Here is a 144,179-nt window from a genome sequence, read left to right as displayed (position 1 = left end):
GGATCTGTGCTAATTCTAAACAGTTATACTAAACCTCTGTCTGCTTTGGCTGCTCTTAAGCAATTATTCTCTATCTGATGTTTTATCCTTTGAATTAGTCTGCCTCAGCTGTAGAGGTATGAGCAAATGCTTGACAACTACCTTGCTGAGAGGGCTGAGAACACAGAGATGGTGATATTTGACAGATATTTCACATATAGCTTCCTGGGAGTGTACCATATTCATTTGCAGCTGAACCTTAGGGAGACCGTGGAGCTCACAAGTCTTTGTGAGGGTGGGATCACAATACCCTGTCTGTAACCTGCCAACCCCTCCTGGCCAGTGCTCAAGGGGCTCCCAGCTTCCTTGGGGAGCAATGTATGGCATCTGCCAGGGATGAGTGGGGTCAGAGAGCCAAAGGCAATGCTTCCCATGTCCTTGTTTCCCATCCTGCACCCCAGGTGAAGCAGGTACATGCTGCCCCTAATTATCCCCAATTAATAATTAAGTGTTTTGTTAGTTTATTTTTTTTTCTTTCTTTAAAGGTTTCTCTTTCCCTTCCATTTTCTTTCCTTACTGTAACGTTTTCTTGTAGTACTGGAAAGCATTTCTTCATTGTTTGGACTAATTTCCAAACAGATTAAAAACTGTTGTAGCAGTCAAGCTTCAGTTCCTTTGTTTATTAGATTCAGAAGACAGCAAATTCCTTAAAACACAGATATAAACAATTATGGTAATGCATTCTGATTTTATAATTAGTTTTCATCACAGGAAACATATAAGTTTGGGCTTCAAATTTTTTAGTACACTCGTCTCCTCCCATCTTTGACTTTGAAGTTCATGCATTTTCTGTTCCCAGCCTTGTTTCCAGTCCTTGGTGAGCCATGTAGAAAGAGACAGAAACTTAACTCTCAGAGGCACCAAAATATGAGAGAAGGTCACAGAAGGACATGGACCTGCTGGAGTGAGTCCAGAGGAGGCCACAAAGATCATCAGATGGGGGGAGCACCTCTCCTATGGAGACAGGCTGATTTGGGATTGTTCAGTCTGGAGAAGAGAAAGCTCCAGGGAAATTTTAGAGCACTTTCCAGTGCCTAAAGTGGCTACAAGAGAGCTGGAGAGGGACTTTGGGCAAGGGCCTGGAGTGGCAGGACAAGTGGAAATGGCTTTAAATTGAAAATGGTAGACTTACATTAGATGTTGGGAAGAAATTCTTCCCTGTGAGGGTGGCGAGGCCCTGGCACAGGTTGTCCAGAGAAGCTGTGAATGTCCCATCCCTGGAAATATTCACTGCCAGCTTGGATGGGGCTTTCAGCAACCTGGTCTAGTGGCAGATGTCCCTATCTGTGGCAGAGGGGCTGGAACCAACTTATCTTTAAGGTCCCTTCCAGCCCAGACCATTCTGTGATTCTATGAGATTTTTCAATGACATTTTTGGGCACAGAATCAAGCTGTCGGAGCTTTGCTGAAAACTGAATTCGGACCCTTGTTGTTATTACATACAAGAGCTTCTTAATTTTTGTTTTAATTACTTTTGTCTTGCATATCCAGAAGGATAGGAAATGAGTTTTATTAATACATTGAGAGTGTAATGATCATTAAAGAATAAAGAAAGGATTATAGTATTCTGGTGCAGTCCTCCCACACAGAACCCTGAAACCTAATTGTAGCCCTTGAGGGTTTGAGCATTGCCCTGCTTAATGATAATTTGTGTCACTGCTCCAAAAAAAGAAGTGGCTGTTAGGGCAGGAAAAAAGCTCTGATGAACAATGGGAGAAATTAGATTAACATGAATGGGCAGAAGCCCCATATGTGGTCGCAGGATCCATTAAGAGAGGTATTTCCAGGAGAAAGAGGGAAGTATTAGGACCATTGTACAAAGCACTGATGAGTTCAGAACAATCCCATCTGTATAATTCTCATCATTTTCCTTCAAGGAAAACAAAGTCAAGCTGAAACAGGTGCTGGAAAGGACCGTGGGGTGACAAGGGGGAACTGGAGAGCCTGCCTGACAAGTGAGAATGTGTCCATTCTGTGTATTGAAGTACAGCAAAGAAAGCCTCGAGCTAGCACCTGCCCAAGCTCCTACATCTAGATGGTGCACTCAAATCTGGAAATAGCAACCTCAGTGTAGCCCTGAACCTTCACTGAAGCACCCTGCAATTCAGCAATACTTCTTTGCTCAGGTGTTGTGCTGAAGCACATTTATGGCTTTCTAGAACGAGTTGGCTTGCACAGCTCTTCCCCTTCAGCCATAACCCATCCTAAAAATTTGCTGATCCTACTGAAGTCCAGACCAGATGAGTTTAATTTCTCTCTTCATAAGGATATACACTGAATTGTGTCCATGTGTACTGTGGGAAGGGTGAGCGAAGGAGGAAAAGAACTAGTTAAACCTGAGGCAAGAAAAGATCATGAAAACAATAGGAGATCCAACTGGCAGAGGAGCATTTTGCAGTGGCTTTGCATTAGGAATATTGAATCTCATTCGTAGGAGATGTTTGTTGCCTTCACTAGCAAGTTAAAAGACACCACAGTATTACCAGCTAAAGTTGTTCAGCCCCTTCTGGATGAGAACTTGGTTGGCAACTGATTTACAGCACATGGTAACCTCTGCAAAGTCTGGACATGAGAAGTGAAAATTTGACTAAAACTACAGAGTGTTTCAGAGACCAAGTTCTAGTCACCAGGTTGGGGTTCTGTGGTACAGAGGCTGCTTCACAGCCAGTATATATGGCAAAAAGTACAGCGTGAAATTCTTTGTTGAACTTACCCAGTGCATGATGTTGCCCCTGGTTGATGTCGGCTGATGTCGAGATCTGTGCTAGAGCACAGGTTTGGTATGAGCTAAGTAACTCTTGTATGAACGTGAACTGAACTCCCACCTCCCAGGCTCTCACTGGTCCTACAGGTGATCTTGATTTGTTTGTGATGGGTCTAAACAAAACTCCTACAAGCGCAGAACACGATGGCTCCTTGCCTGTGGCAGGAGACAGTTCTGCACAGAAGGCTGTCAGTGTAGCATTGCACAGAAGAGAAGCTCAGCTGGTAGGAAGGATTCTCTTGTGCTGGTGTGTGTGGGGCAGTGAGGGGCTGTGGGGCAGGACCCACCCCAGCACAGGTGCAGGTGTGTTGAATCTCTGCTCTGTGTACTTAAGCATTGCGCCAAAGGCAGCAGAGATGCGTTTATTTATTTCCCTCTTCAAGGCAATTTATACAGACCAGAGGAGACAGAGACCCTGGAGGTTAAATATTCAGGGTGGGGATTTAGCTGTGGATCCTATTAAGGTTAATGGAAGTTGCACCACTGAGTCCCTTCGTGTCACTCAGTGAATAGTCAGTAACCCTTGTACCACGAGCCTTAACAAGAGTTAGTCATAAGCAGTAGCAGCACTAGGAATAAAACTCATTTGATGAACTAAATGAAATGATTAATTTAAGAACAAGAAGTTTTGTTGTTGTTGCTGTTGTGTTCAGAAGATGAGGAAAATGAAGAGTTAAGGAGGAGACTGAGATTTTGTAAGAGGTGATTTCTGTTTTCCTATCTGAGGTCCTTTTCTGAGGCTTATGATGCAACAGTTTTCAGTATTATGTCCATGAAGATGTCATCAAGTTCTCACCTTATCTACCCTGAGAGCTAATCATGTTGAGTTGTTGGCACAAACTGAGCTGCAGTCAAAATGAGTCAAGATATGACTTTAACCTTGGCTGTAGCATTCCCAGGTCTTTTACCTGAGATGCTGTTTCTGTAATATCCAGGTGCATGATCCCAACTCATTGGAACATTGCACACTGGATTGTTGGATTTCTTTGTGGTGTACCACAATAGAAACAGGACAACAGGGGGAAACTCTTTTATGCAAAAAATCATACCTCGCTGGGATGTAATGAAGTTGCAGACACCTCAGTTGGGCAAACTTGGATCCCTCAAATCTGGAGGATCCTCCAGGAGTTCCTGTAATTGTCCTGAAATTGTTTCACATGATAAAACCTTTTCCTCTTCAAGAGTGGCTTTTGAAGTCACATTTCCCAACAACTCTGTTTCCCTGTGGCAAGATAAGGGTTAAAAAGCCATTCTACCTCTAGGAGAAAACAGTAGATTATCAGCCTTATCCTCCTCAGAAACATCCAGATAGAGGTCAGCTGAACCTTTATGTGAGTCAGGACTCATTTTCTCTAATATAATCATATGTTTGGTGATGGATTCAAAGAAAATTGCCCAGTACTTGCAGGGTTAAATCACTAATAATGATGTTAGTAGTGATCTGGCTGGCAAAGTATAATTCCCCTGAGATCACTTTCTCCAAGAAAGGCAGCAGTGTGCTGTGGTGCTTTTTGAGCAGAAGGCATTATACCCCAGGTTCCATGTGGATTAGGTGACCACTTTCTCATCTAACCCTTCTTTGACACTTAAAGTTCATGTGGCTTATCGGTGAGGTGACAAGAGGGTGACATTCACTGTAGTCTGACCATCTTTTGTCTTTATTTGTCTTCATTACCAGTTTTTGGCAACCTTGGAGAAAGAAGTTACAGGAACTATCAGCCCAGATGACAAATTTGCCAGCAGGCCAGGGTGAGAGCTGAAGAATCTGATCAGAGGTGAGTCCCTGTTCCTCTTGAGTAATGCACCTTTGCAAGCTTCACTCTTCAGGATGATTTGGTGTAGCAAAAAGGTGCGTAACAGGGAAATCCAGACGCAGGTAATTCAGCTCACGTTTAAAAGAAGGTTTTGCTTGTTGATTAGGTAATCCTTCTCTAGGAAATGCACGGCACCAACTGCTTTTCATGCTAGATTAGTGCTCCTGTGGTCAATTTGCTTTTACTAATGTCAGGGCCCCATGGAGCAGGTTCATCTGTCGCATAGCAACTGCTTCAGCAGCAGTGGAGGTAGCCATGCATAAAAGATTACACATGATGGCAGGGCACAAGTGTGAAGATTTTCAAAATTAGATACAATCTCAGCATGAATATGAACTGCAGAATTGACATGGAAGGATTTTTTCAACTCATCAAGTTTCCATATTTATCAGAAAAAGTGATTTAACAGCAGTGCATGTAAAATGAAGGAAATGCAGAGGGCAGTAATTTACAAAAAGCAGCAAACAAGGCAGTGTCTGTACACAAATAAATGTAAACAGAAAGCCCCACACACTTTCTGCCAACTGTGAGGCCACCTTCCGTTTCATGCTACAGATGCCCTCAGGAGACGAGACGATCTACAGTATTTTCTGTACATTTCAAAAGGTCACACTCCGAAATGTCCCACAGTCACTGGTAGGAGCAGGTGAGATACCTTATGTGGCTTCATTTGCAGTGGACCTCGACAACCCGTGGAGCTCCCACACCCTGCTCCAGCACTCTGCCTCTCTCTTCCTACATTTTTTGGAGGAGCAGGGACATTTTCAGCTTTTACTGTTTGCTTTAGGTCAGGCTTTTGCTTTGTCACACAGATGAGCTTTCTTGGACATTTCTTTTCGAACTACATTCAATCTTCTCTCTTAAAAGACAGACAGAGGGAGGGAGAGATTGATCGATTAGTTATTTTAAAAGCCTTGTGTCAAGGACTGTGTTTTGTTGCTAAATGAGGTTTTTCTCCTCTGTCTCTGAAATAGAGCAGAAGTGAGGATTTGAAGATCTTTGTATTTGAAATGCCCTGCTAATTTGACAGGCTACTTTTGCAGGGAAGGTTTGTTTTTGTTTTGTACTTTTTTCTCTCTTACTGGGAGCACAAAAGGCTCGGCTCACGCTGCAGAGTTCTGTGGCTGATCCTTTTGTATGCAAGACTAGCAGACCTGCCTGAAACAGGAACCTTGGAGGTAAATCAGGCTAATGAAGCAGCTCAGAGAGGCAATGTACATTACTTTGTATCCCACAATGATTTTAAAGTCAACACACATACAGTACCAAGTATTTTGTAGCCTGAGATACCTGAAGGAGATCCAAGGAAAAGCTGTTCATCCTGTTTCCTCTGTGCTTTCATTTAACTGATAGCAATTAACTCTCTTTTTTCTTCATAGCAAGGAATGTAGGAACCATTTTATTCTCTGGATAAATTTTATCTAGGCAAGAAATTGTATTATGACAGTTGCTATCCGTGACACTAAAATGCTTTTATTAGGACAATTACAGCTCTTTTTTCTCTAGGCTGAAGGAGAAAGTGAAGAGCTAGCTTTGCTAGAGAGAAAGCAGTTTGTTAGGAATGGCCTTTTGCTGCAAAGAGATCAGGGTCTTCTGGATTAATCTTTGGATTATATAGATTTTCCAAGGATAAGACAGCTAAGTCATCCTCCGTCTCTAAGGAAGACAGCATTGTAGCTGCTTTGGCTAATCTAAGACAACAGCTTTTCCCTTAGAGGGTGTCAGTAATCCAAAAGATTGGTAGATAAAATAATTGAAGTTCTCAGGGGTTAAGTTTAGAGACTGCAGCCATTTTTGCAAGAGCAGCAGCTTATTAAACTGACAAAGCCACACTTCAGTACCCACTGGCCCTTCCTTAGCTGCCATCACAGTGTTATTTCCTCAGCATGTGTTTGGGGCATTCTGAGCGGAAGGCAAAGTGGGAGAAAAAGGTTAAGGCCTTTTAACAGCCTAAATTCTTCTTTGCCATTTTAAGATTGATAATGCTGTGCAGTTCATCTGTGTTTACCTACTGGAGATACCAGAACACACTCTAGGCTGTAATGATGAGGGTTATCCTACCCTACACAAAGAAGTGCTTTGCTGTCCTCATTTGTAAGTGGGAAATGGAGGCACAGTGTTTAGCTGCCATCCTTCCCATCATGTTGTTGGTTAATGGCATAGGAGGGTGGAGACTCTCCAAGACTCTGCCCATGGACCCAAGGTCCTCCATCCCTCCCTGCATCACTGTCTGTGGGAATGAGCTGCACAGCCTTGCAGGTCACAGCAACATTTCATGTGATGGCTTCAGTACCAACCTCCCCCCCCTACCAACCTCCAGAAGGCACGGAGCAAATGGGCTGAGGAACTGAAAACTATTGCTACATCAACATCTTGCTCACATTCGGTCCTGTGAAAGATGAGAGGCTGTCCCAGGGGCCACCCAACCTTGAGTCTGTGTTTTTGAAGCACTCCCTTATTAGCCCCCACTCTTTGCAGACACCTACCATATTCAGAGTTCAGTTTTGATAAAATAGATGAAATAATTTTCAGCCTCTCCTTACATGATATTGCCAAGGCTTCATTTCCTATCTCCCACGTGGACTGCCAGTTTTATCAGACCAACCCTAGTTTTACTCAGAGCACAGCTGGCAACCACTATTTTTTCAAGCAGTCAAGCCCTTCCCTGTCAGACTGTGAGCAGAAACATGCTGCCATTTTTCTGCAGCTATTAAAAGGAGCCAGTTCATCATCCTTCTTCTCTGATAGGAAGGTGAAAATAAGGGTAGGAGTCATATCTTTCTGTCTAGATGTTTTAAAGTTCATCATGATTATGTTTGCACCACAAAACCCATGTGCTTCTTAAATGTACATACATTGTACAAACACACATGTGCAATTTCAGCATTTGCAATATGGATGGATTCTTTCATTCTTCTCTAAGCTGTCCTACATTCTCTTCTAAAAACACACACACAAAGGAGAAAATTTGACTGCCCACTTTGACTCACAAGGATTTGCATTGTCCAATCCTTTAACAACAGTCTATGCGAGTTCCTGCAGGCAAAGGTGCAGTTATGGGATAACTGTGGCCAGTCATCCTTTCCTACCAGTCCTGACAGGTGCAGGTTGATGCAGACTCTGAAGCAAAGTGCTTCAAAGCCATTTAAAAGAAGGAAAAGAAGAATTTCCTTGTGTATACTGCCTATTTACTGCAGTGTATCTTCAGTCTTGGTGAGGTAGCAGTACCAGAGTTATCAAGTTAATGTTTTTGAATTTGCAACTGTTCATTCTCATTCTGTTTTCCTTGTGCTTCTGGAAAGACAAACACAATCACGAAGAACTGGGCAGGGCTGTTAAACTGCTTTTTTGACTTTTATCATAACCTCTCAATCTTTTTTCAGTGTAAATAGTCCCAATATCTGCAATTTCTCTTCACATTCAGTTTATGTCTCCACCCAGTAAAATCAGACCATTTTATGCTACCTTAAAAAAAAATCAATAGATTTGGTATGGCACACACAGTAATGTTAATGTTTTTTCCCAGTATTTGTGACTACTCCTGTTTATCTGTGATTTTATGCTTCATCAAAACTGTATGCAGCTTCCAAACTCTTCAGCTGCAATCTGGTGGGCTCTGATGGAATTAATTTTGATTTTATCATCTTTATCTGCTCTTAAATATTTACCAGTACACCACAATCTCTTTTCTGTCAAACACTTTGTTCAAGACTTTTTAAAAATTTGTTCTATGTTCTTTTAGAGTCTGACTGTAATAACAGCATTACATGATGTCACTGCCTTTTCCTTACAAATATTCCAGATCTAATGGTATGATTACTGAATTCTAATTGTGTGTTTTATTGCTCAGCTTTGTTCATTTTTTGGTAAAAAGTCCAGGACAATTATGATCCTCTTGCATCTCACACAGGTGGGGTATAAACCCAACAGACTCTGAAATAGACAGAGTCCATCAGAAATTATGGTTTCCACCCCCAATTATTGGTAACATAGTTTTCAATTTGTGAAAATTGGTAATCCTGTTTGATATTTTTTTTTTGTTACCTTTAAATCTGTGTCCATATTTATATTCTGTTCTGAAGATTTACTTATACATATAACTCTTTTCCTACTTCTTCCTTCCCACGTTTCCCTTCTCCTGCTTATATCACTGCTGTGAAATATACAGGAGTTTTTTTTCTGTATTACTGGATTTCCATGATTTACTCAAGTCTATGTTATTTTGGAAATTAATATTATCCATTTTTAGGTTCTCAATGCAAAAAATATAATTCAAGCATTATACATACTGTATGAAATTTGTTCCAATACAGAAAAAATAGGCTTCACTTAATTTTTTTATTGATAATAACATTTTCTTGCTGGAAGGAACAATCAGCCTTTCAATTTTTCTCTTACTTTGTTTTTCTCATTATACCTTTTCAGATTAATAGTATTTTGCTATCACCTACTTTCACCTGAGATTCAATGCTTCCATTCCACTGTATATTCAGTCCTAAAATTAGCATTTGCTAATTAAAACCATCATATTTCACTGTTAATAGCCACTGTGTCCTCTTCGTTTCTTTGTTCATGAACAGTTTATTTTTCTTAGTCTGCATTGTTTAAGTACCATGTCAGGACTGCCTCAATGCAGATTCAGAGCCTTCATCCATCAGTGACAAACTGAACTGTTTGTTCATCAAAAATTTTTGCTTAACTCCCAGATTCCTGAATGACTATAAGTGAGCTTGAACTCTTTACCTCTTCCCATCATCTCCCTCACTTCCCTGTGGGGACTTAAATCTTGTTTTCAACGCCATCTACCTGGTCTAAATTCTGCCCCCCCCCTTCTCAGTAGTCTCTGTTTTTCCTGTGTGCTCATGGACTCTACTCTTCATGTCAGCTCAGAGACATCATGGAAATGGTTGCCAAAAAGATGCCTAGCACTGGCATTCCAGCCTGGTTCCACGTGAGGCTGCCAGTAGAGACAATGGAAAGGGAAATACACCTCCAGAGAGCAATTAATGCTACCTATCTTAAGCACATGAGGTAGGACAGGCATGAAGCTCTGCACTGGCAGTTTCTCTTCCTCTCTCCAGTGCCTGCAGTGGGAGCTCAGGTGACCAGCTCAAAGTTAATGCCTTGCTTACCTTGGCTGGCCAAAGGTAGGTGTGATGAATCCCACCCTCAGGTTCAGAGCATGACACCCAATGATGCAGAATATGTTACCACACAAATCAGTCCTGTTGACAAGGAACTGACTGGTCCATCTGGGATCCAGGCATTTAGGTATGGGAAGAAGCAGGCAGCCCCACTCCACATGGATATGATCTGGACCAAGCAATCTGACTGCCCAGAAGGGAGTTTGCTGCTGATGCTGTCACTGATTGAGCCTTCACCTCCTACCAGTTATGCCAGGCTGTTCAAAGTCCCTGTGTACCCACACGTTGTAGCACAAAGCCTGTGCTGCCATTTCCAGATGTTGGCATCTCATGCAGCCAACTCGGGCACCCCAGTGACCTGTGAGGTCATTTATTTAATGTGTGTTTAATCCTGCCTCCCTTATTTCTGGTCTGTCAAAAAATTTCAAATTCATCTTCAAGCTTAATTTTCTAATAACCCATAGGTAGTTTAAATATTTCAGTCAGTTCACCTCCTAATCACCTTTCCTTGAGGCTAAATAATTCCCATTTCATCATTCTCTCAGCTACTGTGCCAGCATTCTCTAGTACATTAATCATGTTGGTTGCCCTCTGCTGTACTTTCTCCATTTTATTTACATCTGTCTTCCACTCTCATGACCAAAATCGGACATTATATTCCAGATTTGGTCTACCACCACAGGGTCTTACATAGCAAAAATGTAGTTTTATTGGCTTTGTTACAGATATACCTCTTTCTTAATGTGTACTAGCATCTTACCAACCTTCTTCACTGCTGCTGCTTGTTGATGAGAGCACGAGCTGGATCAGTCAAATACATGCAGGGCTTTTTCCTCTTCATGTTAACTACTTCATTACCAACTCATCCTTTCTTAGTTTAGTGCATCTCTGTACATTATTTACTGTGTAGGCAATAGTTTTTTTGTGAAAAGAAGAGGAACTAAGGAATATTGCAATAGGAAGTGAGGATATTGAAACTAATCAGTGATTTTTTTTTCTTGAAAGCCTGGATGATTTCATTGGAATTTGTCTTCTCTTCTGCTTTATATTTCATGCTTCCTTTATGCCTTTCACATTTACATTAGTGCTATCAAAGCTATTCTATAAACATAAATCTCTCAGAGTTTCAATGATCAGCCCTGTTTTAGCATCATTTGTATTATTTAATAAATGTAGAGAAAATTCTTAAAAGGGACAGTCTGAGAACAGCAGAGCGGGGATACAGGGAATGTTAAAAATCCCGACTAAATTCCTGGCCTGATTTTCTCATATTTTCTCTGATTTTCTAAAATACCCCAAAGAAAATACTCCTGTAACCAACCAACCAACCAACCAACCAACCAACCAAACCAACCAACCAACCCCACAATTCATGTGTGATGTGGACAAAGTTTCTGTCCAGGTAAATATGGATGATGCTATTTTCTGGACAAAGCCAAGCCTAATTTTCTTCCCTCAAACATTTTGTCACGTAATCTTCCTAGGATTTCATGGAACCTTGTATTTAGACAGACTCAGAATTATGAACCTTATCATAAATCAAGACACTTTGTTCTTAAAAATGTATAAGTCTGATCCAGAGTAAAGCAACAGAATCGAACACCATACTAGATAAGTAGAGAGGAGGATGGGTAGAGCATTCCATTTTCTTCTAAATTCCTTATTATTTTAGTGACAGATGATTCCAGTAGTTGTCAGGTTGGGACTTAGGAAATTTGAGTTCAGTTTGAGTTCAATTGAGTTCAGTTTCAGGGCAAGTCATGTAATTTATCTTTGCCTCAGTTTCTCGCTGATGACAGGTGCCCTGTAAACGCTGAGTGCACTGGATACCACGGTCATAGAGACCATATAACAAAATAAAGGGCTCAAATGACAAGCTCATTTTAATCCCATTTTACTGGAAGCAAGGGCAATGCTTTTATGCAGCAATTAGACTTAAGTTGCTGATGACCAGACCCTGAGACATGGCCAGGAGGCCTGCCTGGGTTTCAATAAGCTGGAGGGAAGGACAGGGGTGGTTTCTGGAGCAGCCACACATCATTAAACCAGTTTGCCTCCTGCACTTACCGGTCAAAGAATGTGACTTTGAAATTTCTCATGAATCCTTATGAACAAGTGCAGCCAGAAAGGTATGAAGAGGTTTTACAAGGGCTAAAAACATGGGCTAGAATTCCCAGGAGGTTTGTATTGTAACTAGACATTGTATTCGGAGAAAATATTCTGTGTCCTCTGAGAACAAAGCTACTATAAAGATTTTCAGGAAGAAGTATGCCTTTTGACTGGAAATATTCCAGGTTGTTTGGATAACTTGGTCACTTAAAAAAAATAGAGGAGATATACATGCAAAGTTTTTCATTAACCATCTAGATTCTTCCCCCTTTCGGCTGTCCAGACTTCACATTCTGCCTTTATTTCAACGTGGGTACCAACAGGGTGTCATTGAGAGCTATTTTTAATGTATATTTAATTATAGATTTTGAATAATTATAGATATTTAATAGTTATGGACAAATTGTTGGAATGTGATGCTTAAATACATTCAGGTGGTAAAGAAAATAAGTGAGGAGTCCTGAATTTCTCTCTGCCTACAGTATCAGCCAGTATTTCAGTAACTGTAAACAAATAAAATGGATGCAACTTGCTATACATCTGACAAAGCTCTGCTAATTTAGCTCACATGAGGACTTGACTCCAGTGTTTAGACTGAATACATATGATGGTATTTATTTCTGCCCAGAAGGCAATCCGAGGTAGGATTTCGAAACACAAATTGTACTGGCATAATCCATTTAGCTGGGATTTAAGGATTAAAAAAGAGAGTAAGAGAATGACTTGGATGCCCATGATGTAAATAAGATTAGATAATGAATCATTTCCTCATGCGTTGAGAAAATAAGATTAGATTGTTGGTGGTCATGTGAACAGTTTTTCACTGATGACCAAATCCAAACTTCTGAAAATAATCCTTTGCTTGTCCTCATCCTCACATTGTAGCAGGAACATGTCCTTATTGCTGATAATTTTAGACATCAAGAGTAAATACTGCAGTTCTGTGTGACTCTAGGATATGAGATAACAGAGTCCAAACTTTACCACCATTTCTGTTGCTCAATTTTTGCCATTATAGTTAGCTCATGAAGATTGGAAGCAAGCTGAGAACATGGGAAATAATGGAGCTCTGCCACCACTTTCATTGCAGCCAGAGTTTATTTGGGGGTTTTTATGTAGTTTTTCTGTCTACCATATGAGAAGCTGAACTTGACCAATTTGTTATGGCATAATAACTAATAGTCCTGGAAAACAGCACTTGTTTAGCCATCAGCTAAACCTGGAAAGCAGAAAGAGCAAATGCCTTATTCATTGAACCTCCATATTTTATACTTTCAGGTTTCAGCTGTCATTAAACTTTTTTTTACCAAAGTAGTTTTAAATTACCACATTAATTTCAAAATCAAGCCAAGCTCCTTAGTAAGCGAACCATTTTCATCAGTATCTGAAAGAATTCATTATAAAGTTGATTCACTAAGAGCTCTCAACTTACTACATCAAAGAACATCACAATTTTCACTATTCATTATATTCTCACAGTAGAGATTCAAAACATTTATTGAGCTGCTTACATTAGGGATTAATGTAGAACATTATAAAAGCATTGCTGATTTTTTTTTTCCTTTTTTTTTTGGTACCAGTTTTGCTTCCCATACATACATATGGGGCTAGTGTGCCATGGCAGATGCATATTCAGCTGCTGTAAATCAGTACAGCTTTATTGACCTCCTCCAAGCTATTCCAGTTCATAGAGATCTGACCTATTAAAAATCTTTATTTCTGCTTTTGCCCATTTATATCCTAGTCAATTTTCGGTGATGGGAAAGGTTGAGATGAAGGAGTAGATCAATGTGAGACCAATTGTTAAAATTTTAACTGTGTTCATTTGTAGAAATAATGTTGTGTTACTGTGAGGTTTATATAACATAAAACAGTGGGGTCCGTTTATGAGATGAGCTCTTATGTGCCACCACAACACAAATAAAACCCTTGCTTTTCTCCTCCAGCAGTGGCAGGTAATAAAAGTGAAAGAATAACTGTACAGGGGAGAAGGCAAGCAAAGGGTTTGGACAATTGTTTACCCAAATCCTCTGTACTGTGGTGATGTGTTTGCATCAGCTCTTTTTTGTTGATTACTTTGTATTTGTAAGGGAATTTTGATGTAGTTTGAAGGAACTTTATTTGCCAAAATCAAAAGTATATTCTACTGAGTAAACAGCAGGAAAATCTTAGTTTAGTCTTGTTTTGTAAATGAAATGAAGCAATTCCCTTCAAAATGGTGTTTCCTATTGCATTGAGTCTCCTGTTAAACTGAAAGTTAGAAAATTGTGCTCAGATTTCATGAGCAGTTTTCAGGGAAACCTTATTTTATGTTTGACATGGCAAAATGACTTCACCAAAATAACACAATCGCTGTATTGCCTGTCACACCTCTACTCTAATAGAGCTTTCCTGTCAGAGAGCAGATGGGAGATACTGGTCCCAGAGATAGCCTAGAGGCTCCAGGCTGTGAAGATACTGGTTTAGAACTCTGAATATCCCTTTTCATAGCATGTTACAGTGAGCAACTATGGCTTGTTCCAGTCTTTATTGGTAGCCTGTTCCATATGAATCACTTCTCTGATTCTGAAAACCGTGGCTTAGAGGGAGTTTGTCAGAGAAGAGTTTTGGAGTTTATCCTTCCTGAAGAAATTCTTCTCTCGGACATTTTCATGGAAAGAGATGTTTGGTTCCAACATTTCCAAAAGCAGATCAATATCTACAAAAGCAATAAAACACCTCAGCAGAAGGACAGCAGGAGGATTTCAAGAGCAATTTGCCCCTGCCAGGAGAGCCTTGGGCAACAGGAAGCTTGGTGAGGAGCTGTGGAAAGCAGCAGCACAATGTCCCACATCCAGCAGTGACAGAGCAGGAACAGGGCACAGCGAGGGGTAAGAGGCCTGATTGCAAAGAGGAGACAGGTTTAGAGCAATAAATACCTTGCCAAAAGAGGTGTTAAACCAGGAGTCAATGAATGACATTAACTGTATGTTTTCTGTAGGGTACTCATCGCTCGTGTTCTCCAGGGCAGCGCCTTATGCTGGCAAAGGGAAGGCTTGGGAGTCAAGGGCTCATGGACAGAGTGGACAGTCCTTCCCCCAGCTGGCCCTTGGATCACCAGCATAACTAAAAGTATATTTCACCTTCTAGAAGAACTTTCCTAATTCTCCTCAGTGCTGCTATACAACAACTACTCCTAGGTGGTAACCGGTTCTTCCTAAAATCAGGGATGTACAGGAGTCTGAATGTTGGGATCTTTTTCCAGTAATGTAATACTGCACTTTCAGACAGGATATCTATATGCAGGCAGTGTATCAATGTGTTAATGTTCTCTGGAAGAGAAGGCTCTGGGGGATTTGTTTAACTACTTGATGCCTCTGGGTGCATCACGTACCATTTGGGTGCTTTGTGTGTTCTGGCAGTGGGATATAAACTCAGAAAAACTTTCAGCTGTGACAGCAGCATTTGCTACTTTGCCTCCAAGAATAACTGCCATGAAATGTGGCAAGGGTGTCAGAACCTGCTTTTAGAGAAATTATCAAAGAACTTTTGGGGCGTTCAGGCTATGGAGATGAGTTGTTCTGTCAGAGCTCTTTCTGTGGGGAAGTCACATTGTGCAGCAGGTATGTTGCTATTGTTACATTATACATTTCTGATTATCCAGAGTTAGATTAGCAGGGCTGATTTAGAAATTCATCGAAATGAGCTTGTACCTTCCAGGTTAACTTTGACTTGTAAAAATGCATTAAAGATGAACAGTCTTCAATACTATGCTCCCCAGAATTTTATAGTGAATGAGCTATATGTCATTGATTATTTACAGAGCACTCCACACCATAGTAATTCCAAAGTAATATCAAGATATATGTATCCTGAAGCTTGTTGGAATGGAAAAAACGTTACCAGTGATATTTTGTAAAATAAGTACAGTATAAAGGTCATTGTGGGGAGGTGTAAAATTACGGGATATCTTGGCCATGAAATTCAGTTGAAATAAGTTCAGAAATTATTAATCTGTCCTTAGAGTGAAATGATGCATTGGCAAATCTGCAGTGAACTGAATTTCACTTAGGTTTTTGTTTTAAGTGGAAAACTGAAGGGAAGAGAAACCCCAGCTGCACAAAGATTTTCGATTTCACCATGTTCCCACAGAAGAACTGCAGTTTTGACAGGGCTTCAGCTTCAACTGGCAGCACGTCCCATAAGAGATTTTTTTCCTTTCCTTTCTTATACAAAGACAGTGTTTAGCATTGTATCTCTGTGTGTTTGCCTGGAGCAATCTAAGGTACTATGGCTTTTCTAATAGCAATTCACATTTGATTTTCATACTGTGGCTGTTCAAGGTTTCCAGTAGTGTTTTAGTTTTAATTTGACAGAAATTAATAAGTTAAAGGAGAAAGATATCATACATCAGCGCTGTACAGCGGTATTGTCACACTTCCTAATTCGTTAGACAATAAGAATAATCTACCACTTCCAATTTAGACTCAGTAAAATAAACACATGTATATTAATGATTTTAAAATATTTCTGTTCAGTCAAGCATGTCTTTTTTATGCAGAATAGCATCAGATCAATAATTAGTTGCCATGCATTTTAATAACAAGAGTTTTTGGTTAGGATTGTTTTTCATAATTTTGCATTTATGTTTGACAAGTTCAGGAACTTGTCTTATTTGAAAGAAAAATATTAATGCAGAAATTACTTCTCATTGTATTATTGCTTGCCAAATCTAATATGTAAATACCCAGTAGAACTCATGCTTATGTTAATGGAGAGAGGATCATAGAAATCTTGTAGACAGAGTCTATTTGTCCCACTTTGTTCCACACATCAGTATTCTCTATGGTACTTAATTATTCAGCATTTTAATTTTAAATTAAAAATAAATACTGTACACGAATGATAATTTGAGTGAAATGATAGGAAAACATTGTCACAGTGAAATGCAAGATAAGTTTCCTTATGGTGTCTTCTGATCAAAAAAAATGTCATGAGGAACTACTCCTTATATTTCCTAAATTTGACTCCTTGCCATCATTATGGATCTAAAGAACACGTATCAGTGACTGATCATAATGTGGAAAACAAAGGCAGTTGAAACCATTGTATAGCCAAAGGCCTAGTGAAATTATTATTTAATACTGGATTTATTAGCTCTGCACACATTTTGTGGAGTATGAGGATTGTCACTTTTTGCTACAAAATTCACGCCTGGCATAAGAAGAAGATTTTATATATGGATTCTAATTTTTCCTAATAAACTTTTTCAAAATAATTAATTACCAATGAGCTTATAGCTGGAAATTCTGCCAAGATTCGACTGACCTAGAAGGTTGCTCTGACTGTAGTTGTTGGGTGATCTGCAATACCTGTCTGAAACAAGAGGAAACTTTTAATTCCTGCATGAGCATGTCTGCAGAAGTGACCTTCCTCTAAAAAATGGTTTTTCCTTTACACTAAATGCAGAGAGTCACATCAGGTATCGTTTTCTAGGGAAAACAAAATGCTATGAATATGTGATAGACCTAAAAACTGACTCCTCTTATTTGATACCAGGGTGGATATGAAGCTTGATCACGGGAATAAGGAGCCAGAAGCATCTCCTTTCCAATTCACTTTTGAATTTTTGGTGTGATCAACAGTGGCAGCTGATGGTGATCACTACCATGAGGCTGTCACACCAATACATCCCTCCTAATTATCCTGCTACCAAATTGCAGTGGCTGAAACACAACATGATCTCAGTGACAAACTTCCTCCTTTTCCATACCTATACAATGGGAGAACCAGTGTCTTTTCCATCTCTGCTTTGAACATGGATTTTGGTAGCTGTAGCCTTCCGTGTCACACTGAAAAAAATATTGATTTGTATCACCTTTCACTTAGAAATTATATTTTTAAAAGTCTTGAAAAATTATTATTTGAAAGAATAAGTATACTATAGGTGGGAATGTAGATTAATGCAACCAGGTGTTAAATTGTATGGAAATATATTTAGTCACTTGCCTCTAGGTTTCAAAACATGTCAAAAGAATCTTATTATAGAAATAAGGCTAGAACTATAAAGATCTTAATGGGTCACTTTCAGGATTTCAAAATATTCAGCTGTAAATGTGACAGGTGCTGATTCCTTTTCAGAGTTATCATGTGCTTATTCTTCAAAGCCCCACTTGTGTTTAGGTGACTGTGCTGTTACCCAAGATACAGAGCCCCCAGCAATGATCTAGATGTTAAAACTCTTGCTTCCATTCTCCCTCAGACTGCAAACCTGTAGACTGTAAACCTGTAGACTGTGCTAATTTGTAGAAGCAAACCTAATTTCACAGTTCCTTTACCTCACTCTCTCCCTCTCAGGTACCTGACGTCACCTGTGGGCTTCACCTACGGATGAATTTGTTGTGACCAGGGACCTCCCTCCTTCTCAGCCCAGTTCTGGGATAGCTCCTCTGGAAGGCTCTCTGTCTTCCTTCTTGGTTATGTGTGAGGATAGTTTTCTTTGCTCTCCATACATTAGGAGCCATCTCAGGATTTTGCTTTGCTGTGGTTTGACACCTTTGCTTTCCCAGACAAGTTTGGACCTGGACCTGGACTAAGCTGTGATCCAGTCACTTTCCACCTCATTCCTTTTTAACACATTCCACTTTGACCACATTTTCAAACTCACCAGCTCGTTAGCTGCTTTTGTACTCATTGCATTTCCTTTGGGGAGTTCGGAAGATGACCTGAGCTCTAGCAATACACAAACCATAAAATTACACATTGTTATTGATAATACAGTTCAAGTAAAAGTCTGATCGTTGCATTGTTAATTCACAACAGAAAAAAGCAGGAAGTCAAATCCCCAGTTGTTACTGGTGCTCAAAGCACATAATCCTGTACATTTTTATTGAGTTCCATCTTGCAGGTAGTTGGGCTTTCTCTTTTTGCACCACTCTGATGGAAGCCTCTTCCAGAACAACTTTGCTCTTGTGATTAGAAACCTTCTACTTAAGTTATCCCATTTATACTTTTTGCTTTAGTGCCAACAACAATCTGTAGCAGAGATCTTTTTTCTCGCTAAGGTTTTTTCCATGTTAAGCTGTTCATCTCTCTTTCTCTTGCTTTCACCCCTCATCCCTCCTGTCTCAGTTGTCCTTCTTTGCACCTGTTTGAGTTTTTTGCTCTTGATTCTGAGGAGGGGGAATATTCAGACAGTTTCAAAGGTGGTGATGGTACGAGTTCCTTGTGCAGTGGTGTCAGTTCTTTGCATTTGGAAATCCCTTCCTGGATACATCCTAAAGTTGCATTTGTCTTTTTGACAAGTGCATTACACTGACACCTCACGGTGCCCGCAGTCATGGGGGAGCCTGGGCTGGTAAATCCAGCAGCTATTGGGAGCAAAGCTGGGCAGATGCTGCTTGTGCATGAAGGATGTGAATATTTTTTGCAATAAATCAACACTTAAATCTTCACTTTGAAAAAAGTATCTGTCAGTTCTAATTGGTAAATTTTAATAGTTTGTAGGCTATAATTTAATAATGAAGGGCTGGGAATTCTAAATGAAACAGAAGACAAGTATCAAAGCAAAATTCATGATAGAAAAAAGTTACTGCTAAAAGTCACATTATCCATTTATTATATATGGCCTTGTGGTTATCTGAATAAATATCCTTCTTTGTGTGCCAATGAACAAAATGGAAAGGTTTACTTGAAACATTGAAGCATGAAATAGTATATTTTTTTTGCCATCTTGTTAATGGAAGCAAGATAATTTTCAGTATAGGGGAGCCAGCTTTCTTCACTTAGAGGACAATTCAATAAAGAGAGGGATGGAAATAAGTCACTTATCTTAGGAACATATTCCTCTTAAGTGGGGCAGCAAATCAATACCACAGGACCAGAGGTATAGGACATTAATAATCTCTTCTAGATGTTAAGACGAGAATGGCCTTTTCAGTGGTACCAAGTCCAGGATATAGCTGTGTACTAATAGAGAGATACTTAAAATTAAGATTGGAGCCATGTTTAATAATTAATTCCTACTTCACAGGGAAACTATAATCTGATTTATGAAGCAGGGTAGGATTTCAGTTAGTTTTTAAATGAGTTACAGACATATCTCACATTAAAGTGAGCTGACCATGTGCATGAGGCTGAAATGGTGAATTCAGTTTTGACTTGGCAACTCTATCTCAGTCCTGTCATTAGATAAATCCTTGAACCTGTATGTTTCAATTCCTATATATGAAACCTTCCATAAGGTACTAGCAGTTACAATCAAGCATCCCAAAGCATATCTAATATACCAAATATTAGGAATGGACTGAATTGATATTACAGATAGATTTGAAATACATCTGCTACTCTATGAAACGAGATCACTGCTGCAGCAAGACAACTCTGCCAACACAAGCCCCATTAGACTCCACAATACAGTTTTAAGCTCAAAGCCCCTCAAAGTCAAAATTACTGTGGAGAAGTGGATGGATTGCCATATCCATTCTGCAGTTTCAATTTAAGGGCCTGATCATCAAACGAGCTCACGCTTTGGGCTTTGCAGTGGGTCCTGAACTGTCATTCACTTGCTAATCATGCAGCCTGGTGCTGGTGATTAGGGAGGAGGAAATAAAGGCAGGGTTTGACTGTGGACCTGAAAGTGAGCTTTCAAAGGTGACATTACAGAAACCCTCTTTTGACTTGCAAACTTGACACAGAGTCAGAGAATGATTCAATCCAGGAGCTTTGTTTTGACAGGGGGACATTTCCAGCTGCACTGACACTTTGAATGGGTGGGTTTTAGCTGAATCAAGATGCATGGTGGATGGGCCATACAGAACCCTGGTACAACTGCTCACAGCACCAAAAGTTCGCTTCCCAATCAGACCTGCACGTTCAGCTTCAGTGAATCTGCTGTTCTGAATCTGTGGAGCAATGCTTTTCAAATATAAGACATTCTTGAAGTCAATAAATAAAAAGAAATTGTTTCATACTGTAAAAAGGATAATAACAAATTTTGGCAATACCTTAGAATATAATGTTCTTCTGATATTGTTCCATTGCAGGTATTTTTACTGAGAGGAAATTATGGAATTTCAAAATGGTAAAGTCTCCCAGGAATGGAAACAGTGATCAGCAGGAAGTGCAAGATCCAGAATCACAGAGGTAAAAAAAGAATTGAAGTCAACTCAGAAGCAGCAAAAGAAATTAAAACAAACAGTAGGAGTTTTCAGCCATCAAAATTAGATGACAGCAAGGAAAGTAAGAGTGAGGTTGGCTTGAGGGAGGATGGGTTTAAGATTGGCATAGTTGCTTTCCAAAACTGAGATGATTTTGTGGCTCCATGTTCCATTTGGACAATGGCTCTGAACTTGGATGGGAGAAAACAAGAAAACTGGCTTTATGGGAGTGAGCTTGGAAGGGTGAAAATGATGCCTTTGAGGTAGAAGTAAAATTCAAGGAGTGGTTTCCAAGCATCTGTGTCCCAGCTGTCTGAAGGAATTGGCATTCGAAACTGCACTTCTGCTTGAAGGGTGTTTAGGACTATGTTAAAGTAGGAGTGGCAAGAGAAATTTCAAATGTGATTCCTGTATTTAAAATAGGAAAAAACTGTGTTCTAGTTAAATGTAGGCGTATTAACATGGCATCAGTAGTACACAAAGCATTAGAGTGCTTTTGGAAAGCAGAGGAATAGAGAGCATAGCAAATGGAAGAAGCAGGATAACACACAGAATAGGTTTACTGAAAGCAGATTTACGAGATTAACTTGATAATCTTTAGATTATCCTGATCTTTTTAGACAAAGAAAACGGCAATAGATGTGATGTGTATACACTGTGAGAGAAACATCTGACACAGAGCTACATGGAGAATTGTTTGATTGGGAATGATGAAGATTAGGCCCAGGATTGTAAAATAAATAGAAACCGGGTAAAGGAGATAATAACAGATGATGCTGAAAGAGGAAATACCAGGCTGGAGAGAGCTAAAAGTGGAGTTTCTGAAGGCACAGTCTGGGGACCAAATATCACCTAATATTTTCATTAATCAACTAGGCACAAAAAGAACCTGCTAGAGAATTGTGCTGATGGCTGGAGGTGGGAGGGTTTGTCAATAGCAAGGAGGCTGACAGCATACAGAAAAACAGAATATCCTCAGGGACTGGGAAGATATAAATGGGATTACACTGAACAGTTCAAGTAGCAAGGTCAGGTAGCTGGGAACTAATGACTATTTCTAATATGAGGTAAGGCTTGTTGGTCGGACAGATACAGAAGAATGGGGCACGTATTTGGCACTATATCAAAAGAAGCATTTCCAGTCAAGCTGGGAAAAAATTAATGCCCTTTAGAAGGCCATAGTAAGACTTTTTCAGGAATGTAGTGACCAGTTGTAGCCACCTGTGTTTGAAAGAAAGAAATTAAACCTGGAGCAGGAGCAGAGAATGGTGAATAGTTCAATGGGAGAAGAGGCATTGTGTCCCAGCATACTGAAGCCTGCAGAGAATCATCCATAAACATGGTAGGAATGAAAGGGATTGTTCTAAGATTAGACAATATTGTTACATAAATTACTGTAAGCTAGTCACCAGTAAGTTACCCTGTATTTTAGAAGGTTTCTAATGAAAGATGGGAGTTTCTGGAAAAGCCTTCCACAGCAGCAGTGGGGACAACCCCTGTCAGTATTTCTGTGATGGAGATGGGTACACGTCTGAGGGATGCAGCAGATATCTGTCTACTGCAGCAGCACACGGGGCTCTGTGACCACTGGACTCTGTCCCATGCTCCTGTTCTCCTTCATTCTGGTCTCATATTCACATAAATCCAACTCAGCTTCTACCCCTGAAGTCCCCTCAGGTAAGCCCCCAGCACTCCTGATACAGAGCAGGGTTACAACAGTTCTGCAGCTTTGGCAGACAGGGGTAGCAAGGAGATTCTCCAGCCTTAGGAAATTGGGGAAAGGCAAATGCTTTGCCTGTATCCACCTCTTTGGCAGCGAGAAATAGGGAAGGGGGGGGAAAGGGGGAGGATGGGAAGCAGTCAACTTTACTGCATAAATATCTGAAATAGAGCTCCTCATAAATAAGAGGTGCGTTTGTCCAGTTATTATTTTGCCTAGTCCAGCCATCAGTGTTTTAATCCAAAATGTTCCACTGAAAACTATCAGCTTCTCATTGACAAAATAAATACTGTCCCCTTCCCCTGCCATTAGGGTTTCTGGGTTTCTGCTAATATCTTTTCCATTTTCCATATTTAATTTGTCTAGCAGAATGAAATAAAAACATGCTGACATTTTCAAGGAAATCAAATACTTCCCCTGAAAGTTTTGATGGAAAATTTTCCAAGAGCCCTGAGGCTCAGGAGCTGGTTGCATCGGGGTGTGGCCAGCTAAATCTGCTGCCTGAATGAGTGGGGACGATGCCTGAGAATCTCTCAGCCGCTCCGGACCTCCAGGTGATTAGTTCTCGGAGGAAAAGCTCTTTTCTGGCACACCACGTGCTCTGGGTGGCTCCGGCTCTGCTCTCGCAGCAGTTCTGGCTGACCTTGATGCGAGTGGTGCAGAACGCGGAGCCGCGGCTGCCTCCCCCTCCCCTTCCTCCCCCTCGCACTGCGGAGGCGCAGGAAAACTGACCACAGCCTAGCCCTAAATGTTTTATTTTTAACTTTTGCCAGACAACACGTGAATCTAAGGCCAAACAAAAAGAGCCAGAGAATGGGGTGTAAGTGCTTGTCAATGTCAGCCCCAATCATTGTCAAAGAGGGGCTGGATTCTGCAGCTCGCTTCACGCAGAGCTCGGGATCCTTCGGTGCTGCTCTGAAGCCACAGCCATGGATGCCTAGAGAGATGGATAAAGGCAGACAGACATAGATACAGACTGACAGAATCAACCCCCAGATGGATGTTGCTTGAATTTATCAGAAATTAAGATGCTGAACTGCTTAAGAAAGAGTTCCATGATCTAATTAAGTCTCTTTTATGTCTCCTTTTCTATTTTATCCTCCACCCTCTTACAAAAAAAGTACTTTGTGCTATTTGCAGATTGAATTAGAGGAAAATTGTCTATGGACTAAATAAAATGGTTGCATTCTTTTGTACTAGCATCGAAGGCTTGTGTTTTTTAAAGGAGAAGAAAATGCAGTAGGACATAATAATGTCATACATTCTAACTTGCTCTTGCAAATCGGGACTTCCTGATATTTTCCTTGTCAATAAAAATGCTATTTATCATTATCAAATGAAGCGTTAATGGAATCAAACACAAACTCATGCATATATATATCCATACAAATAAATATAATATATACATTAAAAAATTCCTCACTGCTCAGAATGATCAAGCACCTTGTCAGCAATCCATATTATATTCGTTAATTTGATTCCTGCCAAAAAATCACTTAAGTGAGACCTTCTGATTTCTTTCTTTAACGCTTGAGGCTCCTTTCATCTAAGCAATGTTTATTAACCTATTTCTGAAAATCAGCATAAGCAGAAGCTATATTTGATTTGTTCTTTTCTTGTGCTTTCGTTTTGGTTGTTTTTTGGTTGGTTGGTTTTTTTTCCCCCCAATGTGTTTTTTTTTAAAATTCCAGTGTAAGAATTAGAAATTGAGCATTGGTCAGTATTAAAATAACCCACTGGTTCAGAGTGTAACAGCTGAGAGGACAAAAAGTAAGGCTTGTGTTCTTTTATACTCTTTAGGGGAGACTGATTTTAGTTTAATTCCAGGACTAACAGTAGTGACAGCAAGAAAAGTCACCTGAAGAATAACACTGTGACCTGATGACTGCAGTGTGGGGCGCAGCTTCACACCCTCTGCTCTCTCCCTAGTCTTGCCAGTGTCCCCTTCTGCTATCCTGAACAGCAACTCTCACTGGGTCCCATCAGAAATGTGGGTGCAAATTTACTGAACTCCTCAGTTAATTTGAAATTTGCAGATTAAAAGTGATATAAGACTAGATAATCTTGTTCATACTTTTACACCAAAAAATGACTTAAACACCCAGTAATCAATAAACTCTGCAGTGAAACCAGAACAAGTTTGGAGACAAGCAGTCATAATTTTTACAGACCTGGCAAATACACCTATCCATGCATGGAAGAAATCCTGGTCCCACTCCTGTGAAAGGGGTTTTGCCACTGAGATGAACGTGTCCAGGGTTTCACTCACACTTTCCAACATCCAGGCTTGAATAAGGCAGACTAGAACAAGGCAAACTTGCCCCTGTGTTCAGCAGGGTTTTTCCTTCTCCCAGCTCTGCAGCCAAGGGAAAAACACTTGCCAAAACGAAGCTATCTCTTGTAGAATTTACCTGAGGTGAGGCTGTGGCTACAAACTGATATAGGAAGGAGCTGTCCTGTCTGGGTACCCATAATATTCCTACCAGGATGGATGAACTTATTTTCCAGGTTGCTGTAAGAAGATGATTGTGCTAGTGAGATAGTCCTTATAAAAATTACCATAATATATAATTTATAATCTGAGAGCTGGAGCAGAGAGATACCAAAAAGGAGCAGGTAAAAAAAGTTATTTTATTTTTTGACCCTGTTTATTTAGAGAAGTGGATGGCCCTCAGGTGTTGACATTGCGTCCCTTAGAGGAAGCCCTTCACCTTCCTCGTCAGGCAGGCAGAGAAATCAATGGGATAACTTGAAGAAATTTAGAGACTGAATCAACCTCAAATTTCCTGAGAAACCAAAATAAATAAGCTTTTCTCGAGCCACTCAGTTCAAACACATGCCCGAAAGATGTTATACCTCACAAGTATCACCTGCATTTGTATACATTGGGAAATAGAGTGGGTAATAAATCTTCTTACTATTTATTGCTCTGCCAATATGTATCTTGGCAATATTAAAATATATGCATGCATGCTTATGAATTTTATTTCTCTTCAAAGGAACCAGCTCCTTGTACTAACAACCACAGCTCTGACTTGATAGACTCCTCTTTACCTGGCATGCCTATAGAAATCTCTAGAGAATTAGAATTCTCATTAAGTGCACTGGAAAGCAGAATTTAATCAAATGTATGCCAAAGCTCGCTGTTAAAAATATGCAACTATAAATTGCATTTCTCTAGAAGTTGTTGCAGTCCTACAGTGACCACTGAAGTATTTTTATTTATTGTACCATGAATACAGAATAGATAAAATTAAATTCCCCATAATCAATGGCTCCAATTCACATGTGTTACTTGTCAAAGTGACTTTCTCCAGTCCCCACAAAATGCTATATAATGTGACATCTCACAAGTCTTCAGGAACATCCTAAGATGGATCTGAAAGATAAATGTTGCAGTTGTGAGTCTTTCTGTCATGACTCAAATAATTTTAAAATTGCAGAGATATATTCCTCTAACAATGTTAAAATTGTTCTAATGCAGGATAAAATTGTAGTTTTAGTCTCTGTAATTTTTACAGCAGCTTGTAATTTCCATGCACTTCTTACAATTCTCAGATCAGGAAAAATTATAGGAGAAAATGTTTTCAATGGAAAATCTGCTCTGCTGCTCATCTTCCCTGTGAAGAATGTAGCCAATATTTAGAATCCAGGAAGGCTTTTATGAGTTGTTTGATGCTATGTCAAAGACAGACCATTTGACTTGGATTAGCATCATTCCTGGAGTCTGTTAAAGGGATAAGTGTGAGCCCACCTCCTCGTTTCTCCCCAAAACATACCTGCCCAAGTACTGATGAACTCATTCAATCTCTTCTGTTTGGGCCACTCCCCAGCAGGCTGGGAGAGATTTGAGAACCATAAAAAGTCAGAGAGAAAAATTTCTGTCCTTTGGTTCTGCTCTGAATGGGTTTTAAGTCCCCAAATTAGATGATTATGCTATGATTACCCCAGAAGAGGTTTTAGAAGATGCTCTTGAACAGTAAAACCCCTCAAAATGCAGGTACCTGAGGTCTGCTGGAGAGCTGTTGACATGTGTGACTGTCATTAAATAGCCTGCACTGGGACATTGGGCTGGTGTGGGGATTTGTACCCCAGTGATCCTTCCAGGTGCCTATGAACATAATGCTGTGCCAGGCTGCACAGACAGACACGGATCCATGTTTTTCTTTGGATTGAACTACTGGGGATATACTCTGGAGATGTACAAGGCAGCCCAGGGGAACCCCTGCATGGATGTTGTGGTATATAAGGAGGGTGCTGTTACTCCGGGTAGAATTTAGGGGAGGGTTTGTGCAGCTGAGGAAGGAAGAGTCCCTCAGGAGATGTGACAGCATACAAGGGGACATTTTGAGTTTATATCCAAGGGGACAAGCAGGAAAATTGTCTGCTTGTTGTGTGTCTAGGCCAGATCCCTGTGCCTTTCTCTGTAGCTTTGGGAATTGTCTGAATTTCCTGGCTGGGGAAGGGTCAGTTATGCTTCATGTCTGTGGTTGGTAGAGGACTGCCTGCATCCCTGCTCCATCCCCACAACACTTGAGAAAATAACCCTGCTCTTAGGACAAGGAAGTTGTCCACAAAGCAAAGAGAGCAGACTCCCCAGGGCAGGATAAGGGACCAAAATTGCACATCCTCTCCTAAATCCACCAGGCTGGAATTAAGGGGAGGTGCAATATCAGTGGCAGTACCTGGCTGGAGGGAATTGGAACTGGGGCGTGAGATGTTTTAAGGGGATGAATAAATAACACTAATTGCTTGTGTTTGATACTGAGAAACATTTTGTAACTCTGAAGCAGATTTTGAGAGACCTTTTTTTGAGACCTGTTTTTTTCCTCTTACAGTTAGTGCGCAGCCCGTGTGCTAAATCCTGTTGTGGTGCCCTGAGGCTGGTGGGAGTTGGGGTCAAGACCAGACTCCCTGTGCAGGCTTTGACCCTTTCTCATTCTATGGCTGCCAGGACTGTCTCTGAGATACGGCCCTAAATCACAAACCTAGAGAGGAACAAACCTGGCCTAATGCTGCCTGTGCTTTTACACCCTCAACCTTCTTTGAATCAGAACACAAATAAACACCTTCATTTTTCAAAGGAAAACTGCTGGAGCACCAGCGTTGCAGCACCTCAGGAGCCAGTTGCCTGAGTGCTCAGTGCTAAACCCAGCTTTTCTGTATCAGATCACATCTTTTTAGCTCATTCTCCCCATTCGTAATGTCTGAAATTCTATAATTACAAATTAAGACAAGTGGGCAACACAGACTTTCAGCCAGAAACTGATAAGCCTCCCTCCTCTCCTAAAATTGATGTATTTTGTTCCCATAAAGAGCTGTTGGATACAACATTACCTCAATTATAATGAAACAGCAACGAAATTCCACGTTGGGAAAGGTTTTCTGAGGGTATATTCTCAGTTACTGCTGAAGATTAAAAATAACCTTCTCAAGCAGTAAATTGGTTGAGACAGTAACAGGACCAAAATCATAGCGAAATCTAGTAATGAAATATTAATGCTAGCATGTTAAGCTGGGAAAAGAATAAAAATTCATTTTGCAGAGCTGTGTGGATCATATTAGTGGTGTCCTGAGCAAGCTCGATTTTTATGTGCAGGGCTTTCTACCTGTGTGCTCTTCCTATGTACAATTCCTCAATTCCTATTAGCAGAAAAGATGACCAAACTCTTAAGTCATGTAACTGCTTCAGGAAAGCAAAGAAACCCTGTTGGAGTACATGGCAGTAGCTCTCTAGAATTAGAAGGCATGTTGCGAGTGACACAAAAAGAGCTGTCAAGTACCTGGTGCTTTGCTTTACTGCTCCACTAAATGGCCATTGTAGAGCTGTGCCAGACATATGGGAAAATTTCATTTCTAGGGCAACATTATTTTGCGTGAAACTGAAATAAGATAAAAACTAAGTGTAAAGGTATGTTTGAATTTCAGATTGTGCTTGATCTTTGTATGCCAAGAGGACCTCCCTTGGATACTCAGCCTAGCTGCAGGCTTTCTTTCAGGTCCTGGAACCCGCAGCTTTCAGAAGTCAGGCCAATTTAAATTGTGTAGACTGTGCTGCTTTACATAACCCATTTGAATTTAAAAACCTGCAAGGTAAATAGGTACATTCTGCATACGCCTGTCCTACTGGCTTAGGGGTAGCTTTAATGTCACACAATTAAACAAAGTGTGGAGAGGAAGCCCAGCAAGATGCAGCCATGTGGCTCTTAGCTGTGCACAATGCTCTCTGGAGCAGGAGTGGTGGCTGATTCACTGCCCAGCTGAGGTAACTCCATTTCATCAGTGTCCCTCATCGTCCAGCTCCAGGGCTTTTTGACCCCACAGGGCACCTCATGTGTTGTTAGCAGTGGCTATATCCCAGCTGGAGGTGGCTGAATTAAGCTCATGGGTGTAACAGGACTGTATGTGTTACTCTGTACAGCAGGACCTCCAAAGAGCCAATGTTGGAAGCAAGGTGCTGAGCCTGAGTTGGGTCTTCACAGGAGCAATGAAACCCACAGGGACAGACACAAAGGCCTTGTAACCAATCCCCTCTGAGGGGAAGGGATGTAAATATAGATAGAGGCTTTTACAAGGGCAAGTGGGAACAGGACAAGGGGGAATGGCTTTAAACTGAGAGAGAGCAGGTTTAGATTAGATATCAGGAGGGAATTCTTCCTTGTGAGGGTGGTGAGCCCCTGGCACAGGTTGCCCAGAGAAGTTGTGGCTGTCCCATCCCTGGAAGCATTCAAGGCTGGATGGATGCAGCTCTGAGCAACCTGGAAGGTGTCCCTGCCCATGGCACGGGGTTGGAATAAGGTGATTTTTAAGGTGCCTTCCAACCCAAACCATTCTGTGAGTTTATGATTTTGTGAAATGTCACAGGCTTGTTCCAAAGGCCTTCAGAAACCCTGCTCCTCACTGTAGGCTGGAGTCTTTCCTGATGCCAAGCAGCCACTGAGTTTCAAGGCTGAATTAACTCCAGGACATCACTACTGTGCATTTTTTTTGCCTCCCTAAGGCCTGAATACCATAGGGGTTTGCTCCCCTTGAAGCCTCAGTCAAACCAAATACAGAGCTGCTTTGCTGCCTGCGTGTCAAGGATAAGAAAGCTAAAAAACCATCACAGCAGCATCCTGGACAGCTTCCTGCCCGTAAGCATTCCTGGACAGCCTGCCTGTTAACATCACCTCGTAGCCAGGTCCCTCAGGGACAGACCCCCTGGCCTGGATTTTGCCTGTCCCCTTGAGATGAGCCTCGGAGCCCTTTATGGGGACACTCCAGGGTGACTTTGCAGAGCGTGGGTGCGTGTGCCCTGGGGCAGAGCCTAGGCAGGGTGATCCCGGAGGATGAGGACAGAAACGGAGCACAGAGAATAATCTGTTTTAATGGATTCTTCTGCTGCTGCTGAATAACTCCCCAGTTTGGATTACATTTACTGCAGGCACGATTAGTTAGCAATTGACAGGGCAGGGGGTATCAGTGGGGAGTCCGCAGCTAGCTAAGAATATGAGCCAAACAAACATTATTTTCCAGCTTATTGGGAGAAAAACCTGCAGAGAGCAGAAAGTTTGTCCCTCACTGTTTTCCTGGGTAGGGGTGCAGTCTTGAAAGTGATGAGACAAACACTTGAGGATGGCTGATAGCACTGGAGTGCAGAAAAAACAAGGAAATGATACTGGATCCCAAGGTGTAGGAAAAAAACCTGCTAGAGGCAGTTCAATATTAGAAGAAAAGCTTCCTGAAACCATGTGAAGTCACTAAAACAAGTCTCTGAAATGCTACACAAATGGTTCTCACCTCCTTCCACCTCAAAGAACCAGGCATGTTCACAACATGTTTCTTCAGTGTTTGCCTTTGAATAATGAAACAAAATATAATGGTCAGTGAAGTTAAGCCACTAAGAGTAAATCAGTTCTGTTTCCATCAGAAAGCAGCCTGGAATACCCTGTACCACTGAAGCCATCTGCAGTTCCCACATTGATTTTCCTCTCCGCGGCACCGAGCATACAAAATCAGCAGGTGCCTTTGAGTGCTCTCTCAGCCACATGGAGAAAATAGATAAAAGCCCTCTGGGCCTCCTGTATGTCTATGTGCAACCTCACCTGTGTGACACCTGGCTGTGCCCAGCACAGAAATAAGCACAGGCAGGCTTGGCAGCCTGCTGAATCCGCATATTTGTGCTGGAGGAGAAAGTGCTGCCAGGAAGCAGTGACCTGCCTCTCTGCAATGATGATGTGCAGCATCCCAACAGGAGCAGCTTTGTTGTGTGCCAAGCACCTCTGAGACAGAGGAGGCTGTGCCCAATTTGGTAGAAATAAAGCTCAGCCTCCTCCTTCTGCTACTTGCTGTTCTTGTGGAAGTTCTGCTTCCTCTGATCCACTGCAAAATGCTGTTTCCACTTTTCAAATTTCCCAACCACAGTTGTGGCCTTTTCAAGAGAAAATGCCTTTTTAAATGTGTCTGAGGGCATGGCAGCTTCTTCATTGCCCCTAATGTTCCATTCACCTGCCCTTGCCTTGCCCAGATGCCGGTTCCATCTGAGTCAGTTCCTGGCATGTTTGGTGCCTGGAAAACCCACTGGCTCCATTTTCTCAATGGTTGAGCACTGACAGCTCCTGTGTCCCTCCTTTAATTAGACACTCTAAAAAGTGAGAACACCATCAAACAAGGTGAGGTCCCACTATTACCAACTAGCAAGTGACTGTATATTTAGATACTTAGAAAAATCCGAGTTAAAACCTGTGAGCTTAAGATCAGAGCCAAAAAAAAAAAACCCACCTTTTATCTTTCTGAGCTCATTTGAGCTCTCAAGTCAGGGAATGAGCCCACTTTCCAAAACCTCAGAGCCAGAGCTGTCTCTAACCTCTGCATTCAGCATTGCTGCTGCTGGTCACAGCACAAGCAGCAGAGACCTCGGCAGGCATGATCTGCCCACCCTGCAGTGCAAGGGTGTCCCCTAGAAAAGCCACTGCTTTTGCCAGGCACCCAGGACACGGCACCAAACCCATGGGAAGCCCCTGTGCCTGCAAAGCAGAGGCAGAGGAGCAGGTGCTCCCTCTTTCCCAGGGTGTTTGCTGTGCTGGCTGGTGTGGGGAGCAGGGCAGCACTGAGCCCTGTGTCCTGCAGAAAGCCACAAATGCCAGAGGAAGATGATGAAGTATGAATTCAAAGGTTAGGCTATTTTTTCCCCCTAAGCTCTAAAGGAGGGAATCACTACCTTCTGAGATGGATAGTATCATTAATCAGCAACTGAGAGTTCAGTCCCTTGTACAATGCCAAATCATCTGGACTTTTATCTTCCTAGCCCTGCTCAGAAGGCAAATCCAGGCCTGCTAGTGCTTGGGAAGGGGGGTAGGGAAGAAGATATTAGGAGAAAATTTTTGAAGCATAAACAAAATTTCAGCAAAAGGTTGTTCCCACCATGACATGATTATAAATGAGATGATCAGCCACAGAGAACATTTTTTTTGTGGCTTTAGCAAAATTCTGTTTCTGTTCTAATGGTAGAAGTAAAATATTTAAAGGGAGAAGGAGAGGGCTCCTTTAAAAATTCCAGATATTTTAATTAATGCCAATAGCATTAAAATATTATGGCTTGAGATGCTTATGAAAAGTCTCTTTTATTCATTAAATTTTCCAGACCCAACATAATTAGAATTCTTAACATTCGTGATCTCTCAGCATTGGCTTCCAAAATTAATGGTCTGAGTAATTTCTTACAGCAGATGAACTGAGTTTCAAAATAAATGTATCACAGTAGTAAACATCAGCTTTCTGTAAAGGAAGGATGTGCCAGTCAAAGACAACTGTCAAGAAGGAAAGCACCCTCCATTTTCTCTCTCCTGGATTTCCATATTCAAAGGGCATAATGAAGGATTGTATTCCTGTAGTCAAAATTTAGGGAATCCACGAATAGCATCCACCTGCACCGGCTGCGTGTGTGATCCACGCTGTGCTTTCGGTGTCACACGTTCCCTCTGCCACCCCAGGTACAGGAGAGGCTGGTGCTCGGGATGGGTTTGGGAGCACAGGTGAGTCAGGGATGCTTTCCCCACAGGTCCCTGCTTTGTTTGCAGTGGGGGTTGGGAGGGCTGTGGGAATGCAGCTGGGCACGGGAGGCTGTCCCAGTTCAGCCGCCTGGATGGTTCTGCCAAAAGCTCTGTGGGCCTGGGAAGGGCGTTTGACCCAGAGTTCTGCATGGGGTTGCTAAACGTTTGCTGCTCATTTTGGCACTTGATTTCCAAAGTGTGGAGCACTTCCAGCTGCAATTCCTGCTGGTGGGCTGTGAACCCAGGAAAAGCCACGCCGAGCTCCGAGCTGTAAAACCGGCCGCTTCTGACCAGGCTCAGTGGGATCTCGCAGCACTTCCTGGCAGCCTCCTGATGGTGAGACTAATGATCCTGGATCCCATTCCCAGCCCTGGAAAGCCAGCAGCTTTGGTGGGTGCAAATCACTCTGTCTGTTCCCCTCCATCTCCTCCTTGTTCCAGTTCTGCCTTTTCTCTCCCCATCTCTTTGCCTTTGGGGCAAGGCATCTCTTTGCCTTCTCCCTTCTGCACAAGCTGGAGGGCAAGATGAGCCCAACAGGACAGGATCCTTAGAGTTTTTAGGATTCTCAGTGAAAGAAAAGTCTTTGCTGAAGAAGCCAGGTTGGAATTTTTCCAAACACTTTCACTTGGCCACACTTGCATAGATTTTCACAGCAGCAAAAAAAAGGCACATCCTTAATACAGAGGTCACAGATCGACTAAATTTCTACTCCCCTATCCAAACTGTGAGGAGTCGTGGTGCATCTTAAAGAAGAGGATGTCAGTTCTTTTTCTCTTTTACCATTACAAAACAGTGCATTGTTCCCTGGCCTTGCCCTTGGGAATAGCTATATTGTTTTGGCTGAAGCTTTCCAAAAAATTCAGCCTGCGGCAGATGCCCAGGATGGAAAAATGACAAGTTACTGGTCAAAATATGACAGTTATAAGCAGCTGAAAATAGAGTCTTGTAATTGGAAATGTCAGACAGTCTTGACAGTAGGCAGTGCTACCAGCCCACCAACCTCGGGAAGTTTGCTCAGGATTTCATGTGTAGGTAGAGGCAGCGTGTGCACCTCCTAGTAGTCTTGGTAATATTATAAGTGGCACAAAAAGGAGCAGCAAAGTTTTCTGGGTGTCAAAGCATGGCATGAACGGCATTCCTGCTGCTGGCAGCTTTGCCATCTATTTGGACAAAAGCTGGAGAACAGCTGTGCCAGTTTAGCACAGCCCCATTGCTACCTCCTGCCTCTAGGGGAGGGGAAAGCTCTGGAAACAGAGCAAGGACTGAACACCCATCCATGCCTCAGCTTCCCTGTAGCTGTTGCTTTGTGAGTGGAGTTGGATTTCCTGGCATTTGAACTGCTAAACTGGGGCAATTTTGCAGGGAGCGAGGGCAGGTCTGTGTCCCCCAGCCCCCGTGAGCAGAGATCCTGCCCCCAGCACTGTTGTGTGGAGGTGTGGTGGGAGTGTTGGACCTGCTCTGTGTTTCTAGTCAGTTCTTGGTCTGGTGTGTGTGCAGAGGCTGGGTTTGATTCTCACAGCTTTCCAACTTTAGCCACCCATTAGACTTTAGAAAGCCATTTGACTTCTGAGAAGTTTAGAAGGCTCCAGCCAGAGCTTGCACTTGAACCAGCCGGTCACTGCCTGCCTTTCAGACACCTTCCCAGGAGGGAAATTCACCTTTCCCTGGTGCAGGGGCAACCAGCCAGCCCTGTAGTCAGTCACTGCAGTTTCATTAAGTTTTATATTTAACTTCCCCTCAGCACCTGGGACCAGAAGGAGTGCGTTAGTGTCTTGGAGCTGGAACACTACATTGAATTACCTTGTTGGTTTATCTGGTCATAATAGCAAGAGAGATCCCAGTGCTCCAGTTAAGAGGCTGTCAGCATTTCCATTACAAACCCCTTATCCTCAAGAGGTTTTAACTTAGCTTTAAAAATCTGTTCCATTGCACAAACTTAGTTTATAACATGGCAAAGAACAGTATTTTATCTCTTAATATTGAAAATACACACAGAGTCAGTTCATACTGAAATATCTACGTGTGTAGCCAAAGATACACTGGGTTTAGGCAGTGATCAACCTGATTGGTGTCTTCTCTGCTTTTTAATTTAGCTGACATGATGTTATTGCTCTGGCTATTTTAATAGATAAGCTACTGTGGTTTCACAATCTCTTCCATTACTGGCACACAACGCCTCTAATATATGTTAATATGATTATTCACAAGTGCAGCAGAGTCACACTGGAGGAAGCGTAAGCGGTTTGGCACAAAGGGTGCTTGCCCTCCTTTTCCTTTTATTCCAGACACTCGTTCAAGGACACTTAACTCACCCTCTGAAAAAGCAAAGCAAAAGCCTTGACCAGCTGCCTGGCAGTAAAGATCTGGCAAATGTGTTTCTTTAAACAAAAAGTTTCTTGATTTCCTAGCAGAAAGCAGCTGGGCCAAGGTCCTTCAGAGGAGCAGTGGCTGTTTGTCTTACCTGAAGATACAACCAAAGGATAACATGTTTGGATGGGAGGGCTTGAACTCTGTGACAAAAAGCACCATTCCCATCTGGGGCACACAGCCAGACAGCAGGGCTGCTGCACATGGTCCCTGTAGTGCTCAGTGATTTGTTTCCAAGGTTTGTTTTTTTTTCCCAGACACAGGCTGGCACAGAAAGGAAGCTCCTTCTCCCACAGCCTCCAGCCCTCCTGAGAGCAGGTGAAGCTTGCCAGACACTGGGCAGGGTAAGCCTTGCAAGGAGCCTCCACAGGGACTGTCAAATAAAACATATCCCTTAGACATTTATCTTTTTTCCTTCTGAAAAAAATGTTCTTTATATGTTAAAGAAAAATATTTCCCACTCTCTCTGACTTCTGAAAACCCAAGCAAGGTAGCTCATGCCCAGGAGATGCAGAAGAGGTTGCATGGTGCTCCAGCCTGGCTACTTTTGCTTTCCATCCCCATCCATATCACACATCCTTCACTTCTTCCTGCTCTTCCCTTGGTGGGGCTGCTGAATTTCAGACAGAGTTTGCTCAAGCTGGGATACTCCTGCAGCTGCTGCCTCTGGCTGTGCTTGTTGGAGGTGGCTTCCAAGTAGAGTCAGGATTTTCTTGCCCACAGCTTTCCCCTCTCTTCTTCTGAACTCCACTTCCCTTTCCACACTCGTGGTTGGAGTCTCTTCTCACACACATGCTCCCACCCCTTTGACACGGCTATTTTTCAGGTCTGAAATTTTTAAGATTCTGTTCCTCATAAAAATGCTGGCAAAGGGCCACACAGGTCTGTGGACCAGCTGATAGGGATTAATCTCAATCCCAGGCTGCCGGTTTCCCATCGATAGCCAGGGCTATGCAGGCACAGCTGCAAGCCCATGATTCAGCAACTTCCACTGATTAATCAAGTCACTTGATTTTTTATGCATGCGAGTGTGCCCAAGGCAGCTGCGATAAGTCGGCTTCCAGGCAGAGTGTTAGCAGTGCTGGGGATGTCAAAGGGTTGGTGATATTGATATAAATATATAGAGAGGCGTAGTTTTCTGATTAGGTTGTGGTTTTAAATAGTCTTCAGCAGCATTCGTTCCGTTGATAGAATCCTTTCCACAAATTTCCATGCATGTTGTACCTCTGATGCTGCATTTCTTAATTACGGATACACTTTATCTGAGTTAAACATGTAGCAGGCCCCTCAGCATAAATTATACTCGGGGTGTGTGTACTGAGAACACTTCCCAGGTGTGTGAGAGGATAAGTGCGTGTTAAAGCAGCGCATGCATCTCAGAAAAGGTTTAGGAAATCTTCTCATTGTCAAAAAACCCCACCCTGCTAAAATCCCTGAGAACACCAAACCAGAGCAATTTTTTTCTGTGTCAGGGGAATGCTGTATCTTGTATTTCCTACCCCATGGTTTGGGGATGTGCAGGTAGAACTCCAGATGCTGATGGGCTTGGTGGCCTAAGTGTGTGCTTTGAGACAGCGTGTTTATAGCTCTTTGATTGATACAATCAAGCAGTAACCAGGGAAAATGCCAGTGTGTTTTCCTGGCATCCTATTAATAAAGAAAAGAGAAGGGCACCTGCATTTCAGAGATCACTGGCATAGCATTGGTCATCCTAACGCTGCAAAAGACAATTTTTTGAGGGTCCACAGCTGTTGAGTGTGAGAAGCAGGTCCCAGGCTCATTTACAGCCCACGGCTGGCAGCAAGTGCCCAGCAGACCTCGGGGTCAAAGCCAAGCATGGAAAAGGCAGGGAGCAAAGAGTTCAGGCTTCAAGGCTGTTCCAGTCTCCTCCTCACACCTAACCCTGTGTTTTACTGGTGTGTTCAGGTCCAGAGGCTTCACTGCCTTCCTTGGCTACCAAGGTTTCATAACCATTTCCTCAGTGCAGGAGATCAGGAAATGTGACAGGTGGTACTGCCAGGTGTAAAAAATATTAAGAGCAGTGTGTTAGAAGAACATGGGAGCAAAATCAGGGAATGAAGGCTTGGCTCCAGGGGAGTCAAAGGGATGCAGATATTTGTGCTTGTCAGAGTTTTTTTCGTGGCAGCAGTAATTGTTGATATTTATTTTTCCTCACTTCAGAGGAACAGTGTTTGTTAATAAATCTAATAATAAAACATCCACAACAATTGCCAGATTTGCCAATTATTTTTTCTTCAATAAACTGTGTATGAAAAAAAAAAAAGGAATTTGTGTTTTCTGATTTGTTGTGTTTTGTTTTTCCTCCCTGTAAGAATAGAAGACCTGGGATAAAGTTATGGAGCCTGTAGGGAGCACTTCCAAGAGTGACTTTTCCTGGCCAGGGGAGCTCAAATACAGTTTACACAGCTTGCATTGTGAGCTGCAACAGTTATTGCAAATGCACCAATATAAAAAAACCAAACCAAACCAAACCCCAACCCTGCTAGAACTGACTCACAGATGGACAAATTTGTTATTGTTTTCATGATCTTTTGCAATGTGTTTGCAGGTTTCCACAGCCTTGTTTAAATTCAAGCAAGGACCTTTTTGCACCAACTTTGCAGGATTTAATTTGTGAGTTGTACATTTAATTCTCCACAGCAGATGGTGATGTGTGGGTGTACTGCTGTATATTTGCAACAGATTCCTTATCCTACAAAATTAATTGTCTCATGTGCTGATTTAAAATCAGAATTGTATTGTTCGTAAAAAGCTAATTCTTGCATATCATTTTGTTGGGACCTGTGCAATTCCAACGAAATGCAAGGGAAAAAAAGCCTAAGTGCTGCTTTAAAACAAATGGGTTGTGGCAACTCTAGTCAGTCCTGATGTTCAGACTGAGAAGGTAACGACTGTGTGTGTTTAAAAGTCACTAAATAAAATTTACTATTTTGGGACTGTCATGTTGCCTCAATGTTGCCATGAGAAGTTTTCTGGGGCAGTTCAGCCACACTCAGTGACATCCACAGTGACACCCCAGCACAGCCAAGGCCTCCAAACCGAACCCCTTTTCCTTTGGCAGGGTTTTTTTTTAATTTAGCAGGGGTTTATTTGTAAATGGTTTCTCTCTCAATGGCATTGCTTATGTTAATTTTCAGAGTTAAGGGGATTTTTATTTTTGCTTCCTCTAATTTGATAAACTCTTGTGTCATTATGAAACACCCGTGCTCTGGCCATGCAGCATCTCAGGCTCCTGCCTGGGTCTTGGAAGAGAAAGAGAACTTGGGAGCATTTCAGTGGAGGTCAGGCACTGCCAGACTCACCAGCCCCATGGCACTGCCTGCTCTGGCACCCTTGGGCGGCACCAAAAATGTGGCTTTGTCTAGGACAGGGTGACACTGGTGGTCTTGGAAAGGGGGGAACCCAGGGCCTGAATGGTTGTGTTGTTAAGCAGGTGCTCAGGATGAACAAAATAAGGCCAGAGGTGGTTGTTCACCTGCTCCTCCTCCTGAGTGATGGCTATTAGCTGTCTAATCAGAAATGGAATTGAGGAAATTTGGTTAAGTGAGGGACGGACACAGGGGTGCTGTAGGCCAGGCAAGACAATGGCCTGCAGGGAGAGTCCCCAGTGTGGGGGACCTGTGCCATGGGGTGTATTGACAGAGGAGTAAAGCCCATCCCACCTGTCCTTCAGACACGGGAGCAAGGCTGGGCTCCCCCCAAGGATGACCCAGTGGCAGGACAAGGATGTCACACCTGACAAGTGCCTGGGGGCCTCAGCAGCACAAGGCTGGTCGCTTGGCTGGAGGGCTTGGGGACTAGACACTTGTTTCTGGTGACCAAAAGAAGCTTCTGGACTTGTTGGCAGAGGAATGCTCCACTTAGCACATGGGTTTGCTTGCTCTCTGGGAGAGGGAATATAAACCTGCTTTGGATTGTGTTTGCCTGTAAGCAGCCATAGCTGGGTCTTGCTTGCTGGCAGCTCCAAACCCCACTGATGTGAGACGGGAGGTTTATTGTGCAGTGAATAGAACAGAGGTTTTAGGATTTTGTTTTTTGCTACTGCACAAGAAATAATTTGCAGCCCTGTAACATTTAAAACCTGAATGAAATTTAAGATGAAATATTTTAAAATATGCTGGATTGATGTTTAAAAGTATCAGTGATACCTTAGGAGTGTGGCAAGCAAAACTTCCAACTGTGTCTGAAAAGCAGCTGTTGTGTGTGTATCCATCTTCCCAGTTATTTCTACTGTCAGTAGAAAGAGCATTTCAGAAAATTGCTAAACTGGAAGAACCAGTCTGATTTCTTAACTGTGGGCGAGTTAAATCAGGGTGCCTTTGTATGACCCCTCCGTTTGGGCACTCTTCTTCCTACAGCCCATTCGAATGCTCAGCTCTAGAAGATTTACAGGAACAGGCTTTTTAAAACACAGGTTTTGTGTTTATGGGAGGTAGAAACAATTCAAGCTTGGTGACTCTTTGCAGAGTTCCGCGTCTCCTGCTCACCCTGGTGCCAATGCACGTGATCCCACTGGAATTTCCCGAGCACACCAGTGGCACACAGTGTTTGTGGGAGACCTCTGAAGGGCCTCTTGCACCAGCACCACCACTCCCCTAGCTGCTGAAGATACCCCCAATGCACCTGGGATGAAAGCCCTGTCCTGTGCATGGGGACAGGGGTTGCACTGCACCAATGCCCAGGTGCAGCATCCCACAGGATTTGTGTCCGTGTCTGGTTGGTGCCTTGTGTTTCCTTCCGGCAGCAGGCCCTGTTTGTATCCAGGTGATTTGTCCCCTTATGAGTTACTGAGGCTCAGCTGGATTGCCTCCATCCCATCTCCTGGGTTTAAGAAGTCAGTTATTTTTAGAAGAGAGATACTGTATTAGTCTGAGATGTCAGAGCTTTCGTGAAGTTATGCTGGATTTGATCTCCTTTCATTTTGCTCTGTATGCACAATGAATTACTTCTGTGCATGGAGCTCAGTCTGCAAGATCTTCAGGGCAGGGAGCAAATCTTTGCTGTTACCACACTCTGACGTGGCTTTACCTCACCTTTCTGTAGCCATGTAAGTGAGATGTGCAAGGTAACAGCCTTGCCTGGCTTCTGGTGATGGAGAAAGACCTCCCTGGGACAGCTCTGGGTGTGCCCCTCTCCTCAGTTGTCCTGAGGCTGATTCAAGTACCCAGGCAGCAGCCACTACCTGCTGCAGTGCATCCAGACCCCCCTACCCACCCTTCCCACTGGAAACGAGGAGCACTAGAGTACGTGTGCATTTGGCTGCTACAAGTTCAGGGTCACCAGGAAAGCTGAATGGCCCCAGTATGAATTTAAGGGTAGCTCATTACTCCCTTGGATCTGCCAGCCATCATTTCCCAACACACTCCCCTCGCCCTGCATTCCAAGCCCAGCTCTGTGTCCAAGGTAAGCTGAAGTGGAACACAAAGTGAATGCACTTGAAACACCCTCCCCCAGGTGACTTTCCATTTATGCAGCAGGCTCACTAATTGCAGAAAGAGTGATTACCCTTTCAAGAAGGAAATATAAACCTTGATTACTTTGAATGTGTGCAAGTGAAATGTGGTTCTGATCCCAGCTGGGCAGAAACTGTGTTTCAGTAAAACTTTCTGAAAACATTCCCATAGGATCAGCATAGGATCACCTGTCTGTGACTGCTTTTATCCTGTTCCCATTTGTGATACTCAAAAAGGGGGACTGAACTCTGCATCCCAGGTCCCAAAAGCTTGCAGAGCCCTTTCTCTCATGTTACTGGTGTGATTCAGCTCACAGGAGCTCACCAAGCTACTGAATGAAGAAACAGATACAACAAGCCAGCCTCTAAGTGGGAGATAATCTGAATCACAACTGGCCCCAGCGCCAGTGGCATTCTGTTTTAAGAACATCCAGACCATACAGGGATTTGGTCTCACTAGTTTCTGAAGAAAGGACTGCAGAAAAATTAGGTGACAACCCTACCAACTGCTATAAAGCAGACAGAACCACAGTAAAGAGGGCTGGTTATAAAATACCACTTTCTTAAATGGACAGTGCATTTTTTTTAATGGGCTGGTGAATGTTGTAAAGTGTATGTATATATGTATATAATCAATATATGTGCATATACATATACAGGTAGATGGAAGGATGGTGTTTTTCAGAGCCAAGTCTTTAACCAGACCAAATTAACCACTTCTGCTTTTTACTATGGCATGGCAAGGTGGATTTAAAGATGAATTAAGCAAGCTGTAAATTTAAGAACAAACTCATTCTGTGGCTTGAAATTAATTATTATAACCAACATGGTAACTTAATCTCACAAAAACACGAGTTTATTAATAGGTGAAGGAGCTGAAGAACCACACAGTCCATCCAGCCCTCTGATAGAGTTTCCTAATCTCAGTTACGAAATTCAATGCTGCAGTTTTACAAGGTACATATTCTCAATTAGTGAATGTTACAGAACATAAACATGAAGTGAATATTTGTATTAATGAGATTTAAACAAGTCAACTGAAAGAAGTATCAACTCTAGTTATAACACATGGTGAAAAGAATCAAATTTGGAATGTGATCATATATACTGTTGTACATCAGACAATATGTACACTGTTTCATATTGCATGACATTCATAGCATATTCATAGAAAAGTCAAACTAAATGATGGCTTAAAAACTGTTATTATCACTGAAATTTGCTCACTATGTTTTAAAGTGTTGATATTGACTGAGTTAATATTTTCATTGTGTAAAAATACTGTATATAGTAGAAACCCTTCAGCATCTTCCACATTCAAATAAATGAAAGTTACAGTTTGGTATTTGGTGTTCAACATCTTAAATTAAATGGCCGATTCTTTCTGGCCTTCGGAAGGAAAAACAAATCATGAATATGCTCAATCTGGTTTGACTAGAACGTTTCTCTCTTGAAGACCTTGCTTCTGGAATCAGAGACTAAACCTCTACCTCGGCTGAGGTGCAGCTGGGAATACTAAAACATCTGAACACACTTAAAAAGGTGGAAAGTCCATAGCCATTCTACACACTTTCATTTATTGTCTGGACAATTAAAGTACAAATAATTCAAACACAACAAGGTTATGAAAAAAACATTTACAATACTTTCCCTCAGAAATGATCTAAACTAGCAAGGTTAACATGAAGTCATTCATTATAACTAAAGTATACAACTGCCTGGTCCTAAGAAAGATTTTTTAAATTATTATTATTATTCAGATAGTAAAACACATCGTAGAGAAAAGATTCTGACATGCCTTCCCCACTAATGCTTAGCAAATGCATCAAAACTTTCCCAGCAAACTGCGCTCATTCATAGCAGATGATGTATAAAGGTTTCCCTGAACATTGAATGAGTGTTCCTTTAAACTAAAATCTAACATTGTTAAAGTAAAAAACTGATAAAATTATGATGCAGCCTTTGCTTTTAGTTATTTGTCTACTACAAAAGTTTGCCTCTTCAGTGTGAAAAAACAATACTTAGTCTACATGCAGTTAGTGGGTATAGCATGGAAAAAATGCACAAAATAAGCACAAGTTATAAATAACCATAACGTTTTATTACCATTAAGACTAAACTTGTATTGAAAAGATTTTATATAACAAGACAAGAAAAGCAATAGCAAATTTAACTATCAACTAGATTATGCATAGCGAGTAACTGTTTCTAGTACTCAGGGAAGAGCATGACCCTTTTTTGTTTTAAATATATAACCGTACAAAGCACAAACATACTAAAATGATCAGTGCACTGGACATGGGAGAGCACCCCCTCAGTCATTTTGTTCCCTTAGCTCTGTTTTCCCCAATCTGAATTACATTAAAATAAAGACCCAGTTGTTTTCTTTTCTACTGTGCAGTAAGAAAAAATATTCACAACAAACATGACAATATATCAAACAATATTTCTACACAAGTTACCTTGATACCTCTGTCACTTAAGTATCATAAGAAAACATTTTAAGACATATACAAACAAAACTAGCAAAGTGTTACAACTTATAATAAATTAACCAAAAGAAAAAATAACTTTATATATATATATATTTATATTATATATACACATACACACACAACAAAATGACACAATAATATGCTTCTTCCCATAGTTTAAGTAAACAAATAAGTAGACTAGCCAAACTAGCTATATTTGATTTTGGCCATATGCATCACATCGGCAATTAAATAAATAAGTGTTTCAAGCAACATAAACAGTGTTCCAAATGTGCCAACACAGCCCAATTATATTAGCTTGGGCTATAAAGTGAATTTGAAAATTCTTAACAAATTTAAAGCAAATGTATTTTTTTCTAAACACATTACATTTAACTATGATACTAAGATATGTAAATAATTTTGTAGCACCTACTGCTCAAACCAAGGAAGTTTTTGATCAAAAAATTAATTTTTTTAACTTTTGTTCTGCTGATATCCCATACTGATGACTTAAAGAAAAACCGTCTTGCAACTCATCTCCTTGCTTTTGGGTTTTGACTGTGGGTAACTGCGTGCCTGGGAAGAACACTCTCCCGTACTGTATTTAATATTTTTATTACATGCTATGAAAAGATACGAAGATCATCTGTTTGTAGCCCATCCTTCAAAAAACAATCTACTAATCCAGTTTAAAACACACATCTTGATCTCTAAAAAGTTACCAGTGCAGTATGAACATGACAAAGTTGTCAATTTCCCCTAAATTAGCCAGTCAAAATATTTTTTCTCAAATCCAGATTCTCTTGTAAAAATTCTTTATATTTTATAAAAATAGATTTTTCTTGAAACCCATTTTCAGCAAAGAGACCACCTCTTTGGCAACATTGTTAATGTTATTTAAATTGTTATGTCATCAGGTATCCCCCGTTACCCCATTCCCTAACAGAAGACTGTTTAGTTCACATGATACAAAAGAAAAAAGGAAAAATAAAAAAAGTTGCAAAATTATGTTCTTCTTTTTGCAATTTTTATTGTTCCTCTTTAATTTGTGTGGGGGGTTTACCAATCTGATTCAATCAATGTTTTGAAAAAACAGAAAAGAAAACAAAAATTTTTTTTTCTCGCTTTTAATCCCATTAGTTCGTAAAAATTGTTTTTTGTTTTATTATTTTTTCAAATGAGTGAATGGTCATCTTAAAAAGACCCACCTTCAAGGAAGGTAGTAAAACTAGCTGGCCGGGTAAAAATCCCTGCACATTGTTATCTATGTATATTATATTCAACAACGACAGCTATGAAAGAACATTCAATGCATCAAAGGTTTTTTTTTTTTCTAAGCATTATAAAATCCTTTCCTGTTCCTCACAGGATATCCAATGTTTTAATACTTAGGCAACACTGGCTTATAAAGTCCATGGTTGAATATAAGCCTTGAAGAGTTTTTTTTTTTTTGTTTTGTTTTGTTCGTATATATATTTATATATATATATTTTAGTAAGTAAGGATATGAAATTCAGGATTTGTGGGTTTTATTGGTTTTAAAGGAAACTTGCAATACTCTGTCTCCTAAACGGTATCCGTTAAGGCTGGCAATCGCCATGGCAGCTTCGTCGTAGTTGGTCATGGTGACAAAGCCAAATCCCTTGCACTTGTTGGTGTTGAAATCACGGATCACCTTGACATTATTGACCGCTCCAAAGGGACCAAACAACTGCCACAGCACGCTCTCATCCGAGTCGGGAGACAAGTTGTAGACGAAGATGCACCATCCAGTCCCGGTGTGACCAGGGATATTCATTCCCACAAGGCTCGTCATACCATCAATTGTGATCGGAGAAAACCTACCGAGCAAAAAGAGGGGTCTATTCTAAATATATCTCTTGGCACGAGCTATAGGGATCCAAGAATTTAAAGTAAATAAGCCAGTGGTACTGAAGGTTCTGGATCCTGTCCCTGGAAGAGGACCACAGAGCCACCCTTGCTCTCTAACTCCTACCCAAGTGGAGGGGAGCTGTGCTAAATAAAATTCCAAATCTGGGCATAAATGCATCTTCCTCCAAGTATAAGCCCTGCTTAGATGTGTACAAAGACCTCAGAAAAGAAATGCTGGAGGACAATCTGAGTCAGGGAGGGCCTGCACATGCTGTGATAAACAACAGCTCATGTAAAAAGGGCCTGTAGAAATTTACCCCTTATTCCCAGCACCGAAATAAGTTTCAGGACAACGGAGATCTAATCCTTCATCTCCTACTAGTCTGCAGTGAAAAAACCTAAGCAAACTTCAAGACCTATTTTAAAGTTTAATAATAAATGCCTTTGTCAGAATTCAGCTATAACAGTAGCTTCAGCTAAAAATACTATTAGAGAGATGGCTCTAAGTGGTAGATTTTATTTCTCCTAACATGGTCCTTAATTGACATACGCTGGGGAAAAAAAATCCAGGTAATAAAAAGTCCTAGAGCCAGCCACATATCAAAGAAAGTTTATGAAGCAATTGCAGAGTTAAGTAGAACATAAATACAATTACTGAGCATGTCAACTGATACCTTGATACTGTGAGGTGTCATTTCCATGACAGGCTTTAGGTTCTTCAGAAAGCCAATGCAGGGACTAACTCCCAGATTTCAATAGAGAACCCAAACATTTCTCCCTCGTTGTCCTTTGGGACTTTACCTCGAACATCCAAAGAGAGCAGATAAAGCCAGGCATTTATGAACACAGAACCATCGAGAGATAACAAAGGCTTGGCAGGATCTATGGAGATCATCTGATCAGCCTCCTGCTCCAAGCAAGATAAACTTCTCAAATGAGATCTGCCGCTCATGGCCCTGCAGAGGGAAGCTTGGGAAATCTCCAAGGACAGGAACTCTGCTCCTGCAGCCTCTGCTCCAGGGCTCCATCCTCACTGTGAATGAGTTTCCCTTATCCTCAAGTGGAATTTCCCCTGCTGCAGCCTGTCCCTGCTGACTCTTGTCCTCTCGCGTTTGACCTCTGCAAAAAGCTCAGCTTCACCTTCTTTCTGAAGCCCCTTGTAGGCAGCTGAAGGCAGCAGTCAGGGGCTAAACTCTACATTTGCCTTTCCCGAATTTCAGCACATTCCTGCAGCTTTCCAAGGTCTCCCCAGTGGCAGCCATGGCCAGCAGCAGCAACAGCCCCTGCTCCTCACCAATTCAGTGTCACCCGCTAATGCAAGGAGGGCGCAGCAGAGCCCATGACTCAGGTTATTAATGAAGATGTTAAGCAGTATCAGCCCTCAGGATCAACATAATTTTCCTTTCATCAGTGTGGAAAAAAATTGACATGCTTTCTGAAGCTACACTTTGGGATATGTTTTAAAATAACAACTGCACAGAGGAAATGTCTTAAAAATCCAGTTTCACGTGTACCTTCAATATGATGAGTTTTAATACCAGAACAGAATAATTCCTCAGGATTTTCTGAGCAATGATTGAGGGAGCAGAGGGAGGGACTCTGGTGCTGAGCGAGCTCTTGTGCTCTCCAAAACTTTTTACACTTGTAATAATTTCCACACACATTTAGCAATCCGCACAATATTATGCAGTGTATATTAAATAACCATAAAGGAAACTGCACACTTGATGGTTGCTCACTGTTCTGTTGATGCCTGATGGCACTTTTTATGTATATTCAGGGAAAAAGAAGACACTTGGAATATATATCTTAAGCTGAGGATCATCACTGGGGTGTAGCTACACTGTAAATGAGCAGTTCACAAATGCTCACAGCATCAGATCCTCAGGAAGGTTTGCAGACAGTTTATTAAAAATACATGGCAATTTTCCAACTCAACTTCACTTTTGCAAATCCCCATCTCAACATATTTTAGCTTCTCTCCCGCACAGTGAAACCAGTGACATTATCACAACACTACAGCACAGAAAGGCTGGCCAAGGCCAATTTCTACTGCTCCTTCCAGCACAGGTGGAAGTAAGGATTGGAAGTAAGGCACAGCCAGGGCTTGTACAAGCCAACAGCTTCAGCTCATTTTGAAATCTGGAAGATGGGACTTCAAGCCCATTGCTGGCTAGTGCCGACTGTGCCAGTAACAGATACAAGGCAGCAAACACTGCTTTTCTGGAATGCTTAAATGTAATGTGAAATACAACACTAAGGGATACACCACACTCTAAGTAAGGATGCTGTAAAACCTGTCCAATGCAAAGCTGTGCATATCACAATGCATTATCAGGCTTTGCATTTTAAAGAAATGCTGCACCAATGTAAAGGGTTAAAGTTTCCTACAGTTCACTGGAGAGCAGCTTTTCCCTGGAAACCTTTAGGAGCTCTGCAGCTTTCAACTATTTATGTGCCATGAGCACAGCAGCTGCTGTAAATCCAACAAAACATGCACAAAACTGGTGCAAGCGTATTGACACAAATACGAGATCGCCTATCGCATAAGGAGCTTTGCTACTAGCAAGTGATCTGAAACTGGCCTCAATAAAACCTTTTTCCACATCAGCATGTCTCATTTTCCATCAGTGCCACACAGTTAGCACAGGGAGAGCCAATCTCGTGTTTCAGAAGCAGCTTCAGAAATTATCAGTGCGGTATTTTTTGTGACCCTGCGCCTACAAATTCAGGATTTGCTAGTGCAGGTACAACTGCCAAGGTTTGCTGAGAGGAGATAAGAACTAATTTAAGATGCCTGCAAAATGACTGTAAACACTACTGTGTTCTTACAGTAACACTGCAGACAATATTGAGAAAGCAGATGTATAACCTATAAAGGCAGGAAATTGCATTTCCCTCTGTTCAGACTCAGCCTATCCTGCACCACACACCAATCCAATTCCAGGGAAGCAGCAGCAAAAACCCAGGGAAACCTCCCAGAACAAACTCATCCTTCTGACATTGACTTGCACCTGACAGACACTCGACCAGGAATTTTTCCATGTTTCTGACAAGCTTTCAAGGAACAAATAAGGTGGGAGAACAGAGAAGGGCTGTGTGACAAAATCAGGCAGGGAGTTCTGACTCACCATATTCCCACCACCACTAAGGATATCCCGACATAACCAAGGTGCCCATTGCACCAGCACTGGTGCTTCTGGGAAGAGTTCTGACTATTGCTCTTGTGAGTACTCTTAAGATTTCAGATCTGTACCAAGTTACCTAGGAGTTAAACCCCATGTTACTGTCTTGCTACTAGCTAGTGTAAAGAGATACTTACCATACCTTTTTAGAGGATGAGCTTCAAAAAGAAAAAGCTCAAATAATTTTCACTTGTGGTGAGTAGACCATTTCAGAAGATTAAGTAGTACTTTCTCGTCTTAATTTGGACATCTTAGGGTAACACCAGGAATAAGACAACACCTTTGTTTTGCTGCAAGGGTCGCTTATGCTGATGTTGCCATTAAAAGAAACACTAACAACACATCTCATTTTAGCTATCAGATCAAACATACTCATGGAACAGCAGAAATGTTGACAAATCAGCTGAGCTTTCACACATGCGTGCACATACAAACACACAGCTATTTTAAACAAACAAAAAAATTAATTTCAAGGACTGAAAAAAAATTCAAAGTATTAAACCTGTAACAAAAGAAACTTCGGGCTGATTGAGGTGCACACAGCTGTATTTTCAAGTCAAACTTACAATGCCAGATGTGGGAGGAACTGAGATTTAGGTAACAGCAGCCTAATTCTGATTTTGACTTAAATTTTCCACTATCACATGAGAGATTTGTTAAAAAAAAAAAAATCAAGTTAATAGTTTTGATTCTGGAAAAAGCACCACTTAGCAGAGCAACTGTAATTTGAATGCTTGTAGCTGTGGCACCTAAACCATTTGAGAAGCCCACCTGTAAATAAAAAAAGGTTGAAAAACCCCACAGAACTTGTGCGTGAGGCCTTTAAAGTAACAAAACCAACTGAAGTCCAAACTTAAAAAGAATTTGACATGCTGGTGGAAGAAAAGAAGGAATAAAAAAAATAAAGTTAGTGAATTAAAAAAAAAAAAAATAAATTGTAGCACCAATCTGTGCCAACACGGACATCTGGCAATCTGTGGAATTCTAATTACCTCTTTACGCCATAGGCCATATTAAGCAAATTGTCCAGCCTGAAAAGAGAAGGAGGGTCTTTGGGTTAATGTCTCACAGATGGCAAGATCGCTCAATGGAACTATTATTAATAGTGTTCCATTTTCAAAGAAGAAACGTTCAACAAGTTTCCCACACATCTAAGGAGCCTAACAACTCCCAGCCTGCTTTGTTAAGTCTGAGGTTGTGCTTAAATTTCCACCAGAGCATTTAAAAGCCTTTTTTAAACTTGTCTACAGTCTTAGAGGAAACCTTAACCTCCAGAGTTTAGTTTTAAAAAATATCCACTTAGGATTTGACTTTTTGTTTATAATTCAACTTGCTTTTGTATTTCAACTGCTCACCTGATATTCACCGTTAACTCAGAAATAAAATGTCGAGTCCAAAACTGCTGGAACGGGAAGAATTCTTGACTATCTGCTTTAACATATTACATTCTCCCCATATTATTACATGTATTTAGTATTAATCCTTCATGATATGTCAATCTAAACTGACCACCAAATTTTGCAGAATATAATCGTCTGCTTTCCATGGCAGCACAATAAAGTCCTTCTATCCATGGAATGATTCAGTGATAACCTCAATGGACACAGCTGCGTGCCAAAGACACAAAAACAAGTGTAAATTTAATGTATCCAATGACTGACTTTTTATGATCTTTAATTCATTAGCATTTTTCATCACTGACAAACTAAAATTACTTTTGAATAATTCTCTAAAGCCAGCGTGCAACACAGTTATGCAAATATGTCCAAGTTTTCTTTCTTGAAGGCAGACTTTTTTATTTGAAAGCTGGGTTCCCTGAGAACTATTAAGTATAAAAGTAATAGGAACATCACATATTGCTAACTCTGCCTTATGCATCAGATGGAAACAGTACACTCAGAATACAAAGCATAAAACATCCCCAAAAGCATCTGAAGACTCACACCAAAGCCTAATACAAGGGCTCTTTATACTAAGAGCAGATAGCTCAGGCTAATAAATTTAATGATACTCCTGCTGACTGGGACAGACTCAGCTTTTTTCCTGCTACCCATCCACTGTCATTAACATCAAAGCCTAAGCTGCATCAAAACTGTAGTAATATAGCAGAAAATAAAAGCATTACCCAAAAAGAGAGAAAGAACAGGATAGTCACTGCTCATTTGATTATCAGTGTAACTCTATTCTGTCCTCCCTTTTTCAGCCTTCATGAGATCTGATTGTACAGTACTTCAGCTGTTTTAGTAAATACAACATGACTACTGCTGTCAGCAGATTTTCCTCCTCATTCTCCAGGAAAGAATATTTAATTTTACAAAGAAAATCAGGTCAGCCTACGCAACTAAGGCATATTTTCCTGCACAGCACCTGCCCCACATCGTCATTGCTGGTGGAACCTCAGTTCTTTTCCAGGTAATTACCTGAATCTCTGAGCCTGGTGGTGAAGTGGTCCAGGGTAGCGTCTGTTGGGAGACTGATACAGCTGTGAAAGGAGTGCCTGGCTTGTTTTCTGGCTGGGGTTATTGGCAAACTTCACAGTAATTGGTTCTGTAGCACCACTAGGCTTCTGGCCATTTAGTCCCTTTATGGCTTCTTCTGCCTCTATTCTCTTATCAAAACGGATAAATCCCACACCTCGAGAAACCCCTGGGAAGTAAAAACATGTGAAGAGATGAATATTCGTAGGAGCAGCCTCATCTATGTGATGAACATGAGCTGAATGTTAGGTTTGACTTCACACAATAGGTGGTTTGCAAATTAAGAAAAGTCCTGTAAAGAAAAATCCTTTTCCCAACCTGTCATCTCCAAAATCAGCCCCTACCATATTTAACAATGACTTCAAGTAAACCACATTCTGTATTTTAATATTCCCTCCTTAAAGAGGCAGCAGGTATACCTCCAGTTACATTTAAGAGGAACCAGGTATGGCATTTTACAGTAAAAGTCAAAAAACCCCAGCTGCAGACATTTACAGTTTTGCCATTTCCAGAGAAACATGCACGTTATCAAGAAAAGTTTTCTTTTAACCTGTGACTTGATCAACCAGAATCCGTGAGGTGATGATGCGCCCATATTGTGAGAATAACTGCTCTAATTCTTTCTGGGTCATGGTTTTGGGAAGGCCGCTGACATACAAGTTTGCATCCCGGATGGATGCTGAACTTGGACGGGCATATGACACCTACAGAGAGAAAAGGAAAGGAATGTTAGTGAGCTAGAGCCACCCTCGGCATTTTAGACAGATAACATTCTGTTCTTCCACAAGACATAGCCCTGCAGTTCAGACAGGACCTGTTCTGCAAAACCAACAGAGCCAGGAAAGGCTGGAAGAACAAAGGAAGAGCTACAGAGACCTTAAAACAGACACAAGGGTTCTTGAAGTGCAGTCATAAAATAACTATTGTTCAAAGGTAGATTAATGTGCAACTTCCCACACATGGCGCTGTAAATTTGCCCCCATGGGTGTGGGTGTGTGGATGATTTGCTGTAGCCAACCTCGCACTCCCAAGTTCCTGCATGCTTTTCTTTTCCCCCTCCCGAGTGTCTGAAACAGAGCAGGTTATTTGTGGAGTGATCTTTTGTGCTCTCTCTCTTTGTGTTTGCATCCTGAGCTGGCAAGATCTGTTCTGGATGAACAGTAAAGTACTGGTGAAATTAGACTAAATGAACATCTGCTCAGGGAGCTGTATACTGACACTCATTGTCGGATCTGCAATTTATCACGAGAAGTTCCCCTGCATTATAAAGCCCAGAATCAGACCATAAAATATTATGACCAAGCAAACAAGAAAATCTAGCTGTGGCACTGCATGTGTGCTGTTGGAAAATTACTAATTCAATCCTCTTAACTGCTCTTCTACCTATGAATCAGATTTATAATTGTAATAGGTGCATAAAAAGCCTTCTGCACTTTTAAAATAATATATACATTTAGGATACACATATTTAACATCATAAAAACACTTCCTGGATGAAGCCTAATGACAAATATTCAGCACAGATCATGAATTACTTTGCAGTACATCTGAAAAAGCATTGGAAGCCAAGCTGAATATTCTGCACTTCATTTTGATTTATTTCAATATAAACAGATCAGTACTCTCCTGCATTATGTCTTAAAATGTGTCTAGGAAGGAAGTGGGGGGGTTCCCATCACGAATGCAATACATTCAGCAACTGTCTTTCCCTCTTCCCGAGTCTCAGACTGAACACAGATGATGTCAAATAGATGTCTATGTGCTTTATGTGTCAAAGAGTTGTCTTTATGCGCTCCACACCTAAAAATAGATGTTGACTCAACACAGAAAATTATGTTAATGACTAATATTTGCTTCCACAATCTTCTCTGCATAATAGCAGACAAACTCTAAAGATTCTAGATTTTAAGGTTTTTGGCAACTTCTTTATAACTTATGTGTTTGTCCATAACCTTTTAAATCTAACATTTACAGAGAAGGCTGGAGAGAGGAGGTGGAAAATTCAGGGAAAGAAATATGAAAAAGAGGTTAGATAAAACATTTGCATCAATGGAGGCAAGCTCAGGCACACAGTACAAAGGCTCAAGCAGACATGGGGAGCAGAGAAATCTTCGGGGGCTGAAAGGAAGAGGGATGTTGGGGTAGAAATCATTTTGTGCCACAGCCCACAACCTCCTGATGGGGTGCAGCATTTCCATCACTTCCCTGCTGGTCCTGAACACCCCTCTGACGGATCCAGGGCCAGAACACACATGGATGGCACCGCTTGGCTTTTATGTAACAAAGCTCAATCCAGGCCCGAGGGGACACCAGGGATAATCACACAGTGCTTTCACCTACAGCCTGGTTTGGGGCTGAGGCATTTGGAAAAGCAGACTCTCCCTCCCCACTCTGCAAATGCCTTACCTTGAGAGGGTACTGTAAGAGTTCAGGCACCTACAGTTTAACACACTTTAGGAATAACAGTTTAAAAAAATACTTAGGAGACTCTCTGGAATGAGGGTAGGGATCTTACCTGTTCCTCAAAACTGAGAGAAGCAAAATGAATAAAGTTCCTGGGAAAACAGCCAGGAGTTTCCTTTGGGTTTCTCACTCTGGCACATTCATTAACCAAATGCCACGTTACAGGGAGGATGAAAAGTATAGGGATATGCAAAAAACACCACTTCCCAGAGCAATGAGTGCCTGACATTTTACATACATATATATATATACACACACAGTTCTACTTACAGAAGGCTCTCTGCTCTCGTGGGCCCTGCAAGCAGGCAGAGGAAGGAGAGGCTGCTCACGCTCCCAACCCTCCACTCACAGCACATGTGAACACCTATCGCTGCTCAGGTCTAGTTTTTATTTCCTCCCGCAATCAAACATTCAGGCTGCAGGGGAGCCTGAGCCAAAGAAAGAAGCTGCCAAAAGCAACTCAGCCGTCTTTAATATCAAGGAGAAAAGGTTGCAGAGCTGAATGGACTCAAGGCTAGTAATGTCAATTATTTATCTGCTTTTGAATCTTTTTCATCTTCCCTCCGAGGTCAGCCAATGACAAATCGATCGGTTAGAGTGTGCCATCCTGCTTTCAAGCTATTATTCAGTTAGTGCTGAGGACGGGATGTTTTCCTGCGTGCGAGCTATCAAAGGAAGAGATCGCCCACCCTGACCCTCCATCACACCAAAAGCTCCTTATGCTGTGCAAGTTAAAATGGGAGCAAAAACCAGCTCCCATTTTATCACTGCAAACCGCAAAGTGCTGGGTGAGGATGCGGCATTAATTCTTTATATTCACACTTAAAAATAATTTTTTTTTCCCCCCATTCCTTTGCTCACGGCAGTGTTAGCACCCTGTAATGAAACAGAGCATTGAAAAAAGAAAAGAATATGGAATCCTAGCCACCACAAAGAATTCAAATAATGAGCTGGAGAACATCAAACTACTGTTTGACCCAGGCATTTCTCAGCATTAAAATGTTTGTCCACTTGTACAACAGCTGAAGGTCGAACCATGGTTTTGGATTTCACTGCATAAGATCATTCAGGAGTCCTGCAGTCGAATTTGCAAGGAAGATAATAAAATATTACACAATTCATTTTATGGCTTGCTGGCCTCAGATGTTAGTTTCTATAAATACATATATACTAACTGAAAAACATCTGAAAAACATTTAATAGGACATTTCTCATCTGACATTGAGCATTAGCCTGTATAAGGGCTTCTCTTCATAATAAACAGCCATCTCCAGAGGCTGCACCACTCTCTCCCAACACCACTGCAGCATCAGAAGAGGTTCAGGATTTCATATCTTCCATGGCAAAGCGCATTTTTGTTCAGGTGCACAGAGAATATCTCCAAGTTCAAGTAATTATCTTCCCTATTGATTTCCTACCTGTTTTCCCATATTGAAAACTTTCTGAAGAATTTCTAACCTCGAGACTCTTCAGAACATAAATTGAAGCAGTCTGGCCTTTCCAAGCCAGAGCCCACAGCAAAGGCACCCAGAGGCATGAACGCATCCCGTTTGTCTTACGGTACAAGGAACAGCAGCCATTTGAACACTGACACTTAACCACTTTGCTGCTGCTCCCTGGGAGAGAAACCTTCAGCTCCTGCATTAATCCTGGACTTCTCAAACATCAAGTCAATTTCCAGAAGCCTCCCTGTAAAATTTAACTCCAGTCTTCTCGTAAGAGAAACTGCACCATCCTTTCTTGGAATGATGTGCTCTGCCAGCAGAGCCATCCTGCCCTGGACACATCTAAGCAACAACCAAGCAACTCATCTTGCAGATACCAACCTTCTCTGAGATGTGTCACCTTGCTCTGCATCTCCTGCTCCTCACCTGGAGAATGGGAAACCACCCAGAAGCCTTGAACCAGGGTGCACTGCATGGCAGCACAGGCACCCAAGGACCACCAAGCCACCCACCCACAGCACCTGCAGTCCCTGGGACATATCTCCAACCACAAGCAGCTAAGGTGCAGTCAGTGTTAAGTGACTCCCTGGGCAGCTTTCAAAAGGTTTGTGTGACATTCAAAAACACCAGACTTCTTGGTGACCTTAATACAAAGACTTTGCTTTGGCTTTGCTTGACATTCTCTGAGATACAGGATTTCTTGTATGATCTTTGGGGTCAGTCACTTGGCTTTTTTCTGCCTGAAGTCCAGTTTAAAATGGGGACAACCCTTCCCTCACTTGCTGCCCCTTTTGCCACTAGTCAGACTGGAAGTGCTTTAACACAACTGCTCAAAAGCCTCACACATGTAAATAAGCACAGTATTACTTGTTTAAGGCACATCCAGAACTAGAAGTAAAATCTGCTTAGCACCAGTGAACAGGCTATGGCAGAAAGAGACGTTTCCCCACAGCCACTTCCAGACCCTCATCTGTGCCCTCATTTTCTGCAAAACCAGATTTGAGACACCCTCCTGTGAAAGCTGCATGCTTTGTCACAACAAGCAAACACAAAAGCCCTCTGGTCCAGAGGCTGAAGATCAGGATCTGGAATACTTTCACATCTGATGCTTGCACTGCTTTGTCCTTTCTCTTCCCTAAGCCCTTGGCTGGGGGATGGAGGGGAGTGACAATGCACTTTACTGTTGAGCGATTCAATGCCATTTTACAGAGATTAATTATAATTGCAGGTACAGTGGTCTATCCCATCATTTCAGGAAAGACACCCATAGATAATAACCTAGAAACACTCTTGGCTGTATCAAGAGCAAGGCTAAGAGAAATAATTGCTCTGGCTCCATAGAATGAAAAGGACTCACTGGCAAAACTGAAGCAGTAAAAAGAGAAATCGCGATTAAGAGAAGACGCAAGAAATTAAGAGGCAAAGACACTCTGGTGCCTGCTGAAAGCAGCAGAACCAAAGCTGAACCTTCAAATGCAGCACTAAAAGGTCTGATGAGCAGCAGCATCACTGCAGGCACAAAGGGTGCAGGAGGGTTTGTTAACAAGCACTACAAAATCAAAAGGGTTACACTGACAGAGGGTCCTAAAGAGCACAACAGGAGTAAACTTAGTTGAGGCTTTCCAGGTCTGTGGCACCTCTAAAGTTTCTCATCCAAGGCTTTGTCTTGGGGAGCAGCAGCCAGAGCAGATGACCCTTCTCTGACTAACTGTGAGCTACCATAAAGGAGAACAAGCAGTCACCTCAATTTTAGAAGGAGCTCTAAAATAGCTACATCCCAAATCTGCACCTCGTACCTGGTAATGGGAATTTTCAAGAAAAGGAAAAAAGGGGCACACAAGACACTCAAAAATTCAAATCCTTCCTTGCTGCAGTCCAACATATTCAGCTACTCCCAGTATCTTCCAACACCCCAACCTTCCAACTCTTCCTTGCAGAGCATCCAAGCTCCTCCTGTGCCTTGCCCTGATCTCTCTGTACACCCTTCTCCTTACCACCCAGCCTCACTCAACATCCCACTTCCTCCCCAGGACAGGAGGCTGCAGGCAATGTCCAGCAGGCTCAGTGGCCCTGGGGAGACTATGGAAGAACACTGTTGGAAAACACCAGGTTTTTGGCTGAGCACTGCACCAAGGGCACCCAACACCCGAGCTCTGCTACCAGCACTGTCAGCAATCCAGCGCTTCCTGGCTGCAACCCAAACAGTGCTGAACTCCCCCCACGCCTCCCAAGCAGTTTGGGATGGGGAACAGGAGATGCAGGTCTCTTCCCCACCACTCCCTGCTGCAATTCCTCCTCCTGCCCCATGCCTCCTGTGCCACCTCCTCCGCCGAGCACGGCTGGAAGGCAATCTTTTTGACAAATGACTTTGTAGGACAGAGAAGTCTGAGGCTGCTGTTATTTGGTTACCCTACAGTGACAGGATGGTTTGTAGTTTTGTGGACAATTACAAGAATTAACACAGACAGATTTAGAGCCTGAGTTCTGTGGAAATAGCTGGCATTTTGAAAAATGCCAGAGAAACCAAGATAAATAGGAAGATCTTTCAGCAGTAACATTACTACTTTATTTTCAGAAAAAGCAGGATTACTTTCTCCCACAGCCTTATCTGCTGTATTTAAACTAGGACCATCCAGACCTATTGATCGAAACAGGAGAGTAAAGCAGAAATACAGAATTTCATGCTATTTAATCAATTTAACTGAAAATTAAAATAACTAGAAAAAGCCTCTGAGCACAGAGGAACCATCCTATCCATTTGGTATTTTATCATCTGATAGATTTGATGGATTTAAAAACTGGGGGTTCTCAAGGGCTCAGAGAACCCAGATTCCTTCTCCCCTCACTGGAGACATCTCCCTTTGCTCCAGCAGTGTCACAGCGTGTACCTGCTCCTGTGAGTCAAGGAAGAAGCAAACCTATTTCTCAGGCAACAGAGAAAAAGGAAGAGAGGGGTGCACAAGACTGCACTTCAGGGGGTCACTGGCTCTTTTTAGATTTCAAGCTTCCTTTCAAAACTGTTCTGCCCTTGTTCCAATGAAGCCAGGTCACCTGAATCCCCAAGTAAATTGTAAAACACTTCCTTCGCATCCTTTCAGGTGGTGTCCTTTTTTCAGGGCAAAGCAGCAGTTTAAACAATCTGTACCCCATGCATCACACATCTCATTTTCCTTCTGATATTTGATGCAACTGAATTGCCAGGCAATCTTCAACAGCAGCAGTGACCTTTCATAAGCTTTTATGGATGGGTAAATTTAATTTCTAAAAATAGATTCAATTTCTGGAATATATACTTATTTCAACACACTGTCTCTTCCCTCATTCTAAACTGTTTTGCAGAATTATGTCAAGCTTTAGCTGTAAAAATAAAGTGAAGCTTTTCTCCCTCACAAGAAGATGATGCTGCTATGAAATGGCATAAATAAAATATGCACTATGATCAGTTGAAGAGGAACAAAATGTGTATAACCTATTACCACCAAACACAACACTCCCTCCAATGCTTTTTCCAAACACATATTCTGTAAATCGTCACCTCTCAACTTTGACTTGAAAGGGCATCATTGACTTAAATAAAATGCACATAAGTATTTTAGCTGCTAGAGTGAAAAGGGATTATTTATCATAACAATGACAGAATAAAAAAAACATTTCTTCAGTTATTTTAGTCCACACATCAGAGCTGACTGTGCCTGGCTGTTCTGCTGATCCTGCTATAAAGCCACTTCCTCCTGCGACTGCATGGCTGTTTTGCAAGGCATCAGGAGAGAGAGAACATTAAGCTGCCACAAAAATATTACAGAAGTGAAAAGGACAGCATTTGGGGCCACATGCATAAAATATATATATTATTTTTAAACAGGAATTAAGCCTTGTGCAGTCAAAAAATGAGTGCAAATACAACTCCCCAGAGCCACCTCATGTTCAGTCTAGGTGCAAGAACAGCAGAGCCCACAATACAGATGGGACACAGCCAGCAGGACCACAGTGACCTTGGCAAGCATAAGTAATTTGCCACTGTAAAAGGGCTTTCACAGATTATTCATTTTAACTTTCTTTCCACCAAAACAGCTTCCAAAAGGCAGCCAGAGAAATTCTACCTGCAGGGCTGTACCGACATACATAAGCAGAGGCCAAGGTTCAGCCCATCCATCAATAAGATATTTACAGATTCATTCTGGGGCAAAAATCTCAGCCACATTCATGAAGAAAACAGAACAAAGTACTGTTCAGTACTCTTCCAGCTCAATGTTATTCCATTAAATATTTTTTAGCCTACAAAACTACATGCCACTAAATTCCTTTCTAGATGTTCTCTTGAGAGAGCACATTTTTAGTAAGTGTAAAGGGCATCTGTAGCTAAAGTAATCAGGTCTGATAATTAAATATAGTAATTCCACAAGTTTAAATACTTCAACCTTACAAAGAATGAAGTGAGATGCTGGAAAGTGGCACGTGGGGGAAACTGGCAAGCGAGGAGGTTCAGCAGTGCCGAGTACGGTTCCTCATCACCTCCAAACCCCTTGGACACCAGGGATATTCTCCAGCAACACAAATGCCATTGGCAGCTCTAAACACACCTGATTTACCCTCTCAGTGTGCACACTGGGAAACCTCCACCCCCCCACTGCACAGCACAAGGGAAGCAGACCTAATTTATCAGGATTTCCAGAAGTAACACATAATTAAAACTAGAAAAAAACCAAGGGGGTAAAGGTGAGGTAATCGCATGCAATTCTGCAATGCAAAATTGGGTTGGAAACTACTGATTAGATGTCCCTGTGGCCAAAACTTTGGGTACTGCGATAGAAGACTCCCTTAGGTTGGTTTTAGGCAACTGCATAAACTCAAGTTTTATTTAAAAAAGAAAAAACCCTATGCTTCCCCCTGAACTTATGCATCTCCTGTGCATGTAGATTAGCTCAATCTCTTTGCTTATTATGATATAGTAACAGCTTTCAAGAACTCTCCCCAAAATGTCCTTTTTTTCTATGCAACTCTAACAAGCTATTAATAAACATGAAAACCTCAAACCAAACAAATCAATGAATTTCTAAAATTTATACCAAGTTAAAAAACAATCCACAAAGATTTTGCATGGGAAGTTCCATGCAAAAAAAAAAAAAAGTCTTACTACAGCTGATAAAGAAAGGCATAAATGTTTAATTTCACATGTGAGAAATGTATAATAATTGGTGTGGGTTGCAGTTTCTGGAGGTCTTTTATAGCACAAGTTTCCTGTAACCTTGAAATATTATTAATGCAATAGCATTGCTCTGGTTCACAAAAAAGAACAGAGGCAAAGCAACAGAGGTACTCAGGGACAAGAAATGCACTACTTTGCTAAGGCTGAATAATGTTCAAAATATACATGTGCTGTATGAAAAACTGATCTAGATTTTTCAAGTTCTACTGAGTTTTTAGTAAGTATTTTCAAAATATTTTTTTCCTGGATAATGTGCCTTTAAAAGCAATTTGGAGAGCAACTTTTCACTGTAAGTGGGAACTGCTGAGTCCAAGCCTGCATTTCCACCTGCAGCAGTTGATAAGATGGTAGATTTTGCTGCCTTGCCTTCCATATTTCCTGTAAGTGTTTCCATTAACTCTACAAAACCATGCTGTGAGCATTTTGATGTATGGCCCACATACATATCTGTGGGATGGAATCTGGATGGTCTAAGGGAGGTCTGGAAGCAGCCTTTTATATGTAAACCATGCAGCTACTCCATCACTTTCATAACCCTCAGCTCAGCACTTGTGCTCCTCACTGATCAAACAGATCAGGGGAAAAACCTGCCCGAAACAATCCTTAGAAATACACCAGAATCCAACAAATATTTTTGCTTCAGGGTACACCACTTTGTCCAAACCACAATCTTTAGCAAGAATGTCAAAACTACAGTATTGACCACACTACACTATCTCATTTGCAAGTTACAACATCACTGACATTACTTATACCACTACTCACTACAGTAAAAATTCTATTTTTATATTCTTAGCATTTTTAGCTTTGAAATACAAATTTAACTACAGAAGAAAAATTAAGAAAATGGTGCAAATCAAAAGCCAGCATTCAAAACATGATCAAAGCAGTTTCAGATAATTTGAATCTGATCTGCTGTTTGTTCCCCTTCAATTTTTTGATTCACATCCCTTAAGCTGCATTATTTGTCAGAATTTGGGATGTGGAAATCTTCTGTAAGCTGTTTCAGAACAGCTTTATCAGCCATGCAGCAGAAACTGTGACAGTGTAGAAGCTTGCTTTTCTTGTGAGACCACTAAAGAAGGTCATTGAATAACTAATGGTCTATTACAACAATGAAATAAGAGACTTCAGTGGGAAGCCTCCAGCTTTTAAAAGAATAAATCAAATTAAGGATGTGGAAATTGAGAAAAAAATTATTTTTCAGAATGACATATTCTAACTTGTGAGAAACATGCTTTCAACACCTGATAATGACAGGAGTGTCACTAAATGAACTCTGTGTCAAAGTATTTCCCATTAAAACATAAGGAAACATGTAACTTGTGAATACACCATCAACGTACTTCACTTGTTTATGGATAATGGTATCACTCTGGCTGTTTTATTCTACATTTAAGCCTCACTGTCGTGCTTTAAGGAGCTTCCTGTTACTTTCCCCTCCCTTTAACAATAGCAGCAATTTCAGAGAAGAGAGATTTAATCTTCTGCATGTCTGCTCTCTGTTCCAAGGAGGAGCTCGTTAACCCCCTTACAATGGAAAATAAAATAGTGACGAAATTGCCAGAAACAGTTTCGACTACTTTCTCCCCTTCCTGAATTGAGCAAAAGGCATTTTATATTGTCTTACCTTTATGGTTTTGGTCTGGAGTCTGAGTCCATTTAAAGTGTTAATGGCTTTCTCTGCATCCTTTGGATCAATGTAGTTAACGAATCCATACCCTAAACTCTGCCCTGTTGAAACACAAGAAATAAAGAAAAAAGGACTCAGTATTTTTCAGCACAGGAATACAACTTCCAAGAGTGGGAGCACGATTTTCATTTCATCCCTGCTTTCCCTTACTGTGTCTATGCTGCTCTTCATCATTTCTTTATCTCCTTAATACAGGGAGAGCCATCGTAACTTTAAATTGCTGCTCTGAAGATCCTTCTGTAAGAAGGAGAGGTGGCAACCCCTCACCCTGCCTTCCCCAGGAGTTTACTGAAAAGCATGTATGAGGCTTGACAGCAACACAATTGTGTAACAGTTTTGTGCTGAGCTCCTAATAAATATAACTGGCTGACCTGCCAGTAATGAGGCCACCTCTTAAAAATAAATAAACAAACTTATAATTTTGCTACTGTTTATAAGCAAGCTTTGAAGTATTTAAACCCCAAAATTCGGAAACTGCATTTTTACACTAACCTTGAAGGAGCTGAGGAACACAAAGCCACCTTTACATCTCATTTTACTGCTCAGTGAGCAGCCAGTAAATAGGAGGAAGAAGGGACAGCCCAAATTGCAGTTAGGCATGGGACTGCATTAAAACTCCCCTCCGAGCAGTCGAGATGACAGCAAACCCAAACAGTGCAACAACTGCTGCTGTGCACGGGATGGCAGGAGTCCACTTCAGCAGCCAAAAGCACTTCAACAGCTTCTGTTTCACCAGCGAGATCCGTGCGTGTGTTTGCAGCAGAAAGAGACACAGTTTATAATCGGGGTAAGTGACACGGGGCTGGAGAGGCCAGGCCGTGCTGTCGGCACTACAGGATCATGGACACTCCCAGGGCTGTGGGGCTGCAGAGGGCTGAGAGAACCCACTCCACAGGGATCTGTTTCCAATTCCTAAGTAGCAGCTTTGCAGCACCAATTCTATTAATGCAACGTGACAGACAGCCGCTTCCAGATCCCTTCCTTCGAGCATCCTACTGAACTTATTTTGCATGTTTGGAAAACACAGCTTTTTTTTTTTTCCTTGTGTTAAGGCACATGATCTTAGAAACCCACAGAGATAAAGACATTTCAAGAATCAGCGAGCCCAACCAGGCAGGTGAACTGCCCTGTATTCCAACCACGCTCCCTCTCAAACACCCTTCCATGTATCTGGAGCACAGCAAGCCAAAAAAACCCCTGTCCCTTGGCGCTGATGTGCAGAGAATCAAGATGCTCCTGCTCACAGGCAGTGAGAAAGGAAACATGTGAAAATCCCTCCCAAGGAGAGGAACAGCATTTGTGGAGGTTTCTAGCCACAGGAGCAGCAAGCAGCGACCCAGCTCCTGCTCACCAGGAGGAAGGGGAGGTTGGGAAGGCAGCTGCACACCAAGCGCCTTGATGTCCCCTGGAGGCACAGATCCTGCCTCCCAGCACAAAGCTTTGTTTCTTTGTCTCCTGGACTACAAAAAAGCATCTGTGTGTTTCTCAAAGTCAGACACCACCAAAAATACAGCGTTTGCTGTAACACAAATACAGGGAATGCTTCTGCCTTATGAATTCAGATCAAAGCCCTAAAAGCTGCTAACTATGCAATGGAAGACTTTAAAAATCCATGGAAACACTGCAGCTCATGCCTGAAATGCCCACATGCAGGCGCAAGGATAAGAAATTACTGTTTTAACATACAATACAGCCAGAGAGCAATTCCATCCCATCAATTTAACTTCAGAAAAAAAGTGTAAAAACATACTCTGTCTTCCTAGAGAGCTGAATTAATCTCAAAAATATTCTTACCCAAGTTACACGACATAAACCAAGAAAGACCTGAAGTCTAGCTAAGCACAAAGCCTGGAGCAGAAATAGTGTAAAGATACTTTCCCTGCCATGCCTTCCTCTGCTCGTCCACCTGAGGTATTTTATACAGCCCCAACCCCTGTGCCTCTGAACATATCAAGTCTTTAATACATTTAATCCTAAACAATCCTAGTGAGAGGAAAGCCATTCTCTAGGAAACAAACCTCTTTTTATAGGGGGAAGAAGACTCAAGGATCAGAGCTTGGATAACCTGTGTTTGTATCCATTCTTTTCCCTCTTAATCATCTCTGGACTTCAGAGGTACACAGAGAGCAGGAGTAGCTGACATGAGGCCTTGGGATTTATGTCCAAACATCTGACCTTGGGCTTCCACGTCCAGCCACTGCTATTCTCAAGACACATGGACTGACCAACCTCTACAATGTATACACTGTTTTTCAACAATCTCCCATAGAAACATTCTTACTTCTGTAAGTACTTGCACAAGAGAGACCATGGACAGCAAACCCACAGACAGCACTAGCAGCAGGGAAGGGAAATAAATGGCAATACAAGAAAAGAATGAGATCACAATTACACAAAACCTTTTTTTTTGAGCTCCCCAGTAACATTCAAGTTATTTAGATATCATCATCTCTCATTCTCACTACCAACTGGCAATGGATAAATATATTTTCTCCAACATAAATAAGGCTGGTCTTGTCTGCATTCAGGACTTGGCTTAATGAAAACTATTACACTGTCATACCATTTTTCTTTCAAATAACAGGTCTGCAGAAACTTTCTTCTTGTTAGTGTATATATTCCTGAACATCAAGAAATATACAAAACTTGTAACAGGACTGCAGGCCTGTTACTCAGAAGCTATTGGTTATGAATTCATATCCCACAGATTGCTGTATTAGCAGTACTATATTCTCACCAAAAAAGGCTGAATATTCAATTCTGAGCACAGAATTTGTTAATTCAATGAATACCCTTCTAATCTTAAAAACTCCACACCCTTCACAGCCCATTGAAATCTTGGTGCAGTTGTTTCCACCAGCAAATTCCTGCTGCTGCTTTCTGGCACAGACCTCACTGTACCAGTGAAGCTGAAGGGAGAAAAACCTTCCAATTAAGAGCTTTCCACTTCAGGGGCGTATTTTGTTTTGTTACTTTGTATTTTCAACCATCTCTCCCCCTATATATTATCATGTGTTTGAAGACTGACACAAAACACCCCAGTCTCAAAAAACTGAAAAGAAAACTCAGACAAAAAACTAATTTGTGAAAAGCTTTATGATGACTGTGGCAAACATCATAAAGTTTTACTGTGCTAAACATTTACGGTGAAGAAGCCCAAAAAATTTACACACGGAGCTAAAAATATTATTTTCAAATTCCTCTCAAGAGCAATATACCTTCTGTCAGACAAAACAACATCTAGATAACAAAAGAACTAAAAATTGTTACAGGTAAAGAAGGAAAAGGATTTGTTCCAGAATACAGTAAACAGTATGAACTTCCCTATTTTCTTCATCATGTGCTCTTATTGCATGTACTCCAAAAGGGTAACACTTCTTTGGACACAATCTGGCAGCACAAAGCAAGCAGCTGGACCTCTCAGTGGGATCCCACACAGACACTGTAGTTCATTCCCATGCTACACTTCCCAGGAACAGCACCGTAAATAGTAAATATTTTCTGTGATTTGGAATCCAATAGTTCATCACATGCTGTGATTCAGTAGGTCAGGCAAGCGATATTTCTAGATGATCCTAAAACAACACCTTGTTATCTTGCTATTCCCACTGCTCTTTCTGAATGTTTTATCTAGCAGCAGAAAATGTATAGTGGACCTCCCAGAATCTGGTAAGGAATAGGTCTAAAAAGTGAGCAGTAACAGGGTTAGAAGTTATCAAGGACTTGACAGTATTAAAAGAAAAAAAGAGCAGGCAAAGCCAAGCCCAAGCTGGTTATGTACATGTTTTGCATTTTAGAAAGTTCCATTTCAGAGCTGAAAATTATGCTTAAAACAAGCCATGAGAAAGAAGATGGGAAAAAAAAATCAATTTACCCTGTATTATTTACATCCAAAACCCTGTAACTGTGAAAAAGGCAGAGTCAAAGACCCATACCTTCCTTTAATTCCTCTATACGCCAGTCTGCTTTGGCCAATTTCACATTTATATTAAGAGGTAAAGGGAAAACACATAGAAAAAAAACCCGTGAATTAGAACAGAAATGTTATAGAAAACAGAAAAAAAAGTGCGTAAAACCTCTCTGGCCAAAGGTTGGAATAACAAAAGATTTTTTTTTTTTTAAGGTTACAGAAAAGACATCCCATAACACTCATCCTGACTCACCAGGAGATACTAACAGCAACAGCACAGAGACAACAGGCATCATGTACACCTGAAGAAGTATGTGAAGGTATAAACAGCAACCCAGGTGAATGATAAACAGGAGCTCCTAAAATTATGTATGTTTAAAATGAGATGCTCTGGATTACTTGCAGAGAACAGACTCAAAAAAGAGGGGCTAATGGCTCTCTCGTGATCAACAAATTCCAGGAGCCTGGAGGAAAAAATTTTTGCACTGAAACTCAAAGTGAAGACTGGATGACCCAAGTAAGCACAGGCCCAGCTGTCTAACGCCAAGCAAGGCAAAATTACAGACTCTTCAGTGGTAGACTCTAATAATAAAGAATTAGTGAGGGGTAATAAAATCAATGTCAATCAAATTAAGTCTATGCAAAATAGATTCTGTCAAACTAAACTGACAACCTCCTTGATGAGATTACAAGTTTGACCTATAAATTTTAAGAATGCCATTAAATCAACACTGATATACTTGGTCTTCTCTAAAGGACTTGATTTGGTACTGCTTATTAATTGACTAAAACCAAATTAACATAGCACACATTAAATGGATTAAAAAAGCCAACAGATTTCTAACTGGGAATTGTGAACAGGAGGTCACCAGAAAGACACTTTCCTACAGGTCTATCTCAGGAAACAGATCTTGGCCCTAAATTGTTTATTTCCACTGGTAAGTGGAAAAAACCCAAACTCCTTGCTCATGAAAATTGACTGTAGAAAGACAGGAGGAACAGAGGATAAGTACAAAGAACAGAGGGAAGGTATAAAGCAACTTAAGATCCTCAGTAAACCACAAATATACACATTTAGATAGCACAAAGATTACATCCTGACAAACCAAGTTAACTGTGGCATACTTTAGGAATGCTCAAATGAAAGACTGACACAGGCCACATCAAGCCTGCAACATTGACAAAAGAGTTAGAATTATTCTTGCCATAAAAGTCACACAATCAGAAAGGGAAAGAAAAATTGCTGCTTCTGATCTGCCTGTGCTTTGCTGAGGAAGAGCCTGCTCCTGGGTGCATATGCTCCAAGTGAAACACTGATGCCTTGTGATGGTGCCATGAGAATTGACTACAGCACAAGACCTCCTTCAGTTGAGATAAGGGGGTCAATCTGCCTACCTGATCAAAAAAAGTTGAAGCTGAACCCAAACACTACTACATTAGTATTCACCTGAAGTACAAATTAATTTTTTTTTCTTACTCTAATGTCTGTCCACGGAGTTATGTATCCCAAGTCCGACTGCTTGGCAAGTGAAACCAGACTAGAAACAATATAGTGAATTCTCTTCTCCTGTGGAAGCCATTTACTCTGTTTTTGACACTATAGGTAACATGCATTTAAGTACCTACCAACCATTTTGTCAGTTCTTCTACCACTGGAAATTCCAAAAGCTTGATTTTTTTTTTTTCCTGAAAACTATGCTCTAGCTCAAGCAGAAATTAATCCAGGGAATGTTTTAGCAAGATGCCTTAAGTGCTCTATAATCTCTTCTACTCTGAAGCTCTACAAATACACTGTTCCTGCTGGTTCTATGAAGAACAACCATTGCCACAAGCAAAGCAGAAGCAAACTGCTTTCTCAGTAAAGTCTGAAGCCTTCCTGTTACAGAAAACTATTCTAAACAGCAACTTAGAGGTAAGTGCAACTTTCAGTTGCCCACCTGTGACCAGGTAAATTAAAAAAAAATGGTTAGAAACATCCTTTTTATTTGGAAATAAATGACTGCGGAACGCAATATCACATTAAAGCACTATGGTCCCTACTATAAGCAGTCACTCACGAGAACAAGCACAGAATAGGACAGCAGCAATCCAAACTGCCTTAAATTGTGGTTTTGTTGTCCCCTGCCCAAATGTAAAACCTCATTAAAGCTGCCCTCCTGACAGCCGTAACACGAGCGCCAGCGAGCGCCGCTGCTTCCCTGCCACAATCCCTCCCTTTGGAAGTAGGGCACGTCTGACAGCTCATCTCGCATCAGCCAGGCAGGAGCCGTCAGACAGTAACAGCCTTCAGTCACTCTGCCTTTGGGACCAAAAGATAAATAATGCTCACCACGAATTCTCCAGATCTCCCCAGCTCTATTTTTGCCTGTTCAAACCTCGGTGACATCTAGGGGAGAAACTGGTCATGGGGTGAGCTTCTCTCTATCACAAAAACTCAGCACAACTTCCTGTCCACCTGCGGCTCTTCCATGCAAACCTGCACATGCTCTTCCACTTTTCCCAGTGTTTCTCAAGCTTGAGATGTTTGTAATAAATAGCACCTATAGATGGCTGGCAGGGAGATTGCTTTCTGTCCTTTAAGAAAGAGTAACCAAAGAGACTTCTGACATTCAAGGCAAGCCCTGCTCCAGCTGGCAGGCCCATTTCAGAACACCCCCCTGTGAGCCTTCAAACCATTTCAGAAGTGTTTTAAACACATTCCTGGGATGAAAAGGAATGACTGCAACTCATATGAAAAGCCATATGAAGTAGAGGCTTTTGGAGGAGGTTACATAAAACCCTTGAGAAGATATATTCATAACGTACAAAGAGGGTCAAGGGTTTTTTATTGTTGTTTCCGCAACAGTTATCAACAAATAGAGCTGTTCACCTAAAAATGGAGGTAAAGCTATCGAGAGAAAATTCAGATCAAGGGAAAATGAGATCTGATCACGAGACCAGTTCAAAACCTGCTCCTTGTCTGATGCTTTTTTATACCATATAATGTCAGTCTCATTCATCCTCCACCTCTTTACCCAAGGAGAATCACCTGCTGTCACCCCAGCAATGCACACTGCAGTCTCAGGAGAAGCAAATCAGGAGGGAGGCATCTTCTACACACAGTGCTCCTAGGACCAAACAATTAAGCTATGGCTGTCACAGTCCCAATTCACTGCAACCCATCTATGAAGGGTAACTTGTTCTGTGTTAGTGCAGCTCTATCACAGCACCCATTTAGTCCATAGTTTATTTACAATACAGACTCCTTATGTTTGTACAAACTAGGATTTATTTAATACATGTTGTCCATGAATAGTAAGGAAGCATTCTCCCCCTACTAACTCTTGCTTTTGCAAGAATTTGGGGAAAAGTGCACAATCTTTCTCAAGCAAAAACTAGACAAGAGAGAATAAATAAATCACTTGGTTTTTGCCTTTTGCAGGAAAGTTACTTGAGTACAAGCTTTGTTTGGGGACCTTCCATCAAATTACTACACTTGAAGTGCCCTTAGTTCTTTTGAGAAGATCCCACTTCCACATTAGGAGAAGGCAGCTGTATTTAAATGCAATCCAGTCTAGAGTCCCAGATATGGTGTGATGCTACAGTGCACCTACAATTAAGAAACATGACTTGTCCTTGGTTAAAAACAGCCATCAGCATTATCAGAGTTGAGTAGATCCTTCTTTAAATACTACTGGAGAGGAAAGCCTGGTTCCAGACTAACAGTGAAATGCACTCATAACAGATCCCCTCCTAAGAAACATGCTTATAGTTTCACAAAAAGTAAAAAAGTAAAGCTAACCCCAAACCTCTGGGAAAAAATCCTCAAAGTTCCACAGCCAGAGCACCTGCAAAGGCTACATAATGACACAAAGCTCCTCAGATGGGACAAGATCCCTCAAGCAAGCTCTCTCCCCTCAAGGCATCAGAGCCCTGATAGCCAAATAGCAATGGCCCTCCCCATCAGGTTATCTGCACAGAGAAAATTCCTATCGCTGCCTTAATGCCAGAGAGACTCAGATAAAAGCTCATTCATGCAGGAGACAGGCCTTTTTTTGGGGAGCTCGAGGGGAGACACGCGTTGCACAATGAGGTCCCACGGGAACCCTACGCACACAGGATTTAATAAACTTCAGCCCAAGTGGAAGGGGCTTCTTTACACCAGGCCTTCTCCAACAGAGACGCTGCTACATGATTAAAAAATCCCCCAAAGGAAGCCCTTGCAAACAGCGTGCTACATCCCACGTAAAACTCTCCCTCGGGGAGAGGATAAGAGAGGGAAAATGAACCAGACATACAGACACCACTCACTCAATTTTAATATCTGAATGGGAAGTGCCAGATACCATGACAACAAGCCTAGAAAAATAAAAGGGGAATAAAAAGAAGCATTGCCCAAAATGTGAAACAAATCCTATAAATGTAGCTACAGCAAATGATTAGTGCTGGTGAGGTAACTGCAAGCCCTGGACCTCCACATGTCTTTGGAAGGGACCCACCAGGACCCGGACATGGTGACCTCAAAATCAAAGCAAGACTCCCCAAACCCATCTGCAAGCTCCCTATGATAGAAACACCATTCATTCAGCACTTTGAGTCAAAAAGCTTGATTTTGCCAGGCAGTGCCAGAAGAGATTACATGAGTTTTGTCCTCTTCTGTAGTTTTGACAAATCTCTTAATGCAAGACAGTGTAATTTAATGTCTTGATTTTCAGAGATGCCAAAGCAGTAGCAGTTCTTGTGTAAATAAAATACCCATTGACAGTAACTGCCATTTCTCAAAATCAGATACAGTAATTGCTTTCACTTTAGAATGGCCCCATATATCCACTGAACACAGAACATGATGGAGCATGCTTTGACAGCCTGCTGCTGCCCAGAGCCACCAGATCCTTCTGAAAATCCTACTCCCACAAACTTCAAGAAGACTTTCAAAACCACGCAAGTACTCCATTTTACACTTTACAACACCAGGAATATAAGACACACCCTCCCTCAGAAATCGTGCCTTACAGTCTCCTAAAGGCTTCTATCATTTCAGATGTTCTGCATCTCACCTGAAACAAGGCTTTGCTCTTACCTGCATACTGCAGAGTTCAACCAGGTCAGCTGTGCCACTGCTGTGCTTGAGGACACAGACTAATCTGCATGCAAAGCTTAAGTGGCAGTTTTGAGACAGATGCTGCTGACTTGGCTGGAGTCTTCTGTGGTTCCCATTACCATAACATGGAAGTGTTTTATCTCTGAAACACACCTTTCCTCAAAACCACCACTGAGGAAAGCACTTTTTTTCCTATTATGGAGAAGAGAAACTGAAAGGCATCACAATTTCCAGGGTGAACTTGGACAGAGTAACACAGTCACTAAAACAGGGAGTTAAAACCGCAGCTCCGCCACTCTCAGACTGGAACCTTATCATCGGCCCATTGAGAGTTGTGCTAGGCTAGAGATATCTTGTAAACAACACACACATTTCATGCTCTGTAGAATTTATTATCCTCCTTTTTCTTTTTTGTTTGCTTGCTTTTATCAAGTTTCTTTAAATGCAAAACTGGATTTTCAGCATGGGTGTGTTCATACTACTGCAAGCAACTGATTAAGTAGCTTTTGAAAAGCTACTGCTCCTGACATACACAAGACAAGTGAGTTCCATTTCTGAACAAATATTTGGATTTTGCTCCCCTCAGTTGACATCTCTCGCTTCCCTTCTTTTCATCTTCTCCTCCCCCTTCCTTCAAGGAGCACACAGCCTCTGAATTAGCAGCTGTTCCGAGAAGAGCAAGGCTGCACTCCTCCCCGCTTTGTCCCAGAACAGAACAGGGACTGTACTATAAAAATCCAGTGTTCTGGGGACAGGCATGAATGGACAAGAAACAGCCATGACTTGTCTATCCTGAACAGTAAATTCAATACTGAAGAGACGACTTAAACACAAGAATGCAGACATTAGAAACAAACGGACTAAGTGAAAACAAGATTCAGTAAGAAAAAGTGAAAACAAATAGAACCAGAAAAAAAAAAAAACCTGAAAGATGTAACAGCACATAAAAATGGTTACCAGCAGTGTGGAAAAAAATTCTGCAATTAAAGAAGCCACTGCATTACATGCATGATGCATGCAATACACTGTGGGAAGCCGTTCTCATCCCTAATAGGGGATGTCACACTGGGGAGAATGGATACAGCAGCACTGGACAAGCAGTACAGAAAAAACTGTAAAGACCACACAACTCTAACAAGGAATGCATATACCAGAGACGAGGAAGGCAACAAACTGAAGCCAAATTTCTGCAGTCACTGCTTTAAAATAAGACCTAAGGCTCAACAGTGACTTAAGATACAAGCTTAGAAGTGTGTTGAAGTGTCCAGGGTTAAAACACTAAAATATGGTATCCTTTGATGAAATTTGACTAAAGGGAGATACAAAAGCCTATTTATTTCAAACATGTAAAGACCATGACTGGAGATGAAATATTAGAAGCGTGCCGCTCTTAATAACATTACTCATAAAAAAAGATGAAATTAGAAGAGGGTAGAAAGAATCACAGTCTGGAACCAAAGAGAAAAGACACTCCAAGAGCATGAGCCAGCAGGTCACAGAAGAGGCACATGCTTCATTACAGCAGATGTATCTTCCCTCCTGCATATCATCCCATATCCCAGCACTTCTGAAATTTAGATGAAAGTAGAATGCAACTAAAAATTGGATGCTGAACAACGGAGCAGAAGCTGAAGGCAAACCAAAAGAAACAAGAGTGATTATTGACTGGTCAGGCTTCAACCAAAGGCACAGTAAGTTTGGATCACAATGAGCCCATACTGTACCACATATATAGTTTTGGTGCAAATGTGCCAAACTTGTATGGGTGTCTGGCATTGCCCTTTTTCAGAGGCAAAGCTTATGAGGAACTCCACTAGAAAATGATGGCAGTGAGTGGTAGAAGAAAGGCAGAAGGACAGAACCAGAACAGAGCCTGCACACAGATTAAGGTTCCTATTTCCATGAAGTGTCAGAACTGCAGAGTGGAAAGAGTCATGGGTCAACAAAAATCTTGGTTCATAGGCTAGAGATTTTTATTAAAAGGCCAAGAAAATACTCTGTCAATAAGAAGGAAACAAGCAGAGGACATGGGAAAGACAGAGCTAAGATCTGAAAAATCCATTGCATCCTCAAACTTGGAATGATTTCATGTAGAAATGGTGGTAGCAATGCTCCTAGTCTAAAGGAAATGGCAGAGGAACAAAACTGGAGAAAAACAAGAGTCTGTTTTGCAAAACAAGAATATTAAGTGAGACATAACAGTATACTGCAGCATCAATATCTGAAACCTGTTTGACTGCAAATTCAAAAAGCCCTGGTAATTTTGTCATTAAATGATTTAATTCAGCAACATTTAAGGGTTTGTACCTCAGCCTCTGTCAAGCAACAAAAAACAAAAGCCACAACAATACTAACAAATTTCACAGTAATTCAGAACAATGACTCTCAATACCTGTTCTGTCTCATCAACAGCCTACTAATTAAACTCTGAGCTCTACTAACCACTTTTTCCAATGCACAGAGGAAAGTAATTTATTACAGACCAGAATACAAAATTTAATATTAACAACACAACTCGTGACTGCAGCATTTTTAATCTGATCAGCAGAAACCTAAATAAAAGCTGCAACCTGACAGCTAAGAAGGTTAATCTGTAATAGATTTACACATTACTTTACACAGCATCTGGAAAGATGCTGAGAAAGGTAAAGCTACTTTATCATATTCCAAAACATGCTACCCATAAAAATTTTGCTATCCACTGATATATAGACTGCAGGGAGCCTCACCACAAATTTGTTTCAGCTTTAAGACAGAACTTCCAAGAATTTTAAAGCAGGAACCGGAATTTAAGTATGGTTTCAAATGTTTGTAATATTCCTCCAAGGTACCTGCAGGTTATGAAAGTAAGGAAAACTACTTTAAGGTGAAAATATTATGACTGTGTGCAGATACTACTTAGTTCTATCACTTAATCTTGATAATTTTCTTGAGAAGAATATTAGCATGAATATGCTCCACAGTAAATTTTCTCCAACATAAAAATCCTGTCCTTTTCAAGGTGGCAGATTTAATCTATATCAGCTAATACCTTCCCTTATGGCCTTATCTACATGTATGGCACTAGATGTACAGCAGACTGATGCCATTGCTGGCTGACCACCACTAAAACGAGTGCAATTTCTGTGATACACAACTCAAAAGGCTTTTCACAATATTTAACAAGTAGGTGGTAAACAGAGGAGAAGGTAAATAAGCATTTTTCCTTTTGTTTCCAGTTTGGCAAAATACTTAACCTGGAGCAAATGAGTACCACAATCCTACCAACAACCAAAATCAAGGTACCAGAGCAGCTATTCCAATGCAGCAGAAAGCATAAGGGAAAAATATGTTACCACTCAAGTTCCCAAGCCATTCATGTTTAGGGCTGGGTTTTTGGTTTTATTTTTTTGGTTAACAAAGAATGGCTTCCAGGGCAGGAAAATGGTTAATGAAACAGAACTGGGCAAAGATATGCACTGGTAAATAGAAATGACACAGATACAGCAAGCAGGAGAACAGAGGAGTCTAAAAAAGGAACTGCTGGAGAATACTTCTTGTTACACGTCCTATCTTCTCATGCCCTACCTACCCATCCTCACAGCAAGGAAAGTCAATACACCTCCTCCATCCAGCCAACAGCTTCCCAGAGAAGGAGGAGGCAGCCTCATTTTTTGGGTCCTAGAATTCTGCAGCAAGAGGAAGGAAGCCTGTTGATACCTAACTTAAGGTGCTTCTAAATGTGTGTGAGCACAATTATCTGAATAGGGCCAGCAGGCAGATTAGAGCTCGTACTGCAGGAACAACAGCCCCTCTAGTACAGCAACAATTAATCACACTGGCAATGCTGCCATTTGTTTGCTTGCAGGTGAGTATGACACAGCTTTTTGTCCATCTGCTTTTGCAACATCCCTTAAAAACCACTTAACTGGAAAAAAAAGGTAGTTCGGGCTCTTGTGAATAAAAATAATAAAGTGTTCAGTTCCCCCCCCCCCCCCCTCAAGCTGATATATTCCACCAATTAAACAGATGCTGAGTCAGTCTTAAGAACAGCAGTACTGGGTCAGAGCAGAGGTCTGCCTGGTCCAATATCCTGTCTCCAGCAGCACCTGCAAATCAGTAACTTGAAGTGAAATTCCTAGCAGGGACAAAAGCAGCAACATCAACATAGTCAGGGATGGATCCTGCTCAGGAACAACAGAGAACAGCAGCTACATCCAACAACACCCAGCAGTGAGTCAGCCAAAGCAGAGCCAGTGAGCAAAGCCAAAGAAATGGACTGGTACTTCATGGCCATGATGCTTTCTTCCCCTCTTTCTCTTATCTTTTTATAGAATCAGAATTTCACAGGGATGAGAACAACCACAAGATTGTGGCATCACAGAAATGGGAAACATAGCACCTGAGCAAAACCTGTCTTAATAGACATGGAGAGATACAGAAGGGCCCAAACAAAACTCAGGCTGTATCACAAATGGTTTGAAAAGTTAGAGGCTGCAGTACCCTATCAATGACACCCAGGAATGAAGCACAGGACATAAAGAGAATGCTGATGAAATCCAGAGATTTGCTGGCAAAGACCGTGCATCAGAGCAACTTCCAATAACCCAGATTCCCGAGATGGTTATCTGTGCTGACTCTAAGCATGGGACTGCCAGTGAGCTGCACACAAAGGCTGTTGGACTTCCAATTCAGGCAGCAAGAGAAACTCTGCTTTAAGCAGGAAAAAAAAAAAATAGGTAGTGAGCAGTGTTAAGGGTGCAGAAAACCCCCTCTCCATATATCCTTGTGTGTAACAGCATAACTTGAAGTTAAGAAGTTTTAATTGTAAGACAATTTAAAATGATGGCCTAAGTTTCCAAGCAGTGGGATTAAACTTTTGACATTTTCTGGGAGCAAAGGAGAGAAAAAAAAAAGACTTAAGGCCAGGCAAGACCCCCATGCAGTAAATACCCCAAAAGAAACTTTGACCTCTACAAATGGTATCTCACTTGACACACAGATAGAAAAGAAGTTGGCTTGATCATGTAAATGGGTCTTTGCTCAAGTCACAGAGAAACTCCAAAGGCAAAGATCTGAAGGATGTATGCTGAGGGGATGGAACCTGAATGACTACTTTCATCAGTTTAGGGACTGCACATAAACTGAGGTAGCAGAAAACAGAGGAGAGACAGGAATGCTGAGAACATCCAGGAGTAGCAGATCCCAGTACCAGTCTGAAAGTCTCAGGCTGACCATTCCCAGAAGCCAAGGTGAAAATCACCTTGGTAGAACTCTTTTGGCTGTAGAGAAAACAAACTGCTTGCTAGGGAGTCAAGTGATGATGGATCAGCTCTGCAAGACAGAAGGGGAAAGGACTCCCTGGCTCACTGATTCAGAGAATCAGCTACCACAGGCAGGTCAAGTAACTAGTCACAAGTTTACTGAACACCTTCTGAAAGTCAAAAAGAAATGCCAAATGCAGTGTTGGTGAAAATTAGCCTTGTGAAAAGGGAGAGCAGGAAGCAGATCACTTTCCAAAGCATTTGAACTGGTTTTACACAGGTCACTTCTGTTCCTGGACAAGCTGTGCAGCAAGAGCACATGGTAGACAGGCGGAGGTGACAGCCACAGTACAGCCATGATGCTCATGGGTGTGGCAGAAGGGCAGAACTCCTTGAGCAGCAGGGAATGGAGAAATGCTGGGAAAGTCAGCCTTGGAAGCCCTGACAGGTACCTGGGTGTGCTATCTACTGCTGCCCCAAAGAACCCTGCCTCAGCTGCAAGGCAGTGCCTCGCTAGTGGCTGACAGTCTCCCAGGACTTTCCTGGCACTCACTCCTTCCCTCCCTCTTTCTCCTTGGGCTAAAAGGAAAGAAAAGAAAAAGGGCTAAAGAGAAGCTGCTGCACACAAATGCTGAAGCACAGAGTCTGGGCTTCTTGAGAAGAGGGCAGAATGAGCCAAAAAGGAGAGAGAACACTAAAAGAGAAGGGTGGAGTGCCACCAACAGACAGCTCCACCAGAGCCATTTCCCTGGCTGTTCTCTGGTAGACAGCTATCCTTCAATGCAGGTGATATGAGGGATGGAAAAAAGGCTCAGAGTAGAAGGTCAGCAGACACACTGGAAAGCCTCATAAATAACCTTTGTATCTGGAAGTCATGATTTCAGAGGTGTAGGCGTACTCGTGCTGTTGAGGAAAATCACACTGCTAATCCTTCCACACTGGGCTTGATGGGAAGGTGATGGTATTTATTCAAACCAAGCAACAAAAACTGAAGAATACTCTAAATATGCATTAGATGTATTTAATACACTTCAGAAGCAGCTCAGGATTGAAACTGGTGAAGTTAATTAGAAAGCTCTTTCGCAGCACAAGGGTCATGCCTGCTTGCTTCCTGCCTATTTGCCCCAACACTCATTTCAATTGCTTTTTTCCAATAATCAAGAAATCAAAATTCTTTTGTTCGCCAGCACAGCCCGCACCAGGCAACTGCAGAGAACTGATAAAGAAAATGATGGATGCTAATTTGACCATTTTCCTCAGCGTTCAGCACAGACATCAAATCACACAAAAAAAACATTTTAGAGATCCAGCACTGAGACACTCGCTACCATTTCTGTGTCTCCTCCTCCACAGTGCTAAGTTCAGACACTTAATGCAAATGTTCATTAAAATAATCAATATTTGGGAATTGTCTTGAATCTGCAGCCCTTAAAATAGGATATGCAACATGGAAATTACGTTTATCTCTGCTCAAGAACAGAATATACTTCAGGAAATAAGCTATAAAAATAACTAGGCTATGAAATTAAGATCAATTTATCAAAGGTCTTTAATAACATTCAGAGCCATATATTTAGTCCTTTAAAAATAATTCTAGATTTCAAATTTAAAAGACTCTGAAACATGTCTGGTTTTCCATATCTTTTAACATTTTATTCTCTGCATAAAATGAAAAAAGCATACTCTGTATCCCATCCGATCAGAAGAATATTTTCTTTTCAGTTCCAAACTAAATTATTTTAGACTTCTGCTTCTCTGGGCACTTGACTTTCAGCTGCAGTAATACCACTCTGACCACTCTTTCCTCACTGCATTTGTCTACATATTAAACACAAAGAAGTAACTTCCATACAAATCCCCTTTACCTAATAAGTAACAGTGAGGCCAATGTACAGTCAACTTTCTGAAAAACCTAAGGCAATTGACTTAATTTGGTATTTTTTCAGACAAAAGAAGTCTAGCTGAGTACTCTGCTGCATAAATATTTTTCCTATTTCAGCAACTACTAAGTCTTTTGCTTTCAAGGAAGTCAAATGCAAGAACTCCACTGCTTCTTACCGAGATTCCCTATACAGTCAATTTGAGGGGCACTACTAAACATGGCCTTTAAATGCAATCAAGCCAAATGCCAGAAATATATATTCAATTTACAGTGAGCATCACAGTACAAAAGATTTTTTTTTTTCCTGTTCTGAAGAACTGTATTAATTCTCCTCTTCTACCAGAGCACTGACATTGCTGCTAATGCTCAGTCCAGAGCAACAAGATCTGTGCCAAATAAATGATCAGAGATCAGTGACTAGTTACCACTGTTTACAAAGAATTACTAAAAACCCCTTCCAAGCCAACAAGGGAATAAACTACCTCTACAAGGTATTTTTCTCCTAAACCCTGTTATTAGGTGGGCTTATGCCATGAGGCATGAGTGTTTACATACTTTCTAAAGAGTTTATAAGTCTTATCTAACATAATCCCTGCATTCTATAATCCTATCTGTTTAATGTATTTTAAGTGGGGAAAACCGCTGGAACCAGTAGTATCTCAAAATGGAAGGCACTTTCAAAGCACAATCAGTGAATTGGACATCAAATGCAGAAGTAGTTTATGCTCAGATTAGAGGTTCAGTCATCTCAGATCAGGTACCCTAATGCTAGGTTTCACTGTAAGCTATATTTATCTGCATATGGATCAATTTTTTTTCTTCCCACAGAACACTTCTAGCACACCATTTTACAAAATTCTTAAAGAAAAGATAGACAAAACACTGGCAGCCTTTGTATGTTAATTTTTCAGTGAATACGTGTTCTACCTGCAGCTTCTAAGCATAAACAGCTGTGAACTATTTACCTTAAATAAAAATACATCTTTTCTCCCCTTGACGAAGCAGCACAATTTTACTAATATTTCTGCAATTTCCAGCCTAAGTGTAATGCAATGGTTATGCAATGTAAATGCAATGGTTACCTATTGTCATGAACTGTATTACCAAAGGCCTGTTCTCTAAAATTAAATTTAGCCATTAATCCCATTTTTGCTTTGTGTCTTTACATTATGATGAGATTCCAGAGTCCTCCTTTGATTCCCACCCAGACGGACACTGTGACCTCCCGGTTTATCTACTCTACCACGCATCAAAACCTCCAATAAAATACATAAAACTTGTCTGCTGCCTGCTGCAAACACTGGGCCAATAACTAGCTGATGTCTGCTTACCAAGAAAAGCTTAGGGAGTGTTTTCCTGCTACTGCACATCTGCCATCAGACCCAAGAGCTTCCCTCCTGAGAACATGGCCATTCCTGCCTGCCTTGTCTCCTGCCTCCCTGCGCATCACCACTGTGCAATTAATGGCTCCTGCTCCTGAGGATACAGGCCTTCTCCATCCCTTGCTTTCAAAGCAGTCACCAAATCCAGATGCTGAAATTAAGGCTGCTCAATTAAGCTCCAAATTTCAGCAAACAGAAAACATGCAGCTCTGAACAGCATGTTCTAGATAGAAACCCACCAGTTCCCCACCACTTGCTGAACACACTTGGTTAAATAAAATCTGGGTCTTTGCTTTTTACAGCAGCACCTTTTCAGTATGTGCTGGTGAACTACTCATTTTACAGGAAAGTTGGAAAAAATATTTTTTTCTACAGGGCACATCATACCAACTTAATTAAGTGTGGACAAACTTTGGAATTGAAGGGGCAGAACAGCCTTCCCAGGTCAACAATTTACCAGTTTCCACAGAGGAATGAGCATTGCACACTTCTCATGTGAAAAATACCTTCCTGTACTTGTTCAGATAATGCTACATTACTTCTGACTGTCATTTTATTAGGTTTTGGTTCTTGGATCTTATGTTTGAAAATCCAAGGAGTAAGGAGTAGAAAATCCAGAACTTCTAGAGAAGACTATAGGTAAAGCAGTCAGTATTTCTTTCTCTCCTTTTCACTGGGATCATTGATATTTAAATTATACTTACAATGCCATGATTATTTCTGAACCGCAGTTTTAATCTAAACCTGCATCGGTACTATTGTAAATACCTGAAACTAAAGTGAAAGACTTCAGTCTTTGTACATAATCTTAAAGGAATTGCAAATTCAAAAAGGAACAATTACAAAAAAACAAAACCAACAGAGTTACATTTTGGGCAGAGGAACAACAAAGTTCCTGATTACACATGCAAAGAACATCAAACTGTACCACACAGCAGAATTATGCAAACCCTGTCATAACTTAAGGGATGCACAGAAATCTTGTATCAATAAATACTCTGCTTTACAGTGTTCTTGGATCATTTGAAGATGAGAAAGATTTGCAGACCGAAGATTTTTGGATATTGATCATCTGAAGACTCAGAGACATAAGTTTCTGAGTAGGTTACAGAGAAACAAAAACATGAATCTTAAAAGCTACCAAATCAATTAAAAAATTAATAACAAACATCCCCTTCCCCTACACACAAACTATGTCAACAAGGACAACTCACTGGGCCAGCAGCACTTACATTTTCTGATGGACACTACATTGACTAGATCTTTTGTCTGCAAACACAGGACAAAAGTTCAGCATTTCTTCTCTGAAAATTCTCATGAGTTCAAACCCTTTCCTTCAAGTGATGAAGATATTTGTCACTGGTTTTCTTCAGACAAAGTAAGAAATAAAGAGCATCTGCAACACTGCACAGCTTAGTATCACTGGTTAGTGCTGAGTCTCATATCCATCTGAAGCCATGGGTTTCCTCCCTGAAGTCACCTCCCCTCATCTAACACTGCTCCAAAATGTTTATGCCACTCAGCTGGCTTTTTTTTTAAACCCAAGTTCCTTCTCATTTTTTGAGTGCAGCTGATTAAACCTGAACAACTGGGTTGTTGGACGAAATATGCTGTAGCTATGAAATGGTACAGCAGGGACCAGTTTCACTGTTAATTTAAAATGCTAGAATTAATTAGGTAGTGTAAATGAAGAATTTAATAAGCACACTTTACAACCACAAGTTCTGCTTTTATTAAACACCCCTGCCAAATGAAGGCAACTATCTTCAGTCTGTTTTTCCTTGTCTCATTTCCCTTAAAATCTCTGCAGTGGAAAAAAAAAAACCCAAACCATTTTTGCTATTGCAACCCTTCCCCCATAATTAAAATGTATGCCTGACTTCCATCTCCTCTCTCAAGTCATTAGCATCTTTAAAAAATGCTACTGTATATCCTGCCTGTTCTGAGAAGCTACCAAACAAAACCCAAGTTTACGATTTTGGTTTTGAATACCAAATTAAAGGCTGTCTTAGAAGCTGTCATTCCTATTCAACTCAGTGCGGTGTACTACCAAATTAGCATAGTTTTTTAGTAAAGGAATATGCTTGTTTAAACATGTGCCTTTCCAAAGCGAGGGGGCAACATCACAAACCAATTTTATTAAAAACTCCCACTACTGTTCTAAGACTGCAAAAAGACTTGGAGCAGATGACTATTCCTGTCATACATTGTCTAACCAAATTTAAAATGAATAAAAGAGTTCAGGTCATGAATTTTATCGGAGAGATCCAGTACGTTTAAACAGACTTTCTTTACCTTTTAACTCCTTGAAAACATTTCAGAAGACTCATTATTCCAAAAAAAAGAAACAACCAAAAAACTTTGCAGCTCCCTGACAGGAGAAATAGAATCTTTTACATGAACCAATTCAATGCTACCTAGCTTCAGAAATACATTTGAGATTTTCTACTATGGTTTTGCCAGGATAACTATTTAAACATGATTTGGTTTATGACCTTTTCTATTTTTCTTGAAGCAAGCTCTCGCTACAGCTTTTGATTCTGACTTTTTTTGATTTGCCTGGTAATTCAGCCCAGCAAGAAAGAAGCAAACTTAAAATACACGAAGACAAACCAGACTTTTAACAGAAAGAACAGCACACTTGTTTAAGGGCATAACAAAACAGAGCATGCTTTCGTTAGATTTATTAAAGCCACAAAACTTTCAACAGAAACAATAAATCCAAAAGCAGACAAAATCTAAACTGTTTCACATCTTCACTGCTTCAGCAATAGCTTAAGAATTCACTGGGCTTTTTGCAATATAGCTTTCACTGTCAGAAAAAATACTTCTATTGATTTTTAATAAGGAAAAAAAGCAAAGAGTCCCTGAAAAACCAGTCATTCCTCTAGCAGCCTACTGGCATACTTCCACCCCCCTCCCATCCCAAAAAACCAGTCCAGGGGCCTAATGAAGAACAAGCTTACATGATGATCCAGAAAGATGAGCTGGGTATGACCTCAGTGCATTTCCATTTTGTTACTCTCCATGTTCTAAGAACCTTAAAAACATGAACTGCTTCTGGCAGAGGACTGCATTTGATTTACTAACTCCGAATTCAATGTGAGGAATGAACATGCATCCTCAAATTCAGTCATGTTGCACAATGCCTTGATAACAGGCCTGAAAAATCTTGGCAGATTAAATTCTGTTTTCAAAAACAGCACAGATAATTTGGAGAACAATTTTTTTTTTTACAAATTTGGCTCTTTTGTACTTGTATCATCACTTAAAACAACACGTAGGGGTGATGTCCTCAAGGCATCTGTGGAAGTTTTTTTTAAAGAATGGTTCCTTTAAAGTATTTTAGTGATCAAAGATTTATGCACTTTGTATAGAAAGAAAAGGCATAGGCAAAAAAACTACCCAAGAATATGTCAGAAGATCATATAGCAAATTTTTCACATCTTCAAACAGAAAGACAAAAGCCTGGAGAGGGAATGAAACAAAAAGAATACTGTTCCTAGCTGATGAAGTAATGGCTCTCTGTCCAGAGCCAACCCATTCCCTATGAAAACAACACTGAGTATCTAAAATCTTGAACTTATTTTGCAAGGACATCACCATGAATTGGAGGGATAGGGTAAGCAGTAAAAGCTCATGAAACACAAGATGAAAATTCCAGTTAGGCACCCTAGGCTCTTATAGATGAGGGTTAGGTATTCAGTTCTGTCTGAACTGAACTAACCTGCAGTTAAATTTTTCAGATTATTTTCAGACTAGAACAAAAACAAAGGTCTGTAGAAAAAAAAAAAAGAGTAAATAAAAGTCAATTCAATTTTTCAATCTTCTTTTTAAAACACCCGAAGCTGTGGCCAAATCAGAAGATTTATTGCAACAGATACATCATGGTCAATGTGCTAAAGAAAGCTCTGCTGGACTACACTTGTGAGGACTCAAGCTGCCCTACAGCTACTGCCATTTGTTATGTGCCTTGTGTTCAGACCAGAGCATTGCTGTGTGTCAGGAAGTAAACAAAAAAGAAGCATTGCATGCTGAAAGGCACTAAGCAGATCATAATGCTGCCAATACAATGGCTGCCAGGATGTTATGGAAGCAGGTATGGAGATTCACATTTTAATTCCTCATCTTCCCGTGGTGCCTCTTCCCACAGAGCACACACCCAAGTTGCCAGGAGAGCCTCTGAGGGGAGCTGACTCTTTTTCTGGAACCCTTTCCCTCCCAAGGCTGCTGCTCTCTGTGCTAAACATAACAGCACTGATGATGCACTGAACAGCAGTGAAATTTCAGCTGCTCCCACCTACGGTGCAAGTAGACACACAACCTATAAAACTAACCTATAAAGCAAGCTATAAAAGCTGATTATTCATCCCATCTTGTGCACCAGTGGATTTTTGGCTGCGGCAGCAAGGATGTGGATTAGGACAGGTGCATCTGCACCCATCCACACCTCCTCTGGCGACAGTGCAGGCACCTCTCCTTGTTGAGGCAGCATCTGCCATGGGAGGCTTTTATTCTGAAGGCACCTACCAATGGGTGCTGCTTCATATGAAAAAGGATCACGGCAAACTGAAATGTTTTTGGGGACCAGAGTTAATTACCTAATGTCTACAGATGTCTGAATGAAATCCAGAGGAGGGTGTCCCAACTAGAGCCCACTGCTGTTCCAGAACACTGTGGTCAATAAGCTGTGATGGACATAGAGAACTGTTGTGGTTTGAAGCCACCGTGGTTGAACAACCTCACCTTACGGTGCTCTTAAACAGGCAGAAATGTAATGAAGGTCTGGGGAAGCTCAAATAGAGTCAGAATTAGGAACCATCAGTTGCCTCAAGCCATTCAGACAAGTCCATGTCAAATAAAAACGAGAATGACTAGGAAAGCAAGGCCACCATCTAAGCTCTCCTGCAAGAAGCTGCACAGTGTGTTACGCACATGCAGACTGGCAATGTTCAGGCTTCTCCCCCAGATCTGTGGGGGCTGAGAGTCGAGGGGCTTCTCAGCTGCTCTAGATCCACCGTGCAGCACTGAAAACTAAGCTTGTCCCTGAAGTTCACCACAGCATCTGCTGCATTCCCTGTGTGAGCACTTGCAACACAAGCACCAAGGTTCTGCCGACCCCAAATACAAGCTGACCCTAATGCAGGCAAAATCCACAACACAAAGCACTTACCTGTGATTTTGTCTCTCACGAGCTTGCAGGATTCAATTTCACCAATGCTCCCAAAGAGACTCCTGAACTCCTCCTGGGTCATGTTCTGGGGTAAATAGTTGACTATGAGGTTGGTTTTGCTGTCATCTGTAGCAGCCCCTGTCTGCATGGGGGAAGGGCAGTTTCTACTGTTGCTGGAGGGTCCATTGGTTGTATTGGAAGTAGGGCCATTCGACACCTGAGGCTCCATGGTGCTAATTATCTACAGCAAAATAAGAGAAAAAAGAAAAAAAACACCCTTAAGTTTCATAGATACAATAGCTATTTTTAAAGATACTCACAAACGAATTGAGTAGGTAGCATTCGTGGCCAATTTAGATACTTCAACAAAAAAACCCGGCTTGATTCCTCTGTTATTGTTGCAAAGTAGGTCATGCTAGTCTTTGGCTGTGAGCATATACTAAGATGCAGTTAAAAAACCTTCTTTTTTTGTTAACGCGAAGCTGATTTCTGCTTTCATCACGCAGCCATTTTCACAAATGTAAATTTAAACCACATAAATTTAATTATAATTTAAGGTAATAATCATAATTAAAATTATAGTTCCATTAAATCAGATGAAGTAAGTGTATGGCTCTATACGAAAAGGTAAAATATTTTACCTATTTAATAACTGTATCACAGAGTGCAATGACAACAACATTAACCAGGCACAGTCAATCTGCACCGTGTCGTCACTCAGCCTGCCTTCAATTAATAAACTTGGTGTCCCAAGACATACCCTTTACTGGTTCCAGTGATGACCTATATTCTCCACCTATATTATTCACTAACGAACTGACATCTCTTTAAACAATAAAGCCCTGGATTTGCAATCTTCACAGATACAAAGGTCTTCAGATATTTACTGGAATCAAAAAGGTTTAATCAGAGAAAGGCTTATCAGGCACAGGTGAAGGCTGGAATTATAACAAGCACATCTACCTGGAAACAGAAAACTCCTGCTTTCACAGAAGATACTCAGAGACCTTTCCAAAAAATGACAAATAGAGTACAGCTTAGCAAAGTGCATTGCAGGACAGTAGCCCCATTGTCACTAGTGCCACCCATCACGTGAGCAAAGCTGCCTGCATGTTTATCTGCAGAACACAAGTTTTCGTCCCAAAACTGCACAGGCAGACAAAGGAAGCAGAAAAACCTGGGTACTTCATGCTTTTTCCCATATAATTTGCCTCTACTGTGGCTCCTAGCCTGTCTTCACTGTCACCAGTGCTGACAAAGGAAGGGCATCATCTTAGTCTCAAATCTGGATAAATGAAAGCAACGCAAATGGTGGCATTTGCTGCCTGCTGTGAAGTTTGTGATGTGCAGCTTCACTGGTATCGAAGATAATCCCTCGGATGGGCGCAGCCTCCCTCCACCAGAGTCAATGATGCAAACTGCTGCCCCAGGCAGGAGATTCCACTGCCCAGGGACAGTGACAAACACAGGAGAACAGAAGGCTAAGGCACCACACACTCTGAACCTGGTATTCTTCCGATCCTATAATTATTATAATTACTCGAGACTTAATTTGCTTTCTTTTTTAAATCCAGGGAGGTACATGTTGTGACAAATTAGGCCTGTAATTCAGGAGGATGGGGACACACACACCAAAAAAAAGGGTGTCTATTCTAAAATTAACTGCATGAGGGTGGCTCAGAGTCTAAATAGGTTATATTCTGGTCATGTCTTTTTTTTTTAATTGAAATGCTTCAGTGTTAGTTTAATGCCTCATTTAGGAAATAACCCTCTTTTTTATCAATGGAAATAAGTTTTGAATTACCATTATTTTTATTATCAAGCCCAGGAATAGCTGCTTGGTTTAACAGCTTTTAAATAAAAAGAAGCCTTGCCACATTGTGCTGAACAGAAATGCCTTAAAACCACACAGCAGAATCATTTTGAAAATAAACTGCACAAAAATAGTCACTTTATGAAAGACATGGGCACATCCAAACCAGAATCCCCCTGCCAATTTTACCAGCCACGTGGCACCAAATACTGCTGGCATCCTTGGCCAAGCTTTGCCAGCCCCACACACTCCTCCTTCAAGATTCCCCCTGCTACCCAGCATCGGCCATACTTTCTTCCCTTCCCTTCTTCTAATTCCATCCATGTATTTACTCACACGTACTACTTAAACGCTTCAGATGCTGCTAAATCTGTTTAGCTCGGGATTCCAGCTGGAAGATCATCCTTTGATCTCCGCACCTCCGCGACCCCACGGCAGACACGGGCTCTGAGCTCTGCCAGCAGCTGCTGCAGGGCTGGGGTTCGCACCCCAAGGCGGCCGCGCTCCAGCTCAGCACAGCCTGCTCCTACAGGCTGCATCTGCATCCACTCGATTGAAATTGGGGGAAAAAAATCCCAGTTCCGACGCTAATGCATAGTCAGAGGATGAGTGAAGCAGCTGACATGGTTAACGGCAGCCTCCCGTGCGCCTTTACATCACTGGACCAGATTCTTGCCAACATAAAACCCCACAAGATAAGCTGCAGTTTTAGGGACTGATCCTGCCCCTCTGGATCCTGCTGCCTTCAGGAGCACCACACCACTGGTTTCAGTTTCAGCAGAAGCAGGACTCTAGCCCAACACACCGAGAAAGGTACATCATCTATTATTAGCAACAGACTCAAAAGCTATCTATAGTTCCCCACGGTAGACAATAACTCTGGATCTTTTAAAAAAATCTGTGAAAGAAAACAAAATTTCAAACTGGTTGGTGTCCTACTTAGGCATTTTGCAAATGCTTTTTAGTTTTATTTTCAACATGCATACCTTCCCCACCAAGCAAAGGAACAGAATTCAACCCAAGACATTTAACACATTCAGAACATTAAGAGTAAGATGCTCTGTAAAAATCTGTTACTGAACAAGTACATTTCCTCATACTTCAAAGTATCTTGGCATAAACTAATTTTGCACCAGGTGCCAGGTTTTCTTTCTAGCTGCTCTCAACTCCAATTCAGTTTTCCCGATTTTTTTAATAGTAGAAAGGAAAATCAAGGCACTTATTTGCCCTTTGAATTATTGCCAAGTCATAGGTTACTGAAAATCCATTTGCTATATACATATTAAAAAACAGATAATGGATGAAGAGAAATGCTGAAGAATTATTAAAAGCATTGCTAATAGAGGATTTCAGATTTTTTTTTTTCTGCATAATTTTAAGTCTCCATTTACAGAGTGGCTTCTGTGCAAAAGCAGTTATAGCAGAGCTTGCACTCGAAGTTCTCACAGGCACAAAGGAATAACACTTACTTTAGGTGTACATACTGACTCCTGTGATGAGTCAAGACTTACATTATTAGTGGTAACAAACAAGTGAGCCCCAGCTCTCCTTCCCAGACATTTGGTCCTGTCTCCAACATGTCTGAAGCTCAAACCCCGGGCAGAGTTTAGTGCGGATGCACTGGCATGTTTATTGTCAAGCACTGTTTTTAGTATTAAGTAGCTGTCAATTCCACATCAGTCAGCACATTACATAAGAGGAACATTATTTATTCAAATATATTTCAACATGACAGCTGCTGTATGTTCTTTCCCCCCCCCCTCTATCCACAACACTAAGATTTAAATTTTTAATTTAATACCTGTATCACAGTATGAACAGTTCTAAAATCAGTACTCCAGTTTCCAGGGCACACACTTAACTTACTGTGTTTTAATTACTGGTAATAACTTTTTTAAATACAGGAAAGTATTGGGCTGCAATTCAATTCTACCAAAATATCCTAAGTCTGCCTAACTCATCAAGGGCTTATCTGGATATAGGCAAAACAAATGCTGAAAATTCCAAAGTGACTTAACCTCAATGTTAATTTTTTCAAAACAAAATATACTGTTATCCCTGAAGATGTGTCTTAAACCTCTATAACAAAGTAAAACTAGCAATATCTCTGTGCTCTGAGCAACATCTCTTTTTGTAGACCTTTTCTGACCCAATTTAGGCAGTTACTACCAGTCCTGAAATATTACAGCACAAATGTCATGTGTGATGACATTCACATGCTACTGGTATAAAGAGGCATTTTATTTTTTTGGGGGCAATAACTTGCCAGACTCCCAATACTGCAATATGATACTCTGTATATATGGGGTAATGGTATCTTTGAAGGAGAATAAACTGCAGTTATTGCCAATAGACATTTGAACATTTAGCTACCAATAATCTCAATACTCTAACACTGACAAATACCATCTGTAATAGAAAATCACAGTCTTTAAATTCTAAGTTATATGTTTCAAACTGTGCATGTACTTCATCAGACTGCTACTTTTAAAAATGATGATTTCCTGGTGTACTACTTTTCTCACTATGGTAATGTATCAGCAAAGTACGAGGTATTTTAGTTTGACAGATTTCACAAAGAAATGCTTTGGGGAAGACAACATAAGCTTTGCCACTGTTTTGCAAAACACTGCTTACCAAAAGGCTAGGTATAAACCACTCCCACAGAGTATCTGCCACAAACACCCATTAGAGCAACTCCTACATCAGTAATGTTTCAGAAATACTTCCATCACATCTTCATTGTTTTTTCAACTAATTCAATTAATTTCAACTCATTCCTGCTAAAAAATTAGTTCCAACAATAATGCAAAAAATACGGTATGTATAAACACAACTATTACAATTACAAACTATTACAAGCCAGAGTAACTGACACTAATCTTCACTTATTACAGTAAATGTGTGACATCCATCTACCATTACAAAGCACTGTTAATGAATCATTTGGAAAACTACCCACAGACTAAGACAGCCTTATCTCCCTATTGCATGCATAAGCAATAGCCAATGGCTTGATAAATGTAAATATACATTTTTTTATATTTAGAAAATTTGTTCTCAGCAGTCTAAAAGAAGGTCTGCATGTTGAACTGAGACTGCCACATATGTAACACTGAAAGGAGCTTGTATTCAGCAAATAATCAGCACCCATTCTTGCTGAGTTTTGTATACTCCACTGACCATATTCCACATTACACAGAAACTGATTTGGCATGTATAAAAAAAGTCACAATTAAGACTCTTAAGAATAAGTGTTATTTATAGGCACTAAAGAGAAGTGTTTTTAAACATACCACAAACAATCCTTTCCTAAAATCAAAACCTGAAAAAAATTCTAAACCCCAGAAAATTCATGCAGACATATCCATTTTGAGGACTCAGAAGTCAAAAAAGTTAACTATGAATAATGAACTGTTCACAGCACCTAAATGCCAAGAAAAATGATCATGGCAAATTACACCTCATGAAGAATTCATGAGGTCTAATTTTATATTATTTCTAAGTGTTCATTAATGAACAAACTCAGAACATTCTCCCATAAAAAAGAGTTTAGATAAATAATGCAAAGCTCTTACTTTATCTAAAAAAGCTCTTTGATTAGCATTGCAAGTTGTTTGCTTTTACAACTGAAAACAAATGGTGCCATGGCAGAGGTCCCACAGCCATCTCACGAGAAACGATGACAAAAGAAGAAACAAACAAAACCTCTCAAAATAAATGTAGATTCACAAAGGTTTTCCTCATACAATGAGAATCAGGCTTTAACTCCCTGCATATCTGCTCTTTTGAATGGAAGTCAGCACAGTACAAGTCTCTGTTCCCCTAGAACTTTGCTGCAGGTGAGAAAAACCCCATTTACAGGAGCTGCCTGACCAATCCATCCACAGCCTGGCCATCTGCTGAGCCATGAATAGCCATGCCAAAGCCAGGAGGTTGGTCCATGGCTATGGAGTGGAACACAAACACATCCAGGTCCCTCAGCCCTGTTCCAGCCACTGCACAAACCCACCCCACTTTAAAATGAGTGCCCACTGCTACTCATTCCATGGGGATTCAGCACATTTTTGTAGAATGAGGCACTGGATCACAAAATGTTCAGGACACATCATGTCACCTTCCCATAGGAGTGTTAAAGAAAAAGAACATGAAGTGATTTTAAGCCTTCCTTGGTTCAAAACCACAACTGCAGCCAGAGCAAAAAGCAGGTGCACCTGTACCTCACATGGGCTTTTTTCTAAGGTGACCTCAGGAGAGGCAAACAATGCTCTGTGTGCAGCTCCAGTACAGATTCTCTTAACTATAACACAACTGTCAGATTTCACTGTCAATTACATTTTTATTAAAGCTTATGTACTGCACAACTAGACTTTGCTATTATTTACCGAATAAATACATCATGAACATGAAATAAAAGAGGAAAATGAAGCTTTTTAGTCTGTCTGCCTAGAGGCAAATCAATATCCCAGAAACAAATCATTATCTAACCCTCTGTATTTTGACATGCTCCCCACTCACATGCACTTCTACATGCTACATCTTTACCTTCCTTGGAGTAAAAGTCACATTAAATATATTTTAAATATAGATATAGCTGAAAGTCTCAACTCAGAAAACTAGCAATCTCTGACTCTCATGGCACAGATACAGCCGTTTTAACTCGCTTTCAGAGTGTGCTGCACTCAGGTTGAAATGGCATTCAAACATTTTCAGCAAATTCACATTTATGGGTGCCACAATAATTGTACAGAGCACACAAATGATCCAAATGGAGAAGACAACAAATGCATTAATTTTAAGATGAAAGCCTCAGTTCAAATAAAGGAGAAAATTATTTTCTTTAATAGCTAAATTTATCCTGAACCAGTCCATTACAGGCTTTTGCATGAATATACTAAAACAAAATATTCTGTCCCCAATCTTCAGTGAAAGCAATGCAAGGTTTATTGGCAATATTACTTATCACAGCAGTGCCTGAAGGACATAACCCATAGCAGCACCAAGTTGTGCTGTACAAATGGGCAGTAAGGCAGGGACTGCTGCTCTACCAACACAGTGACAAAAAGCAGAAAGGCGAAACCTGTTATTTTTTATTCCAGATTTTGCAGAAGTGGGAAAAAACAAAAAATCAAACCAGATGAAAGCATCTAGGCAAGCTGCTAAAGTTTGACAGTAAGCTGTGACAGCCCCATAATGCAGCACCCTATCCTCAAACCCAGCCCAATGATAAGGTACAACTCCTAACAACCTTATCAAAAAAAGAAAACCAGTATAATGATGCACCAAACTGCATTTTTTTGAGACTTTCAGATAAATGTCTTGTGTTCCCATGAAATACGGGCTCTACAGTTTTGCATTTGATTTTAAGAACAAAAGGGAATGAGTAGGGGAAAGAAGCAGACATCAAAATAAGTTGCAACTATTTCGACATCAGTAACTACTAGTTGAGCAGTAGGGGAAAACACTCCTGGAACTACACATCCAATAGCTACACTAAAGATACGAACAAAGACACCATAGCACACACTTTGCATAATCTCTTACTCTTCATGCAGGTACTCTGGGGGTAAGAAATTGGAGGAGGAGAACTACAATTATCATTCATACAGCTCAGCACTCTGCAAAGCTCAGAGGAAACACAGGACTGGGGAGCAGGTGCATAGACAAGCACTCCATGCACAGCAGTTTCTGGGAAGCACAGCACATTTGTAAGGACAACAATGTTTTGTCCAGAAGCAGAATATAATTATAGCTCTGTTTTGTGCATTACCTCAACTCACAAAACGTGAGGTTCTTTATGAACTTCTACTAAGCTTTACGTTCAACTATTTCCAGCTTCTTCCTTACCTCTTGCAAAGACTATGGGGAAATGATGCCTGTTGGAAACCTCAGAGGTGTCCAGCTCTATTCTTCAGCGTTCTCCCAATATCTTATTAAAGTCCACAGCAACAGCACTTGGGAAATGGTGAGGAAGAAACTGGTGGAATACGTGATGGGCCCAAAGTTCCCTTCCATCCCTGGATCACGCTCATACTTTTCATTAAGACAAACTGGCTTTTGGAATGACAGCCAGTTAGCCCCTTCTTTTTTTAGAATTGTTTCACTAGGGTTTATGATAACTTCTACCATTAAACACAATTCACACAATGAAGATATGGGAAAACACAGTCTTGATTTCACAGCATTCCAACACCCCTCTGGAACACAGCTGTGGAGAAAGCCATCACCATAAACTCCAAGGAGGAAAATGGATGTGTCCTGTCTATTAGATGCATTACCCAACCAGCTCAGGTTAAAAACCCTTACAACCCTAAAAGCCACAGACTGCAGCAACAAAGGCTGGTGGCAGGGAGATGTCCTACTTCTGTCCTGGGACACGGAAATCAAAGGCTCCTGCCCACCCGCATCTCTGGGGGTCACCAGCCGCCTCTGCTCAAAGGTCTGCACTATTTTTGAACTGAAATAAAGGCAACATGGTCAGGCTTTCAGTTCTGAAGGTACATCTATTTCCTTCTTCAATCACACTTCTACTTCTGCCAAATTCATACCAGGCAACCTTGTGCCTGAAGTTTTACAAGAGCTTTATTTTAGTTATTTCATCATTCTAGACTGCTTCTTACTCCCTCCTGGCTTTTCACTGAGGCTACTACTTGTTCTCTCAAAATGCACAGGAGGGCTAAAGGAGTCCAAAAAAACAAATCTCAGCAAAAAGATCTTTCTTTGATTGACACTCCAAGCCAAAATTTGATGAAAACATCCTCTTTCTCCATGAGCTACAGTTCATTAGACTGATACCACAAAGGCAAGAGATCTCCCAGTAACTGCAACAGAAACCATATTTGAAAGCTGTGTTAAGAGGGTGATAAAAAAAGATACACCACCAAAAGCACTAAGTACATGAGGAAAACCCTGGAAGACTGAAGAGGGTCTTTCAAAAGCCTACATACTGGACAGTAAGATCACAGTTAAGATCAACATCTAAGATTCTCAGTCCAGAAGGACATGCAGCCTGAAACCACACTAAAATAAAAGCAAAGGAAATTAAAAAGAGTCTTTTCATATTTCTGGTTACTTTCTGAATTTTATTTTTAGCTCAATTTTGTTTCCTAATCACTACTTACTTGTTTGGTTTACTGACTCTATTATTGAGTTATACATTACTAATCTGTAACTGAATTGTATTACTGCCTTGGGAATATGCATGTAGCACTGTGTACTGACGCACAGATTCCCACAGGGACATACATGTTCATGTACGAAGCAGACAGCTGCAAGTCTTCAGCTGCTGTAGACCTGTCACAATTCCACTTTGTGTTTTTTCCCTTTAAGAAAATAATCTAGAATAATTTGCAACCCAGGAGTTTAGGCAGTGAAACCTGTGTTATGAGCCATACTGAAACCTAAAAACAACTACTTACCAGAAGGCAAAGCAAAGCAAGGACAGCGCAGGCTCTCCGTGAAGCCTAGGAACATCCAACCCCCCACTGCTGTTATTTCTACTGAAGTTCTAGAGACAAAAAACTACAATTTTTAGAAGCCCTTAAGCAATTTAAGATTCATTAATGTTCACTGCAATAGGATTTTCAGCTCCTAAGCCATAAACTCTTCTGAAAATGTTGCCCTTATATTTTTCATGCAAAGACAAGCTTATATTAAGCAGGAATGGATGGCTTAACAAAACACATGCCCCAACCAAGATGTTTTAAGGCTCTGTCCTCAACAGGACCTTAATGAAGACACACTGCTAAATGCAATTAGGAAACACTAATCAACATGTGTACATCTCAGCTGCTGGCAACAGCATCTCTATGGATACTGCAGCTTGCAGGTCTAAGCGAGACAGACTCCAAAATAGAAACTATGATGTTCAGCTAAGTCCTATCGCCATCGTTAGAAATGTTTGCCTGCTGCAAGCTAACTGTATTTCTCTTAAAACTTAACTGGATTAGTAATAAAAAAATAAATTTACATCTTTTCCACAATGTACCTGTTAGCCTACAGCTCTGTACCATACTAATATTGCTTGTGGAAATAACCTTCTCATGAAACACTGGCATTCTTACTTCTGTAACATACCTATGGTAGACAAGTTACATGAATTACTGAAAATAATATTGCCATCACCATCTTAAAGATAGTGAGCAGATAATAGAAATTGTAAACTTGAGAAATTTCTGGGAGCAAAACAAGCAGAAATCACCTTTGAGTAAGCAGAGGCAGCTGTTTACTCTGATGGTCTCACAAAACAACTACCTACAAAATGGTTTAAGTGAGTGTAAGTTTTAAAGTATTGCATGGGATATCTCAGAAATGCTTAAATTCAAACCATCTCATGCATGAAAGCATCTATGCTAAGCTCAAAGACCCATTATTATAGCTTAGTAATATATTATTCATCAATAAAGGACAAAATATCAAGTACAGATCTGTCACAGGTCAGGCCAACAGATCCTCATGGTTTATCCTAGACAAACTCTATTAATAATCTCTGTACTACAGAAGAGAAGCACACCACAGGCCAAACCAACCACCTTCTTTCACAAAGGTAAATAAACACACCCTGAACACCAAGAAATTAAAAATGTACCAAAACCCCTCTTAAAAAGGTGAGCAGACCTCACGGATAACAATGCCCTGGTTAAAACAATTCTGCTCAAGCACTCAACAGGAGCCAAGCTTAGCCCCTATTGAGCTACAGGTGCTTGGGGACAGGAGGGAACCGAGACCACCACGGCTGTCCTGACTCCAAACTCCATCCATTACATTTCACTTAGATATCAAAACACAACTGGAAATACGACAGCCACTATTAGAGATCAGCAGGGAGAACTGTCCTAAGAGCCTAAACACACATGACTAATGCCTGAGCATTAAAAGAGTCAAACCACCAACCAAGTTACTGTCCTCTATTGGCTACGCTTTCCTTACAACACACAGCAGCCACAGGCAGGTGCTTTAAACCTGGAGCTGGATCCACTTCCACCAATTTCACCTCAAATAAGTTGGTGACAAAAGTGACACTGTCATTATTAGAACTACTACAACATCACCTAAGCACCCTGGCCACAAAGCCACTCAGCCCAAGTGTCCTGATCCAGCCTGGTGCTGAAATGCTGGAGGAGAACGTGGCTCCTCCAGTGGCCACAGTGGCTACGTACAGCTGCAAAGCTCCTTAATCACCACAAAGAACATCACACAAATAATGTTCACTTTTGCACTTAGCAAAGACTAACGATGGAAATTAAACTCAATTTCTATCCGAGCCTTTACATTTGCGAGCACTTCTTTCAGTAGTTGGGTGATGACAAGCGCAGACAATAAAAAAGGATTCTAAAAATATACTACTCTTTTTCCCTAGATTAGCATGTCTACAGTTAAATATAAACTGTGCTCTATAAATTATCAAACACAATGTCAAATTCTGAAGTGCTCTCTGGAATCTCTCGCAGAGCACACGAAATACAGAATGATAATTTTGTCCTGGCCCACTTAGTCTAAAGAACAATATGCTACTGTGCTGGATCATGGAGTTAGTTCCTACCAATGGCCACACTAAAAATGGCCCCAGCCACCACCGTAGCTGCACACTGAATTTTTCAGGACCCTCTGCATCAAGCAAAGAGTTTAATTCCCTGAACAGCTGCTCTCACAGGAAGGCAATCGACAGCAACATTGTCACAGTATAGCTGGCACAGGCATATTAGGAAGAATTTCCAGCATTCATGCTTTCTGCTAAAAATCAACTTCCCCCTACTCATCTACTGCCGGTAACTTCATTTGGAACAAAGACATATTAGAACTATTTTTATTTAAGAAGCATTTATTTACATACATTATTACTTCTACGGAGTCGTGACTGTGCCTTCTGCTTTACAGAAATAACATCTTTGCCCACAAGTTCTTCCACACATAGTAAAGCAAAAAGTCACTGACCCCCATTCAAAGATCACAAAGGACCAACAGAAGATTAATACAAGTATTGAAACTAACAGTCACATTTATAAACCCTTTAAGCAGGCAGAAAACCAAATACCCCAAATACCTCTGATCCCCAAAACAGAATGCGTTAACACTCCACCACAGTGTAGTGACTTAAATATGGGTTATTTCATGCCGTTGAGTCATGAATTTCATATTATCTAACATTAAACTGCTGCTGACTATGGGAGTCTACATATCAACTGAAGGGGACTGAGAAAAGGCCTGGCCTCCCCTGCAGATTAGCATTCAACTCATTAAAAAGGTTTGTTAGTATTTTGCCCATGTAGTTTTTATGACCCTCTCTAACCAGATCTACTAAAACCAGGTTGACTTCCACACACACCAAGTACTTCATAGACATCAAGTCCTAATTAATCCATGTACTAAATAAAAAAATCCCCAATGTGAAACCTTCCAATGAAGTTCAGTCTAGCAATAATAATTCTCAAACTCACAAATATCAGTTTTGCTGTTAAGAGCAGTAGGGAAATATGGACTTCTGGCAACTGTCCTGACGAGCAGGAGCAGAGTCAGGATCCGAAATTCTGTGTCATTGCTGGGCAATTAGACATAACATTACAAGAGGAGGCAGTTCTACCTTAAATTATAAATTACGAGTAAACTGCTGTCTTTGCTGGTTTTCCAGAATACAACCATGAGAGATTCTTAAAAGGAAGAAAAGCAAGAAGGACACGCGTCCCTCATCCATCACGTCCCTACAAAGGCTTTTCAACAGCACTCAACCTGGGAGAAAATACTTGGCAGTGCTCAGGAAACCACGCAGCCTCTCCAAAGGGAAGTGCATGCAATTACAGGCCAACAGGTAGGACCAGGGCACAGTTACCTGCTCCAGCAGCAACCTTTTGGGGCCTCTACATGGAGATCAGGTGGGACCTTCTCACCAAATGTCCCTCAGGAAGCGAAAACCCAGGGAAGCGGTTTGGTTTTCCTTCCACGGCTTGCTGAACGCCGCCGGGTGCGCGGCTGGATCTGAAGGACTCGCGCTACTGGAAAGGCTCCAGTGGCATTGCTGCCCTCTGCCAACACCAACATCACTTACGTGGGCACAGACGCGTTACGGGTGGAACCTTCTCGAAGCACTGCAAGCGAGAGCCACCTCCCATAGTCACTGGTGTCTGCTTTGAAACAAACACACGTTATCGCACCACCCTCACCTCCAAGGGTTCTGAACGCTCCGAAGCCACCAAATGCCACCGCCCTGACTCCGGAAAATGCTGGCGCACTTCTCCAGGCTGGGAAGACTACCAGCAGCAATGTATACAGAATTTTACAGCAATTAGAGAAGTTTAATTTTAAAAGAATAAAATAAATGAAAGCTTTTTTACCCCCAGAATTCAAGGACAAATTATTTCCCATCACAACAGCACTGCTGACGCAATTGTGCGTGCCTTAGCAACAAAGGCGTACTACAGCATTTTATATACATCGTGCCTCTAAATATTGTCAAAGCCAGGTTCGTATCTTACTGTGCAACTACATCTCATTTCCAGAGAGGACACACAAAGGTTTAGCTATCCCTTTGTTTTACTTAAATTTTTTTTAATATTCTGTCTTTTCTCCCCATTTAATTAACGATTCCGAATTCTTCTCAGCATTTCCTTACTTGTACAAGATTTTCTTAGCCACTGAGGTGAAAGTCCTCACGTAAGACACTGTCAAGGGTAGAACAATAGGTAAGATGGGCTCTCCGCTTCCTCCCTACATTTTGGGGCTCTAAAGAAGCAATAATGCATCAGAAGCTCCATCAGGGAACATAGATTTTCACTACAGAAAATAAAGCTTAACCTAACACTACCGAGCTAATTCTTAATGAATTCATGCAAGCAGCGTAAATGCTACAAATAAGACAATGTTAGGCAGTCCCAAGAATTAACAGCATTCTTATTATAATCTCATCTGAGAGTATTTAATTTCTAACACTAATGTTCCAATGCTATTGCAAACCCTGAATATTTAAATGAGTAAACAACAAAAAAAGGTCTCATCTTCAGTGCCCCAAGCTATCATCCAAAACTAGTTATAATTAAAGGTGTGAACAACAGTGTAACAAACCTGCAAAGTCAAGGTTCTGAGAAATTAATGGGCATCACACCACTGCACCAGTTCAAATTTATCACTCATTATCTCCCCAACTAGCACAGTGCTGCTTCACATATTAGTGCCTCCTTCTTTCCTCCAAGCCTTTCCTGCCTTTTCTAGATGGCTAATTTTATACAATTACTGCCTCTGACACATTGAGACCTTTTCTCCCTCCTTTCTTCTTCTTGCTGTAAAGCTAGTGACCTAAAAAAGCCCCCTACACCTAAAATATTCTAGTATTTAAAAAAGTAAAGACTGATCATTTGAGGGGAAAAAACAAGCAAGCAGTCTCTAAGTATCTATTTCTCCAACATCTTCCCTTTACATTATCTCAAATGGTTAAATGCACCCAAAGGCTAAGGCGAGGTACAGGTACCCTTTGAACATGTTTTATTAGGATTAAATCTATTGTACTTGTTGAATTGAAACACTGCCCTCCTCTTCACAAAGTTCCTTAGAAAATTGAAATGTGCCTTCTTTTAAAGTTGCTCTAAGTCCTACACTGCTGGTAACTGGACATACACAGAAACGACTGGGAAGCGTTACATTACACAAACGCCCTCTTCCTCCGCATCCAATTCCCAGCTTTTTCCCTAACATCCATTCAATTGGGAAGGGAAGATACATGGTCATGAACACACACAAAAATATGTGTGTACCCCATCTCTTCCTCCATCCTACATGGAAAGGAAAAGAGCAAGAGAAGGAGAGAACTGCAAGGGGGAGGGGTGACTTTCCATCACAGATAAGAAAATTTTGCAAAATCTGGCCTATCCCTTACAGAGGTACCAAGCTTTTTAACATCACCTCACTCACAAGAAAACTGTTTGTGCCCACTTCTCCCCCAAAACCCCAATGACATTGAAAAAATACTGCATTGCAGTATTTGCCAGTGCATCAGAGTGTATCCAGTTAGCTGTCCCCCAGACACATGAATGTACATTTTAATGTGTCCAGGCATGTAAATGAGGTGTCCAGTGGACACAGATTACCAAAACAGACAAGTGGATTTGTCAAGTTATCTGCATCTCTCCCCCTCTCACCACAATATTCTCTGCCAGTGCCCATTTCTTGCCTGGACTGTTTGCTGAAATTATCTTCAAAGTCCAAGTTCCCAAAGAAGACACCAAATTCCCCTGCCAGAATACAGGACACAACCATACCTTATTTCTTTTGAAAAACCTCAGGGTGTGCAGTGGCTCTAGGTTATGTACCAACAGTATGACAATTACTCACAGAAAATAACCTGCATTTAATTAGTACACTCCCAGCATACCAAGTAGGAAGGTTGAGGGGAAAAAAAAAATTCCCTGTAACTTAGAAGATATTATTTAAAAAAAAAATCCATTAAATATATGTAAGATTAATACAACCAGATTTTCTTTCAATAGAGTCACAATATTTAACAGGACCAAATAAAGATGATGAAGACTATTTCAAACCCATTCAAATGGGATTTTTAAGTATACCCCTTCCAGCTCATTGTAACCATCCTTTGTCACAACAGCTCGGGCTCACTTTGAGAGAGCTCAAAAAGGTAAAATTAATAAAGAGGAAGAAAGCAAAGGAAGCAACCAAGCCAGTCACCAGTGGAGAGGCATCCCTGTATCTAACATGGGAACTTGATTAGCAGAGTACAAGGGGACAGGATTTTAAACTGATGGCTGGTATTCACATTGCATCAATATCCAACTGTAAGATTTCCTCCTTTCTGACTAGTACACCAAGATAACAGCTTTTAAAAAAAGAAAAATGTCATATCTAAGGACAACTACATTTTCTGTATCTTTTTGTCTCAGCAGAAAGAGGCTTTACATTTTCATCTTTTAGTATTAGTGAAATAGAATTAAGATTGCTGCTAACTTAATAGCTGTTTTTCTATAGGAAGGTTTACAATGCAATCTTTTACAGGCAGAAAAAATATCACTATGAACATGCAGACTGTATTCATTAATATAATCTTAAAACAAAGAAAAGAGGAAGATCGGGGCAGGAACACGTGCACCATAAAACAAGGATTACATTATTTTTAAATCTTTGTAGAAACACCAAATTGAACAGAAAATGAAAATGTAACTGCTAGCTGATGACTCTTAAAACAAACAATGCAGCTGTGTATAATAAAGGCATCCTTATTTATTGTCATGACTAAGTTAACAGATTTAGAACACAGTATCTCTGTTTTGGACAGAAGAAAAATTATTTTACTCTCACGTACAACTACAATGCATGTCAGAATGCATCTCTGCTCTTGCATAGACTGTAAAATACGGAATTTTACACATGCACACACCCCCTCAAGATTTTTTTCTCCCCTCTACATTGTAAAGCAGTGCAGTTTTCAGAGGGCCATTCAATCACTTTTTCACAGAAAGGACTGCAGCAGAAGCAATACTTAAAACAAAGCAAATTAAAAGGAGGATTTAATTTTTTTATTCCTAAGCACTACCATTCCTGCTTGAATTCGCATTCAAAGTAACCCTGCACTAGAGAAAGGAATAAAGTAAAAATATCTGCAAATCCGAAGACAGAAAGAAAGGCGTGTTCTATATTCTTGCTTTGCTTCTTATGCCTCCTGATGTGTGATAGATGAGCATTTTCTGGGCAACCACATTTTTATATCTTTTACGCTACTGTCTATCACTTACTAGTCTACTACACTTTTTTAACACTTCTAGCACCACCAGCTATTTCCCATTATTGTCTGCCACTACAATTAAGAGAGCATCACAATTAACAAAATATACAGCTGTGGTTTAAAAAGTAGAGTTGCCACAAGGAGACCGACATTAGAAGTGGATATTGCTCCAGCAGATACAGAATAGACTGTGGCTAAAGGTGGGGCCGGAGACGAAGAGAAGAATAATTTCAGTATTTTTGTAAATTCTGCTCAGCGCCTAAACCCCAAAATATGGTGAACTCCCCTGAACTGATTATCCTGCCATATAACCATCTGATTTCGTAAAAATACCAATATCACTTAACACAAAATCACTGCTTAGGGTAAATTCATTCTACCTACTGTTCTCATAGGGACATTTGCTGGAAAATTCTAAGAAATGATTTGCAGAAGCTATCAGCTGTGGGAGTTCACTATTATACCTCTGTCAACTTCATTCAATATAATTTACATTTTTTTTTATACTGCCTCACAGGATTCCTTGCAATTTTTTGCACGTACAATTTCACAGCAGGGAGGGGGAAGGAAAAGAAAAGATAACCCTCTTTTGCAAAGGAGAAAGAACAGATGCTTAAAACCAGATTTCTAGAAATCACTGTAAGCCTGAGCCAGAAATGTAATTAACACCTATTTATAAAGAATAATTAAAGTTGTGACTGCCACAAAGAACAGCAGAGATAATCGAGGTAGCCCCTGCTTTTTTTTTTTTTTTAGATTTTTTTTTTACACTGTTTGCAGTATTCCCACATGATTGCCACCTGCTCCCCCACTCAGCTTCCCCTATGCTCGTTTCCCCGGCAACCTTTCATTGGCTTTTCCTCCCAGCTATCGCTTTCAGTTCGGCTGCTCAGTCTAATCTTATTTGTTTTACACCCATCAAAACAAGCAGCTAGACAAAGACAATCCTGTAAGAATGGGAAAAGACCGTCGCTTTGTTTCCCCGGTTATAATAAATATCCGCGGCAAAAGTCTGCAAAACGTTAAATTAGAGGGAAAGGGGGGGTCCCAGGAGCCCCCCCATCCCGGGGCTGGCAGGAGGGCCGGGTATTGTGCGGGCGGCCCCAGCCCCCACCCGGGTCGCCCCGCTCGGCACAGCCCCGGTGCCCGCAGTTGTGTGTCTGATCATGCCATTTTGCACAATCTGTAAGGAAAAGCACAAAAGAGGGGACGAGACGAGCACGTCCGGGCTCCTCCGCCAGGAGAATATGGGCTAAAAATAGAAATACTATTTTTCACATAAATGGCTTTGACTTCTCCCGGCATTTACAAAAGCACAAAACAACACTGCTCCCCCCCCCCCCACCACCCCAGCCCCCACCCCGACACAAAAAAAACACACCCTTCCTTCTATCCATCCACCCATCCATCCACCCATCCATCCTCGACAGCACCGGCTCCATGGGAAACGCGATACCTGGATTTTTAGAGGCGATTATTAGGTTTGTATTTAAGGCTGGTGTAATAGGAACGGAGATTAAAAGGCATCATCGGCCGCCCGCTCCGCCAGGCACACGCGGTACCATGACACCGTGACTGTCAGCAGAGACCATCCGCGCTCAACTGAAACGCAACGTTCAATGGAAACGCTGTGAAGTGCCATCGCTGCTAGAGACGGTAAATGGATGTACAGATACATATGCACACACACGGGCAGACATATCCCACCGAAAAAAAAAAAAATATATATATATATACAAACAAGGCTCTCTAATTTTATTTTATGACTCACGATCCGCCGCCCTGAACAAAAGAAATTCGCGAGGCACACGAGAAACGAGACAAAACCCCACGAGCAGGCTCTCCCCGTTCACTTACCATTTTCAAGCCATTCCACTCCATCTGTGATCACAAAGATGGACCCTTACAGCCCCTCACAGAGTCAAAAGCAAAAAGAGCGTTATGTAAAAGCTGACATTCCTTCTTACAGCGCTGCTGCCCAACGATGCAACAAAATCGACATATACTAGGCACTGCAACACATACAAGCCTCCTCCTCTTTTTATGAGGTCACGACAGGAAACTCTTTGAAATACAATATGCAGCATTTACTGAAGCTCATATAAATCACCCTCTTTTAAAATTACCATACCTATTGCGCAGTCCACCAAAAAGAAAATTACCAATCTCGAGGCTTTTTTTTTTTTTAACCACCCCCCCCCCCCAGGATTTCGCTCTGCATTTGTATCTCCAAAATGTCAATGTGGAAATTAACTCTCCCCCACCCTTAAAAAAAAGCCTCTTCTTCCTTTTACATTTCAGTTAGCCACATACCAGCCTTGCATTAGAAATGAGCTTTTCTCTTTATTCTGAGAGAAATCGCAATTACCTTAAAATGACAAAGTACATCCTTTATTAAAGGATACGCAGACATTAAATATGAAAGAGAGAGAGCGAGAGAGAAGGGGGAAAGAGAAAGGGAGGGGGGAAAGGAAGAGATCATGTACAAACAGATCAGTAGCAGAAAACTAAATTCATGGGAAAACACAGACTGAGAATGATGCAGATTCGGGGAAAAATCTGTATGTTAGCTTCTATATCTACCTCTATATAAACCCGCTACGATCAGATTTTAAATCTACTAATACCTACCATAACCATTCTTAATGGCAAATATTGGGTGTCTTGAAAGGCTTCAACTCTTCTAACGGTTTTGCTAAGGTTTCAGGGAATTATTTTATTATTATTTTTTCTCTCTTTTTTTTTTTTGGAAGATCCACAAAGCACACTGCTAGACGTTTGTGCAGCGAGAAATTATTATCAATAATAATAATAGCGGCAGCAATAATAATAAATAATAAATAATAAATAATAATAATAATAAGAGCTAAGTATATTATCTCGTTGTCTCAGTGTGGTGCTGCGGCGGGAGGGCGGCGGCGCCGGCGGCGGGCGGAGCAGCGCGGGGCGGGACGCGCGGAGCGGAGCGCGCGGAGCGGCGCGGGCCCTGCTGCGACTGGCGGCCGCCGTCCCCCCTTTACCGCCATTTATGGGACCATCTGTCAGCGGCGCCGCGCGCTGATTGGCCGAGCGAGCCGCGCGCGCGGGGGGGCGGGGGGGGCGCGAGGGGGGAGGGAGGGTGTGTGTGGTGTGTGTGGGGGGGGAGGCGTTGCGACATCAGGTGCTATTGAAATTAGCCGCTGCCAGATTGACAATGTTAATGATGCGGTGACCTCTACAACAACAGAGACCAGATTTCTGAACTGCTGCTTGTGTCTAGTAATTAAGGCCCGGTTGAAGAAACAACACGCAGACCCGTATTTTTTTTTTTTTTAATTTTTTTTTTTTTTTTTTTTTTTTTTTTGGTTGCCCCTGTTCCCACCCCTGGGCCCGGCGGTGCCGTACCTCGGCCATGCTCCAGTGCCTACATCTCCTTACCTCCTGCGCGCCCCGCTCCCAGGTCCGGCGTATTTTAACCACCTTATCTTTTTCGACAGTTGCTTTCCGGAGAAATGCATATTTAATGATCTGCCTCTAGGCTTAAAGGCACAACAAAAGCACTTTGACGTGCATTTAAAGCTGCATTTATTTTCAGGTACTATTGATTTTAATAATCAACCCGTCTCTCCTTCCTTCTGCCCGGTGAAGTTTTTAAAAATACGTATTTTTAAAGGAGTGGATTTGATATTGCTGCCACTTGACAATGTCTAAGGCACAGGAGACACCTCTTTATCGGGCACTCCCCCCGAATGACAGTAGTATTTCAGAATTATTTTGCCACCTTGCTTCATTATTCTTCAGCTCTACAGGAAATAAAACGACAGCAAACTTTGGGCATTTTAAAGAATTTTCTTTTTCAGCCTTAGAGAAACATGCTTAACAATGCACACTCATTAATCCTCTGCTCGCTGCCACTGACAAACTAACAAAACTTCACTTCCAAACAGCAATATTTTACTCCCTTCCAACCACAGCAAGTTTATTAAGAATTCTCACAAGTTAGGAAGCATTCATTTCTTTCTCTTACTTGAGAGTTATTCTAAAGCATGTTTTGTCCAAAGTAAAAAGGCATGGCACTCTAATTACAACAAACCTTGAATTTACATTTATCTCAACTAAAGCAACCGAGAATTACTCTATTAATACACATAGGATCATTTAGTTTTACCATCCACAGATTCATTTCAACAACGAAATATGTTTTTCTTAAAAAAAAATCAGTATCATTGCAAGCGTTTTTAAATGTAAGATCTGAAAACCGAGAAAGCAAGGATGGGCCACATTGTAGGTTTACTTAGCTCTTTCCCAGAGAAAGAAAACCTGACTACAAACCACCAAAACCATTTTCAAAATATGTAAACAAAATAACCATTTTTCTACAAGTTTCATTTTTTTTCAAGTATAAATATTCCCTCCACACTGCTAAGCTTGGGACTGACATTCAATACATTTTAAATTTTTTTATATTGTAGACACGTTCAAACACACACAGAGACTAAACATACCAATAAAACATATGAAATGTACCAAAGCTCATAAAATCTAGCTATACACAAACCAAGCAAGGAGAAAAATCACATTTAAAAAAACATCATACAATCTATTTGTGGAATGATCACTGAATTCAATTAAAATAGGAACAATGTGAAAGCCTGCAGAGGATTTCTCTTACCACGCATCTTACTGAGCACATTTGTAGCTTAGTAAAAACCAGCACAGATTAAACTAGCCTGTAAGATACATTTCCTAACTCAAATTTAGGTGACTCCTTAGACTGAACACACGCAGGCACCAAAATGCTACAGCAGCTAGTATATTACCATACATTCTTGTGCAAATATACATCAAATATTAAAGTTAGATTTGTAATGCAAATTTTTTACTTAAGGTCTCTTCAGGGGTTAATAACACCAGAGAAGGCACCCAGAAATTATTTTTAAGTCTTTTCAACTTCAGCTTACTTTGTTACTATAAATTCGTTATGCATATCAAGATTCAGCCATTTTTCTGAAACAATAATCGCACGCTGCTCCTCCAAAAAATTAGCTAATCTTATCCGTCTATAAATCCAGGTACTCTGCACACTGACCACTTTCCCAAAAAGCACCCCACACACACAGCCTTTCTGAGAAACACTAAAACAAATGCTCAAACATCCTCAGAGGCCTCTCTCTGGAAAGACAAAGGCAGAATCCTATTGTTGAAAAAGTCAACCTTATTCTCGTGTTTCCAATAGTACCATTTATCTTTCAGGGAAAGGGACTGACCACCGCATCACGGTGGTGACATTTGTAAAGCATCAGATTCTCTATACAGTCTCTCCAGCATCAGCCAGCAAGCCCCTGAGCAAAGCATATTTTTAGTGCAATCTTCCATCCCCACAAAAAGAAACTTGTCTTAAACAGCTAATCCAATATCAAAATGAAATCACAGGGTTGTTTCCCAGCCCCCCCCTCCCTCTCCTTACCATAAATGAGCAGTTTCTTGACTCATTAATGACAGTTTCCCTTAAAAGAAGTGATCTCATATCACTGAGCCCCTCTCCACCACGCATACATCCCAAAGGTTGCGGGTATCTTAGCATCAGTAGCCGCTAGCAAGCTCTCTCATACAGAGCCCAGATGGACTATACCAGAAGCCAATTCAGCGTTAATAACTACCTACTCTGTGCAGTTTAGAAGCCTTACGTGGCATAATGTCCTAGGCAACAGCAGCCGATTGAAACCACAAATAAAAGACAACCCAATTCTCCAAAAGAATCAAAAGGAAAAAAATAATAAATTGAAGAATGATTTCTCTTTTTTTTTTAAAAAAAATCTTACTTGCATAAGATTAAACTGAATCCTTCACCAACATATGAAAAAGGAGAAAAAAAACAGATGCTGCCCAGAAAAAGTGACAAAATATTACCTCATTATTTAACAAAGCAGCATTAAGCGTCCTGCTGATTTCAAACATCTTGCCACAGATTTTGGTTAAGAGAAACAGAAAGAATCCTTTGCAAGCCCTCTGTCTGCAAAGGGTTCTTCAATTTTCTTGCGCACAACAGAATAGTCAATATGTTATTTCCCTAGAGTTCGCACATTAAAACATCTAGTCAGTGAGCTGAATTTTCCCCTTATCACACTGTAGACTCCTGTTATATGTACTGCTCTCTTTGCAAGATTAGCCTGCCCCAAACATGGCTGTTGTTTAAACTATTCTTTAAAGTAACAGTTCACTCCATAACCACCAGGTGGGCAGTGTACACAGATCCAAGTAACCATCTTAAAGATTTTTCTTGGAATAGCTGCTGATTGTGATATACAGCGTAAATCCCCCCTACACTTATCAAGCTGGAGGAAAAAAAATTGTCACTGTTTTATGCCCTTTCCTCCCCAGAATCGAGCCCACACACAAAACCCTAAAATCACTTAGCTTTTAACACAGATTTTTTTTTTTTTAAAGGGACCTTAAAATTTACACAGGAGCTTTTCATTCAGCAAAAGTGGTCAAATCCAAGCAGTTTTGAGAACAAAGTTTAATTAAAGGGAAAACACACCCAACTAAGTGGTTCGTACTACAGAAGAACCAAAATCAGCATTAAGTTGACCATAAGAGGGGTTCTTTCATGGAAACAAAATCCAGCCAGTAAATAATTCTGCTAGAAAATATAAACTGTACCTTCAAGCAAATTGAAGACAACTTGATAAGATACTGCTATGACTTATTGTGGCTTAAATTCATTTATGAAACCACTGTTGCACGCTTCAGAGCACAAGACCAAAATACACGGAAAGGATCCACTGTTCAATAGCACCTAAGTCTTCCAAGGTATCAAACTGTCCCTATTCCATCACATCTGCAAGCTGTTCAAGTATTATTTCTCCACTTTATTTAAGGTCAAATACCTCAAGAAATACTTCCATTACTATTAAAAAAATACCAATTCACTCAACACTCTACAGCAACACCCAGAGGCTTGAATGAGATTGGGATCTTTGTGTTAGGTGCTGTACGAAAACATTTGAAAAGTCATTTCATACCAAAGGATTTACAAACAACATTCCCAAGACTGAAAGCACAAAGCAGAGGTGTGAGAATGAACAATAAACAAAGAGCATCATGAAATGTCTTTACCAGCTGGGATGAATTGCTGGAGGAGTAGGGCATCTCTGGCAACTACCTGTGCTAAGGCAGAACTGAAAAGGGTTATTTACTGAGGTTAAAAGAATAAATGCATTAGATGGGCAAGGGCTTCTTTAGATTTACCACCTACAAAGCACCATCACCTATTTCTTTCACTTATAGCAATCTATGCTGAGTAAGTATATGCAGAGTAGTGATTTTCTTTGCTGGCCTTTAACTAATATTAAAGTGATGCAGTAATGACTTAACCTTCTTGAATATGTATTGAGTTTCAAGTCATCCCTTTTTATATGAGAAAGGTTATTTGCATCGATTTCTGTTTGCATGAAATAAGCTTATTTTCTCATTCACCATATGCCTTGAACACTAATTAAAAGTGTCACTTTCTTCTAATGTAAAAACGTAATCACTTAGTAAATAAGTATTCTTGGCTTTTTGGTCTTTGTGATAATCTATTTAAGGACTTTTTATTTCCACGTAAATTCAGTGCTTTGATTATCACACACTCCACTCATGTAAAGAGAAGTGTTTTACAAATGCACATTTCTGTTGGATTTTTTTTCCAAATAAAAAGAAAAAATATCTAGAATTACATCTTTAAGGACCCATACTCTTATTACCCCGAGGCAAATCCATCCAATCAATATGAAACCATTCACATGCCACCATCTGCCAAGCTGTAGAGCAATGTGGCTGGAACAGACCTCTTATAAAGCAGCAGTGGTCTCATTTTCAGTCTATTAGGGAAGCAGCAGAGCTCTCATGTGCAAGGACACAACACTCCAAGTCAGATCTCCTCACACCACTGTCTCCGTGCACTGCTGCAGAACTCCCGTAATTTTTGCTGCTTGAGTTTTCACACTAATCATCAAAGCAAGAGGGAGGAGAAAATTATCAGTAACAGTCCTATTCCACTGCAGCACAAAATAAAGAACTCAATTTAATTCTACCCTAATATGATTATAGCAAACCATTTAAATGCTGCTGCCTGTGAACTACAACCTGGCATTTTCCATCACCCCATTTTCTACTGTTCTGGTGAACTAAACATCCCTGGAACAGTGTTGCTCTTTTCCAAGACAATCCTATCATAAAATTAATATTTAATTTTTATCAAAGAGTTATTTTGTTGTTTGACAGATGGGACGGTGCAGGTGGATAAGGAACCAAGGAGAGGCATGTGAAAGCAAGAGATGGATCTCATGTACAAAATGATTTAATAAAGATAACAGGCAGGGAAAGGACATTACACAATGCAAGCACCCGGGTTTGTCCTATGCAGTAATTCAAGAACCTCTGCGGAAACAGCCTCCAGTTCAAGATACCACATCAACACTGTCTTCAGCAACACTGAGCTCACACAGTCTTTTCATCAGAACATCTCATAATAATTTAAAATACCCTCCACCACCTATAACCCCATGCAAATGCATGGCATGACTAACTAAAAAAGAGCACTAGGAGAAAACGGGAACATGAAGGTGTGCAAACGCCTTATAAATATACACAGAGAAGAAATGAACTACTTTAAAAAACCATCCATGAAATTACAAGAAACTGAAAAGCTAAACATTTAATTCATGTGATGCTGACAGTCACAAACTCAGGTGGGAAAGCTAGAGCTGAATTGTTCATGGCATCTAACCCAAAGTCAGATTTCAGTGAAGAGAAGCAAAAAAAATAAAAGAAAAAAGGTCAACCCAAATAAGCTGACTGCCCTTTGCTGTACATGTGTGCATGAGGTAGCAGGGACTGGGGGGCTAGAGGGATAAACAATGGCTAAATAGGTTTAATTTACTTATACAATAAGGCTTTTTTCCACTGTTACTAGAACAGCTTACAATTAAGTGTATACATACATAACTTAATTTGTTTAGCTACTGAGTAATTTAAAAAACAACCAGCAAAATAAAAACCTTACCAACTGCCCTGTGGAAATCAAGCAGTAGCAGGTGATTGAGACTAACCTTGCATGACATTGAAAACATTTTTCAGGCTCTTAAAGGTTAGGGAATTAATGCATTTGACAAAAAGAAGAGTCAAATTTTTAAGGTTTCACTGCAAAATTTGTAAGTCATGATAACTGAGCACTAGCCATTTAAAAAAGAAACACCATACAATTTCTGAGAAAACAGTAGGTGAAAAAGATGACTGACAAGGTCTGGAGCTTTTATTAGTTTCCTTTATTTGATGATCCACTCAGAAACACAGGAACCTGTCCCTGCCTCCTGTCCTGCCCCTGCTGTGGAACCCACCGACACGCTGTACAAGCTCTGCTGCCGATGCAACGTACTGTGTGGTGCAATGAAATTCCTCCTTATGCCGAGGAGATGAAATATAACACACACCTACCTGGAAAAACTACCACCTTTTGGATCTGAACCCAGAAAAGAGAGAAAGAAAAAAAAAAAATCAGGAGTAGTTAGAGATCTAGCTCCTTAAAGAGCTAGACACTAGATGCAAAACAAGACAGAAAACCTTCCTATATACTTACAATCCTAAATGAGGAATTTAGATGCACAAAGCTTAGGCAAGTAGTCACAGTTCCCACAGAAATCACACTTCAGCTGCTTTTGCACAAATATGCTATTTAATGTTGCTTGCCCACTTTCTTTTTCATGCCTTATGAGATGTGTAATTTGGATGCTGCATAGCTGCTCTAAGTATCACATGCCAATTTTCCAAAGATGTGTGTATTTGCAAACCCCACTGTGGATACTTATGTTTGAACACCGGGAGACTGGAACAAAACTCTCCAGGGCACAGCAGAGCACAGAGGTAACAAAATGAATAGATGTAAAATAGCTCTGATGGTGAGAGAAGCCTTAGTAGTGATAGGAACCACATCAATTCCACAACTGGAAGCTGGGCAGCCGCTCAGATTTAGGCATGCATGTGTGGCAGTGGATAACCTCAGCAAAGGTTTCCTGTGACTGTCAGGGCACAGGCCAGCCAGGGAAAGGGGCCAGCAGCTCTGCTACAGGGCAAGAAGGGTTTGGAGACGATGATTCAGCACCTTCCCAGCATGTCTGAAGGCCAGCAATGTCCTTGGCTCCACACTCCTCTCCCAGCTCTGAACTGCTGCTCTACAACACAGAGGATCCACTTGGTCACAGTATGTCCAGCCTGGCCAATTTTCAATACAATTTAAAGAACCCACTGTCAGCCTTGCAGGACTGAAAAGCAAGAGGCAGTGTACATTGCAGGTAAACATGTTAACAGCAGTAAGATATCAGTAGTTCTTCCTCCCCTTTCCAGTTTTTTTACTTTTGGAATACAGATTTTAATGCTTTCAGTCCCCTGATTTTGTTTTCCTCCTCTTAAATTCAGAGATACTAAAAGTGGTATTTGACAGACATACTAAATCCTACAGCTTGCTTTCCTATCACTACAAGCAGGACTCAATCCTACCTACAGGGAGAGTTAAAACATTTCTACATTGCTGTCAATTTTGTATAAGACAGTTAGCAAAGTTTCAACTGAGCACAAATGAAGATGTTTTCAAAGATTTATGACTGCATTTTTAAAATGTATTTACTTGTAAATAATGAAAGGACCTAGACACTGAAGAACTCCAGACTAACCAGGGAGATTTACATGAGTTCAGCCATTTTTAATGTGCCTGTGTATAAGCAAAAAAACCCTCATAAAAAATGTGAACAGGGTCTTTCAACCAGCATTGCCTAATTTTAGAACAGTTGATGGATTTGCTTTAAGCCCATCTGTAATACAGTGTGCTATACACCTTGCACTCAGGCCAAATAATATCAATAACAAGAACAAAGATAAAAACCTGAAAGGGGATTAATGTGCTGATGTCTCCAAGCTTTGAGACAGTGATCAGAAAGAGATCTGGGGAAGAGTGTGAGGTGGCTGGATCAGAGAAGAGGTACAGGAGGAATCAAAGGAGACCTGTGAGCAGCATGCAGAAAGGTTATGTCTCCTGCAACTTGCAATTACACAGGAAGGATGCAGAACCAGGGAAGATACAAAAGAGAATAAAGACAATAAAGTGTCAAGAGCTATTAATTGTCCCAATTACTTCTTGTTAGAGCAGCTGGCACTTACACAGAGTATTTTAGTAGCAGCAGGCAGAAGGTAAATAAGTATTACAATTTCATACATTAAAAAAAAAAAAAACCCTCAGTAATTTCTGAGTAAACCCTTTCATGCAACCTATCCCCAAACCAAGGATGCTGGAAAGGAGAAAAAGTTTAAAATGGCTTTACTACAGAAACCAAGCTTACTTCATGCCCCAAAGCTTACACCTGTATGTACAAGTGCCAGGACTTTCAAAAAGCTTCCTGTGTACATCTGGTTTATTTTACCCCTTAAGAAATAAAGGTTAGGTAAGCTGCCTAAATACACTACCCAAATTTCAGGGATAAACAGTTCCCTCAGGAATATAGCTCACACAAATCTTTAGTGTATAATTTAGATTACAGAAATGACAATTTTATAGTAAGGAAAACATGGTAAAATACAGAGAGAGTAATGGGTATAAAAACCAGAACTAATGCAGTATTTAAGAGAAGAGCAATGCCAACATTAACTTTCCATACTGACATACAAGCAGGGAGGGGCTAAAGAAAGACAACTGAGAGAAATAATATGCAGCACCTCTTCTTGCCCTCTAGGATTCCTGGAGCTTGTCTCTTGGGATCAGGATGCCTCTGGTTTTCCTACCCAATTCTCAGATTTTCATGTGGCTTTATGGATTTCTTTAAACTTCTCTGTGCAAAAGTGTGACATACCTTAGCAGATGATTTTTAGCTTCCTTTAAAGAAGGGCAGAGGAACAACAGGTATTTTTAATACTCTCCTTTAAAAAAAATTAAAAATAGGCCAGTAGGTATAAAAAGTGTTCTGAAGGTTAAACTTTCTAATAAATAACTTTGGGTTGCAATTACCAAGCAACAAATATTTGGTGCTTGGGCTTCAAGGGATTTGTGCAGCCCAGTTGGAGAAGCTGGCAGGTTGGCACACAAGAGTGAGTTCACTTCTGTGCTGAACTGCCTCTTCCACAGCCACAGGTGATTTGTTTTCTACTTCAGACTGATTTTTAACAACATGCAAGTAAAGGAGGTGAGGCAGCAGTCAGGCTGCTTGTGGTTTCTCCAGTCTGTGGAGCAAAGCTGTATGTGAGAGGATGAGCTCTAGCAGTCCTATGCCAGTATGGATGAATTTACCTCACCCGAGGTCACCCATCTGCTGAGCAGCAACTCTCTCCAGACCCCTTTGTACAGGAAGTTACAGGAAATGGGCACTTCCAAGGCACAGTTCATCTGTCCTGCTCTACAAATCTGAGAGGAAGAAAAATCATGCTCTTCTTCACTGGCTACACACTGAGGAGGTCTCCAGTGATCACCACAGGAGCCTTGCTCAGGTAGAAAGTCCACCTTTGGTCAGACCAATCCCACCATGGTTTTACCAGGTGACCAAGGCAGATGGTCTCCAGCTGACCCTCACCTAAATGGGGTTCAGCCACACTGGGATCTCAACACCACAGTGCAATCCTTAATGTAACTCAGCACAGCTGTTCATAAGTACAAATAAGTACTTCAGTGAGAAGTGATTCAAGCAAGGCAAGTTTGGCACAATCCACACCCAAGGCCCCCATAACAGCAACACAAAGCAAATCCTGCAAGACTACATTGGTCTGTACATGGAAAAAGCCTAACATCTTTGGAAGCATATAAACAACTTATCAAAAGGAAAAAAAAAACAGCAAAGTTTATTTCATGAACTCTAGGCTAGATAATCTTGCTTTCATAACAGAAGCTTTGATTCTGGACCTCCAAACAGCAAAGCCTTAAGAAAAAAAAAAAGGGTTCTAGTACATCCAATTTATGACTGTTGGGAAAAGCAACAATCACATCAAAACAGCTGCTCTGAAAACCTATCCAGCTACAGGCCATCACCCTGCAGTTTAAGAATATTTCACTCCATTGCCTGAACACATTTATATTCTTCCAGGCAGTTTTCCTGATGTTTTATAAGGATTCCCCAATGCAACAACAAACGATCTTTCTTTTAATACTATCACTGGATGCATTGTAACCTGCACCTAGGGACACCCTGCTCTGCTCAGATAAAACTTAATTGTTCTTCTGACATGGTACAATGAAGGAACTTTAAACTCACCTAATAAACGAAACAGTCCTCTATTTTTAACATTTTCCATAGCCCCAATGCCTAAAAAAATTCACTTTAAAAATGTTCCAAGAGAGCACAAATAACCAACACAGACCTAGTCTGCAAAAAAATACGTATTTTTTTTAGAAGGTGTCAAATAAAGAGTAAGGTTTTATTCTGCTGCGGTAGAAGTCCTGCTTCTGTGGGTAAAGGAAAGCCAGATATCAGTGATGCTGTGGAACACTGGACAAAGAATTTCAACTGCTGGCAACAAATGGAAAAAATCCCTACAGCATATCTGTGCTGTCTCTTTTGCCAGACTACTTCCATAATTTTATGCTTTCTACCAAAATAACAGGGTAATATAGGTGCATACCATAGAATTCTGTGGTTTGGTAGTGGAAATTTCAGCTCATGACCTTTGAGGTTAATGGTGCTATTTAAATTTAAGACACAATGAGGCTATTAACCAATTACTCCCACTGACCTCACTGTTAACTGGAAGACTGTCAACACAGAATGAGGCCAATTATATAGGAGCTATCATCTGTTCAGGAAGCCACACTCTTCAGCTGGTTGGGAGACCATCCCAGGCTGGAGGATGATGACATGGCTTTATCCATTCCTGCTGTTGTCACGGCTCAGGTGCCACACAGGCACAAAGACTTTGATGCTTAGGAAACTCCTACTAGCACAGAACAATCCTCAGCAACCTGGTTGACTTGACACACACGAAGGCTTTCTTTTCTCTTTCCACTGGCATCAGCCAGGCCTTCATATGTCCAAGACTCCAGCCATCACCATCAGAGAGCCTTCCATACCCAGGGCCCGTCCCCACAGCACCAGGTATGAACACTGCCATGATTAAGACTGCAGCTCTGCACATGTTGCTGACAGATGCAGAATTTCCTCCAGTAATGAACTCCATGAATTTCATCGCTTGCTGTTCCATGTGGAAAGCAGAGCCAACCTCTCCTTCTGTATCATTAGGATCATAACAGTAATTTATTAAAAAAATCTGTCAAAACTAGATGCTATTGCACATTTCTTAAGCTTTTAAGTAATGAATGAAGGGGAAAAAAAAAAAATCTCACAGTCACATCAACTATGCAAACCAAAATAAGACCAGATACTAAAAATGAATGTTGGGAAAAAAACAACATGTAAGTGTATACAGTAAAATCTTGCTCCAAATGCTTCCACAAGACCCAGATAGAAATAATTTTAAAAACACTGCAATCAAGCTTAATGGAGGCTTTACTTGATTCATCTATTTAAGAATCCAGAAAAAAACCCTCACAATTTCTACAGAAGAGACTGCTTCTAAGATTCAGACTAACATGAACAGGCCAGATGCTCCAGTGTACCAAATTTGCTCCTCAGCATTTTCCTATCCTGCCCACAAACTCAGCCCATTCTGTGAAAGGGCAATTGCTGAGCATCAGAGCTGACAGGTTAACAGGAAGGAGGGAAAAAAAGCACATCAGCCAATGACATTCCCATACCACAAGAGGATCCCAAATGTGTTGTTCGACACTACAAAAAGCAACATAACCTGGCAAGATTTCAAACAGGTTTCCGGTAGAGTGACCTGCAGAGAGCAGCATGAGATTCAGGGAGTCAGGCAAGGAAGAAGAGCTGGGAGCATGGCACTGCCAGGTGTACTCTGGGCTTGAGTGCCCTGATGGGCCCCACCTGCAGCCTCCACCACCAACCCAGTCCAGGTGCTCCATTTAAACTCAGGGCTGGGGCACAGAGGGCAAAACTCTGGCCTTTCAGTTTCTAAGTAGACTATTTCACCATTGAGAAAGTGGATGGAAAAACAGAGAACTGGCTGCATAGCTCCATCTCTAACCTCCAGTACTGTATCTCAGGTATAGGGTTGGGATTTTCATCAGTTGTAGGGTAAGACTGCTAAGATGCACTGAGAGGCACACAGATCCAAAGGTGAGTGCATGCACCACACAGAGCATCCCAGTACTACAGATGATTTAACTCCGTGGTTCCATGAAGTGTAGTTAGTTCTGGGTGTTAATAACCCTTATTCAGAACTGTTCAGCAATGTACTCTCATTAGCCAGACCATCTGTGTAAAGGGAACAACCTACGCTGTCACAGCACATGGAGCCTGGGGCTGACCTTAATATCTTCCCCCACATACCAGCAGAGGACAAGAGGAGAGAAATCTGGCATCAGTTTGTCGTGACTGCTGCCAGAGGAAGATATCTGGGCTGCAGAGGAAGTGCCTCACCTCTCCAGTCACTCTGCCAGCTGTGGCAAATATAACGTGGCACTTCTCTTCCTAAGGTCCCACTGGTGAAGAGGGAAATTTGGCTGTCCTATTACAACAGGATAAGTCCTCTTTAGATATCACAAGCCTCTGACTTACTGGGAAAGAGAGGCTTCACAGATCATATGAAACAGTAAAATCTCCTGACATTATTCAGTCAGTGTAAATTATCTGATAGACTGAAAGTGCTCAGCATGACACAGAACTGCATTCCAAATATGAAGTCTTTGTTGCTTCTTGCTCCTTCCTCTGTATCTCATCTGTTGCAACAAGCTGCCTGCTGGACATTCCTGGAGCTTCTTACCTGCACAGAAGTCTGAGATCCTTAAGCTGACTCCTACAGCAACAACCTACACAGGAAATTGATGCAGGTCAGAGAGCCTACAGGACAGTAAGGATACAACCCAGCCCTGAGTGAAACATGCAGCCATCTTTAAGCATGCTGAGGTTTAGTCTTCCCTTTCTAGGCACCTCATTCTTCCAGAATCTGCTTTTCTGACCAACAAATATGCTTCTCCCTCAGGACAAAAAAAAAGCAAAACAAACCACTCAGACCCAATCTGCTTAATGTGCTACTTAGTTCTGGAGATACCATTTTTTCCTTTTCTACCAATCTCTTTTCATCTTTGATTCCTTCACTGCTTTCATATATTGTGTTTATTAACTTCCTCTGACTGCTGCCACATCCAAGGAGAGCTGCACAGAGCAAACCCAGTGCAATTGCGTGCTGTCTGCTGCTGAGAGAGCCCGAGAAGAGCTCCAGTGAGCCCAGTACAAACCACAGAGTGGAGCCTCAAGTGAGAGGAAACTCGGAGAGGGATTTGAAAGACTCTTCCAAGATGTAATTAAAGCTGATGTTTTCTTTAGAGCAGCAGAATTCAGCAATGAGTACATTAACAGAAAGGTTGGTACTGTGAACACCAACAGGCATCACAAGTCAACCAGAAGTAAATTGTCTGGATTATGAGATGTTACCTAGGATGCCAGTAAAAGTATACAAAGTGCTTTATCTCTTCTCATCATGGCATGGCAGAAATAATCTCCCACACATTAAGGCTGCTAGCAGGAACCTTGTCCTATGGAAACAATGCTCTTCTAAGGCTTCAGCATCCAGTTTTGCTGCTGTCCCTTCTAAGGGAAGGGATCAAATTAAGACCCTTTTTGAATGTTTGATTTTGCAAAACCAGCAGTAGTTTAGCATCTCTGAAAATTCCACCTTTCTGCCATCTGTTCAAGACTTGCCAGTGGGTTAGCAATCTATTAAGCAGGGAACACATGACCAACAAACAAGCAGGATAAAGAAAGGACTTCTCTTGAAAAACTAGGAACAAAACAAAACAGAAGTTATTCAAAACCAGAGCTACTTGAATGAGGAACAACAATTAAAACTGTTGGCACATGACAGACCTGGATACAAGAGTCTGTATCAGACCAGCTTTGTATCACATCATCTCAACAGGAAAGCTCCTTCAATAGAAGTTATTTCTTTTAAACAATATCCATTTTTATATACCTTTGACAATTTGGGGTTCTGTATAAGCAGTGAGCAACAGCTTGGCAAAAGGTGACTTTACATGGGCTACTGCAACTAAACAAACTGACAAGAATGTAAAAAATGCCTGAATTGAGAAATTAAAACACTCATTTAGAGACTTTTGGAATTATGCATTCACAAGAAGAAATAAATACAAAAGGATATATAATAGATATGATTGTTGGGAAGCTCAGGAAATCCCATTTATATATTGGACATAAGAAAACATGGGCATGTAGATATTTTACAGCAAGTGACTGCCTGACTGAAAAAGGCCTAAAAAACAAGGGAAGGCAAACTAACAACAGCAAGATGCAATGACTTCAGGTACACAAAGACTCTTTAGCTATACATTGCATGAAAATATGGAGGACAATGGTTCAAATAAAGTCAACTGTGTTGGAAATAGTGCATGAAATCCCAGAAGTGATAAAACTACTAGTCAGTGAAGAAAACGAAAGGAACCAAGTGGAAGAAATCAATCAAGAAGAAAAAGTAAGCTTTTTTTTCATAAAAGCAGGCAAGGGGCCAGATAACATAGATGGACACACATGCAAAGACCCCCCACAGAAAAGTGTAGCTCTGTCTCTAAGTACAGCAACTGAAAAATTTGATAAACTAGGAAGCTCCAAACTAAGGAATGACAGCAAGCAGCGAGGGGTGAAAACAATTTTTCTTGTGCTGGAAAAAAACCCACCTTCTAATGCAAATGGATGAGCTGATTAACAAAGCTTGCAGAGCCTGTTGTGAAAGACGGGTGAATGGAGAGAACCCGAGGGAGACACTAAGAGCATGTAAACCAAATCAGGGAGCAGCTGACTGCATTCAGAGGGAAGAGGCTGTAGGAGCACTCAGAAACACGAAAACAAGAATATGACCTAGGCCACATGAAGCACCAGTAAACACACTGAAGTGGAGGGCAACAGGAGGCATCTGTTCAATGTGTTCTTAGACTGCAGAAGTATTAGAGTTTTACAGATACCATCATTTATTATTAGTAGTTTTTATAACCAGGGGGAAGCACCAGAATGCTTATTTTTTACTGAAGCCATACAAAACCCACAGAGAAGCTGCACTTGTTTTTCAGTACTAAAAACCCAACTGTTGAAAGGTGAGAACACCCCTTAATTTATGGAAATCCCAAACCCAACCTCCCTTGCATTAACTTTAAATCATTATGGAAACAAAGGCTGCATATTTTGTCTATTGTGAGGATACTGAAGTACTTTTTTTCTAAAATAGTTTAGTATGTCAATGAAATTGCAGATGCTTCTGTGCACTTCAGGGACTTCAAACATTGCATCAATTATCTGAATAAGTAATGAAAAGACATTGTGAATAAAATGGTTCACCAAGCCTGGTTCACAAGTCAATTGCTTTCTGAATCCAGTAATATACTGTAGTATTTGACATGCTGTTTCCTTTTGCAAGAGGTTAAGAGTTTCCTGTGCTTCTATGCTATACTTGCTGCAGAGTTTGGAGAGGAAAAAAACCTGACAAAATATGAAAGACTGCAAGAAGGACAAAACACTTTTAGATTCTCCACTACAACCCTCTTTTCACACAGAACAAAACAAAGAAGGTCACTGAAACCAGAACTTTGAAGTCCAACCAAGGCAGAAACATGAAAATCCCCCTAGCAGATTGGGCTAATGATAAGCAATCTAATACTTTAAAATTCCACCTTTGACAAACTGGACTAGGTGACAGCAGAACATGAAATGTCTGTTTGTTGAGCTCTCGTTTCCAGAGAGTCTCTTACTGGCACCTGGAAACAGAGCAAGCATAAGGCTGATTATCATTTCCATAACCCCCAAGGAAAACTATCGTGCAAGATGTTTGAGTAAGAGCAGTGCTGTTCGAAGGCAGCATTCATAAACAGAACAAAGACTAAACAAAAGGCTAAACAAGTACATCATAATTAACAACTAGCACCAAACTTTTAATTAAGATATGTAAGAAAAATCAAGGAGAGCTAATTAAAAAAAACACCAGCGTATATACTTTTAGAAAAATCTGAATTGGTACCGTGAAGTAAACAGGCTAATTAGAAGTGACCACAATTATTTTGCCACTGTTACTGAGTTTAGTCATGATTTTTCAGCTTGCTCTTTAATCCTACACCTTGTTTGAACTCCTCTGTTGTTTGAATGCAGGATTCTTCCATCAATTTCTTTAAAAACTGAGCAAAAGTGAAGAAAATACCACAGATTTAACTTTGTATGGCATGCATGTTTTGTCATTAGCTTTGAGACACTTTTCAGCCTAGGACAGCATCATTCTTGCAGGACCAGAATTATAATTATTATAAACTTTCCCCACTCATCCTGAACAAATCCACAGTTTCTTCAAATGGATCCTGATAAAACTGCCACATCAATAATGCTACACTCCACATGTTTTTCTTTTATCCAGGCAGCTAGACCAGTATAAGAATATGATGCTATTTCACATAGATTTTACTGTTCAAGGTATCAACTTCCCTTAGGGCCAGAAAGCAGTTACAGATAATAGGAATCTAACTGGCAATATTAAGGTTTTACTTCTTTCCTCTTATATACTACCCTTTCATGAAAATACATCCATTCTCATTACTTTTACCATTCTTCAAAACTGTTACTAGGCTGATTTGAACAGTAACAGTTAATGCTGATAGAAACAAGCAAAGAAAAATGCTGACACAACCTAGAGTTATTTAAGAACTTATTTACTACACATCTATTTCCAGAAAATTAATAAAAAGTTGCTGACTCCCAGCTGTAAAAAAACCCCAAGTACACCTAGGCAAAATAAAACTGGATAAAAAAGGAATTCCCACCCACAGCCCAGAATGCAAACAGCAAAATGACTTGCAATTAAACAACTTCTGCCTCTCCCCTACAGTGTTGGCAAAATACCCAACACTCCATTGAGATACGTGTTAACTCTTTGTGATTAGCAAGCTTAGGAACCAGCTTCTGCACCCACACAAAAGCAAAATTCCACTTTTTAAAATATGCTCTTACATTTAAGAGAAGTCTATGGCCTCCTAAAATTCCATTCTGATGTATCACTACACACTAAAAAGGGAACCCTTAAACTATCCAGGAAGAATTGGCTGCCCACAGTAGCATCTTTCTCATTCCACATTTAAAGTTCCAGGCAGCTCCTATCCTGCTTGTAGCTTTCAGACTGTTATGGCTGTAGGGTGTCACCTTTTTCCCCTTCCACAAAACCAGTAAACATGTAAAGCAGTCTTGTCTTAACTAATGACACAGTACACACCTTCCCTGAAAGTCATTAATTTTAAACTTCTAAATTTGAGGTGTTTCCTCCATATTGAGACAAAAATAACAAGTCCTTCCTGCACATAACTAAAAAAATTAACTGTGTTTCAAAACTCCTTTAAAATTTAGATAAAAACACACATGCCTGTGCCAGGTAACTCACCAGCAGTACTGAAATGGAATGGACTCTCCATTTCCTCAAGACTGTTTCCAGGCCTCTCTACTGCCAAAGCTAGACAAGCACTTTCTCCCTAGTCTACATTTTTCTGTTCAATAGGTGGAATAAAGTAAAAGGCTTATTTCTGTGCAAAGCCTTCTTCCTCTGCATAGCAATAAGCCTAACATTGTAATTGATTTTTTTTAAAGTGTCATTTAAATTATTTTGGTATGATTTATCTTTCCTTACTTTTTCCTAAAACATCTCAGAATATTAACAAGGAAATAAATGTAGTAATACTCCAACATCTTCAAACATTACCTAATTTAAAAATCTAATTTACTTTCCATCATTTAGGCTTCCTTACTATTTCGGATGTCACTCAGTGTGGATAGTAAAATTAAACTATCAATTTCATTTTTGCTTTGAATGTGTTGCAGGCTCTGCTTCTCAACCACTAGAACCTTCTTGTTTAAGGTTTCCAATATTGTTCTGGAATTTTAGAATTAAAAACCAGGGAGAACTACTGCTTTGTTTTTATTAAAAGAATTCTCAACTGCTCTCCCTGGCCCTTCTCATAAGAAAAGGCCAAGTACTGGCACAAAACTAAGCCTCCAATATACCTGTTAAATAGTATTCAGTGGTCCTCTATTAATACAGGGAGATAATAAAAGCCTTAAATAGCACTGAGGGTGCCACTGGATACAATGACCTGCCAATGAAGCCAGTGGGAGACCTACTTAAGAACCAATAAACAAATTGAGCAAGTGATGCAATATGAGCTGTCCTACTCTTGCTTTGGTGAAATTTAAAACATGATTTATCACCGTAGGCAGCCTTACTGCCAGCCAGCCTCCACAACCAGTGAGTCTTACTCAAGACATGCCACTGCACTGAAAAAGAACTCAGAGAAAATATTTAGGGAGATATATATTCTTTAACACACATGTTCATTGATAGAATTTGCTTTATGGATTTTTTTTTTTTAATATGGTATAACAAATGAACAGAAGTTTAAACTCTAATCACGCCAATGGATAATACCTGGGAATACTTCGTGTATCATCGGCCTGCTGCAGGCAAAAGAAATAATGCTATCGGCATAAAACCAGCGCTAACTTCCAGAGCAACAATTAGGCAATTAAAACTACACAGTCACGGGTAACGACTTTAATTAAAAACACCTTAACTGTGCTCATCGCAGTAAACGGGATTGAGCCTGGAACTCACACTCGCGTCACAGAGTTACACAGGAAAACAAGGAGAAGCCACTGGAAGGTGAACGGGTACAAAACCACGGAGAAGCCACCCACAGGTACGGACAGCGGGAGAAGCCACTGGAAGTGCCCAGGTACGAACAGCGGGAGAAGCCCCGGCGGATCCCCAGGGTCACACTCGCGATGTGCCCCGGCCCCGCTCCCCGGCGGCCGCAACCCGCAAGTCTCCGGTGGATAAATGTTCCTTTTAAAAACTCTAGTTTTGGAAACACAGTGGAAAATCACGTTTCTTGTTGTTGTTTAAAAAAAAAAAAACAAACCAAACCACAAAAAAAAAAACCAAAAAAAAAACCACCTTAGCCTTTCTTTAGAAGCGGAATGGACGCAGGAGGGCTCACCCAGACCGGTCCGAGAGCGACCCCGCTCCTGGCGGCACTCGACGCCCCGGGGGCGGATTCACCGCCTGAATCCCCGGAGGAAAAGGGAGGGTCTAATCCCCGCGCCCCGGGAGCGCTCACCGACAGGCAAAGGGAGAAGGCGGAAAGACCCCTGCGCCCCGTGCCCCCCGCCCGGGGGTGCCGCTCACCGCGCTCCGGCCGCGCATCTTCCGCCGCCGCCGGGCGGCCACGAGGAGGGAGCGCGCGGCCGCACGTGGCGCTGGCGCTACGGGGCCTCCCGCGCAGGCGGGCGGGCGGGGCGCTGAGCAGCGGCGGCGGGGCCGGCCCGTTCCGCCGGCCGTGCCCGAGTGGCCGCGGGGGCCGGCGCGGGGAGGGCTCTTATGGCGCACGCAATGGGCGGCAGCTGTGCGGGCTGCGGCGGCCAGCCCAGGCGGCGGAGAGGGCACACGTGTGGGTCGCGGAGGCCCACGCGGGGGTGCGGAGAGGGAAGAACCGGGGTAACGCACCCAGGAGCGTCCGCACAGCTCCGCTCCTTCCCGGGTGGTTCCCGACGTGGGAATGGAAATTAATGGAGCGTGGCGGGCAGGGTGAGGTTTGTGATGATCTCCACCATGCTAGTGCTTCCCCTTGTCTCTGACTGGGGCCGTGACCTTCTCCCATAAAGATGTATGAGGAAGAATTTTGAGTAGGTTAAAAAGCCTCTTTTTCAATCAGTGCTGAAGGAAAGGATAAGATGATGTGACACAAATGTATGATCGTGTGCCGCAAATAGAACATTGTGGGAAGCTTTTCCGTAGACATAAGCTTTGTCCTATATTTTTTTAAACAGTTTATTTTCTTGCTGTGTAGGTCATTCTTAACATTAGGCTAAATTTAGATGAAGATTCACCAGCAGCGAAAACTGTCTGAGGAAGGCAAGTTAGACCCACAGCCTCAGCCTCAGCTGTGGCCTGGTCAGGAACCTGGGTTCGTAATTATTTACGTTTTTACTGACTTATTTTTGTTTCAGGTAGCTTGGTTAAATGTAACAGAATCTCAGATATTTAAATGAAATACCTGGAGTCTAAAAGAATTAGAAACTTCTAGCTTGCCTGGTTTACTTTAGTGCCGCAAGCCGTATATACACCTTGCATTAATTCCACGGGTATTTCTACCACAAAGTGAGGAAAGGCTGAACATCTCGGGCGTTTTGAAGATCTGTACTGAAACTTCAAAACAGGGTCCAATCTCCGCTTCCAGTAAGGACGGCAGAATTTGTACTTGTTTATGCACTTTGATTTTCAGTTCTTTGTGTATAAATTTAGCTGTGGGTGGAGTATCCTGAGCCAAATTCCTCCCTTTATGCTATACATACAGGATTACAGAAGGACAGACATCATTCTGTGTTAGATTGACAAGGAATTGCATTTCCCAGCAAATGTTGGATCAGAGCCATCTGTTTCAGAAATTAGCATAGCAGCAATTTGTTTGTTTGGCTTCATCTGTCTATTAGTTTGGTCCAAATCCTCTTGTTTTTAGAGCCATGCTATCACATAGGAAAAGGATCTGTGATACACTCTGTGCAGGCAACCCCTAAAATACATGAATTATTTTAAACAGAGGAGATACGAAATGTCATTGTCAGAAATCCAGATGAAGCTCAAGTAAGATTATTTGTTTTCCTGTAAACAAGTTTGACTTTCTCACAGCACTCTGTCTTATATTAAATTATCTGCCCCTAACCAGTGTCCTGGTCTCAGGATACTTCTCTCCAACCCAAAGTAGTGTTGGTGTACTTTTAGGTGCGGTGGATATTTTCCTTCTGTTTATTTTGACAGAATGATGGAAAATCCTTCCTACTTACAGCCTCTACAACTTTTGAAGAGGTATTGATATTCTCAAAAACGGAGAAGTCTAGCTGCAAACAAGTCAGGAAAGGGCATCAATCCATTAAATGATAAGGTATCACCACATTAGACAACAGCTTTTCTAAAAGTGTTTCACTTTGAGCTCTGTATACCCAAGGAAATGACATCTCTTACACAGCTTTTTTATTTGTGGCATACCCAGGCTGCACTATTCAGGACTTCAGTTATTTGCCTAGATTTTTTAGCTCTCTGGAAAAAACCCAAAAAACTACTTAATACTCCAAAAACTTGCATCTACTGTTTTATAGTTCTACTGGATCTGGTTACAGTGCAAATATTTCTCCACAGGTGTAGAGAAAGGTCTACACTACACTGTACAGCTATTGATCATTATGTGGCATTTGCTTGATGATGTTTTGATTCAGAGGATATTCCTAACTAGTCTTTGAAAATATAACCAAAAATAGTCATAGGAAAGTCTTCTGTACCCTTGAGAAGTGTAGAGACCAACACAGTTATTATGAAAAGAGAATGTTGGGTAGATCTGCTCAAATAGGAAGTAATTGTGAATGTTTCTTATAACTGAATACTGCTAATGCATGATTTAGAAACTGCACAAAGATTCAGTTCATTTTCATGTTACTTCATTTCTTAGTTACATGGCAAAACCATCAACAAAAACACTTTCTAAAATAAGAACTTACATTTCAGAAAAATGAGTCGTGTGTTGTAGGCAGTGAAAGTGACGTGAAGTCTGAACTCAGAGGACGTGAGTGCTCATTCTACACCTGTGCTGGAGGTCACCTGGGTTGCTCTGTGGGCCTCTGTCTCTACCTGAGCATCTTGCTCACTGTACTCCTCCCACCGCCCGCCCCATTTCTTTGTCTCATCCGAGCCACCAACAATGGGATCTGCTGGAGTTTGGAAACCTGGGCTGAATGGAGGGGGCAGGAGCTGCCAACAAGAATCGCTTACCCGGGTCACTGCTGAAATCATAACACCCAAGGCAGAACTGTGCTCACATCACCTGCTGATGAAACAGCAGCGCCAGCTGAAGTCAGATGGTGACAACATCTGGTGGCTTCTCTGTTCTGCTGTCAGAGCAGGGCGAGGAAATTGCCCCTTCAGAAGATGCATTCTGAATCAATACACGGGTAATGCACACCACGGCGTTTAGAACAAATAGCAAATGTCAGAAGTAAATAGTTCTGTATTTTAGCCATGGAAAGAGAGTGTAAGTGCTTTTCTAGGGTAAGTGTAGAAAGCCATTACAAAGCTTATCTTTGCAACTGACCTATAAAAGCTATAAACACATCAAAGGCTTTGAGGACATCAGATACAAACTTTAATTCTTCCCACAGTCAAAACTCCCATGAAGTCAATGTCCCAGGATCACAACTCTGAGTATGCTCAATAATGCTAATGGAACTCAGATTTCCATGGGCAGCTTCATTCACAACTTCACAATTTAATTCAGGTTACAGTTTATTAAATAGTGATTTCTGGTAGTGATTTTTCCTCTAAATGGCAGGACGTAAGGCAGCACAATTTTTTGGAATAGAATTTCTTGGATGTTTTATCATTACAGAATAAAAAACTTCTAAAAATGTAGCTGAAATGCTTTTTCTTTAAGACAACAGCTTTTTGCTTACAGTTAGCAGGTTATGAGGTTACATTTGTGTCACAAGTAAAAGCAGGCAAAATTTCTTCCAGGTAAAGAGTCTAGACTTTAACAGCAATCTCAGGTTTTAGCAGCAACCATTTTTTCTTATATTTTTGTCCATCTCTAACCATAATGTATTTACTCAATCATAGCACCATGAATTTTAGTAAATGTGGCTTTTTGATTTTTTAAAATGCTATGCAAAGATGTCCTTTACTGTAAATACTTAACAAGTTAACCTGATATCATAAGCTATCAAATACAGAGGGGATGAAGATGCCGATGGATCCCTCTGAATGTTTTAGCCTTAAGGCTCCTGCAGGTTTTATTCGGATTCACAATAGTAGGAGTGGGAAGGAGGAGATAAATAAAACATTTGTTTCAGAAAGTAGGTGACTTTGACAGAACACTGATGTAAACCATGAAGCCTTGCAGATCAGAGGAATATTGTTAAGAAGGGAGGCTGGTGAAGAACACTCAACACCAGCCCCCGAGTGGTGCTGATCAGAACAGTTCTGCTTTGCTTTTAAGTATTACTGCACCTTCTCTGCTCTTCTGTAAAGAATTCAGTTGGTGACTCCCACTGATGTATCACAGTCACTCATGTTTTTACACCACTCAATGGATATTTTGGTAAAGGTCTAATCTCATTTGGATTTATTACGATTTATCTCAGATTAAGCATTTATCTGCTAAGGATTATGACCCATACTGTGAGGTACTGATGAACCATCAGAGTTCAGGAATGTCTAAGCACATTAGAATGAATCAGCAGTATTATTTTTTGACACAGTCTTCACACATTATCTTTTTTCAATCAACTTTGCAACATTCATACAGATAAGTATCTAATTTTCCTTTAATACGGGCAGTAACCTGGAAAGCTCTTAACATCCAGTAAGAGCAAAGCTGCATTTAATTAGGAGCAGCTTAAAAGATCAGGCCTTGGAGCCACATGACTTTGTATTCACTCTGCCTTCAACTGTCAGTATAACTATTGAATTTTTTTTATACCAATTTAAATATTTTTTCTTAGTTTTGAAGTGTATTTTGGTGAGTCTTCCACTGCTATCCCAACTTTCTACTTTTTCCTAATTTGCATAGCCAGGAGTAGAAAGAAGAACAAGGATAAAGAAGAAGACTATGTTTATTATCTTTCTGGACTTTTAAGACATTTTTTTCTGGTTGAGAATGTTTGAACTGCTTTCTCTGTTGATACACATGGTACTGCACCACAGGAAAAGTGTAGGATTTCTCATGGGTTGAAAAGAAGTTGGTCTTTGGCTTCAGTTTTGGCAAAGCCACCAATGTATGCTATAGTTGCCCCAAAAAGGCTTCTGGCTATTTTCATACTTAATAATTTTGCATATATGTCATACCTTAGAAATTCCACTTTATGTTGTTTTAATTGCACAAATTTGGAGAATTCTGGTTGTCACTTTAAATGTGTATGTTTGGAAGTTCAGATTTTTTCTTTATGATTGTACACACAAAGAAGCTTTAAATACTTTCTGGCAGTATTTGGAATACTGCAAATAAGACCTTGGATATGAAACTGCACAATTTAATGTGTTTAACCACTCTTACTAAAGGAATTAGGGAGAAATATATTGTTCATTTCCAGTATACATTTCTACTGTTTGCTAAATAGTGTCACATTTAGAATGTGCAATCCTATGACAAATTACTACACTGCAGTGTTATTGTTCATTTTGAGGATTGCCTGCAATGTCTGATTTGCTAAGCAGGGAGTTTGCAGTATGAATGTAGCTGTGAAGAGATGAAACCTCTGAAAGGCTGTAAGGGACACTAGTTCCAGTGTGTTTCACTATATGGAGTAATGTAATTAAATCTTGGTTTTCACAAGAAGAGTGCAAAATTCACATTTCTTTACAGTGTTGGGATATAGCATGCCCTGTTACCCATTTGCATCACAGTTTCTTATCCAATTAATGTTTAGAGCTATGGACACAGTGATGTGTGTGAAACCTTAGCTCTCATTGCAGTTAAACAAGGAAAAGATTCAGCTGATGAAAAATTAGATGAAACAGAAGAAAAATGGATGAGCACAGAAAAGAACTGATCTGCCATAACTAAAACCATTGATGAATAAGCTGTAAGGAGACATAATCAAAGACAAAATTATTTTTCAGTACCTTTTCTGAAAAACATCAAATAGAAAATCATCTGGATTCAGAAGAGAAAGGTTCTTTACCTGCTTTCACATGAGTACGTGTGCAAGGAGAGCAAAATAGTGAGTGAAGGGTATTTTCTGCTAATGGGATACATTAACGTTGCCATGGAATTTGGGATCAGCATGCACAGGGTATTGATCTTAAATGTGCTTCTGAGCTACAAGGATGAGGAGGACATGGTAATTTACTCACTTTTGACATCAGCCCAGAACTACACGTATAAGGAAAACCTAAGGGTAGGATGGATGGCAAAGTCAAACCTTGAGAAGCCTCTTTCTCAGAATCATAGAATCATTCAGTTGGAAGGGACTTTAGGAGGTTTTCTAGTACAAACTCTTGCTCAGATCAGGATCAACACTGAAATCACATCAGTTTGTTGAGGATGTGATGCAATGAAGTTTTGAAAACCTGCAAGGATCAAGATTCCCTGACCTCTCTGGACAACCTGTTTCAGTGCTTAAATATCCTAAAAAAAAAAAAAATTAATAAATAATCTGTGCTCTGTGTTCTCCTCCAGGACACTGACAGATATTCTGTGGCTTAGGTCTGATGGTAGATGCCCAAGGAATGCCCCTGGTAAGCAGCTGCCAGGTGGAGTAGGACTCAGCCCCTTGGGCCTGGCAGGAGATTTTTAGCCTGGTAGCAGTCTGCCCATCCACACTGTAAAATTCCAGCTTGGATGCGAGTGTGTTGTGGGAGATCATGCTGAAAGCCTTGCTGAAGGCAAGGTAGGCAACATCTATGGCTCTGCCTTTGTCTGCACATCTTCCAGTGCATCAACAGAAGGCCATTAGGCTTGGTCAGGTGGGGCAAACCTTGGAAAATCCATGCTGGATACTGCTTCTAATCCCCTTTCTTTCTTCAGGAATTGCTTCAAGAACTGCTCCTGCAGACTTGCACCATTATGGTCCCAGAGGACAAGCAGTAGTTCCTGGGATCATCATTCTTGTGTTTCTTTAGCATGATGAGCTTTGGATAAATTTAAGTGTGAACCCAATCTTTAACTTCATAGTTAAAAGCTTTGACATAGTCCACAGTGATACCCTCCTTACAAACAGGGACTAAAAAGTCTGTAAACAATTATTGATCTCCACATGCTACTGGGGAAATTTTCCAAGATCAGTGACAGCTGGGAAATCACTGGCATTTTAAAATTGTATATCAGTGATTCACTTTTTTGGCATTTACAGTATTGCATTATGGCAATGAACATGCTAGATGTGTATTAAAAAACCAAAATGCTTTTAGCATTTTAGCATTTTTTGTTTGAGCAGTGAAAATATCTTGATACAATTCAAAATAATGGGTTTGTTTATTAAAGATATATACCCATTTAGATGAAGTTAGGATGAGAAAAATGGTTGTTTGTGTGAAAATAAATCTGCTTTCTCAACAACAGCATCTCCTGAGGTTTCTTTGATTCAAGAATTCATACCTGGTTACTTTAATGACTAAACCAGGTTTTAACTCCTGTTAACACTGAAGAATGCAGAGAGTTAGAGAAAAGTAAAATGTATTTTGCCCTCCTAAGTCATTGTTGACACAGCCCTCAGTTACATTTTATTCTGGAATTATTTGCAAGAGAGGGGATTGGTTTCAAGTCATTGTGTAAGATTGCAAAAGGCTCTGGTCAGTCCCTGAGCTGTCATTGTAATTTGGGAGGAGGAGCTGGGCACTTGCCCACAAAAGGGCACAGGTACATGAAAGGAAAATGTTTACAATGTATTAGGTAACACGTGCTAAAATCACCTCTTTGCTGGAGAAGAAAAAATATGTAATCCCAAGATTGTTTGGTGCTGCTGGGCAGGAAGGACTTCATATTAACACAGTGATTCCTCTGGCTGATGAGGGATCTGCTCTGACGCATTCTGAAGGATGTTGCATATGCCTTGGCTGGGAAAATGATGTTTTCTTTGTACTGGTCGAGGATAGAAAAGAAGGGGAAATGGTGGGAGTGGTGACTCGGGTGATCTTTAGAGAAAAAAAATAATGCAAATAGGAATTGAAGATGAGCTCCACATACTTCCAGCTTTGAAAATAATTAGCAGGCAGAGAGTTTGTAGTCCACTGTCTCAGATTTCTGCACTGCAAAAATACATTTTAATATAGATTTAAAAATTGGCTAATAAGATTAGCTGGCTAATATTTTAATGTAAAAGGTATGTAATAGAAAATGACAATCTGAGAATTGGGAGAGAAAAACAAACATAACACACAATAAGCTGATTTGAGCTAAGGACTTTGAACACAGACTAACTTGTTCAAGATATGACTGATTTTATTTTAATTCCATGACAGCATCATTTCATCCACTGTCTGTCTTGACATGAGTCCTGTAAAGGTTTGTATTTTGCCTTCTCAGCATCTTTTAGGGAATGATTTGTGATTAGGAGTACAGAGACTATTTCAAATGTCTCTTAAAATATGTGGTATTGCAAACAACGGATATAAAATGAGATTCACACACATAGCTTTGCTGGTGGCCAAGAACTGCGTTGCAATATGCCGGAAATCCAAACATCCTCCTACTCCCAGAGCCTTGCTGACAGATCTACAACAACTTCTTTCTCTTGAAAAAGCTACTTACAGAATCAGAATAAGAAAGAGAGAAGCCTGCTTATTCTGAGAAACTAACATAATACATAAAATGGGAGGTTAAAGATCCCTCATCAACAGGAAAATCGCATTTCTTCTTGAAAATTTTACAGTTTCAAGTAACATCTCGATTACCTAAAATCCCCACAAAAACCAGAGATGGAAAAATCATGTCATCTCTGAAAAAGCAACAACCCTTAGGATTAGTGTCATTGTTGTCTTGTATAGCCTTTTAGACCTACAAATCATTGGGCTTCTGCCTTAGTACAGGGGTGTATATTAATGGAACTTGATACAGAAATAGAACCTCAGCTCAGCAGATCCTCCTTTCTTGAAAAACCCTTTAAAAAGGCAAACACAAGGGAATAGAAAAACAAGTAACTTTTCCAGGGATGTGTATTTTAAACAGAGCATATTTTGCAAGAAGGGCTGTTGTTAGATGCTACATATTTTAATTAGCTGTTTAGAAAATCAGGTTGACAATGTCCTTTAATTAGTAGACATTGACTTATTCCACATGTATTATGGCATAGTGAATCTTATTAAGATAAATGTTTCTCTCTGAAGAGATGAAAAAAAAAAATCCACTATCATTTGTTTGCTTACCAGATTGCTCACCATCAATACGGCTGCTATTTAAAATGATGAATTTTAGTCACATATTTAATTAGCTAATAGCTGATCTCACTGTAGGGTCTTGATCCTGCTTACATGTGTTCTTTCATCCTGAAAAAGTCTTTGGTTATATCTTGTTTTTGAAGTTTTCTTTTGAAATTGTCCTTGCTACTTTCAAATCTAAAATGCAATAAATTAAATTATTAAAAGTAAAAATTCTTGTGAAAACATTTAAGGTTTTGAGTATAGTTTTATACCTACTGCTCATTTTAATATATTGCTAGAGGCTATGAACTTAAAAAAAAATTACAAATTTTTAAAGTTAGGTTTTCCACTTGCTGCAGGTGTTTAGTTTGTGAGAAAATTACGTGCACTTTAAAAGGCTATAAACTAACTTAAGAGTTCAATGCATTTGTCTGCCACTGCTCAGTCTGCAGTCTTCTCACAAAATTCACACTGTTTGAGGGCCACAGTTTGAAAGTGCAGCAAATGCACTGTAGCCTATACTGCGTCATGACAACTATTAAAAAAAAGTCTTAATGGTGTTCACATGAAGGACATAAAGCTCCTGTGGGTGTCACTGGTTTGGAAGAGGGCTCTCCATGGGAGATTCTTTATTTTAATTGTTCACTGTATGTGACAAATGGTGCTTTTTAATCCCACAGATTATGTTAATGCCGAGAATGGCATTCAAGGGCAAACATCCCTCTCTCTTCACAGAAGATGGCATTCTGAGTCGTATGGATTGGGTAGTCATGCAAGGAGCATGCAAGGGAGTTGGCCTTGATGATCCTTATGGGTACCTTCCAACTTGAGATGTTCTGTGGCCTCTAAACCTGTCATTTTCCTTCCCATTTGCAGTGTTAAGTCATTCCATCAGTACAAGGAAGATAAGCAAGAAGAAAGTTAATAAAGCAGAATTTTCTTTGTTATGGAGACTGTCTTGAAGGGATTGCAATGGCAGGTTCTGTGCTGCCAAGGAAAAAGGATGCTGGAGACTCTGCAGAAGCTCCAGGCTTGCCTGTGAATAATGTGGAGGCAACCTTGGGGGGTGAGGTAAAGCCAGGGTGCATCCATTGCAAAAGGTCAGAAGAAGATCTGCAACATGGACTTGTCACTGAATTTGTGGCTAATGGATGTGTACCTGCCGTGGAATTTGCATTAGTTCAAACTATAGATATAACTATCACTAAAACGTGTTAGTAAACTTTCTTTGAAAGGACATTTTGAAATAATACATGATCAATGGTATGAGTTCCTAGAGAAACTGTTATGGGCCAGATGGCTCAAGGTCAAGAGAATTTGTTTGCTGAAACCGAAGGGCATGAGGGTGCCTAGAGCTTGGTGGTGGTGGGCCAAGAACACACCACCAGACAGGGTGGAATATCCATCATGCTTGTTTTGCCACTGCCAGTTTGCTCACAAACACTGAACAGCAATCAAGCTTCAATCTCTATTGAAAAACTGGCTATGTTACTTAAAGTATTCTCTCACCTCTGGAGCATGTCATCACAAAAAGAAGGGCATAATTGACTTTTCGGATATGCAATTATTTATTCTCGCAGCTGTTCCATAACAGCATAAATTATAAACCTTACCTCTTAGGCAGGCAGGCAAAACTCAGTTACTTTAGCCCTGCTGTTTAATTAGCATTTACAATTGGACATTTTTTATATCCCAGTAAATGTTGCCTGAGTGAAGACTTCCCCTTAACCAATTATACCAGATGTTTTTCTGTGAAGGCCCTAATTAAATAGCATCTATTCTTATGTTTCCTTTAGTCGTGCCTCTTGTGTGGATCTCTGTCAGAGTGCCATGCCACACTGGGACACTTTACCCACATTTCTGTCACTTTCAGGTTCACTGCCTGGCTGCACCTGCTCCCCTTAAAAGTTCTTGCTTTCTGTACGGGAGGAACATCTTTATGGGCAAGGCTGGGACTTGGGAATCCAGATCAGTTTCTTGCTCTATAGCAGGATCCTTAAGTGATTGCTAAGTCACATATGACCCCATCAAGATGATGTAACTTCAGGTGGCTGATGGACTCACTGCTGTAGTGTCCAGTCCTGCAGATTCCAGCACAGAATTTTAAGCAACGCTGGAATTTACTTGGAAGCCTCCTCTACAGACATTGTCAAGGTGCAGATACTGTGCCTGGCTTGTGAGCAGCTCTGCCCCTCATTACAATTTTGGCACAGTTTCAGGAATGGTCAAGATTAGGTGTCCTGGACAGCGCTGTGCCCTCTCCTTAATCAGACCCTCAGTACTGAGCCTCCCTTCTGTATAATGGAACATTACTTTCTGGCAGGTAAGATTTTAAGAGCTTTTCTATTCCAGTCCTTTTTCTGAGAGCTGATTTCTAAGTTGCCACCACTTTTGTGTGTGCTCAAAATATGAAAAGGAAATCAGCTTCCTTTCTCTGGTACAGCAGCCGCCCTCCTAAGTGAGTCAATGAGTTCCCAAATGTAGTATTTCAATGCCACATGAAAAAGTATGGAGTGAGAGCTATATTAGTGGGAACACTGTCTCAGTGCCAATCCTTATGGGTCAGAGGATTACAAAATAAAGTAGCCCATCTGTGCTTCACCAAATATCTTCATTTAGAAGATAAACATGGTAATGTAACCACATTTTTACTGTGTACTTCCTTCATCCAAACTTCAAGTGATTCTAATTTCATGTGAATGCCTTAATTTTTAAATTGTCCTTGATTTCAAGATGGATTAGCTAGTAATTACATTAAATTATTTCTGTAGATTCTGATCAGATACATATATACCCATTAATTTCCTTAAGATCTTAATTTGAAGGATTTTTTTTTCATTTATAGGGTCACTAACTCTTGCAGTGAGGGGCAGAAAGTTTGCAGGCTGGAAGGGTCACTGAAGCTTTAGAATGCAGAAAATGTTATGGATACAAACTTTTAAAAGTTCATGTAATTTTTTCTACAGACTCAAGGTTCAAGGTTGGGGACAGATAATTGTGATTATGTCTTACTGGATATTCACTTCTCAGCACTGCTATTTTAACAAAGGAAACAATTTTGGTAATCATGGTGCTCAGGAATACCTAGAATTTTGTATTACTTGGATGAAACAGAGAAATTAAAGAAAAGATGCTGCGTGTTTCATGTCTCCAAACACATAAAATAGCGATTTTAAAATGTTACTGTGAATGTGGCCTTGGTTCTCGAAGGATTCTCTAGCGCCACTAAAGCCAGGTGTCTGTCTGCCTATCTCACCCTGGTCAGGCTGGAGTTTGTGTGGGGAGCACTAATCCCTGATCATCTTGTGGACCATCATCAGAAATGACATTGTCCTTGGAGGCATAATGATCTTTTTCTCTTGAGTTCTCATTATTTTGCCATAGTAGGTAGTATTTCGGACTAGATTCACTGAACAACGCTATTTCCTGTACTCTTGAGGGAAGGTGGTTGGCCTTGGTAGGTCCCACATTTTGCTTTACTCTGTGTCCTGGATTCCACAGAGAATGAGTCTAACATGTTCTTATCCCTTTCCTAAAATGATGGAGTGCTGCTATGGGCTTGAGTTTTCCTTACTGTACTATTATTAAAGGCAAATGTTGATAATATTTTGCACTCCAGGGAGTTGTTTTGGTGGCACTGAAGGGCTTATGGAGTAACTGGGAAGGCAGCAATATTCCTGCACAAGTGCAGTGCAAATCCAAAGGTGAAAGATGAACAAGGACCTCAAGGGCTGACAGCCTCGAGCCATCAAATGCATTGGACTCAAGCCCTCACACCAACTTAGTCAATCAACGTGCAGCCCCTGAGTTCATTCCTTGGATTCCTAAAAGGAATAAACCCATCACTGTTCATCCATGTGGCTGACATTGGCATAGTTCTGCTTCACTCGTATCTGAGTACTCGTAGGACTTGTATGTGATAGGAGCAAAAGAGAGTTCCTTGCCACTTAGTGTGAGAAAAAAATGCTAGGGAAGAGAAGTGCATATTAGGGTGAGCCAACTGTTTACCATGATCTGCTAATGTGAAAACTAAAAATGGCCTTTCTGCACTGGGATTTTATCGTGTATTAGTTGCCATGTGTTAGTGAACATAAGCTTATTGCAGTCTCAAGTAAATTCCTGCCATTTCAGTTTACCTCCTCTCTCCCAGCTGCTACATGTAGTGATTGTCTCTCAGAGATTTGCTGCTCCTTTTTCTGTGCCACTGGAACCTTGAGAAATCACAAGTTTATTTTATAAGTATGGAATTTAACATGGTTCCTAAATTCATTATGAATTCTCCTTTCCTCTAAAGAATTAAATTTCAGTTGAGGGCCAAATAATCAGTTTCAAGACAGCAAACAATTGTTCAGTTAATCTGAAATTAAGTTCTGATTGTACCTCTCTCATTTTTCCAGATGTTCATTGGCTACATTAAAAGATTTTTATCAGAGTAGATCCTGAAAAGGATTAAAAGATAGCAGAGAACTTTAAAGTTTATAGATGATTAAAATGCAATGCATAAAATGTGTCTGTACATACAGACACAGGACTGAGTCTGGAAAATGCCCATAATAATTTTGGAATATTAATGAAAAACCAATACTTAGATATTAAATATTTTCAGTAAATATATTAAAACATCACACAAGCCTATACTTTAATTTCTAAGCATAGGTGTAGTAATCTTTGCCACCAGGACTGGGTCAGAATCCTGTAGACCCCTTGGGAATGCCCACCAAGTTACAGACTCTGTTTAGCAGCTACACAGTTAGGAACCCCTGGAAAGCGCCTTCCCCACTGCGGGCTTCCAGGGAATTCCAGGGTTCCAGTGTAGAAGAGTTCTTTGGGCTCCTCCTCGGAATGGCACAGAATTCTAGCCTAACATTATTCTTCAGGTTTGAAATTCGAAACCATCTTGATCCTCATGCTCAAATCCCAGGAGAACTGACTTAGCCCTTCACCTTTCCCAGATAAAGCGTGCTTTTATCACGTACGCGTGTATACCTTTCTGATGGGAACTTAAAAATGAAGGTTATTTCCTGAAAAGAATTTCAAAGTCTCAGTTCTGTAATAGCAAGGGTTTACTCGTGGCCTTGGGTAACATTTCTTTTTCCATTCTGCACCCAGGTGGCTGGCACTGACCTTCCTTCCCTTTCCTAGTCAAACGCAGGGCAGAAGTGCACGCTGGCAACCGAGCCCTTGTCAGCCCTGCCTGGCTTAGAGGGACACTGAAAGAGCAAGGATGTGCATCTGAGAGAGCTCTAGACATTGGTGATCCCTGGCTTTTACAAGCCCAGAAGTGCTTGTGGAAGAGTGGAAAAGCAAGGTAGCATTCCAAATGCCAGAGTCACAAGTTGTTCACCTTCCTTCCAGTACAGCTGTCGTTTGCAGCCTGGGTTCCTTTGGGCCGACAGTGTTTCTGTGTAATTACACAATATTGATGCACATCCGTGAGAACAAACCATTAGGAACAAACAGTTCAAAATATCTATAAAATGTAGAATTTAAAAAAATATTTTCAGGTGTGAAATGAGATGATGCTTTGCCTGCAAGGGCACAAATTGATCCAAGTTTTGTGATGATGGTGTCACTGGTTTCATATCAGTTATCTCAGCATAACTCTTTGATTATTTTTGAAATCATGCACAAAATGAGGGGAGATTCAGTTTGACCTTTCCAGACTTGCTGCATTTTAATTTCTCCTATGCTTAGAAATAATACAGAAAAAACCCCAACAGGTAATATTATTTTTGTATAAAGCTCTCTAATTATACTAGGCATGTTCAGAATACATTAAAGACACTGTCCTGACACAAAAAATTTACAGTGTGCTTTCAGATATTACATAACTAATGAGAGCAATAAATGCTGGGAGAACGAATGGATCAAGGTTACAATAATAAGATTATAGGATTCCTCCACTATGTGTGCATGGTTTACAATTCACTTCAATTTTGCTACCTCAGTCTGGGCTTTGGTTTTTCATTTTGGCTTTTTCCTTCTTGATCAGATTTAATTTTCTCTCTGAATCCACCAGACCATAACAACCTGGCTAAAAACTCTGACCAGACTTTTGATTTTCTCTTTTTTATTCCTTCTTTTTTAATTTGGATTGTGCCTGCTCTTTTTGTGCAGCCACCATCGATGCCCTGCTTGTATCAGAACCATTGTTAAGGCCTTTTCTCTGACAGTAGTCACAGTTGAAATATACTTGAATGCTTGCACTACTTTATTCTACATGGGGAAAGGGATGCAAAAAACAGTACCTGTATAATTTCTACACAATTAAACCTGCATTCTTAAATCCCCACGTTGAAGACCCACAACAAGCACCATGCATGTGGTGTGTGAAATGCATGCAAAACTCGTGCTAATGCTCCATCTTCTTGTTCTCATCCAGCCTTAACAGTCACTTACAAATGATTTGAGAAAAATCAATAATGCACCTTACTGGCTTTTTTGTAATGTATAAGAAAGGGCGTTTTTTTGCCAATTTTTTAAACACTGAAAATATCAGGATTGTAAAATTGGATTTTTATTGATTTTCTTGGAAGATCTTTGGGGTTTCGACAGACATGTATTGACAGCAGCCACCTCTAGCTAAATCAGAAGTATTGAATGTAAAACACAAATCATTTGATCTTCAACATATTTGAATTATCCTCATGTTAAAAAAAAAAAAAGTGATCAGGAATCTTTTTTCCTTTCAAGTTTTTGCTCTTGTGTTATTATTCTTATGTTCTTTACTCACCACAGCCTTCCAGGCTGCAAATGAAAGATAAACAAACAATGGGAATATCTAATGTTTCAAATACAAGCACAGATAAAAAAAGTAAAGCATGCTCCTCAAGTCCTTATAGATTATAACTAAGTAGAGAAATGGCACAAATCTGTATTTAGAAAAATAATTTATTTCTCAATATTTGTAATGAAGGGAGTTGTCAGTCACATTAATTTTATGTAAATTTACCTAAGCTGATGAATCATAACTGAAATACTGTCTAATCTTCTTGGTTTTGGCCAGCATTTCCATTTTTACTTCAATTGCCTCAATTTATTTTTGTTTGCTTATATAACGAGTTTGAAGGGCCCATCCCAGGACCCATAATGAGCAGAGTGAAAAGAGAGGCTGCTCCAAGGCACTGCCAGTCCCACACAGGCAGTGGCTGCCCAACACACAGACCAGTCCCCATGACAGACTCTCAGCTTGGCACACAGCTGACGATTCATTATCATTCCTTCAGTAGACATCACAGCAGAGGAGATTTTTAGGGAGGGATTTGAAGGAAGAAAATTAGGTGAGTGGGAGTGAGAAGCAGCAGCGAGGGAAAGCATGAAGGTGCTGGTTTGAAAATGTAACAAGCAGAGAGTTATTACTGAATGAAATGTGTGGGGGGAAGCCGTTGGTTTCTCCATAGGCTATTAAAAGATGATGGGGTGGGAATAAGCTGCAAAGAGCCACAGAAGTGAGGTAGCTTTTGCTTGCCAAGATGCAGAAGGAGGCGGGGGACACGCTGGAACAAGGAATAGGGCTGAAGCAGCAAATGTGAGGATAACCGGGGCACCAGTGTTTTGCAACAGTGTTCTGTTATTCTTTGTTGTTTTGTAATGTCCAAATGTCCAAATGCCCCAATATTGTTGGGGCCAAAGGCCTCTTTGTACTAATGACAACCCCAACATGTTCTTAGGTGCTCTGAAAATGCACAAATAAAAAAAACCAACTCCTGAAAATCATTTCCCTCACCCTTCAGCCCTGATTCGAGTTACGCCATTCAGTTATCTTTCTATTTCCAAAAGAACTTTCTGTATGAACTTTCCAGCTCTCTCTTGTCAAATTATCTTACTGTTTTTGGAAAGACTGCATATCATCTATATTTAACACCAGCTTGGTGAGGTGACTATAACATAGCATTAAACTCAGACTAAAAAAATGAGTGTGGCATTTCTAGGTTTTTCAAGTGTGTTAACTCAGAAGAGATAATTTGACTGGAAAAAGTGCTTTCCCCCAAATGTCTTTGATTTCAATAGAACTTCTTGCAGGTATTTGAGTTGAGTTAATCGACTCGCAATTAGATGCAAAAGGCCTTTGGATTAGTATTTGTGGTCACCATAGAAGCGAGTCCCAGGGAAATGTGAATAAAGAGGTCACCCGAAGAACAGATATGGAAGGTCTCTCCACAGGCACTTAATTCTTAGAAATTTACAGATGAAAAATGCTATATGGGTATTAATAGATAGGAATGAAAAATGGATGAGGGGACACTAAAGCTGGAATAGCAAGTAGAACAAAGGGAATAAGGGGATGTGGGGACATGGTAAGAAACCAGACTAGAGCTGCAAACTTGGACAGAACTGATTTAAAAAAAAAAAAAAAAAAAGAAATTAAACAAAGGAACGAAGAGGTAAGTAATATGAGAAATTATCTGAAGGACAGCTGGGATGGGACATGGCTATCAGGGAACCTAAAAGAAAGAAGAGGAAGGTCAGAGTATATGTGGCATATTCTGAAGAAGGAAGTGCCAGGATCATTTGCCCAGCAATAAATAAGGAAGAGCAGAAGGCCTGGGTGATTTGCTGGCCTAGAGCAAGGCTGTAAGGGAAGGAATGTGTCTGTGGGGATGTGGGCACTTAGTGTAGCCCACTGTCAGCAGCGAGACAAATCAACCTTTTTAGTATAAGAGTGACCACCTATAGTTTATAAAGACTGCAGAGGGAAAGGTCTAGGAAATATTTTTTGAGAGCTTGGATCTAGATGGCTTCCAGCATTCTGTGCAAGGGTGTATCTTCCAACCTCATCACAAAGCCCCCTTGGTACACAACTTTAGACAGGTATTTCATCATGGAAGAGGAATGTGGCTAAAGTAATGTTAAATTAGCTTATGTAATGCTAAAGTAAGATACTGAGAGCTAAGAGAAATAGATAAAGGAAAGAGGCCTAAGTGCCACTGAAAAAGAAAGGAAACAGTAAAGGAAGGGAAACCACAAAAATAGATGCTGCAAAAATAACCAGAGAACTATGAACTGAAAGAAGAACGAACAAGGCTGCAAAAAGGAGCAGGCTTTCTCTTTTCCAGACAGAAAGGAAGCAACTGACCCCACAGAAAAATCTAAGCATGCAGCACCTGCAGGTATTATTCACATGAGTCTTGTTAAGAGGAGTTGAACTGGAACAGAAAAGGCACATACTTGGTAGGAAGACAAAGAGGTAAAGTGATGTTTAAATAACAACTTAGATGGAGAAAGATGCAATTTTTACATGCCTTAATTTTTAAGCTTGGAGTGTTTCCATGACTAGTCATTGGTCACTAGGAGGTGGTTACATTAATTTACTAGCTCTAAGGAAGCAAACACCTGAGCGTGTACATAACAATAAACACAGTCCTGCCCATTTCCATTGCCTAGCATTGCTCGTGTACTCCCTGTTTCCGAGTTTTAACAGCCACCCGGTTTGGGGTGCGTTCAGCCCCACGTCTGCCTGTGTATGCACATAAACATGAGTCTAGGCTTGATGCTTGAGCTTGTAATACTGTGCTTGTCCCGTGGTCAGCCTTGCTTCCGAGAGGCTGGAGTTGTCTGCGTTGAGGATGCACAATGGAGCTTGCGCCTCAAGCATTAGTGAGACACGCATGATCACACCCAGCCTGCCGGGTCCCCCGGGACTCACACACATAATTAGCCCCTCTGCACCAAAGCCTTCATCACCGTGTTTGCCACATGGTGAGTGTCACCCAGCGGGCCCGCGAACACGCGCACACAGAAGCCCTCCCGTCCCCAGCACTGCATTTGCCATATGGTCAGGCTCACCTGCTGGGGCCGGGGCAAGGAGACAGACGGGCAACACTCACACACATAATGAAGTTCCCCACTGGGCTGCCTTAAGAAATTAAAAAAAAAAAAAAAGAAAAAGAAAAAGAAAAAAAAAAAAAAGTTGACATAACTGCCACATAACCAGACTCACCTGCTGAGTTTTGGGGCAGGGTGGGGCAGTCACGCACACATGAATTGGCCATCTCTGCCGGTGCTGTTCCTCAGTGCATGAGGCTGGAATCGGAGCAGGAGCGATGTGCTCCCTTCCCCTGGGGTGACAGAGATTCTGAACCCACACAGGCCGCCGGCTCCTCTGCCCCCCGCTGCCCTGAGCTATGTGGAGGGGGACATGCACCTCCTTAACACCAGGACATCGGAAAATAGGAAGAATTTCTTCACAGGAAGGGTGGTTAGACATGGGAATGGACCGCACAGGGAGGCGATGGAGTCGCCATCCCCGCAAGTGTTTAAGGAAAGACTGAACGTTGCACTTGGTGCCATGGTCTAGATGACATGGTGGCGTTTGGTCTTAGACTGGACTCGATGATCTCAGAGATCTTTTCCAACCTAAGTGATATTCTGTGATAACGAAGCTCTCCTCCTCGGCGGCCTGCGAGCACCTCAGGCCCACACGGACTCCCGCGGGCAGGAACGAGCCCCGGGAGGAGCTCCGGTACCGGCACTGCCCCGTCCTCCGGGGCGCAGTGACGGCAACTGCCGAAGCAGCGGCAGCCACCGGGGAGCAAAAACCGAGTCCTCCCTTGCCCGTCCGAGCAGCGCCGGTAAACAGCGGCCGCAGGAGGGGAGGCGAGGCGGGGCGGGGCGGGCGCGGCCGTACGGGAGGCAGCCGCGCTGCGTGAGAGGCGGGCGGCCGGCGGTGCTCCCCTAACGCCCCGCCCCCCAGTACCGCGGCGGCCGCCGGCCTGGGCGAGGATGGGAGTGGACGCTGCTTCCCGGGCAAGCTGTCCCCGGGCAGGCCCTCCCGGGAAAGGCTTTCCCCGGGCAGGATGACCCCGGGAAGCCGCTCACAGGGAAGGCTGTCCCCGGGCAGGCTGTCCCCGGGGGCGGCCGTCAGCTCCGCCGCCATGTCGGGGGCGCGCGGGGCTCCCCCATGGCGGTGACGCGCGTTGCCATGGCGACGGCCGGGCGGCGTTGGGGGGGGTGGCGGGATGACAACAAATATGGCGGAGAGGAGCAGGACGACAGAGACGGGTTAGTGCCAGCCGCAGTCGCCTGGGCGGGGGGAGAGGGGGAGCCCCCCTTCTCCAGGGGCTTCTGGCGGTAGAGGGGGCCTGGCTCGCAGCAGATTGCGGAGACGGAGCCCTTCTCTTAGGGGAGACGGGGGGGAGCACCTCTGGTCGAGGGCACTGAGGTGGTGAAGGGACCGCGGCAGAGGCTCCTGCCCGGGGAGATGTGACGAGGGGCAAAGCCCCTTCACTTGGGGGATGAGGAGCGTCTTCCCAGGGACAAAGTGGTCGTGGGGAAAGCTCCTCCAGGCAGGGAGAGAGGGAAGAGCCCCCCGCGTTCCAGGCCTGCCTGAGGGGGACTGACCCTCTGTGGGGTGGAAGGTGCGAGGGCCAGAGGCCGGCTCAGCCAGCCGGCGCTGCGGGCTGAGCCCCGGCGGGGCAGAGGAGGAGGCTGGAGGTGGGGCAGCCTGCACCGTGCTCCATCCTCCCGGCACTCTGCTCCATCCTCCCGCACTCTGCTCCATCCTCCCGGCACTCTGCTCCATCCTCCCGCGCAGGGGCAAAGGTGGCGGTGGCGAAGAGCAGAGCAAACCGGCGGTGCAGAGGAGCTCCCCTTACACAAGAAGCGACCGCCTGCGTGAATTAGCATGAAAAAAAATAATACGTGAAGACACAGGTCTGGAACTGAAACTGCAGCACAAGGCTAGTAGCTTGCGGGTTGACCTGCAGGTGCTGCTTGACCAGTCTGGGAGGTGTAAAGTACCCGGAGGCTGCAGAGGGACAGCGAGCAGCACACCTGAGAGCTCCCATCCCTTACACTGTTACTGAGGATTTCTTTAAGGAAGGTCCTAAATGTTATTCTTCCTATTCAGGATGTATTAAAAATGGCTGTAACTGTGTATGTGAGATAAGTTTGTCTGTAAAACTGAAATTTTGTCTCTCCTCATAAATGATAAGGATCCTCTAGGTACAGAGGTCTTTCCTGTTGTAACAAAACACATGCACCTCTTTTCCAATCCATGTGAAAACAAAAGCCCCCAAAATATGTTATGAAAATTAGAGATACTAACATTTGGAGGATGGAACAAAGATGACAGTTTTCCTGAATATTTCATCTCCCAAAGTACCATACATAAATTATCTGGGTTCCTGAGCCAGGAGTTCATTTTCCCAGCCTGCTGTGTTAGCTGCTGCACCTCTGCTTTTCAGCCTCAGAAGTGGCTCCAAATAAATATGCATTACCCATAAAACTGATCTTGGATTTTTGGGCCACTTAAGGTGAAAAAAAGTGATAAATATGTCAAATGCTGTTGTGCTCTGGAAAATGATATTACAGAGTCTACATCTAAGTGGATTGTCCATATGGTTCTTGAATTCCCTGTATTCAGCCATACTGTTTATGAACCCCTGGAAAAACACTGTAAAGTTGGTTGGGTGTTGTACTTGTCCAAGAGGCAGGTGATTATTTTCATCATCTGCACTGTGCACTGTGAACTGGGGAACAGATCTCCAGTGGCCATTTGACTTTGTCAGCTTTTCTGCCTACCTCATGTGCACTTGTCAGTAACTTCAACATGGAATGT

The 144,179-nt window shown here is 41.1% G+C and overlaps 1 protein-coding gene and 1 long non-coding RNA gene across 10 annotated transcripts; one reads left to right on the top strand and one right to left on the bottom strand.

Moving 5' to 3' along the window:
- The first annotated feature begins 3,180 nt into the window (after positions 1 to 3,180).
- On the top strand, positions 3,181 to 24,049 carry LOC138113880 (uncharacterized). Of its 2 annotated transcripts, none has more exons than XR_011152371.1 (5): positions 3,181 to 3,505; positions 4,482 to 4,578; positions 20,894 to 20,993; positions 23,097 to 23,281; positions 23,501 to 24,049. It is a non-coding gene; the product is annotated as an uncharacterized lncRNA (long non-coding RNA). The 2 variants fall into 2 exon arrangements; XR_011152370.1 differs by having other exon boundaries at positions 23,094 to 23,281.
- An 18,109-nt stretch (positions 24,050 to 42,158) lies between these two features.
- ELAVL4 (ELAV like RNA binding protein 4) lies at positions 42,159 to 123,008 on the bottom strand. Of its 8 annotated transcripts, none has more exons than XM_069023372.1 (7): positions 122,909 to 123,008; positions 84,087 to 84,327; positions 61,354 to 61,457; positions 51,160 to 51,313; positions 50,553 to 50,778; positions 49,125 to 49,163; positions 42,159 to 44,916 (listed from the first exon to the last, which is right to left on the bottom strand). In XM_069023372.1, the coding sequence occupies exons 1-7, from the start codon at positions 122,924 to 122,926 to the stop codon at positions 44,589 to 44,591; spliced, it is 1,110 nt and encodes a 369-aa protein (XP_068879473.1). In that variant the 5' UTR covers positions 122,927 to 123,008; the 3' UTR covers positions 42,159 to 44,588. The 8 variants fall into 8 exon arrangements, with proteins under 8 accessions (XP_068879473.1, XP_068879477.1, XP_068879476.1 ...); XM_069023376.1 differs by lacking the exon at positions 122,909 to 123,008 and adding an exon at positions 122,841 to 122,860; XM_069023375.1 differs by lacking the exon at positions 122,909 to 123,008 and adding an exon at positions 122,678 to 122,742.
- Between the last annotated feature and the right edge of the window lie 21,171 nt (positions 123,009 to 144,179).

This window comes from Aphelocoma coerulescens, chromosome 8, assembly GCF_041296385.1.
Source record: "Aphelocoma coerulescens isolate FSJ_1873_10779 chromosome 8, UR_Acoe_1.0, whole genome shotgun sequence".
NCBI classification, from domain to species: Eukaryota; Metazoa; Chordata; class Aves; order Passeriformes; family Corvidae; genus Aphelocoma; species Aphelocoma coerulescens.
Note: the sequence above shows the minus strand (reverse complement) of the source record. Positions and strands in the feature narration are given on the sequence as shown.

Excerpts from the sequence above, each read along its gene's own strand:
- ELAVL4 (XM_069023369.1), bottom strand. The coding sequence starts at position 106,181 with ATGCTAAGATACCCGCAACCTTTGGGATGTATGCGTGGTGGAGAGGGG. Across the intron at positions 51,314-61,353 it reads TCCAGACCAAAACCATAAAG|GTGTCATATGCCCGTCCAAG; the intron begins GTAAGACAATAT and ends TTCTCTCTGTAG. Across the intron at positions 49,164-50,552 it reads CACCAGGCTCAGAGATTCAG|GCTGGACAATTTGCTTAATA; the intron begins GTAATTACCTGG and ends TTCTCTTTTCAG.